Source organism: Carya illinoinensis, chromosome 11 (genome assembly GCF_018687715.1).
Source record: "Carya illinoinensis cultivar Pawnee chromosome 11, C.illinoinensisPawnee_v1, whole genome shotgun sequence".
NCBI lineage: Eukaryota > Viridiplantae > Streptophyta > Magnoliopsida > Fagales > Juglandaceae > Carya > Carya illinoinensis.
In genome coordinates, this window is record NC_056762.1 from 232251 (window position 1) to 363492 (window position 131242).

A 131242-nucleotide genomic window follows, 5' to 3' on the forward strand; every position below is an offset into this window, starting at 1 on the left:
GTGAGGGTGGGGGAGAGGGATGGGATGGGGGGGAAGAGGATTTGCTCGTGGGGGGTGGGGGGGTGGGGAGGATTTGGAGAGGAGGAGGGGAAAGTTTGAAATGAGCGAAAATACTCTGAGGGAACGTATCAGATTTAGGAAGAGAATTGTCATTTTACTGTAACACCACGTAAGGTGTGCTCCGGCTGAAGCCAAATAGTAGCTGATGCTAAGATTTATTCAAGAAAAATACTTGAAGTCCGTCCGAAAATCAAGCAAAAAAGTCTTCCACCTTCGTCCAGCGTGATCCTCACTTCGTCTTCTTCCTGCCGCATCCTCTCAAGAGCTCCGTGCTGTATTTTTCTTTTTTCAGCAAGCTCTATTTTCTAGACCAATGTTTCCTCTGAAAACCCAACAAAGAACTCCTCTATAACATGTCCTGTTCTCAAAACCCCAGTGAGAGACAAAAAAAAAAAAAAAAGAAGAAGAAGAAGCTCTCGACAGTCAAGCCATTGAACGAACCAACCCACGTTCCTGTGTCACTCCAAACAAAATAACAGAGCATCCCCCAAGCATTTCTCCCACCTGCTCTCTCTCTCTCTCTCTCTCTCTCTCTCTCTCTCTCTCTCTCACTCTCACATCTTGCTTTTTCCCAAAAGCCGCACGAAAAGTACCTCTATTGCTCCAAAAAACCCCTTGCATCTCAGACTCTCAGCCTTCCAGTCCCTTCAAGTCTACCCAGTAGCTCCCATAAGTCCCTTCTTTCCCCTCTTTAGTCCATGTCTTCCATAGTAAGTTAAATATTTGCAGTGGCTAATCCAATGCTCTGGCTAATCCATGTCTCCATATTTGTAGTGGCTAATCCAATTCCCTTCTTTCCACTATGAATAGAAATTTTTCTTGAATAGTAAAGACAATCTCCAAGTCACATGATTTTATTTTTGCATATGGAGACACCAATGTCAATACTCTTACTCCATTTGTCCAATAAGGGGAAAAGAGACAGATTTTTCATTGTCTTTGCAACTTTTTACATCTCTTCTTTTCCTGAGTGAATTTTTTTGCTTCTAGCATTCAATTCTTTAATCGATCCTTGGATAATTTCTGAGATTTAATTTTTCCTTAATTGTCAAGGATCTTTTGAATAGCTTGGTTTTGGATTTCGGCATTTTTTGCTTGCTAGTTTAATGTTCCTGTTGCATAAGCCCGTTTGTTGTGTCATCATTATTTATTCCAACAAGGTTTTTATCATCCATGTATGCTTGGTGTTCATTTGGGGATGATCGTTGGAGATGGTGGGTCATGGATTTGTGATGAGGTTTTTTGTGAAGATGTGCATTAGGCCTCTGAAGTTAAAACAGGGCCTTCAGGTACTGTGGCATCAGAGGTTTGCAAGGGAAAGGGCTGATACTCTTTTTCTTTGTCCTTAGATACAGAACATAATAATCAAACTTCCCCATGGGTTCTCCTAAGAGATCAACTTCAATGTCACCCACTTTAGACCTTTCTTTGAGCTTTTGCCGTGCAGATTTTTTTTTTTTTTTTTTTGTTCCTTCCTTTTCTTGTGTCCTCTTGGGCATAACATTCTTCACATTTAGAAATATCCCACTACATATGGCCTGATAGAAATATTCCTTTTTCCAAGTTACTGTTGCGGTGTAGGGATAATGAGTAATTAGAAGAATTCAGTTAATTTTAGCAATAATAAAAATAAAAAATAAAACAGGTATGTTGTGCTGTATATGTAGCTAGATAGCAAAGCCCATAAAAGAATTGCCCAAGAATTTAGACGCAGTTGGACTCGTCAGACTTAACTCATTTAAACTAAAGGCTGTAATTGACTCACTCAAATTATAATGAGATACCTCCTAATCTGCTAAAGAATAAAAAGAAAGACACTCGAATGGGTCCTTCGCTCTCTACTCTGAAAGGTGAGAGTGTAAGGTTTTGGTTTTCTTTGTATCTTGATACAAAGAAACTTGTCTCTCAGTGAGAGCTGAGAGTTTGATGTATCGTTGTGTCCTTGTCTTTGTGGTGAGGACATTGCTGCCAGTTCCTTTCTGGCCTCAAGAAAATCTGGTGCCATTGTGAGATAGTAGTACCAGGTGGTTTTGTGCAAAACACTTATGGTGGAAGAGGACTTCTCAGAGTGATGGGAAGGTCTCGATTTGATTGAAGATGAAAAGGCTTTTGTCCAAGTCTCTGACCAGGATCTCCTGGTGGCAGCTCAAAGAGGGTCCTATTGCCTGTTGGCTAAAATCATCACTAAAAGGAACTTCAATAAGGAGGCCTTTCGTTCAACCATGCCTTAGGTACGGAAAGTGGAAGGAGGGGTGACCTTCACTGAGATAGGTGAATGCAGCTTCATGATGGAATTTGGGAAGATACATACAAGGAGAAGATTCTACAAGGTAGGCCCTGGACGTTTGATTAAAACCTGATAGGCATCCAAGATATTGATAGCAACCTTTCCCCTAGTGCAATGAGTTTTTCTCTTGAACCTTTCTGGAAGCAACTTCATAACATCTCCTTTGTTGGCATGACCGAAGCCTATGGCAACCAAATTGCCTTAGCTATCAAAATCTCAAAGTTGATGTGGACAAAGAGGGTCAAGAATGGGGAAGGTGTCTGAGAGTGCTTGTGGAGGTTGATGTCACAAAACCTCTGGTTCGTGGGAGATGGGTGCTAGTAGGGGAAAGGAAAGTCTGGGGTGCTTTCAAATACAAGAGGCTCCAAAACTTCTGTTTAAAGTGTGGAGTCATCATGCACCAAGGAAGGGGATGCCATAACCAGAGACCTTAGGCTGATCAACCAACTCAATATGACCCTTGGTTACGTGCTACCCCAAACAAGATTCCATTTTTGGCAACAAAGTCTTATGGGGGTAACTCAGTTCCAAACAAACCAGAAGCTAAAGGACAACACCCAAGCATGGCAGGGAAGGGATGTGACCCCAGGACATGCAACGAAGTACCTGAGGAGAGAGCAAAGTAGCAAAGTCAGGAGCCTAATAGGGAAAGAGGTACGATGGTGCAAGGCCCTAAGGAAGATGTCCCTACAAAGTCACAATCCCACGACAGACCTCTGAAGGAAGTACTATCAGGTGAGCTCCCATATTTTTCCATTATGGACAATTGCCAGCTTTTACCCATGGGTGAAAACAATAAACCAGTCCAAACTGGCTTACCCACACCAGCCCTCTCAAATCTAGGAAAAAGCTTTGAAGTTTACATAGATCAAGACCCAACTACCTTAAACATTGAAACAATCAGTTCCAATCCCAAGTCACTCTTCAGAGGCCCAAAAAAGGCATGGCAAACTTCCCTAGAAAACCTCCCCCCTGTCGAGTATCCCATGAAAACCAAAAAGTCCTCCTGGAAGAGAAAATCCCATGACCCCTCCCCCTCTAGACCTGATATCTCAGTCACCCCAATAGAACTTATCAAAAACAGAATCAACAATAGAACCCTAGGAGATATCTCAAACCACAATGGAAAGAAAAAAAAAAAAAAAAAAAAAAATTGGACCCCATGTGTACCGAGAACTATCATGGTTACAAGGATGATGCTCAAAAACTACAGGCAGCCCTACCAAGAACCATGAACCTAATAAGTTGGAACTGTCAAGGGCTTGGGAACCCTCAAACAGTTCATTTCCTTAACCTTCTGGTTAAGGACAAGTCCCCTTCCATGATCTTTCTCATGGAAACTAAGTGCTCAAAATCAAGAATGGAAGAAGTTAGGAGAATTCTAAAATTTGATGCCTGCATATCTGTTGAAAGTAGAGAAAGTAGTTGAGGCCTCGCTTTAATGTGGAAAAATCAAACTGATGTGACCTTGTATTAAGCAAGTAGTTGCTATTGATGCACTACTTTTGACTTAATCAATATAGATATTCTTCTCAAAATAAAAATAAAAAGAAGAAAGAAAGACACTCTAATTTTAGACTGTCTAAATTAGAGTGTCTAAACATGTAGACATGAAATCATTTGTTAGGAAATAATATAATTATCAAAAATCTCATAACCTTGAAACATGTCTAAATGTGAATTGCATGGAAAAAAATTATCAAAACAAAATAGGAAAGCATAATGCTACTATGATGCCCTGGATGTACCGCTCAAGTGTACCACCTAGCAAATTTTTTTTTTTTTTTACTTAGTGATTAAGAAATTGATTTTAAGTGTATTGGGATATTTTTTTATTTTTTTAAAATATTTAAATATATTAAAAAATGTAAAAAATTGAAAACAAAAAATGAACTAGACAGCAAGCCCAGCGGTAAGAACTGGGCGGCACAGTAACCTAACCCAATAGAAAAATGCTACTCGGTATGCAAGTTCTGTGATTTAACAGGGCATTCAATTTAATATTGATTTTTTTTTTTTTTTTTTTTTTTGGTCGAAGCTTATCAAGGGTTCAAATAATCGGTCTGTCTAAACGAATAATGCTAAGTAAAAATTTTAAATAGATAAATTATATATAAGTTTTTTGTAAATAAAAAATAAAAAATGAATCAAATCAATAAAAATTAGTTTTTAATACTTTTAAAATGGGGCCCTTTTTTTACAAAAACTTTAAGCGAAATTTATGTATGAACTATGAAGTTATACAAATCAGTTCTCGTGTCAAAATACAATTAATGCGTGTACGCAGGCAGCACCAAGTGTCAACCTTTGCAACCACATCAATGTGTGAACCAATTAATTTCGGAAGATACGGAAAATAATCTAGAAATTTGTCAAAAACTTATTCCAAATCTCACGAGCTTGCAGTTTTGTTGCCCTCCAATTGGAAACTGCGTGTAAATGTCAATGAATTCAACTGAGCACCGTCTAGTTCCCTGCTGATCTGACATCCAATTGTTTTTACATTCGAAGGGGAAGAAAAGTAGAAGAGGATCCCAGACTCCAGATTCCCGGGGACTAAAAAATAACTCCCAATGCCCAATGGTGTTAAAACATGTCAGAACTAGGCTGACTTCACTTCAAAGATTCACACTCGGATACTGTAGGGGCAAAACCAGTAATCTATAACTTAGTCTCGAGATAAGATTGAAAGACAAGCTAAAAGATAAAACTAAGAAGAGATAAGGAAAGACAATCAGACTTCTAAAAAAAAAGATACTTAAACTTCTAAAAAGAAAATATTTTATAAGGCAAGTTTAACTCAATGACTCCAAAGAAATAAACATCTATACAAAGAATAGATTTTCGATAAATCTAACAGACTATCCAAGCTCTCTCCACATAAGCTCCCTATGTGTAGACTCCACCACACACTCAACGATTCCAAAGGATCTTCCCTAGATTACTCCAATTTATTGGTAGATATGTGATGAGAGATTGTAAAATCACTCATTATAGTAGATTTCATCTCCAAACAATCCGTAGACGTAGGCATTATGCCGAATCACGTAAATCATTGTCTCTCTTTATTTATTTTTATTCAATTATTATTATTTATTATATCAATGAACACAAAGAGTATCATATTGAAGCCTAAATTACCAATGTGGACCAAGAATCATTCCTTCATCCCTTCTGGTCTATTGGTGCCAACCACCCTGCATGGCAGATATGCCGTGAAGGCAGAGCTCTCCACCAGTCGCTCACTGCATCGATGCATCGCGCATGCCTTGCACAATGTGGGCAAAGAGCAACGAGTTGCTGGAGGCCCACACATCGGCATCCATGAGCTATCTGAGCCACCACTCACACCATCAGCAATTTCTATCACCAACAGGGTATTTCCTTGATGCTGAAAGCCAACAAGGTCGGGCACAGCACCGCGGGCAGAGGATGCACATCCTTGTGCGCCCTAAAGGTCCAGACAACGGTTGCCACCTAGCTTGTTGAAGTTTTCAATTGCTGGCAAGAAGGTCCCCGACCACAGAGGTTGTGCTTACTGTCACCCCTCGCCACCATCACCAAAGCTGACCGTAGAAGCTGCTCGTTAGCCCAACCCAACTGCAAGCTCTTGGTGCCACCCATGGCAACAACATGAACCTTTGACGCCATCTGTTGCCTTATGTTGATCCTCGCCCACCAATTGGGTCTGCCATAAAGCGCTGTGCAACTGCACCACAGCACACCACCTTAAGACTCACACGACCCTTGGTTCTTGGCTACGAAAGCTCCTCCCGGTAGTTCCTCATCGTCCTCCAGCAGCTGCCGCCTAACTCGTCAGTGCGCTCTGTCGCCATCAAGGTTGTCCTCGACCATGGAAACTCCACCCACTACAAACCTCCCTGCCACGGGTCAAGAGACTACTACATGCCACGAGAGCTCCTAGCCACTGCTGTCGCACTTCTCACAGCCCCATGCAACCAAAGTTTCACACCATGCCAACCAATGTTTCACGCCATGATGCTCCTCGTCGATGACAACATGCACCACCTCGCCACCCTCATGGCAAACAACGACTCTCAAAGGTATGGCAAACAACATGAACTGCCTTGTGGTGAACAACAATCTCCTTAAGCAGTTTATTGCCCATGACACGATGACACATGGTGGGCAACTAATTGTGGCGGGCAAAGATGGCTATACACTTTAATCGCCAATTATAATCAACAAGGAGTCACGATTCACAAAAAAAGATAGGAAATAATACTCAGGGACGAACAACTTCCATTACACAAAAAATGGCTCAAGCAAACAATCTCAGTCGAGGAAGACTTGAAAGAAACGGCTAAATCGCTCTAGTTTGTCTCTCCCAAATTTGCTAATTTAATTTTTTTTACTAAAAAAATTCAGCTTTTAGAGATTTTCTCCACCGAAACTCTTCGAAGTTCCACAAGAATCCGAGTGGCTACACACTCTAAGAATATGCTTTGTGGGAAATCACCCGCTTGGAATGGAATACGTGCTACACCCCCTTAGGTACCACTCGGACATCTTAATCTGTCTTCATCTGAATAGATTACTCGGTATTACAGGAACCCCGAACCTTCACCAATGCTAAAGCATGGCTACCTGCGGGCATCGCCTGTGTGTCACCAGCCTTCATCATGCTCTAGCAAAATGGTTTATGTTCACAAATCTCAAATTTCAAATTTGTATGACACTTACCTATATAGTTTTTGGTTAAATCCTCTCAGGATAGGTGAACTTCTTCTCACGCCATAGTAGTGCCAAATGCCCTACCAAAGTCCCTAGACTCACGGTGAACAACGACCCTCAAACACCAAAGTCGAGTTCCTAAACTCACGGTGAACAATAGCCCCACCAAAGTCAAGTCCCTAGATTCGCGATGAACAACGACCATTTTACCACCAAAATTAAGTTCAAAGACTCATAATAGAATTGGTGTGAAGTTATTAACGGCCCTACCAAAATCAAGTCCCCAGACTCACAGTGAATAACGAACCTCAAACATCAAAGTCGAGTCCCTAAACTCGCAGTGAACAACGGTCCCAAAAAAGCCAAGTCCCTAGACCCGCGATGAACAATGACACTTGAACACTAAAGTCGAGTCCCTAGACTAGCGGTGAACAACGACTCCACCAAAGTCGAGTCCCTAGACTTGCAATGAACAACAGTCTTTAAAACATCAAAGTTGAGTCTAAAGACTTGCGGTGGAATGGACAGGGAGGTCAAAATAGCTCACGGTCCCCCTTTTTAAACACCAAAGTTGAGTCTAAAGACTCGTGATGGAATAGGCATGGAGGTCAAAGGACCCACGACCCCCCCTTTTTAAACGCCAAAGTCTAGTCTAAAGGCTTGCGGTGGAATGGGCGTAAGATCCTGCAACCCTCAAGCACCAAAGTCAACTCTAGAGACTCACGGTGATGAAACGGGCACGCAAGTCAAGAGACTTTGAGACCCTTGCACAATACCTTCTTCAGTAAATGCTGAGTGATGATGCTCGTGCTACAACTGTTGCCAGTGGGTTACCTTCGGGAACAGGCCACCAAGCTCCACAATAGCCTCATGCTAGTTTCCTTCGGGAACGGATCAACGAGCTCGGCAACTGCCTAATGTGAACCCAAAGAGTTGACAAGCCTCGTGACCACTTAAGCGCATGTTACTATCAAGAAACAACAACAACAAAATAAGAACACCAACAGCAACTTACACCAAGCAAAAATGACCGCGAAAATAGTAACAATAGCAAAAACGACCACAAAAATATACACAAAAGATCAATCATGGAAATGTACACTCTTCGCTAAACAATCTCCCAGGCAAATATCCACACAAATAAACAAACCCAAAACAGAGTTCAGACTCACACTTAATGTGATCAAGTACATCTCCTGCCAAAGTCAAGCTCCACGCTCACACTTAATGTGGTCAAATACACCTCCCACCAAAGCTGAGCACCACGCTCACACTTAATGCCGTCAAGTACACCTTCTTCCAAAGCAGTGATCCACACTCACACTTAATGATGTCGAATACACCTCCCACCAAAGCAAAGCTCCATGCTCACATTCAATGTGGTCGATTACATCTCCCACTAGAAAGGAGCTCCATTCTCCCAACTAACTCAATTGATGACTTCTCTCACCTATCTCTCTAAGCTGATCTCTTCACCTCTCAACACAAAATAAACAGAAAATCAAGGACCAATTTTCAAAATTTATTCTGTAGATTATTGACTTGAAGATTTTCAAGACCTTCTTGTCCAACAAATCACTCTTAAGACTCGTGGGCATCTGTAAAGGTCAAATCAGTAACCTATAATTTAGCTTTGAGATAAGACCGAAAGTCAAGTTAAGAGATAAAACTAACAAGAGATAAAGAAAGACACTCGGACTCTTAAAAGGATATAGACATAGATTTAAAAAAACAAAAAAAAAATGCTTCATAAGCCAAGTTGAACTCAATCACTCCAAAAATATAAACCTCTATATAAAGAAGAGATTCCCCACAAATCTGACAAACTATCCAAATTCTCTCCACATAAGCTCCCTATATACAAACTCAAAACACACATAATGATTCCCAAGGATCTTCCCTAAATTATTCTATTGTATTGTGAAATATGTAAGGTTATGAGAGATTGTAAAATCATCCATTATAGTGGATTTTGCTCCCAAACAACTCGTAGATGTAGGCATTATGCCGAACCACGAAAATTCATGTGTCTCTCTTTATTTATTTTTATTCACTTATTTATTATTTATTATATGAATAAATGCGAAGAGTATCGTATCGAAGCCTAAATTACCAACGGGCTAGGAATTATTCATTTCTCTCTTCCGGTCTATTGTGCAATTTTTACCCAAATTTTAAGAATTGATTGCTTTAAAAGATTCACGCACCAAGGGACCCAAGTTTTGACAATTAAAAAAAAAAAAAAAAAAGACATGCATTAAAACATTATTGCGACTACAATGAAAGTTAAGTTTTAAATTCTATATTTAATTAATCAACTCCTAAACCACGTTTAGTTTCCTTGTACCAATAAAGTTAGCTTAAAAAATATAATCAACTTTGGGCATGTTTGGATGCTTAAAATATCTCAAAATGTTATGAATAGTAGTGAAACTGTGGAATGATTTGAGTGAAAATTATTTATTATATTTTGTGTAGAAATTTAAAAAAATTATAATAATTAAATGAGATGAAATGAGATAGTTTGATTTTGTGTAACCAAACCAGCCTTTAGAAAATTATAATGACTAAATGAGATAAAATGAAACACTTTGACTATACAAACGGGCATTAAATTTTATCATTCCCTACTAGAGATTTAGCACTTGTTCTCCAAAGACCAAAAGAGTCAAATCTCAATTGTTACCAAGACTGCAGATCCATTTCACCTGTAGGAGTTCTGGCAATCAAAACAAAGACAGCTTATTATAATTTATAGTCAGTTCATCATAGGACTCATTCATGGAAGTCAATGCAAACGTGGGGTTGCGATAACTCTGTCATAACGGTAAGATGGAAAGGGCAAAAAAGTATAATCAGAGCAACGTTATTACAACACAAGTGGAGTAATTTGCATGAGATCAAAAGTATGTGTATAAAGATTGGGATTAACATCTATCTTACTAATCAGTTTTGTAATTTCTTCACATCCGCAGTACAGGAAATGCAATCAAAAAGAGTTATAAAACAAAGATGCATCTGTTTTATTGCATTTTTAAAATTGAATAACACAACAAGAGTAGGGAAATCGCCTTATATGATTTGCAATATCGATACTTATGCTAGAGCTTCAAAATCAATCATCGACCTCTGCTTTGATCTCCCTTTGCAACTCCTCCTTGTACTCCTCAAATGTTCCAGGAAAAGTTCTCACAGTTCCATTTTCCACAACCCATATTTCACTCTTCTCTTCATCGTCACAGACACTTGATATGAGCCTAGAGTCATGACTGACCAGGACAACTCCACCCGTAAATTCGTCCAGCGCATCAGCCAGTGCATCAATGCTCTGCATGTCTAAATGATTTGTCGGCTCATCCAACAACAATATATGTGGCTTTGACATAGAAATTGAAGTGAATACAACCCGTGATTTTTGCCCTCCAGATAATTTTGCAATTGGAGTGAGGTGATTATGGCTGGGAAGCCCAAATTTTCCAAGCTTGGCACGAACAGCCTCCTGCTTACTGAGTCCCTCTTGATCTGGATGAAGACGAAGAAGATACTGAACTGGAGTTTCCTCCATTGTCAGTAGGTCCACAAAGTGCTGCGAATACCTCCCAATTCTCAACTTCTGACTCCTCCGCACTTCACCTTCAGTTGGAACCAAATCACCAGCGAGAAGATTCAGTAGAGTAGATTTCCCCGCTCCGTTAGGGCCAACAATAGCAACGCGTGTTCCCATATCAATACCCACATCAACATTTGAGAGCCTGAAATCCACTCGATTTGGGTAACTGAAGCTGACTTCAATTAGCTGCATGAGTGGGGGTGTAAGCTCAGTGGGTTCAGGGAAGTGGAACTCCACGCTGTAATCTCTCCACTTCTTTGGGGCCTCCGGAAGAGGCTCATCCTCGTCAACCTTTCCCTTCGCCTTGCTCTTTGATGCTTCTTTTGCAGCATTGAACTTAGCACGGTCCTTCACCTTCTCCTGCTGAGCACGACTCCCTGACCTCTTGGCTGCTTTAATTTGCTTCTCGTAAGTTTCAAACCGCTTGTTCATCTCTTTGCGACGCTGCTCGTACCCGCTTTCAAACTCATCAAAGTTTCCACGGTATAAGTGAAGCTTAAGATCATGGAGATGAATGATTTCATTGCAGACAGTGTTAAGGAAATCGCGGTCATGTGAGACAACAACAAGAGTTTTCTTCCACCGACACAAGTACTCCTCTAACCAGAGAACAGCCCTTAGGTCGAGATGATTTGTTGGTTCATCCAATAACAGAAGTGTCGGTTGCACGAAAAGAGCCCTAGCCAGTGATATTCGCATCCTCCAGCCACCACTGAATGAACGAGTTGGACGAACCTGCATTTCTTTGGTGAAACCCAACCCAGCAAGAATCTTTGATGCCTGGGCCTCAGCCGCATCTGAACCCAAGATCTGCAACTTCTCATACAACTCAGCGAGCTTCTCTCCTGCATCATCACCATTGCCACCATCATCGTCATTCTCACCCTCAACAACAGAAGATGAATTCTGCAACAATGCAACCTCATTTCGGAGCTTGACCAGCTCTTCATTGGCTGAAACAACTGCTTCAAGAGCACTTCTATCATCACCAACCACCTCTTGTTCAACCAAGAGAACATCAATATTCTTAGGAACAGGGATCTTCCTCCAAGCAAGGAGCTTTAATAACGTAGACTTGCCCATTCCATTGGGTCCAACCAAACCATACCTTTTTCCATGGGATATCTTTACAGATGTATTCTTTAGGAGTTCTTTTCCCCGAGCAGATACAGAGAAATTATCTATAGTTATATCTTTGACATTGGCATCAGCTTCATCACCCCCATCAAGAACTGAACTTCGGCTACCAATAACAACGGTAAAAGCATCATGATCATCCTTTAGGGCCTCCTGTTTTGCCTGCTCTGCTGCATGGGCAGCAAACATGTCCTTCTTTTCTCTTTTTTTTATTTCTTTCTCACTTATGGATATTTCAAGTAACTTTGATTCACTCCTCTGCTGTCGATTGGATAGCTTCTGACCATCAGTCTGCTCTTCTTGAGAGGCATAATCATCATCCTCATCATCGGAGGGAGGGAGATCAATGTCATCGGTGTAAGATGAAACTTTTGGTGCAACTTTTGTTTTAGGTTTACTTGTAGCAGCAGTTAAGGAAGAGGAAGAACCCTTTTTAGGCTTATCAGGTTTCTGGTCCATGCTGGCAAGCATCGCTGAGACAGAGAGCTTTTCTTTCTTCCCATCTTTTGGAATGTCTTTGCCACCCGCCTTAGTTTTGGTGGTTGCACCACTCTCCTCTGGCTTCTTCTTTCCCATTGCAGCAACTGATCTGAGAATAAGAAATAATTAAAAGGAGTGGAATCATATCTAATCGAGTCATTTTAATTAATCGTGAACATAAAGTACTGATATTTTTAAAGAAACTATGAAGATAAAATCCAGTAAAGATAAGAGTTCACTAAAAGCATTGGTTGAAAAATAAAATTTTATAGAATAACTTGATCACCATCAAGCAGACAACACAAAATGAAGTACCAAACATTGTGTACAAATTTTGAGAATGGAGAAATGCAATGGTTTTAAAATTTAAACCTTAATATAATATATCTCTTATATTCTAAATAGCTTAATTCTCTGTATGGAACTTTTTATTGATCGGTAATTATCTGTATGAAACTGTACAAAAGGATATGAACCCTGACGATAGACAAGTGTAGTCCTAGAAATTACCTAAATATAAAAAAGTCAATCGAATTATGCTTCGGCATGATAAACACCTAATAATAGCAATTGAGCACCGACCGGATCGGAGTCGGAATGGCCAGCCTCCGACTCAGACACGGACATCCTCCGATCCAACTCCATCGGAGCGGAGTCTGATTTTGGGCACCCCACTCCATCTCAAACACAGATCGTTGGATTTACAAATAACAGCTCAAAAGGAAAGGAAAAGAGGCACTTACCGACTTCGGCAGTTCAACTCTTCGATGGGCGGTGGCTTCGACACTGAGAGACTGAGAGTGGAAGAACTCAAGAGGCGAGGGGGAGGCGAGGGACGGCGTCTGCACAGCGGGGGTAGAGATTCAGAGGCAACAGGCGGCGAGTTGGCGATGGGCTAGCAGGGGCTGCGGGAGCAGGGACCTAGGGTTTTCAAAATGAGAAATGAGACTCGGTTTCGACAAATTGAGGGAGTGAGGATTGAGGAACCGAGGGTGACGGGGTGGGGTGTTAGGGTTACCCTGTAGGGCATATTCAAAACGGCGCCGTTTCCTAAATCTTGAGCTGAGTCCCGCATTTTTCTTTTTTCTTTTTTTGGGGCTTTTTTTCTAAATCCTATATTTTTAAAATGAAATACTTTACTCACAAATATATAATACAAAAGTAATCCCACAAACTGACATGGATTAATATGATTCGTCAAATTATAAAATTATTTTTACTATTAAATAGATCTAATGAATCAAATAAAACTATATCAGTTTGTGAAATTATTTTTATATGATTCCATTATGGATGTAGCAGTACTATTTTTTAAAATCCTAAATTTAGTTTTAATCTTAATCTTTCTTTTAGGCTTTTAACTGTAATTTTTTTTTATTTATTGTTTTTATAATTGTTAGTACTTAGTATGGATTATTATTAGATATTAATTTACTAGCATTTAATTATATGTTATCATATTATATAGTTCTACTTTTAACATTTTATCATACTATAGTGTCTATTGTCTAATTATATGTCACCATTCTATTTATGGTTTTATATATTTTTCATCACTCAATTAAATTATTAGTATTGATTAATAACAATTACTATTAAATCCACTTGTATTGTATTGTTTAAAATTTAAATAGAATTTATTATACTAGTGTTATTATACATTGGTATTAAATGTACCATAAGTCTATAATGTTATCATACATTATTATAAATAGACTTGTACTATAGGGTTTAAATACAATTGTTAGTATTTATACTTGAATAGAGTATTGATTATTGAGAATTGCGTATTATTATAGTCTATAGACTCATTATACTTTTACTCTACTAGTGTCTAACTTATTCGTATTATGGTGACATAGTCTATAGACTTATGCTATAGTAATTAATTACATATTATTATATTAGTTTCTAACTCATTTCTAACTTAATTATACTAGACTTAGCATTATATATTATTATACTAGTGTTATTATACATTAGTATTATATGTTATGAGCCGTGCTTCTACTAAGGATGTAGCACAAGACTCTTCCTGTTAAGAACAAAAATATTTTTTATTTTTTTTCATTTTTTTCATACAATTTTTTATATTCTTAAACATTTTAAAAAATCACATCACTAAAAAAAAACACTTCCTTAATCACTAAGTAAAAAAAAAAATGAAAAAGAAGAAAACTTGTCCGGACCCAATAATCGGTGACTAGCATTTTTCTATATGTTATTATAAATTTATAGATTAGTGTTTATACATTAGAATTAAATATTATTATACATTAGTTATTATGCATTACATTCATGTTATTATATATTAGCATTACATGTAATTATATGTTAGTGTTACATGATACTTGGTAGTAATAGCAAAGTTTTGAATACCATTTTAGTTAAGGCACTATAACAAAATATTTAAATATCGGTACCATTTTGGAATAATTTATATATAGATAAATTAATCATATATGTATAAATTATATTTTAAAATAATATCAATGAAAGTCTTATAAAGTTAAAAACACATATTTATAAAACTCGATAATACTTCTAAGTTCTTAATCCAATTATTAAAAAAAAAAAATACTCTTCTTCATCATGAAAATGAGAGTGGGGATTTGATTTTCAATTATCAAGAAAAGGGGATTAAAAAAGTTAGAGAAAATAATTTTCATATGTGAGAATTGGAGTGAAATTTACAAAAACAAATCGATTTTTACATTAATTACAATAATATACTAATTTCGGTTGGTATACCGAAAATTGGCTGCTATTGACCAAAACGCACTAGTACGACCAGTATTTGACCCGGTGTTGGTTATTGTTCCAACACAGTAAATACCAATCAGTATAGCACGGTATTCAAAACCTGGAGTAATAGACTAATAGTATGATGTTTACATGTCATATACTAAATTATTATTAGTCAATTTAATCTATTTATATTATAGCATAACTATATTATTTTATAATAATTAGCTCATACTATTATTAAATTTAACTAATTATATAAGTTATAGTTATATAAAATATTTATGATGAATGTATAAAAAATTAGATATTTTTTTATAACACGTGCAATATCGAAGGTAGAGTCAGAGGGCAAAGTCGGAGTAGGGCTGACTCTACCTCCAGCTACAACTTTTTGGATGAAAAAGACTACTCTAACTATAACTTTTCGAAATTGGAGTGGAGTCAAATTAATTTTCGTATTTTTGTTAAACCCTAGTTGCCAATTTCTTGGACTGCTACTACCTGGCTCGAACATTCTTATCACATTCTGCACAGTGAGTTTGTTAAAGTCATTGTGCCCATTACGAAGTTGGAGTGGAGTCAAATTTGAAGTCGGATTTTCAAATTTCTACTCAATCATAATTGCCAACTTCTTGGACTGCTACTTCCTGGTTTGAGCACCCTTCTCACATTCTGCATAATGAGATTGTTAAAGTCATCGTTCCCATTACCCTACCCCAACTTCATTTCATGCTTAAGCTAAAGTTATATTAGGCCTGCAACCCGAGTAAACGGGCTTGTGTTTTGGTCTGATTCGGTCCAACCCAACTTCTAGGCTAATTAAAACCGATCCGATCTTATCCATGTCAGGTCAACCCAGTTTCTTTTTAGAACCCTTACTCTGTTACTCAGAAAATCCATATCCGGTTCCTCATTTACTCTTGATACTTCTAGTTCTCTAGGTTGCCCTTCCTTCATCTGGGTTCTCAGACACTCCTCCTCGCACATCACCTTCATACTCGTCGCCTTAAGAAACTCATCAAATGTCATTTTCTGCGAGGCCTTGGAGATCTCGTCACCACGTCGCTTCTTCACCATGTTCTATTAACAATCTCTCATTTGGTTTCGTTGCGTAAAATTTGTAGCCTCCTTGTTCTGCCACTATATCTACTACATCGATTCAACTTCATTGCCTTCGTACATGTAAGTAAACCGTATCTAATATGGTTTTCTTTTTCAATTGAAATGGAAAAAAATAGTAGCTATGAAATATACTGTAGTCCATTGTACACAAAACGGCAACGGGCAAAGGTTCCAACAATCATGCAGTGGCAAGGTTTGCACATCCATCCAACCTCATCTTAGCCAGCCCTGCTCCAACAATTATCTTGGGCCCCCCCAATTTTAGCCTCATACCAGCCAAACACAAAAGCAACATAAAGACACCAAATGAGAAGATAGGATGGGGAAAAGAAACCAAGAAACAATGACGAGAAGTCAGCCACTAATTCTGTCAAATGTCCACATCACCTATTCCATCTTCATAATTTTGGTGCGAAAGTATGTGGGTTAAAAGATCTCGGAAGAGGAGGCCAAGAGATTTGGAGAGGGTTTGCCGATAGAGAGAAAAGGGGAGGATAAATCATACCGTGTTTTTGTGTTTTTGTAGTGTAGTCGGGTCTTTTATGTTTAGCAGGTTCGACCCGCAAGATCAATCAAGCCACACTTCTCTATCGGGTCGGTTCTTACCGGCGGTCCAGGTTATCGGATTTTCTGCACAGGCCTAAGTTATATTGTAGCCAAAAAATAAGAGAAAAAGAAAATCAAATATCCAGCTCCCCTATCTCAACTTGCTCTGGCCCATAATCATCCCAATTAGTCAATTTCCATCTCGAGAGATACAATAGCCCCACAACCAGGCTTTATTTCCATTTTTAGGACCTTAGCATTGCTTCCTACCCAGCTAAAATTTTAGCAAATAATAATATATATATATATATATATATAAAATAAATAAAAAGAACGCTTTAGCCATATAGAGATTCCATCAAAATCAATTTACAAATAGATTAATGTAATACGTTAGATTACAAAATTACTTTAATTATAAAATAAATCTAATATATTATATAAAATTACGTCAATTTCTAAATTTATTTTAATGCGATCTCTTATATAAAAATAAAATATAAAAATAAAAATAAACAAGCCCGTAAGGGTCAGACCAAGGAACGTGAGGCTGTCTATATCTAGTTGGCAAAGGGATTCTTTGTAAGGCCGAGATGTACGTTGCCCATATATAACATTATCCTTTCTAGTAATATAAAGAAAGGCCACTCGCTAACATCCTGAAAACCATGGTGGCCTAAATGAAGGTGAGCCGACTATATAGATTAAAAATTTCATATGTACAGTTTACATTAGCAGGAAATTGGTTGGATATCCCTGGTCCGCATGTAGGTTAAAAATTGAGTAGGTAATTCGGCAAGAAGTGCTTGAACAACAGAAATCTCTCCACCTGCAAGTATAAGAGAAGTCACTGCCCAAATAGACGCTATTGCCAAATTCTAGCAGAATTTGGCATGTGAACCAATTAATATAATGTCGCTGACTTACCCTGTACATCCCGGAAAGGAACAAACTGGACTATATCACGTGAAGCAACACGTCCAGTTGAACTTTCAAGTCTCTCTCCCTTATCTGCATCTAAAATCTGTAGAAGAATGTAGGTTGAGATAGTTATTTGGACTGAATAATGGAACCCCTACGGTACAAAAAATGGACAATGAAACAGACGAAAAGTGAATGAAATACCTCCATTTCTTTGAAATCAGCTCCTCCAACTCCAACGATAAGGATCGACAATGGCAGGTCAGATGCTTTCACAAGGGCATCTTTGGTTTCTTGGAGATCTGTTACTACTCCATCCTAAAAATAGCAGTGAGTACTCAAGAAAAGGGGGCATTCAACGTTGAAAGGACAGATGAAAATTAATCATGTAAAACAAAACTTTTGGATTACATGGAAGGATTTTTGACATCCTCAAAAGGAAGTTCAGAACAAGCTGCTAAGTAAAAGGTAGAAATGGTAACTAAATTCAGGCATTATGCATACTAACCAAAATCGCACCTACATATGCAACCTTTATGAGGGACTAGGAAAAAGAATCATCAGAAGGGCCCAATTCTAATTCTTACCGTGATTATTAGCAAAACAAAGTATTTTCTTCCCCCATTTGCAAGAGACTGGCTGGAAATTAGTGCGGCATTGCCAATCACAGGTCCAAAAAGAGTTGGCCCTGCAAGAGAAACATTAAGGAGGGCACTTGTATATGCCATCATAATTCCTTGGATGCCTTCAACCTGAGAGAAATTGGCTTACATATGCTCAATATAAAGGCTTTGGAACAAGAACATCTATAACATAAAGAAGCAATAATAGATTTCGCCAACATTACACCTCACAGTGATGACTGCTTCCATTTAAGTTGAAACAGTGAGAGACTGGACCATCGATTGGTCGTGCTCCAAATCCCCAGGCAGGAAAGCTCTTGTCTGAGTCATAAAACTGCAACACCTCTCCTACCTCGATGATTGCCTGAAAAGCAATGTACCACCATCAGATTGGTGTGCCACAAAGAATTTTAAGAAAATTGCTATAGAAGGGACCGAGTTCTCACTCTCTGGTATGAATTTGGCCGTCCTGAAGGGTCAATATAATGCAAGGAATCAGGCAGACGTGGATTTCCATTTGAAGCTGATCGAAAAGAATGAGAGTTCATGATAAGATATTGCAGACCTAAACACCTATACATAACTTATCTTAATTTTTTTATATAAGTAACTTATCTTAAATTATTCCATGTAAACATTTCTTGTAAGCAATGGTAAGGAAAGAAAAACGTGAAAATGAACTTTACAAAAGTAACTAAGAAATAATGACAAATGTAGCAAAAGTTTGTAAAAGCTAAAACTGCTCTAATGAACATATTATACTATAAAACAATTATACATTAAAAGGAAATTAGAAAACCATGAACCGACCAGAGATATGTTGACTTACAAAGAAACACATTCTATCATGTACAATTGACACTATATATGAGTAAGAATAAAGTGACCATAGGAAAGGTAAGGAGAGAGGGATGCATAAAGTGACAGAATACTTCAGAAGAGGCAATTGAATAACAATTTCAAGTGTTTATAAATACTAAAAGCATAACCAAAACAAGGATGTTGAAATGAACAAAAGGCAACCAAGTTTTTATTCCCAAAAAAAAAAAAAAAAAAGTATTAAAGTGCACTCCTGTTTTTTTTTTGGAGAAGTAAGAGAAAAAATATTATTGATCTGAAAGAAAAAAATTAAGATAAGGGATTTGATCAGGTGAAAATTAACATGCACTTCCTTCATAATCTTTATAGTAAAGTTACTTAATATGCAGGAAGATTTTTTCAGGTACTTTAAACAAGTTGGCTGCATAGATGAATACCAGTGAAGTCGATAGCCACCATGAAATTCAGTGCACAACCCCCAGCCAAGTAATCTAAGAAAGTGTGTTGGATATTCTGGGAATACTTGTCTACAAATAGCTGGCTCTTAAGTACCTGCATAACATTCAAAAACCTTCAAACTAATGTCAAATACTACTTTTTTATAGGAACTTATGTCAAAGACTAGACTTCTCAAGATGCAAAATAAATTTGATACACATAATTGGACCTTGTTGTGGTAATTTTGCCCAACCAGACTAGGTAAAAACAAATTTTCGCCTTGCCCACCAGAATGAAGCTTTTCCAAATCTGCTAATGATTTCTGAACTTTTCTGATAATTCAACAAGCTAAGTCAGCATTCTGGTCTAAAGCGATCAGGAGAAAATGATGACGGGTAAGATGTCAATTTACCCTATCAAATCATGTTTTCCACTGCTATTGAAGTTGAAGCACTCTATCACTAGTGGACTTTCCTGCATGTTAATTTTGGGGGGGAAATGAGAAGACTAACAATCAAACAGACGAGGATTCGTAGTATCTTACAGGCATGTTCCCAAAATCCATAATCAACAAGATCAACCCATATTTACCAGATGGTTGCCAAACTGGAGCAGTGAATGTGAGTATATTTGCGTAATACCAGACATCCACACAATGGACCAGCATTACACTTCTAGTACTCTTATTTTAGAGACGCAAGGAAAAAAAAGTACACAAGCAGAACTATCCTCTCAACTAATAAGAAACCAAAACTGGGATTTCCATCTTATAATAAATGCCTAGGATGAAACAATGGTGTACGCCTATGGAAAAAATGATGTGCGCCTATAGCAAATGATGCCAGATTTCTAGTGGTAGATACCAACTCTAGCTATTCAAGGTAAACTTCCTTTTACCTTGCTTCCAACTTGTTGAATATTCAAATACACTGTCTTCCATGTTGGCTTGAGGTCATTCTTTATAACTTCTGTTTTGTAAACAGGAATTGGGATACCAGCTTCCACTACTTTCGATATTACCAAAAAGGGGTCCTGCAAGATAAGTTAGAACATGAAAAGCTGCATAATTAAGGTTCCTTGCAAAATCTAAGAAAATTTCTTATGCCTATCTTTATATCAATAAAATTTCTTGTTACTTATAAAAAAAAAAAAAAAAAAAAAAACTAAGAAAAGAGAAAGATATCATGAACCTAGTAGCCCATACACTTCTTGAGAAGAGATCCTTGTATTCCAAATCTGAACACCTCAATATCATCTCTGTCGTGGTTTTCGAACTAATGCATTCCTCAGCATGCACAGTAAGCTTTCCACAGTTTCTTGGACGGGTTGATCTGCTAGATTCTTCTCTGTGTACAAGATCTAAGGTCAATGAGTGGTTTGATTTAGTGACTATCTGCACAGATAAACACAAGAGTGCTGAGAATTTAATATATTCGAATTTTAACTCTCAGTAAATGTAATGAGCTTCATGCTTCAGTTGAAGAATTCTTGGGAATAGTGAAGGTACAGAAACAGAAGAACACGACAATACGAAACACTAAACTTGTGGATCACAAATCAAGTTTTCGACATGTGTGACAACTACTCCCCCCCTCCCTCCCTCTTGACTCCAAGAGAGAAGGAAGATTTAAGTTTGCATATCCTCTGCATTATACCTCAGACAACACAGCAGACGCCTCACCAAGAAATTGCTGCTCATCCAACCTAAGCATCTGCGCAGGTAAAATCGTCCATTATGAACTGAATTTTGGGTTTGCTTGGCCTTGAATGAAAGTAACATAGCAAATCATCTATACTGTAGCTCAGAGCATTTGATCAAACATTGAGATCATATTTATGATGCCAATGAACACAATCATATAAATTAGAATCTAGTAAATAAATAAATGAACACAACCGCAAATATACCGACCATAGAGCAAAAAGACAGAATAGATGGAAGATCATGCAACCAGTCAATGTATCTAACTTTCCCATATTTGTCTATCCTGCATCGAGTGTTAAAGCAGGCAATAGGAGATCAAGAACCACTCGATTTCAAGTATCAAGGCCAGTTTATAGATTTTAATATTAGTAGATTGGAAATTCGTTTCTCTAGAGAACTTCTTTATCAACGCAATTTTCCATTGGACTGTATCTATAGACTTTATGGTCCCAAGTTGCATGAGTTTTTAGCATCTTTTCCAAGGTTTTGAATTCCATTATGATGACCGTAAAGTCTATATATACAAGTATTATTTACAACAAAGACAACGCTGTCAGAGAGTAGTCAATATAAAGAACAAACTCATAACTTACTCGTGCCTACCGATTGTCAGCAAATAGCAAGAGACAAAATGTGCGAAAAACAGAAATTAACAGAGCAGCCATTCTGCTGAATTTGCCAGACCAAAATGTTTATTTGAGCCAAAACGGTTGGAATGATCCAAAATGTCCGAAATTTAGGCCAGAACAAAACATTAGATTAACCCTGTACAGGTTACTGTTCCAGTATGGAAATTTTTGGCTGTTCCGGCCGGAACAGAAGGAAATTAAAAACATTGATCTTTCCCCTTCTAGATTGACGTCTTTCTTATATACTCCGTGTACCTGAGTTACACCTTTTTCACTTCTCTGTAATGATTTATTACTTATTAAAACAAATCTTTCTCAAGTTTTTGAGATTCCAAAGCAGCTCAGATAATGGTAAATTGCAAGCTTGGATATTTTGATACAATGAAGCTGAACAGATAGCCAGAGATGGATATTTAATCAGACTTAAAGTACTTATTATGAGATGCATTAAAAAAATAAAGTAGGGGTCCATGAGAACTAGACAGTAGGAATAAAAGAGGAAAGAAAGTAGTCATAATAAACTTGGAAATATAAAAGAGAACTCTGGAAACAACATCAAAAGGAGCGATATATTAGGGCTGTACAAATTACCGAAAAACCGACCAGAACCAACTCAGACCGGCCGCCAGAGATCGGAACCGGCCGGAACCGGAGTAGAACCGGTCAGCGCACGGTAGATTTTATGAAAAACCGATGTCTAGCGGTTCGGTCCCGGTTTGAACTTGGGCCGGACCGCTGAACCGACCGATGGTTTAAATCTATTTTTTTTTTTGAATTGTACATATATAAAACGACGTCATTTCACTTAAACTAAAGTGAAACGGCGTCGTTTTAGGACTTAGTATTTGAAAAAAATAATAAAAGGAACGACGCCATTTAACCCTAGAGTTAACACAGCGCACGTTCCCTTCCCCTTCTTCCCTGTTTCTGTTCTTTTTCCTCTCAGTCTCAGACATTTTGCCGCCGCCCCCTCCTCTCTCTCTCTCGCTCTCTCTCGCTTTCTCTCTCTCTCAAGGCGCACGCAGCCACACAAGGCCAGCTCCCTCCCTCTCTCTCTCTCTCTCTAATCTCACCTCGCGGCATCATATCTCTCTCTCTCTCTCAAAAATCTCAATCACCGCGGCTTCACCGCAGCTTCATCACCCTCTCTCGCTCTCTCTCACGGCGCACACAATAACCGATGACGCCGACGAACCGACCGGAGTTACGCCGAGACCAAGGACAATGGTTTCCTCCCCATTCTCTGGCCGGTTTTGGTCGAAATTTGTGTCATTTTCACCCATCGGTGCGGTTTCGGTTTTGGACGAAAAACCGCGCCAATAGGTTGGTTTTCACCCCTAGTTGCTCATAAGGTTAAAAAAAAAAAAAAAACTATACCACTTTTTCTGCAGTACACTTTTGTGTACTGCAATATCAGATATTTTATTCAAATGTAAACGGATATATAAAATGAAGTAAAGATTAGCGATCACTTGTTCTAAGGTTATATGATAATGGATTCAATGATAAATACAGTAAGAATCATTATTGAAGCAAATATATACATATAAGGGGAGTAGAGACAACACCAACAAAGATATAGATATACCTTTACTTCAACATTGTGGAACTGAGTGTCAACATCATACACACGAAACCTGTGATAAATAGTAATTTCAACATGTATCTTACAGTGAATAATAATGCAAATTTGGTGGATAAAATGTAGAAATGTATTAAACTTACACTAATGTCTGCACGATTTCAAATTGATAACTGATAGTATGTTTTGTGATCCATGTTGGATTTAGTGAATTTAGAACTACTTCAGTGCGGCCAAGTTCTTCAAGTGTTCCATCTCTTCCTTTGGTATAAACCACTACCATGGGATCACTCTGTAGAACACAAAACTTGTGAATAATAAGATAAATTTATGAAATAAAGAAATATTTACATGACAAAGAAATGGAGAATGAGAGCATCATTAATCATCAGAATCATGGAGTCCAGATCGAAAATTCCTTACAATATTGTGAGAGAAAAATTTGAGCTCTAAAAAACACCATCATTAAGAGAAAGAGCGTACAGAACAATCTGAAAAAATTAAACATACTAATTAATCTGAAACCCCAATCCAAATGGTCATTTGATTCTCTACCCTGAAAATTTATTTTTTCAACAATATTTGATTTGTTGTTTATAGCACTTTCTCCATGGAGCCTATTGTGATAACAATTTGATTGATGAGGTTCCAACTAAACTGTTTAGAAAGAAGCAATTGTGACCAGGTAAAGACATTAGTCAACATGCTAGGTTTGATAATTTAATTAGCATTAGTCAACATACTAGGTTTGATAAGTTAATTAGCTTGTAACTAATAAAGTTACCCACAAATTACAAGCTCTCCTGATTGTAAGACATATGGTCATTCAACTAAGCAGTCAAATGTATCTGACCCCATATCGGCGCACGAGAAGCAACCTCGAAAGCACATTCATAAGTAAACCAAAAAACCTTGCCGATGAATGTATATAACATCATCCATTAGAAAGTAAAGCAACGACCTTGGAGAGCAAGTCTCGATCACGCAAGTCTGAAGCAGAATACGATAGCTGCAAACAAATTTTTTTAAGAGACAAGAATCAGTGAAAGGCACGAAGGGTAAGCTAAATTAACAATTTCTTCCGAAAAGAAATAAAACGACAAACATGAGAGATAAATCATCTTGCTAAGAAAATTATTAACTCTGTAACATTATCATCGATGATTAAAAAAAAAAAAAATTAAGTTGAACAATCCGAAAGACTAGGTCTCTTGTGTGTGTGTGTCAATTATATTGCTCGACTTTGACTTGAGCCAAATTTTATCAACGTTAAAATCCAAGAGCAGAAAGTTTTCAGTCAAGCCAAGGTCAAATATAATTAGCCTCCTGATCCAAATGGTACTATGGACAATAAACGCATTTACTCGACGTAATCCACCATCAGCAGCAAATATCATATTACAGAGAGAGCGAGCTACTTTTTAGGAGAAGACACTACTAATGAAAGATTCCGTCAAAATGCCGTATTTCAAGAAGCATAAACTTGAAAGAATCGCTTATTTCCGAAGGCTATACATAGATATAGAGAAATTACAATAAAGGATGTGTAAGAAGTTTGCAAGATCCTCGACATCGAGTATTCAGTGACAAGTGGAAGGAGGACATACGGATTCAAACAGTTGTTGTTGAAATGAAATTAGCTTGGGTAATTAAGTCAAATCGTATTGCGAAGACGAAACCTCGAAGAGAGTAGAGAGAGAGAGAGAGAGAGAGAGAGAGAGAGAGAGAGAGAACCTCGATCTGAGAATAGAGGCCCTGGTAGCCGCGAGAGTTGAGGAAATGAGAAACGGCATCATTTGGACCGCTGATAGGGTTGTCTTGGGAAGCAGCAGTGCCGCCCACGGCCGCCCTTCCGCCGGCCTCGTCTGAGCAGCAGTTGCCCATAAAAAATACGCGTCGGCTGAGCTCAGCGAGGTATGAAATATGAAAAACCCCGGTAGAGGAGAGAAGGAGAGTGTAGGGTGGATCGATGGATGGTACAGCCGTGAAGGTTCTTTCTTCTTATCGTATCATATGCCTCTCTCTCTCTCTAACTTCTTCCAAAGTGTTTGGTGGGTCCATCACCATCCGAAAGTATTTCCCAAATGGCTAAAAGATAACGCGTTTTTCTCTTCTCTGTTTTTTTTTTTTTTTTTTTTTTTACTGAAAGGTCAAATCACGCCAACTAACGAAAGTAAAAATTGAAGTTGGTAGAAGGTTAATCCCCTGCTGCGCTGCAATGTAAATTATACCACATTCCAATCCAAGCATGGTATTTGCTCGGAGATTTACAAACTCCTTTCTTTCTAATTTGTTGTTGACCCATTGGTTTCATAGAGTCTTTCTATTTGGAACTCGTACAGCAATTGATTTTCCATATACTATTCAATATTCATATAATAGGAGTTCTTTTTTCTAAGAGAAAGTTATAAAATATAAAATTTAATTTTCTTTTTTAATATGATATGTCAAAAGTATAAAAGTCCTCCACATCAATACATAAATATAATTTTTCTTGATTTCAATATATATCGAAATACATATTTCTTGAGCATTGTTATAAGATACGTGTCTCAATCACAATTAGAATCGGATCTAAATCAAACCCACTTAGGTTGACCAATGACATATGATTCCACCCAACAGTTACCATGCGACGGATATGCCCAACACGTCTTGAGTTTGGTTGGCACTAAAGTGCTTCCTTCCTCGTAATTTTTCAGAAATATTGGATGGATGTGTTGATATGCAGACCACTGGTAAAGATACTGCTGCTGAAACTCACTAATTAAAAAATTTGGGGATTTGAAATGCGCACATAGGGCAGGCAGGCATCAAAGGATGGGAAAAACAAAATGGGGACAATTCAAACAAAAAGGCATGCGTGTCTGCTTACCACTAAAAAGGAGGGCACAATAATTATTCAGCCATTCTATTTCTACGGTTTTTAACTGTATTGTGCACCAATTAGCGTTGGCAATAATATGGTATGCAAATTGAAAGGAGAGATCGGAGTCAGCTCAAACTCGAAAGTGGGAAATAACAAAATATCCAGCCGGCATGGGGGCCGCCACAGCCACTTTGGAGGAGTCCCACAGGCTTTCCAAAGCAAAGAGGTTCATATTGGTGGAGAAGCCGAATGCAAGATTACTACTACATCTAATCTCTGCTCTTTAACTTTAAGCCAGCCTCGGACCAGATAAAGTCATGGCAGCGCGTCAACGAGCACAAGGGTCAAGAGGTCAACCACTAGGGCATGGATGAATAGATGGATGGTGAGGGAGACGTGCATGGGTGCTGCAACTATGTCCCATCGCCTTACCAGCACCAAACCTCACAACATGGATACGTATACGTCATTGATGTCCAGCCCTCTTCCGACTCCGCAAATGCATGCAAATCCACTTCAACCACCACGTTTCATAAACTAATAAGACCAACTCCAAGATGCAAAGACTTCGCGGGTTCTTTTTTAAAGGAAATTACTAGAATTTTGATGTATGCTTGTTATCCGAAGCTATCACACAGCACCACTTTCATGAGTTTGAGCACACAACTCCTATAAGCAATTGATATCATTTCCCTGGAACATGCAACATGCAACAATACAACAAAACACACGCTGGATATATAAGCAAGCAGCAGTATATCTCTTTTTTTTTTTTTCTAAAAAAAATTATAATCACAATAATAATAAAAAAACATATATCATGATTCATACACTACCAGCTTGACTCAATGGTAGGTGTGCCATATCATCATAAGTGGCTGCCACCGGCATAAAATATCAGACCCACAGTTTACCTCAATCCACTTCAGAACTACTGAATGTCTACAAAACTTGCATCTTTTTCCACCATCCCAACAGCAATGTTTTGCTTTGTCATGCAAAAATGGACCTTCAAAAAGTTGTTCGACCTCAGAAGAGGTATAAACTTCAGTGCCAAAGCAACATAGGAAGCATGGGAAGAAATTCTTTCTTATGGCCCATATAAGTAAACAACAGCATGGAAAATTTAAGAGGTCTTGTGCAATCCAACGTTGAGATCAGAGGATATGGAAATGAGAAGCGGAAGTGAGTGGAGCCACACAGCCTTGAAGACACGTTTCTGATGGGCTTGTATTGATTGGGAAGGCTTGTTAGCGGTATACCTGATATCAAAGATGTGAATCATCGGGTCTGCTGAACCAGATGTCATGTATAAACCATCAGGAGACCAAGCCTGATTTATGAGCGCTGACTGAGATTCACTGCTTTCTTGCTTCCATCCAAAACCATGAAGTTCAGTCTGTCTCAATCTGATATCAAACAATCGGAGCTGCCTCCCAGGGGTTCTGTATGTAAGACATGTAAAATTCAATCAGCAAATTTCCAAACTAGGACGGAAGTGAAAGGAGAAGAACTCTTGTTTGTAAACATGCAAATGGCTCATCCTGTAATTAGATGTCCTTTCTATCTCGATGTCCTTTCTATCTCAAAGCCACAACAATTTCCAGTATACAAGGCAGGTTTAATCACGAGAAAGTGTTTGCAGTCATTCGAAATAAGCACTAGGACAGATATTTTTTTTTAATAAGTAAATAAGCACTAGGACAAATAATCTTTTTTTTATTATTTTAAATATCTGTGGGTGTCTGGACTAGCTTGCGCGGACCTCGACTAATCCCACGGGGCTCTGAAGTTAACAGCCAGTTAAACCTATAGGGGCCCTGAGGGGACTCGAACTGGTGACCATTGGGGAGCAAACCCAAGGCCTGACCAACTGAGCTACCCCTCAGGGTTAACACTAGGACAGATAATTGCCACCTACAAGCAATAAATTCTTTGCTATGAACCCTAATCATACAACTCAGTTCAAATTTACTTATTTCTTTTTTATAGGTAACTCAGTTCAAATTTATAATTATAAAAACTAAGCTAAAATTTCAAGGGAAACGATTCACACTATCCATCTGAGCCAAAATTGGTCCAAGTTTGCGGGCAACATGCCAGAATCACCAATATACTTCAAGTGACATTCGAATATAATAGTGATAATAGAAATTTCAAAAACCATTATTTGCTCTTTTCAGTTAGTTTGCATTTCTGATGCTACCAAAGCAAATTTATCTTTCCTTTTCCTAGGTAAGAAGTTAATGATCAAAATAGCATCTTCTGCAGTTATTTCGACTATAATTAATTTTCATTAAAATAAAAACTTTTTTAAGTGATTTAATCGAAAAGACGGCAATGATAGCTTAAATAAATATCTTGTTCACAGCTCTTTCCATCACATTGAATGGTTGATTGTTTTGTTGCTAACGAAACATTAAGTGAAGCTGAGGGATTACTTTTAACTTGTGTATGGTTGTACTAGATGTATCTCTTATAGGTAGTTTGCTCTAAGTTCGGTCCTCTCATGCAGTATTGAACTCCAGCATAAATTTCTCAGATCACCAATGAAGCAGAGTGTTAACTGTAAAGACAACAAAATGCACCAAGAAAAGCTGGTCATGAAATGGCTTACGCTGTTTGAACCATGAATAAATTGAAGTCGCATGGATTTGGCAAGACACTCATGCATTTACTTTCTATTAGATGCTTGAAATCTGCTCTTCCTACTTGTGCATCAAACCCAATAATTCGCTTGTCTGCCCCGGCAGACAGTACAATCTGCTTTTGCTGCATCCCAGCTACTCCCATAACAGCTGATGAATGCATACTCCTGTGCAATACCTTTGGTTTCCATAAGTTCTCATCTTTCTCACTCCAAAGTATAACGGCATGATCACTGCCTCCAGTGACAAAACAGGCATCTTCCCAGGGCATGAAGGTTATGCTGTTAATAATACCCTTAACATGAGGCTTATCCTCCAAGAAAGTTACACGAGCTCTCTGTCAATACACAAACATACAAAATTAGTGCTAGAAAAGAAAGAAACCTGCTTTGAAATGAAATTTGAATTCTTGTGGACAGAGAGTATGCCAATTCCATCATACTTATTTAGTTATATATTAATTGTATCCAAAGAGCACTAGTATAATCATTCAATAACCAATATCGAGGGTAACTCTTACCCCTTGTGTCTTATTGAGATTAAGAACTGATATCTGAGAATCTCCACCATCAGCACTGTATACAGAAAACAGGCAATTCCCCTGTGGGTGCCAGGCTATATCCTCAGGCCATCTCCTCTGCTTTGGGGATACACAATCAGTAGAGCTAAGTAGAGAGGCACTTGACCTGCAGGTCAAGACCAAAACACTGGCTGAGTACCTTCATATCATAAAACATAAATCTAGAAATTGAATCTGAGTATAAAAGGTGCAAACAGAAATAAGCTTGTATACAATTGTAACATGGAGTAGAGGCATAGAAAATGCAGGTGCATTCTCATATGTCCAATATATTTGATAACCAATCCAATTACCTACTTTTGTGCTTAAAGGCTCTTTTATAATGGTTGGCCATGGTGAAAGACTACATATATTTGTTATAATGTTTGGGCATGGTGGGAGACCATACACAAAATTTTATTATTATAGGCACTACAGCTCCATGTGCAATCATCAAAAGGATAATTTTATTTTATTTTTATTTTATTTTATTTTATTTTTATGTCGGGTAACCTCTCCAAGGCAGGGCCCTTTGGACCCATCCCTGCAGAAAATGCTCACTCTATGCTGTAGGCTCATCATAGCATTACAAAGTAGATCTTAAAGGAGCCTCCAGAAAGTAACCCCCCCCCCCCCCCCCCCCAACAACCAAAAAATAAAAATACCCTTTGGGATTTCCGTAACCCCACACTCTGCCACCCTTGCTCCGGCAAGTGGCGTCTCACCTCCAGCATAGACAAGGTCGACGGGTCCTGCGACCTCACCGAGGGCCGTCCAACACTGTTTCTCCTTCCGGCGACCAAGGTTTTCGCAAGGGCAGTTAACGGGTAGTGGAATAGTGATCGTACCACCGTCGGATCTGATGGCCGTCGACACAGAAAGGGTCGACCCTGACCGGCGAACCTTTTGGGAGTACTCCGGTGCCAGTAACTTCTCCGGCAACGATGGAAACACTTTCTGTCTACTTTTTGCACAAAAATTTCCGTTGGTGTTTTTTTTTTTTTTTTTGGGCCTTTGTTTGATCGTGCTGCATTGTAGCTTCTGTTTTGGGACATCATTTAATCGGGGTTATTGGTTGATCGTGCTGTATTGGAGTCGAAATACGTTTTGCGTGGGTCTAAGGTAGTTCTTCTCCAGCATCTAGGAGTTCTTTCAATGGCTCCGCCTTAGATTTGTAGTGGGCACAGTACTGTTCTTTTCGTTAAAATGATGAAGTGGGAGCAGTAGGGTATCTCTGATTTGGGATTTGGGATCTATCGATGACGATGCGCGATGCGGATTCGTCTCTATTGGAAGGCGAGAGGTGGTCGAAAGTGGAATAAAAAACTTTCGTTTTTACAAAAGAGGGAGGTAATAGTTTTCGTATTTCTGAACGTAGCAAAAGGATAGCTAAGTTCATGTGTCTAGGTGGGATGGCAGCTTCGTGGATAGCTAAGGGGATTGAGGATTGTTTAGAACTCAACTGTCATGAAGGTTTCTACAGAGAGTTAAGGATGGGTAATGAAGTTTTTATAATTCAACATCATGTTAACGCAAGGGGTAGCTTTCTACAACTCTCAGAATTCCGGAATGGAAGGAGGAAAGGTTTGTTGATTATTCTGGAGGGCGCAAATGGCTTTGGTTGGAGAGGCTTTCTGTAGTCCATTCGAAGTGTTACCGGGTCCAAAACCATTATTCTGAAGCATGCAAACAGGGAAGAGTTTGTTGATGGAAAAACAATGGGAAAGCCTTCTTCATTCAAAGGTGCTTCATATGCTGAAGTGTTGAGGTCACTGGCGAGTAGTCCGGCTGAATTCAGCTCAACGATAGAAGGAAAGGGGAAGGCACTTGTAGGAGACAAAGGCCATCAAGTGACACTGGGAGAAGTGGAGGGGGTCTTGTGGGATGTTCAAGCTCAATTGAACGAAGTTATGGAGTATGTGAGAGATCTAATGATTAAAGTGGATAAGGGGCTAGGGTTTTGGTGGTGGGTTGAGGATGGATGAGGGAGGGCAGGGGGTAGATCCTTCGGGTTTGAAGGCCACAACTGTGTCGACAAAGATTTCAACGCCATCACAGATAGGGTCGTTGGATGCTAGCATCTTTGTCCATGCCAGTGTCGCTATGCCTCTTAAGGGAGTAGTAGGGCCTCAGAAACCAGTTGTAGATGGGGTTGGTACTTCTGTACAGGGTTCATTTTTAGTTGAAGATGGGGGTCCCTCCAAGCTCGTGTACTTTGGAAGAAACAGTCAACCTCTTTTAGAAGATGCAAACGGGGTAACAGAAGTTTGTGTTTCCCCTACCTGTTCTATGTCTCCTGAGGGAGCAGTAGGTTATGGAGTACATGCACGCAATGTTGAAGGAGGGGAGGTGACCGAAACAATGGACAAGAACCATATAGCTGTTGAGAAACCATTTGGAAGGAATGAAATTATCGGTTTATCGTTGGTGCCTTGTGTGGAGGAAGGTTTAGAGTCGGGAGTGCAGTTGGATACTTTATCTGAGGATAATGTCGTTCCCTTGGTTTCTCTTCATCCAGTAAACAATATAGTGGGTTCTCAATTAGATTGGGTTTTGAATAAAATTAACAGGTGTCAGCAAATCCTGAGGCTTTCACATAGAGAATATGAAGACCAATTTAAAGCAATACTCACTGTGATAGAGATGAGCCACGCGCTTGAAACCAAATCACATTTCAAGAAAAGCAAGGAGTTAAAGTATCTTTCATGGGCAATCAATTATGATGCTAAGGGAGGTAACTCAAGTTGAGGGAAGACTAAAGGGAGGACATTGTGAAGAGGATTTTCGGGCATTCTTGTAGTGGGATTTTTGGAAAGACGATTAGTTTAATAGGAAAACAAGGTGCTAAGGTTGGTGAGGTGGATTCCATTCAAATTCGGGCTTGGTGTATTTTGGGTAGTTTTCAGGGGTTTTTTGGGTCATTAGGGGCTTTTCAGTATGGGCTAGGTGTTTTCTTGTATACGTCCAGTGTACTTGGTTACTCCTATTGATATCTATAATAATAATAAAATATTAATTATAAAAAAAAATATTTTAGTAACATATATCATCCATTACAACTTGCATTTTAGTGTATAGTGGGAGACAACAATTTAGTGGAAAAGGTTCCGAGTAGTCACTAGTTTGCATTAATCTCAACCATAGATGGAACCAGGGGGCTCACCCCCCCTGGTTTTTATTTTTTAAAATATTTAATATATAATCAAATAATATCACATATACTTGCCTCAAAATTAAGCTTGGCGCTATCCTAGGCTTTGCCGATAAAATTTAAATCAAGTCCATTTGCTTACATAACCCACAGCCTTGTGACGGGGTAACAATCTGAGAAAGCACGAGCTCATTGTTATGAATGGATACTATATGTCTAAAAATGTGGTGATATGTGGATTATTTATCACTTCATTGTGAGGTGGCAAGTGTTTTATGGGATGAGATTCTTTTTTTTTTTTTTTTTTTTTTGATAGGTAAGAGAAAATATTATTGAAGTGAATGAAAAAGGCATACGCCATGTGTACACCGGAAGTGTACAGAATAACACCTAAATACATTCTAGCTACGCTGAATTAAAGACAAAAATTCATGAGCATTATCCCCATTTAGTACAATAGCCGAAAACCAAGACAATAGAGTGTGCAGAAAAAAATTCTTCAGCTCCTCTCTTGTTCATTCCTTATCCTCGAAACAACGTGCATTCCTCTCTAACCAAAGGCACCACATGATACATAGCGGAATCATCTTCCACGCCTCAGCCACCTGATGACAACTCGCAACTTCCTCCAACAACCCAAAAGATCCACAACCCTCAAGGGCATCACCCAAGGAACATCAATCCTTTGAAAAATCTCATCCCACAACCCCCTTGCTACCTCACAATGCAATAGCAGGTGGTCCACAGATTCTCCATTCTTTTTGCACATATAGCACCAATCTACCATGACACAACCCCTCTTTCTCAAGTTGTCTGTAGTCAAGATCTTCCCAAGAGCAGCACTCCATACAAAAAAAGCAACTTTGGATGGCACCCGGGACTTCCATATATTTTTCCAGGGAAACGGAATATGATCTTGTGTTATCAAGATCTTGTAATACGCCTTAACCGTGCATTTCTTATTATTAGCCCTCCACTTCACTCTATCCCCCTCTATCGTTGGCAATCCCTTGGAGTATAGCAGGATGAAAAAATCTGATACATTAGTTAGTTCCCAATCATGAAAATTCCTATTAAAAAGAATATTCCATTGATGAGAGCCATGCGAAAGGAAACGCATATCCGCCACAGAAGCCTCCCTATTCGCTGCAATACTAGATTCTTAACAGCATTGGAATTGGGAGGGTGGTGGAGTAGGGTCTAGATGTGGCTTAGGCCTCCCATGGGGTGTTACAAATGGTATACTTCATGTGTACTTGGCCTATGCCCTTTACTTATTTCAATAAAAAATTTATATTACTTATCAAAAAAATTAAGTATGAAAAGATGGTGGAGTTATTTTATTTATGCTTGGATGTGTACCAGTTTTTTTTCTCTCTTTTATTTTCTTTTTTCACTCCTTGATGGATATCTTAAGGGTTTTATTTTCCTCAAGAAATTTTTTTCTTTCCCAGAGCTCTATGAATCTAGATGAGTGTTTTACTGTAAGGCCCAAAACAAGTTTGATGTGTTTGCTTCAAAAAGTCAAGTTTCCTTAAAAATTTTTTTTTTTTTTTTTTTTTTTGATGTCGGGGAACCTCTCCAAGGCAGGGCCCTTTGGACCCACCCCTGCAGAATAAACCCCGGTCCCGTGCACCGCACCCTCGGAAGTTTCCCTACACAGAACTGGTTAAATCGCTGGCTTTTCACTAGGGGGTGTGGCCCCAAAGGATTGTTTGCACCCATGAGGTGTTGAACCTTGGACCTTGAAGGGAATAAGACTCCAAGACCAAGGCCTTCACCACTTGGGCCAACCCCTTGGGGTTAGTTTCCTTAAAAAATTTAGAATTCCTATTAATATTTTCTTTAAGATATATGAGTTTTTGATGGACTTTTTTGTTTATATTTCATTGACATTAAGTTAAAATTATTTTTATTTCCAATAAATTAGTTGATTCTTAAATCTTAATATACTTTCTCATCATGCTTTGACCCACATCTAAGCAAACCTAATTCCATATTGAGGTGGCAATTTGTGTTCACGGGTTATGTTCGTGTCATATCAAGTCATGAATATCTAACTATATGAGTCAACCCAAACATCCCGTTTATTAATGGGTCAAACCTTAAAATCCTAAGACAACACATATAAATAACGGGTGACATGACACGACCCGCAAAACCCGTTTAATAATCCATTAGAATTGAGTTAACATGACATGACCCATTTTGACCTATTTCAACCCATTTGAAGTAAATGGGTTCAACTAACCCATATAACCCGTTTGACATTATTAACATAATTTCATATTAAAATAATATCTAGAAGTTTTATTGGCCACTTTATAATTAATATCTCTAAAAAAATAAGACTACATACCAACAAAAAATGCAATATTTTTTTAGATATTAACCTCTAAGAATGTCAATATTACAACCCCAAAAAAAAAAAACCAAAACCCACATGAGCCGAGAAGGCCTTCTCCTACCCACCCACCCACCCACCCAACCATCACCTCTCTCTCTCTTCTCCTGCTGTGCGATCATCCATCAACTCCCCCTCACCATCTGACCTCACTGAGTCCCTCACTCTCATCGACATGACTCACTCTCATTGAGTCATCATCGTGCCACTGCCCATTGAGTCATCGACATGGGTCCCATCATCGTGGTCCTGTGTGCTTTTGGCCATGCAGTCCACAAAAAGAGTCGCCGGCCTTTGGCAGGTTTACTGGGCTTCATTCAATGGCAAGATCTGTTCTACTCTTCTCTCTTCTCGACCATAGAGGAAGTCGCAGTCTAACGTCGACCACTATAAGAGAGGTCGAAACACCTATCAGCAGCCATAGAAAGCTCCGATGGTCACCCAGACTCCTGTGGTTTGGAACACACGGTTATGTTTGAAATAAGGGACTTCCCCTCCCATGGATCTGCCAGTTATTCGTAAATCCTGAGGCTGAACCCTTCTAACTGCACTCAGTGGTCCTCAGATGATGGTGCTACCTTTAAAGAAGGAGTTGGAGTAGAATCTGTATTAAGTTCAGTGGGGATTTGAGATTTGGGATTTGGGATTTGATGATGACGACGCGCGATAGGGATTCGTCTGAGATGGAAGGTGAGAGGTGGTTAAAGGTGGAATAAAAAACTTTCATTTTTACGAAAGAGGGAGGAAATAGATTTCGTATCTCTAAACATAGCAAAAGGTTGGCTAACTTCATGTGTCTAGGTGGGACGGTAGTTTCGTGGGTGGCGAAAGGGATAGAGGATTGTTTAGAACTTAAATGTCATGAAGGATTCTTCAGAGAGCTAAGAATGGGTAATGGAGTTCTCATTATTCAACATTAGTTTAACGTAAGGGATAGCTTTCTGCAACTCTCAGATTTCCAAAATGGTAGGAGGAAAGGGTTGTTGGTGATTCCAGAAGGCGCTAATCGCATTGGATGGAAAGGCTTTCTTCAGTCCATTCAAAGCTTTACTAGGTACAAAGCCACTATTCTTAAGCATACAAACAACAAGGGGGAGTTTTTTTTATGGAAAGACAGTGGGAAGGTGTTCCTCAGTCAGAGGTGCTTCATACGCTGCAGTGTTGAGGTCATAGGTGGGTAGTCCAGTCAAGTTCAGCTCTACGGTAGAAGGAAAGGGTAAGGCGTTTGTTAGAGACAAAGGCCATCAGGTGACATTGGTAGATGTTGAGGGGGTCTTGTGGAACGTCAAAGCTCAATTGAAGGGAGTTATGGAGTATGTGAGAGATTTGATGTTTAAAGTGGATAAGGGGCTGGACCTAATAGTGGGTTTCAGTGGTGGGTCCAAAAAGGACGAGGGAGGAAGGGAGGGAGGGGGGTAGATCCTACCAGGTCGAAGGCCTCAAGTGAGTCGGTAAAGGGCATTTCAGCACCAGCACATATAGGGTTATTGGAAGCCGGCATCTTTGTCCATGCTAGTGTCACTCAGGACATCCGCAACATGCCATCCATGCCTCCTAAGGGAGTAGTAGGCCCACAGTCACCAGTTGCAAATGGGGTTGGTACTTTGGAAGACGGCCTTGTAGAGAGATTTGAATTAGTTGTACGGGAAACAAAGGGCTGGGGTTGGGGAGGTGTGTTCCATTCCAATTTGGGTTTGGTGTATTTAGGGTAGTTTTCACGGGCTTTTGGGTGATTCAGGGCACTCTAGTATGAGCTAGGTGTTTTCTTGTATAATCCAGTGTACTTGCTTACTCCTATTGATATATATAATATTTTTACTTATCAAAAAAAAAATATTACAACCCCAACAATAACAAACATAAGCATATTGTAATTGTAATCTTCAAATAAAATTTAAACAGGTTGTACAGGTTGATTGTGGGGTTGACCCATTATTGACCCGTTAATTAATCATATCTTATCAAGTCGACCCATTTTGACCTAAACTTGACCCAAACCTACTAATTTTGTGTTGTGTTTATGTTGGTTTTATGGGGTGTCAAATATTGCCACCCTTAGTTCCATTACAAAGGTGAGGTGACAAGTGTTGAATGGACAAATTCACTATTGAAAGGCTTCTTCCTCACATATAATCTCAAATATGATGCAACAAATTCAAAACGGCATTACCACCCTTTACACCACCTTAACCAATTATCTGCCCTAGCTTATACCAGAAACACCAGTGAAGAACAGCCATAGCATGGAAATGGAGGGGATGTGCACTTCCTGATTTGCTCTCGATAGAATAAACAAAAAAATCAATATAAGCAAGAGATCAACCAAATCCAACCCTTAATCCCAAGTTACACATATTTTGGACATCTATACTACACTTTTTAAGAACTCCTCAAGGTAACCTATTTTTTTCTACTAACCAGCACCAAATGCATGCTAAGGAATATTTAAGAAAAGTGTTTCTCTACATGCCACATACCTTTCCAGAACTCCAGCGACTCCCCCTCTCAATAGCAAACCTAAAGCAGAAGAAAAACAAGCTCTATGATTTCCCAAAAGCCTTTCAAGAAGCATAGAACATATCCTCTCCACTAGTAGACTCTCACTGCTATTTATCCCTATATGCTTACCTATAATCACTATAAGCGTTTATGCTATTACTATGTGCTATTAATCACATCTACAGCTACCTATAAACTATATCTTAGATAATGTCACTACATGGTCATGAATGGACCATCTAAGATACTTTCCCAATCTACAAGATTTTGCTTATCCTAAGAAAATGTTCAAAGTCTGCCAGGTTGTATTACATTTAAATACAAACATTACCATGTAACATTATGATTATAATAGTCACTTTGCAACGCTATCAACAACTCACAGAATGATATACCAGTAAAGATAAGTGAATTCGGACAAAATTTAAGACTTACCCCCCCGATTGAACTTGCCACAAATTGACCAATCCATCCAAAGCACTGTATATATTTCAAAACACTCCCAAGAATTAGATTCTGTAGAAGCTCATGAGAGAAACAACAGTTCATTAATACTAAAACTTTATAGTACATTATGTAATTAGAGAATAAAGGGCAGTTAAAAAAATATACCATGACATACTCAAAAATATTGAGAAATTTCTATCTAACTATCAAAAAAATGTGAAATTTCAACTAGGAAAAATCTATTTGTCACCCTTTTAATCATCATCCTCTCAACATCCCTTGATGTGACATTAAATGATAGGCTCACAAGTGAAACATAATAAATAGTCTCCAGTCATTTAATACCACATCATGGAATGATGGTAAAAGGGATGATGAGCAGCATTACTCTTTCAATTATGCAATGAAAACTCAATTTTATTTCTAAGCAAAGTACTTCTTTTCATAGATACCAATGACACATCAAATTACCTAGTCACAAAAAGCTGATCGTCCACTGGACACAAGGACAGACTTCTCAACTTTCTCTTGTGCTGACTAGGGATATGATTGCTTCTATAGCAGTGGATTATGCATGGTGAAGAACTTCTACGTATCAACGGAATCAGTTCCTTGTGTTCTTTCTCATCTGAAATCCAAAAGGAATATTTAATGAATCATGAAGGGTATCTTGGAGTGGAGGAACTGAACCGAGCAAATAATATGTCACACAAATAAAGCCACAAACTTGTAATTCTAGAAATGCACAATCACAAAATAAGAAACTAATAATGCAAGGCTATTCAACAAGAGAATCTCACCAAGTTTTCTTTTTGTTCCTTTATCCTGAATTTCAACAACCTCTGGCTCAGAAGAAACTCTAGAAGGTCTGCCCCCTTTCGCTTTTGTAGCACTATTATATTGAGTGGAAACTGGTGGATTGGCTTGAGTCTTAGAAATATTTGAAGATTTTATAGGCTGGGAAAGTTTTGGATTCGCAGCAGGGATTAAAAGTTCTGGTTTTGACTGAGAATGGTTTCTAGAAGAACCCTCATTTATACGGATGGGACTAGTTGATCTGCGCTCCACCTTCACGTTCTTCGTTGCATTATCCAGAGAACCTTTTATTGGCACAACATTACTTTGGCTTCGAAGTCGAGCCAATTTAGATTGTGAATCATGCAACCTTCTCTCTGCTTCCTCAAGCTGCAAACCTTTTTCAAAGAAATTATTAGTGGATTGTTTCTGCGGGAGAAGGTTTCGATACAATGAACATATGACTAGACCAAAAAAACAAGCATCGCACCCATCCATTGGCAGGCACAGTCGTGGATTTAAACAACATAATCTACAAAACCCAACATCGGCACAGTTTTTCTATTTTACCAGAAGTATTCTTAAAAGCTCAAGTACGGAAATTAAGTAGCCAAAGATCGCTCGTAATGATATGATATATGATCAAGTCGCTTTGACAGAAGTTCCAGAAGCAAAACGCAGTTCATGAAAACTCCGCATTTAATTATATCATAACTTTATAGGGCACATCAATAAGCAAACAACCATTATCAAAAATAAAAAAATAAGCAAACAATCACATAAGCCCCAAATATGATTTAGGAAAGATCAAAATTTGAGACCGAGAGAATGAACGAAGGATATAATGGATAGAAAGAAAAAGAACGTGAATATAACTAATATATGTGTGTGTGCGCGCATGTATGAGGCAACCTGAGATTTGTAATAGGAGATGCGGTGCCTAAGATGTTTGACTTCGTGTGTACGGTGCTCGATCAGGGCTACCAATGCCTCTTCTTGCTCTTCTCTGCTGTTGTTGTCCATGTTATTTGTGGTGGTTTTCGATTGTAGTTCTACTTCATCCCCATCATTCGTCTCCACCTTGGGCTTCTTCAAAGGAAGCGCGCTCATTTTTTATTCCCTTCTTCTCCGTCTCGCTCTCTTTCGCACAGGAAGGACAGGACCGTGCGAATGTGAGCATTGGAGACCAAAATGCGAGTAGAAGACTTTAGTCATTAGCATATCATAAAGGTTGTGTTTTTGCCCTAATATTTTTTTTAAAGTAATGATAATATCATTAAACAACGGAAAATGATTATAGAGAATTATCAAGTCATAAAGCTTGAGAAATATAATCTAAAATACAATCCCATCAAATATCAATACTTTCAATCTTGAAAGTATTTCTAGCCAAACTAGGCCTGTTCATACGGGCAGGGTTTTATCCGGCCCGGACCGGAACCTAGATAACCGGATTTCCGGTTCCGGTTATCGGATCGAATCAAATCCGGTCCAAAATCCGGATGGTAGAAAACTGGATTAATCCGGACCGAGTACCGGGTTTTAAATCCGAACCCGGTACCCGGGTTATAAAAGGAAAGGTTACCATTTACGCCCGGGTAGGGTTTTCAAATTTCGTTTGTGTTGATTTCTGCTGCTTGAGTAGCCGCTCCCCACCCCCACCTCGAGAGATTTCTCCCAAATTTCCCTCCTCTCTCTCTCGATCTTTCTCTCTGCTCTGCAAATTTTAAGACGACGGAAGACTGTCACACGTCCTCTGCCGATCGAAGATCTGTTACCCGCGGCCATCTTCTTCTTTTTGTTTTTTTTTTCTTTTTCCAGATTTGCAGAGGGTCCCAGACCAGTGGATGCCGATGGCTATCGAGGAGATCTCTCAACCCTAGCTACGAAACCCTAGCCGCCGCCGTGATGATCTCAACCCCCCATCTCTTCGCCCACCAACACACTCATACCCATCAAGTAAGGCCCCGGTCCTTTTGTATTTTTTTTTTTCTCATTCTTCAACCTTAGATGTAAAGGTTTAGTATTAGGAGTAAAGGTTTCTTTTTTTGTTAGGGTTCGTTTCCTATTTTTTCGTTTGGGTTCGTTTCCTATTTTTTCGTTTGGGTTCGTTTCATGTTTTTTGTTGCTTTTACCCTGTTTTTCCTCATGGAGCGAAATACTAGCCACAGTTATAGTTTGGATTGATCGCTGTCCTAAGGTGTTGGCTTTGCTGAATGCAGCTACAGGTTTTGCAAATCTGGTTTGGGATTTGTTGGTAAACGATATGGCTTATGTGCCACTTTTTCTCACAGTTGCATGGGGGGTATGGAAATCTGTGTTTATTTCAGCACAATGACTCTATAGTGAAGTTTACTCTCATGGACTCCACCAGTAAGGGGTAAGGTAAAACTTAACTTTGATGGTGTTGTGTTCAACTTTATTCACTGATCTGTTAGAGGAGGTTCCAAAAATGGGACAGCTTGATTTGACAGACTAATATGGAAATGCCAAACCTATCATGGTTGCCTAATTGTAGCATTTGACAGGATATTTCCGAATCAGAGTCATTTTCATCCTAGGTTGGCTAAGAACTAAGATCCATACATGCTTAGCTTAAATACTACTTCAGGATTGGTTTTACTATGTATCTAATATCTAACACAGGCCTCTAAGTTATAGCTCATCATCATATCACCTAATATTCACGCCAAACTTAAAATGTTCAGGATTTTTTTATGCACGTTTGCTCTATTTAATTCCTTTTTTCCACCCCATTTTCGACTTGGGTTAATGACTAAAGAGGTATTATTTGAGAATAAGGTTTTTATTAAAGCAATGATCTGCCCCCAAGTTGCTTAACATTAGGCTAAAGTACTGTTTAGCTAATATTACATGAACTGCTTTTGACATTGGAATCACCTTTTGCTTTCATACATGCAAGATAGATGCTCTATGTTGCCACTGATTTATTGATACATGTTGCTTGTTTTGATGTAGAAATACATGGAGGATTCTGCCTTCCAAGGTAAATGTTTTGTACTTTTTAGGCCTGATATGGAAAGTGAGCAGATTGCTAGCTATAAGCACTACTATCTTTTAAAAATAATTTATTTCCTCAATCTTGTTCTTTAAGATGCTATTTTGTTGAAGGCTTGTTTGCTATCACCTTAATTCTTCAATGTATTTGCTGGTTGATGCTGGGAAATAATATTTTTATAACTATTTGGGCTTACTGAAAACCAATACCTCTTGACCCCCCCGTTTCCCTTCAAGATGATGGTACTGAATTCTATTCAAGATGATGGCTAGTTGGGAAGGTGCTGCAGGTTGTGGAGCACTGGAGGCAATAAAGCTGAGTGGAGGATGATTCCTTTGTGTTTGTTTTGGTGTTTATGGCTTGAGAGAAACGGGAGGTGCTTCCAAGATATCTGCACATTTTTGTCGATTATATCTCCAATGGCATCATTTTTATAGACTTCATATCTCATAAAAATATCTTGTAATTTTATATTTTGTAATGTAATATAATATGTAGTGGATTGCATGCATTTTAGTTTTTCATTTTTATATATTTTATTATTCTGGACAATGTTATGCTTTTTAACATTACCTCTTAGAAAAATTTTCACAAAATATAAGCGTTAAAAAAAAAAAAGGTATGATTTTCAACATTATTTAAAAAATTTCTATAATAAATATAGATTTTTACATAAAGAGAATTATGCTTTTTAACAATGATTTTTCTTAAAAGATCTTTAATATAATATAGGTTTTTATTAATTTAAAGCCCAAATACAGCAGAAGAAAAAAAAAAAAAAAAAAACGGTTTCAATCCGGAACCCGGAATCCGGGTTTTACAAAACCCGGGTTCATCCGGGTTCCGACCCGGATCTGACCCTGGCTAACCTGGTCCGGGTTTCGGCCCGGATTTCAAATTCGGGTTCCGAGTTGGATATATCCGGATTTCCGGGTCGGAACCCGGATGAACAGCCCTAAGCCAAACTATGAGCTACCATATTACCCTTCCTATAAACATGTAAAAATAGACAATGATCAAAATATGTGACAAGTTGTTTTATCTCATGATATAACACCCCTAACAAGGAATTAGTAATGCTATCAGCATTAAGAGCATCAATACATAACAAACTATCACTTTCCACAATCAGCTTTAAAATGCCCATAGTAGCATATTGTTGAAACAAAAATGTTGAATACAGTCGCTTGCAGCAAACGGCTGCTGATGTGAAAAAAATGATATATGCACCGTTTTGACCACACACACCGTTTTGTTTTCAGACCACAAAGCTCAAAAATCCATTTCCCCCTATTCCCTTCTTCTCGAGTCCTACCCATTCTCCCTTACCTCCTTCTGTTTCGTTTTCACCCTCCCTCCTCATAATTCATTTCCTCCATTTCCCTCCTATGCTCCTCTCTCAAGTCCTCAAAATGCATATATATTTTCATTCCCAACTGAGATTGAAATAACATTGATGTAAAATTCCCAATCAAGAAAAGAGCTTTACCATAAAAAAGCCTTACCAAAGAAGAAGATCCACACGAAGATCTTGTGGCCTCTTGAAGATGACCCATGTGAAGATCTGTGACCTATGAAAATACCCGCACAGATGCACTTCAAGATTTGAAGATCTCAGTGCCAAGAAAGAGCTCAAGTGGAAGACGTCGAGATGACACCACGAAGCCGAACACAAGCTCAAGAAGAAGATGACGCCACCAAGCTTCTATGAGAAGACCCAAGCTTCAGACCAGAGCACCACGACATGTTGAAGAAGATCTAGAGCAGTGAATCTAAATTTTGATTGGTGATTTGGGACCAGAACTCGTAAAGCTCTTCTTTGCTAATCTTGTTAGCCTTGAGCCTTCATCTCCGTCCAAGAGCATCAAACAGCTCCAAAGCAAACTCCTTCGAATCTCTCATTCTTGGAAAAACAAAATAGAAAATAAAGAGATGCACCAAAGTTATTTCCTTTTGTATAATGGTTTATGTATATTTGGTTACTAATGATTTTTTAACCATTTGCAGTGTTTGCATAGTTGTGCAATTTTATACGGTCTTGAGTCTAATATAGCTTTGGTGAATTCTATATTAAACATGTAAGGTAAATGTGGAAGAATTGAGGATGCTAAGGAGTTTTTTGAATTTATGGATAGCAAGGACATAGTTTCGTGGGATTCTTTAATTTCGGGCTATGCCTAGATAGGAAATATTAGAGAAGTTTTTCGTAATTTAGACAGAATGCAAATTGAAGGTATGGAACCTGACCAGTTGACATTTTGGTAACTACTGTCTATGATTGCAACACAAAGCAATCTTAAATTGGGGAATATGGTGCATGCTAAGATTTTGAGAGCTGGATTATACTTGGATGCACATGTGGAAACTCACTTGTGGTCATGTATTTAAAATGTGATAATATCAACATTGCATTTAAGATATTAGCGCAGATCCCAAGTAGGGATGTAGTGTTGTGAACAACAATGATCTCAAGGCTTGCGTAAAAAGATTGTGCGGACGAGGCACTTAAAGTTTTCTGTCAGATGTTAAAATCAAGAGTGAAGCCATCTACTACTACGATAACTAGTGCTCTTGCAGCTTGTGTGCAATTGGGTTCTTTTGATCTAGGCACCTCAGTTCATGGTTTCATATCAAGGCAAGGAATGACATTAGACATCCCTACTCAAAATTCTCTTGTAACTATGTATGTAGTTTTTGATAGAATGGCCAGAAGAGATTTGGTTTCTTGGAATGCAATAGATTTGATTTCACTAATGGAGCTTCACACTAAATGTTAAACATATGACTGGTGTTGTGATATGCTTTACTTGCTTTACAATTTTCCAAGATTGAAAATGCAAAATAGTTTCTTCTCTTCGCATTACAATTATATGTTGTCATGATCTTAAATTGAAAATGAATGGACCCTAATGTAATAATCCTTATGTTTACAATTATATCCTGTTTATGTCATATATTCTGGAAGTTAGGGAAAATAGGTTCTTATCGCCAGAGAACAAGCTGGGTTGATCAAGGATCTTTGCTTTGTCAAGATAATAGACAATTCAAATTGCAATGGTAGTTTTGGCCCATCTCTTGAAAATAATTGCTTAACAAAGTGGTTGTTCCAGGCTCCAGCACGTCCATAATACACCCTATTGCAATCACAAAGCATTCGAATAAAATACCAAAAGTCAAACAATGGCATTTTCATTACTTAAACTTGTATTCCAACTGAAGGATAAGAGTACCACTCGGAGTTCTTCTTCAAGAAAAAATCAATAGATACAAAACCTGGGGACTAACTCCAGCATAACTAAAGGTACCTATCTGTTTTGACCATACAAAACCACAGGACTCTTAACATTTTATCTTAGTGCCAAACGGCACAAACTATAAGAAGAGAGACGAATTAACAGTATATGGGTTTTCTTCCCCTTTTCTGATGCTAACAAATTGCATCCCAATAAATTGTATAACAATCATTTTTATATGGTTTAATAAATGTTACAAAGATAAGCACACACCAGGTATAACCACAAGCTAGGATTACAAAGCCAATGAATTAAAATGAAATAAGAACATCCATACCCATCTCAGAAAATGCACTAAAAATCTAAACTGTAAATGCAAAAACAAATGTTACCTAACCAAGAATTAGCAATATAAAACAGAACATAGATGAGAAAGCCACCAAATCTTGAACCTAACCACAGTAATTCCTTGAGTTTGCATCTGCTCCACTCCTAAGCAACAATGCCACAATCTATTCAAACACACACCAACCCCACAGGATACCAATACAAAGGTTAGGGAAAAGGGGAAAAATGAACAATAGGCAGTTGCGAGATGAAAATAGCAAAAAAGAAAGAAAGGCAATCCACAATCCCAGTACGACGAACCAGAACAATGTGAGTATCAACGAACTAGATCAAACTAGCATGAAGAGGAAGAAACACACGCAAGATCCAGGCGATCGAACATGAAGAAGAAACCCACCCGAAAGCTAGACGAAACTCGAAAGGTAGACGAAATCGAAAGCTTTGTTTTGGCTTTTCTTCTTCCTTCTTTCATGCATTTTGTTTTTCTTTTTGTTTTTTTTTTTTTTTTCAGTTGACATGGCGTGAGCGACTTCCTTGTCACAACCCCCAGAAGGTTTGCCCTGGACCACACCTTGACACGACTCATGGAGGGTCAAGACAGTCACATGGCTAGCCTGCTTGCATGCCTTGGCTCAGACCATGACACGCAGCGGACAACCATGGAAGCTACTGGCCTCACGTAGACTATGTGTGCAGGCTTGCGCATACCCTCACAGGCACGCCATCCAACGCATGACACCAGCTCGTGCCTTGCAGGCAAGGCTAATGGTGTGCCCCCACAGGCACTCCATCCAGCGCACGGCTCTAACCCATGCCTTGCAGGCAAGGCTAGTGCATGCCCACTAGGCATACCAACTAGCGCACGACTCCGGCCTTTGTCTTGCGGCTCCATAGCCTAGACCGTCAGCCTGGGCCATGCATACTCATCACCCAGGCCACCAGCTCGAGCCATGCAGGACCACCGCCCAAGCTACTTGACTGGGCACCACAGCAGCAACACGGCATCACCTTGTGCCCACCATCAGGCCTAGGCTTGGCACCATGCCATGCCCACCATCAGCAGGCCATGCACAGCGCCATGCCGTGCCCACCACCAGACCAACGCATGGCACCATGCCATGCCATGCAGCGAGCCGCAGATCGAACCATGACTAGCCTAGCCGTGGACTATGCACCACCATAACCCACCATGGGTCCACCATGGGCCTTGCATGCCACGATCACCATAGCTAATTTATCTATTTTACTATTTTTATTTATTTTATTTAAAGACTTGTTAATTATTATTTCATTTATTTTATTTTAATTTGCCTAGGGACTTTTTGGGGGTTTCCACTTTGTAAATTCTATAAATAGGACCCTTAGACATTTCATTAGAATCTTTTGGCATTTTGAATATTGAGTGGCCGGCCATAGGGCTTGGAGATTGTTATTTTCGGTGCTCATGCATTTGGACTCTTTTGGGGTGCAATTCGTGAATCCCCAAGGAGAGGATCTTCACTGTGCAATTCATGAATCGGTGTTGATTCAATTTATCCTTTAATATATTGAGGTTTCCTTTCAATTCTTTGTGCAATTCGTGAATCAAATATTGTTTGGTTCCTTTGTTCTTATTTTATCTTTTTGTTAATTGATTTGGAGTGGAGAGGCCGAATCCTCCATTGGGATTTCAGTTTTTGTTGTGGTTTGCAAGATCTCTTGTGTTCATGTGTTTTCTCACACGTTCATGAGATTTCCCTGAAGTTGTTTGAAGAATCCCTTTTCCCAAACACATATTTCGGCTAGCCCTATCTTTTGCCTTTCTCACCACCTTCAATTTCCTCAAATCACAAAACCCTAGCCTCCCATCAAGCCCTACACACCACCTTCCAATTCCCATAGCCAAACAAAGCCCAAAAACCCTAGATCTCACCTTGAGAAAGTCGGCCATAACCTCCTTGGCTTGGCCAAAACCCTAGATCCTAAAAAGTCTCACTTCCCTTTTCCATCTCTAATTTGATTGGGCAATTACCCTTGATTGACTCACTCAAATTCCACTTCCTTCCAAAACGATTCAGCCCCTTATCCATCCCACTCATTTTCAGCCAACCCTAGCTCATCTAGATCTCTAGATCTCAATTCCTACATTTTAGGAATTTCACAATTCCTAACTTTTAGGATCTCACAAACCACCTTTGCCCTAGCCAAATACACTCCAATAGCCTTGGCCGAACCCCTCATCAAATCTAGCCTCACTCACTCATCTCTAAACCCTAGCCAAGATTGCCCATCATCCAACCCTAGCACACAAGTGGCGCCTAGCATGCCAAGGGTCACTTAGCCGTGCATCATCATCACCTAGCCCAAACACCATCCATACTTCCCACCACTGAACCCTAGTCTCATCACACCCAAGTTCCCTTTGGGCTACACGTGATCTATACCAAGTAAAGGAGTCCTATCGGTCACTAAAGGAGCAACAAGGCAAGAATTAGACCCTTAATGCTTGGAGGCTTGACTGAGGTCCCCAACACCCATCGCTTGTGCCAAGCGACTGTACTTAGAAGAATTGTTGTTGCAAACCTCTGAAAATTGTGAGCAGCTCTAATCCTTTGGCATCTTCTATATCAAGCTTAGCTTTACTCATCACTGTAATAACCTTGCCTAAAGCATCCCTCAACATTGCCCCAATACCTACCTTATCCCACTCAGAAAAAAGCAGCAAAATCAACATTTAGTTTCGGCCAACTAGACTGAGGCAGTTTTCACTTATTGTGTTGCATGAGTTGGACCCTTGTCTTCTGGCTAACTTGGTTATGGCTTTTCAACATCACAAAAGCATTCTCAACTACAGTTTTAAGACTAAGCAGCTCATTATCATGCACATATTTGTTTCTTCTAAACCAAAAACTCCAGGCTAAGGTGAAAAAAATGCCTTAAATTTTTTTTAGGGTTGAATATTGTAACCTCTTGCTCCTTCTCTCTTTTATGATCATGATTCTCGTTCTGCATGCTGAATCTCAATGGCGTATTTTAAAAGATATTAAGTGATTTTTAAAATAAGCACAGTGCTTTAAAACGTTCGAATATTTTAAATGTCCTCGAAATATTTATATGAGATATTTTTAGTATTATTGAACCAATCTTGATTTTAAATAAGACAATTATAATATTTTTGAAGAACTCCAAAAATATTATAATTGTGAAAAATTATTTTAATTAAATGATTTTAGTCATTTAAAAATATTATGAAATTTAAATTATGTTGAAAACTCTAAATTTATTTAAATGGTTTAATTCTCTTGAAATAATTAGCAAAACTTCATCATTTTATTAAGAATGAAGATTATATTTTATAAATTAAAGTTTAGTTAAAATAATATTTTATTTTAACTCCTCTTTATGTTTTCAGTTAAATTAATGTTTACGCATTTTCAAATCAGTGTTTTAATTCCCCACCATTAGATTATTTTGAAGATCCCTAAGATAAAAGTCTAGATTAAATAGCCAAACCCTAGTCTTTTTCCTTCACTTTTCCCTTTCCCCTCTCTCTCCTCCCTCTCCCCTTGAGCCCAATGAAAGGCCTCTCTCCCTCCACCGAATCTCTTCTCCTCTCCAGCCCAGCCACTACCGGTTGCCCAGCCTCATTGCCACCACCCGCGTTTCCCCCTCACGCTGGCAAGCCTCCACCATGGAACCCAAGCCCCACGCAGCCCTTTCTCTCCTCTTGCGGTAGCCCAACCGAAATGGGTGAAACCCATTTCTCTCCACTGTGCACTGCCGCCGTCAGCTTCTAGCCCCACTAAGCACCATCACAACCACCCCTCTCACCAGCTCCACCCCACCACCAGTCTCCTCCTCCCACGGCCTCTTCCTTCCAGTAGTTCTCTCTCTCTGTTGCATGAAACCCACATGGGTTTCTCCACTCAACGCCACTGTGGTGTAGCCCCATGCCACCGTACACCACCACCTCACCGACGACCCTTTCCTCCACCAAAGCTTGCCACCCATAGCTCCGATCCACCCTTCATGTAGCCTCCCTCTCTCTCACACAGGTTGCACCTCATGGCTTAGATCCACCGCCCTTCAGCCACTCGTTGCCTCCTTAAGCCACCACCTTCCACCACAACACTCCCTTAGCTGCCTCCATGCTCAATCGAGCTTCCCTAGCACTCACCATCCATTTCCATGCCTTGAGACCCATGGGTTCCTCTTGAGACCCATGGGTTCCTCTTGAAACCCACAGCTCCACCATGCTCCGCCACCCCAGCCACCGTGAGACCACCCCCAGCCTCCCTTGGCCTCCCCTAGCTTAGCCCTAAGCCTAAACCACCACTTTACATGGAGGATAGCCACCATATAAGGTGGATAGCCACTGTACGCTGTTTAGCCTCCACGAATTAGTCTCGATGATGGTATAATCCTCTCTCCCTCATTATTTATATTAGATTTTAGTTAGTTGCTTGTAGAGTTCATTGTTTAGTGAAGTGTTGGGCGTAGTTGTGCAGTGTACGTGAAATGTTTTGGATTGTGCTGAGAAGTGTGGGTGTGAAGTATGTGCTGAAGTAGTGTGCGGTGCAGTGTTGTGAAGGGAGTATGTGTGGCGTGTACTCCATGTTGTGTAGCGATGCACCATGTGGCATGCGTAGTAGTAGTGTGTGACACAGTGTGAATAGAAGGGAGTTCACGTGGAGTGTACTCCGTGTAGTGCTGTGATACATCGAATGGCATGTCACAAAGGTTGGATGGTGTAGTTGAGAAGCGTAGAGCGCATTGTGTAGCATCGAGAATTGTGGAGCAGTGTCCCGAAGCAATTGTGATGTGACCCTGCCGTTGTGACAGATGTGTCATGATATAGCTTAAGGTTAGCCTCGAGCTACGTGACGAGATGAAGGTATAGTGTGAATGGAGTCTTGTCGTGTCAAGTGTTGTAATGAACTTGTAAATGGCCTGGAGGTAGGAAAGTCCTGCTGACTGGGTCTGAATAGAAGTTGATATCGGAGTATGAAGCTTGTTTATACAAGCGGGCGTTCAACATATTATAAGTTAATCTTAGGTGATAAGAGGGTAAGGTATGTGTGCATCTGGTGAGACACGTGTACCAGACAAATTTACCATATAATGGGTAATATGTCCTAAACATGGTTACATGATGTTTAAGCCTCAGAGTTGGCTTAAAGTCACATGGTATGTATGGATGGGAATGAGGATTTAGTGTGGGCTAGGATGCGTAAAGGAAGTGACGGGTGTACCATCTATGATTAGGATGCGTGACTTAGTCGGTCTGAGTCATGCATCAAAATGCAGTTAACAGGAGAGTAAGACAAAGATTTTAGTGTCTTAACCTTAAGATGAATCGTGGAGGTTCACTTTGAAGGATAGGACCTCAAAATAGAACGTTGAATTTGAAAAAGGTGACCCAAGTAGGTCCCAAAAAGAGGAAACGTGATAAGGAAGACATAGTAGATAGAGATAATGACTCTAAATGGATCATGAAGGTTTTAGCATAGTAAGTGGAATGTAAGAGCATGGGATAGAATAAGAGTATTTCCAAGTGAAGTGTAGTTTTATTTCTAGTTTAGTTATTTATATACTAGATAGAGAATGACATTGAGATTGTGTATGCATGTAGGTTGTCATCTGATACGCACATGAATGGACTGCATGAAATGAGTATGGCATGAAGTCCAGATAAGTGTTATGTTCATACTCTTCTGGAGTTTTCTAAAGATATGAAAAATGGAAACGAAATGTTTTTCCTTTATGATACTTTACGAAATGACACGGACAATGTTTTACGAAAGAATGCTAAGTATAAGTTTTCAAGTATGCATATATAACGATCCTTCTTGGCAGTCCCTTTTTATGCACCCCAAAGTATGTAAGTATATGCATGTGGATGGATGTTATACGTAGTAAGTATTAGATATATTTTCACGAAATGAAATGCGAAGCTTATACCTCATGCTTTAAGCGATGCTTTAAATGACGCGAAAAAAGTGTTTTAAAATGTCCCTATGAGCTGATGTTTTAAAATGTCCCTATGAAATATGATGTTTTAAGTGATGCCTTAAAAGATGATATTCATGCTTTTAAATTAAGTTTATGAATGAACGAAATGATGAATGAAAGAATGAAAGAAATGACTGAATGAATGAATACTTTAATGTATGAAAATACGTAACGGCTATATGAATGAATGAAAGAGTACCAAATGAATGGATAGATTGCAATGCTGAATAAGTCGAATGGTAGTGCTTCCAGTGCTGCCCCCTGACTGCAAAGGGATTCCCAACACATGGCCACGGGCGGAGTCTGGGCCTAAAGGAAGACCGCTAACCCTCACACATGGGGCATAACAGTGTGTAACGGCCAATAAAAGTGACAAGAAAGAATGGATGTATGTTAAGAAAGAATGCATGTATGCTCAGACTCTTTAAGAAATGAAGGCACGAGGCGTGGGGAAATGTTTTACGAAAGAAAAAAAAAATGTTTTACAAAAGAAAATCGTTTTCAAGAAAAACCCCACCTCGAAATGTCTTAAATGAACGAATGTCTTATGTATAGTATGTATGGAATGATGAATGCATGATTGAAAACCTACATTATTATATTTTAACTATATGAAGTAATACTTATGAGTCTTTAATTCATTTTAGTTTTTATGTGTGCCTTCCCAAGGACAAAACGAGCAGTAAGCTTCAAGATGGACATGGCCCAAGGGGAAGAGCACGAAAGCCTAGACACAGTGTTTTGCATGAAAGACTTTTAATTATAAATTTAATATTTTCCGCTATAACTCTCTTTAAATTAAAAACCCCGTTTTATTTTATAAACATGGAGTTTTTCATATCCTGGCATGAAATGAAAAAGTTTTAAATGAGTAGTAATTCTCGTCGTTTTTCTTAAAATCATTTTTTAAAGGTCCCACAATAAGGATAGATGTTACAAAATCCTAAATTGGTCATTGTGTTTTTGCTTAATTCAATTTTTTATTTTTTGAATTAATTATTTTTTATTTTTATTTTTCGAATTAATTAAGTTGATCCCTTTATCATACCAAACGGAGAAAATAGAAAAATAAATTCTATATAGATAAAAAATACTAATAGTAAGTTTTAAGAAATATAACCAAATACAATTATGGCCACCACTTTGGTCTTGCCAATCACCCATGATAGAGATGCGAGTAAGAAAGGATCTCCCTTTCTAGGCCTGTGCAAAAAACATCATGGCCCGATCCACATGATAAATCCGGTCCAACTCACCAGTTAAATACTAGTTCAACTAAACATCAGGTTGGAAATCATCTAACCCACTGTTTAACGGGCAAAAGAGCAACTCATCCGCTTAGAGCTTATATCCATTGCAAACCCTAGACCCCATTCATCTCTCTCTCTCTCTCTCTCTCTCTCTCTCTCTCTCTCGATCATGCCTCCGAGCAACCAAGTATTGTGTGTTAAGTGTCGACTTCTCTAGCCCACCACACAACCGTTCCTTCACAATTCACCATAGCAGTCCACCTCCATCCATCATCCACAGTAAGCTACCTCTCTTGGTGCATTATGTGTACATATCTAACGAAGATCTTTATCCCTGAGTAGTTTTGAAGTCATTCGCTTTGCTAGCAACTTTCTTTCTGACAAACCTTCACTTCTAGCAGAACACACCTCCTCCTTTGATGGGCAAGAAGCGACACATGGACTGGACCTCAAAGTCACTTGTTTCATCTGGTGGCGAGAGAGTCTCTTTTTTGAATAAGGAGGTTTTGCTTTCTCTCTTCTGGTTTTTTTATCTTTCTTTATGGGTCACATGTCGGAGGGTCATGGTTGTTCATGGGTTGGAGGTTTTGCTATCATAGCCATATCAAGAACTTGGTTACATTCAATTTCTGTATTCATTGACGAAAATTTTTATTTTTATTTTATATCCCCAATGTCTTGGGGTACACCATTTCATGAATTATTGTTTATTGACATTTGTTGATTGAACTTACATGGTTGGGTTGATTGCTGCATGCGTAGGAAGAAGTTATTCTGAAATTCTTTTGCTTTATTTCCTTTTTAGCTTGCTCTTTATATTCATTTATTTTGTTTCTCTAGTTCAAATTCTTATTCCCATTTATGGTTGTGTTTTGGCAAATGCAAGTAACAAATTTTTGATTTTGCAAAGTATTATCACAGTTAAATAGGAAGTTTATGGTGCATTCTGATTGTGTAGAAGCGAGTTAAAATGTCTTAAATTGTTGAAATCCTGCTATTTCACAGGCAAAGCCCAATGTAGGGAAGTTAGTTGTTTTGGGGACTGAAAAAGCATGCATTTTGGCTCATTTGTCATTGCCTACAGGAGCCCATCAAATAATGATTTTCCTCAGTAGTTTTTGAAATATACCTTAGGCTATGTTAGCATTGCTATCTCTAAAGGTCACCTGCTCTATCTCTATAACTATTTTATTTTCTAGAAAATGGTATACCCGTCCACACTAATGTTGGCTTTACTTTTTTTCATTGTAAAGAATTAAAGATGATGATGCATGGAATTTGTTCTTGAAAAAGGTAGGCTTGTCAAAGAACATTTCGTTGTCTGCTTTTGAGATATCTAAGCTCAAAAGAAGATATAAGGGCTTACCTTCAGCAAACGTAGGGTTGGCAGGTTTTCTGTCCACAAAAGGTATGAGATATGAAGATGGTCACAAGTTCTTGACCATCAAAGCTTGCAGGTTGATATAAATGGTGTAGAGTTCTCGAAAATCTTGGCCTTGAGTTACAATGATCTACCTTTCCACTTAAGGCCTTGCTTGCTGCTTTTCCCAAAAGGATATGAAATTTCTATGAGAAGGTTATTGCTATTATGGCTTTCTCTGTGTGAGGTTGTCGAAATGTTCTTTTTCATTTCATTCTTTTTTTTTTTATTGAGATTTATGACGGATGCTGGATTCTTAATCCTTTTGCTCTGAAAAAAAAATTAAAAGGTTTCTGTCTGCAGCCGTCTAGAAAAGCCATAGGAGGGAGAAAAAAAAATTCCGATTTTGACTCGACCTAAAAGTGTCAGATCGGGCCTATTTCATCCTGCTTTGGTTCCAGGTCAAGTCGGGTCAGCCCAAATGTGTCTTCGACAGGTCGAGTTGTAGGCCTACCTTCCACTACTCAACCATCTCAATGATGACTGAGATAAAGCCGCCATTAGTAGCCCTTTTAAACCTCTTCTTTGGTGGCTTGACACAGTGTAGTTAGTCAAGAGGAATGGACACCCCCCCTGGGTAGGGCTAATCACCCAACCCGAACCGAGAAACCATATTCCAACCTGACCTGATTTTAGGTGTATTTTATTTAGCCGATTAGGTGATCCAAAATTCTTTTGGAATAATCGGGTATTCTGACCCTATCCATTTTTTTAAAACATCATTCTAATAAAAAAATAAAAAAATCCTTCTAAACTTTAATCATCTATATTTTTTTAAATCTTGAATATGATGTAACATAAATTATTGAATTAGGGATGTAGTAAAAATGTCCCATGGCATCCATTGGTGTCACCCAATCGTGCTTTTTTACCATGTGCTTGTAATTAAAATGTCATAACTTAAATAAGTATTACCAGCTATGAAAAGTTCTATCCCTTTTTTCTTAAAATTTTCTTCTTTCCTTTGGATTTCACTTGATAGTGTTTGAAATGAGTCTAACTGTCATCATAGCTAATATTGTTGATGCTTAGGTTTCTTGTTTTGTATGTATTGATATCTTCCAATCATTGAAAGATAATAGCAATAACAATTCTATAATTAAATCAGTATGAATGTTACTCTTGAACAGTACTGCATGGCAATGAGCAAGAGTTTCACCATTGGAATTTGGAATGGAATCTTGCCATAGGAATTGAAATCCACTACTAATATTAACATAGCATATGTTTCAATCTTTGGTTGCCAACATAGAAGATAAGGAGTAAAGTTTTGAATATAGTAGCCAAGATATGAAAAGAGACATACTAACTAAAAAATGGTTAAACTTTGGCTAACCCAATACTTATCCAATTCTATTAATGCACCATTCACCAATTATATTCATAACCAAAGAACATCTTTAATTCCTCCATTCAAGAGGTTTCAAAATTTATTTTCACTGTCCACATATACTTCATAATTCAGATTGTCCACATGTCCAAAATGTGCACAAGTCCTATAGCAAATCCAGTTCTAAATAAAATGTTCTACCACCTTGAAACCTAGATTATGCCTCAATGACAAAGTCAAATAATTTGATTACAAGTTTACAACCACCAAAGGGAACCTAGTTCAAAAGAATAAATCCACAATCATGTTCCATTTCACGTAATTATGATAAAAAAAAAAATCATCATATCAATTTTATTCTCACAAGTCTAAGTCTATAATGGAAAGATCATATTTAACTGTCAAAATCATCACATCAAAAAATCAGTACCATCATCACAAAAACAATGGAAAGATCATACGTTGCAAAAATCCATATTTACCTGAAAAAATTATCAAGTTGAATAAGTTAGCTAGCCAACTAAAGCTATAAATAAAATTGTAAAACACCATAAGGAACTTCGTAATCACTGTAAGTTCAACAAGTAGGGAAAATTCAAGGAATTTTCAATCGACCTCATTCGAAATATTCTTTAAAGTTATATCTATATGGAAAAAAAAAATATGTTAAACATATAATTAATTGAAATGAATATATGAAAATATTTTTCAAATATGAATTTTACCGGTTTCTAGTTTGTAGCTTTCAATATCTTCCATTATATCTTGGGAGTCATAATCAATAGAGGGAGCCATCAACTAGTTTTGTGTGCAAATAAGAGCTTTAATTGTAGTCGAGGCCAATGAGCTACGAAATGAATTTAAGACACGGCTTCCAATACTAAATGCCAACTCAGAAACAATAGTAGATATGTGAATAACTAACACATCTCGAGCTATATTGACAATGATCAAATATCTGTTTGAGTTTACCTTCCACCACATTAAAATATCAAAGTTGGGTGTCAATCCTTCAACGCTTGCATGAAATACTTATCTAATTTTGATTTAGATTCTACTACACCTTTTAATGCTTAATACTGGTGATACATATTATAGAGATCATCCTCATCATTATAAGAAGTGTTGCTTTGAGTCTCACTAATACTTGATTGGCCCCTACTTGAACATACATTAGATTTTGAATACTGTCTATACATCCGCTCAATAATCCTCTTTAAACTTGTAACAAGTTCAGACGCTCTCTCATGGATAGGAATATTTGTAAACCAAAACTCCAAAACTTCCAACTTGGAGTGTGGATCAAGTATAGATGCAATAAACAACATTTTGTTCAATTTTTCAAAAATTTTCCAATATTTGTCATATTTCAATAGCATCCTCTCCGACATGGTTTTCAACATATCACTCTTACTCAAAGAAAATTTATTCAAATGGTTATAGATTTTAGCTATTTCTTTGATAAACAAATTTGAAGTTATATAAACTGAGCCTGAAACCCACAAGGCCATATCATAAAAAAGTTTAAAAAATTGTACAAAAACCTTGACAGATTCCCAATCACGTAAATTCATATTCCTTGTCCAACCTCATGTAAATATGGGCCAAACCCATTGTCTTCATCTTGTAGCACCTCAAATGCCGCATAATACTTGAGAGTCGTACTCAACATTAGATATGTTGAGTTCCACCTAATTGGAACATCAAGACAAAGAAGCGCATCACCCAAAATATCTGTCTCTCTGCTCATGACTTTTACTTATTAAGTCTTGCAGGAGAAGACTTCACATATTTCACTACATTTGAATCTTCACAATTGATTCATCCATTTCTTTCAATCCATCATGAACAATAAGTTTTAAAATATGTGCACAGTATCTTATATGTATAAGGTCATTGTCTAATAACATACAATCCATAAGTTTGGCAATTTTCCTCAAATAATCAATGATTATAGTATTAGAGGATGCATTGTCATCTATAATTTTAAATATCTTCTATATGCCTCGTCAAAGTACGGATGACTCAATCTCTCTTCATATTGTTATCCATTTGTGATCAAGAACTTTCATAAAGTCTATAATTCTCTTATGCAATATCCAATTATCATCAATAAAATGAGATGTTATGCACATATAGTTAGGGGGGAGTATCGGCCGGTTCGGACTGGCCATTTCGGTCTGGACCGGACCGAGGGTAGGTCTTGCCGGTCTCGGTCTGAATTTTGTTGGATCGACTGCTCTCGGTCCAGGGGTTTTTTACCCCGGACCGGACTGAATGAATAATATATATATTTATGATATATTTTATTATTTATATAATATTTATAATTGTATATAATTAATTATAATTTTTATAATTTTTATCTAACCTAATAGGCTAATATTTATAATACTAATATTTAGAATTTTATACTAATATTAATATTTATACTAACTTACTAAGACTAAATTACTAATAGTCTAAATTAATACTAATATATTATTATATAGTTATACAGTATACTAATCATAAATTTATAATAATTAAATCATTATAAGTCTATAACTATATCTAATAGTATTAGTATTAGTTAATTTAATGTCTAATATGCTAGTATTAGTAATAAGATTATAAGATAAGAGACTAAGAGCACTAGTATTAGTTAACTTAATATCTAATATGCTAGTATTACTATATTAGTAATAAGATTATAAGACTATAAGAGTATTACACTTATTTAATAAATGATTATAGTATTACATAGAGTATTAGTAAATGTGTTGAGTTTGAAGACAATGAAGAAATATAGCAAATTAGTAATATTAGTTATTAGTTATTATCTATTAGTACTAGTGAAACTAGTGTTATAACATATTATTAGTTACTAGTTATTACATCTAGTTATTAGTTATAGTAAATAAGTTAATAAATATTACTAATTTACTATATACTAATAGACTAATAGTATTAGTATTAGTGTATTACTAATATATATAATAGTATATTGTATACTATTAGTTATATTATATATATATATATATTAAATTAATATCTTTAAGTTATTATCTATTAGTACTAGTGTTATTACATATTATTAATTACTAGTTATTACATCTAGTTATTAGTTATAGTAAATAAGTTAATAAATATATAAAATATATATAATAGTATACTATTAGTTATATATATATATATATATTAAATTAATATTACAATATAATTACATAAGTATTAAACATATTCCCTTGGATATAAAAATAAAATAAAAAATTTGTCAATTGATATACTCTAAGTCTAACTCTCTAAGTTAGTAATAAAGTAACAATTAACATCATTAATGTAATTTTAATTAGTGATTTTTTCAATGAGTTAATTAAATAATACACATTAAATAGTTTACTTAATTTTATTTTTACTAACTTAAATATCTTTTTACTAACTTATTAATTTTTTTTATTATTTAGAATTAGAATTTATGAAAACACATATCAATTCTGATTTTAGTGAGGGACTGAAAACGGTGCCGTTATAGTAAAATTGGAACTAAACGGTGCCATTTAGGTCCAGTTTTAGAAACTAGATTGCGTGAAACGGCGTCGTTTCACGCAACCCATATATTTTTTTTCCAAATTCTAATATTGAAATGACGCCGTTTGGTGTTATTTTAACCCCAAATGGTGCCATTTCAGTATTAGAATTTGGGTCTTCCCCCCTCCCCCCAATTCCCTCCCTTCACTTCGGTTTCTCTCTCAACTCTCATCTCAGAACTCTCTCAAATTCGGAAAACCCTAGCCTCGTGCGCATCCCCTCCAAACTATGGCCCCTCCAAACCGTTGCCCCTCCTTCGCATCCCAACAGACAACCGTTGCCCCTCCGTCGCATCCCAACCGTTGCCCCGTACTCACCTCTGAAATGCAATACGAGGTGCCTCTCTCTCTCTCTCTCTCTCTCTCTCTCTCTCTCTCTCTCTCTCTCTCTCTCTCTCTCTCTCTCTTATATCTTACCTATTAGTTATTATTTTTATTAATTTGCTTGATAGTTATGGATGTTAGACTTGTTTGTGTGCTGGATTGTGGATTTTAGGATTGTTTGTGTGCTGAATAGTGGTGGATATTAGCGTTGTTTGTGTGCTACGGACCATTTTTCTTTCTTTCCAATATTTAATTAAATTAAAAAATTTTAAAAAAATTAATTTAGTTGTTTAAAAAAGGAATTTTTTTTAACTATTAACCCTAACTTAAAGAGGAAAATCAATTAAGGATCTGAAACACAAAATTTCTGCACAACAAAATGTTAATATTAAATATTTTCAAAGCTTTTGAATTGACTAAATGATTGGTGATCATGAAAGTTGCCCTCGCATGTGATTTTCAGTTGATTTTTTTTTCTTTAATTTTATTTTGAAAGGAAAGATAATATATACAACACTATTTTCTAGCTATTAACTCTATACTGAGAGATTGAAGTTTAGTTTATAGTTCACATAAAAAAAAAGTTTATAAATAATTCCATTTAATGGCTATGAACGAGTTCTGAAATTGCCACCTAGAAATTAGAATGATAGTTCATGCAGTAATTGGCTTGTCTTCTCCCTAACATTGAGAGATTTAAACCAGTTTCTACTCAACATCTTGTTCACTTAATATATTTATTATTTTCATATCTCACTATATATTCTTGCCATTTATAAATGTAAGAGTACGTATACAGTAAATAGTAGGTTTGCAAATTAGCACTCCCTAATAGCATCTTCATTGGAATAGCTAAACTCAAATTCTTGTTTTATTTAATATAAAATAAATTTAGTTTTGGCTATTCTATTCACATCAAATCTTTTAATTAACAAATTCTTGTGCATTGACTTTTAATTGGTTTTGGATTCTCTAACTATCAACAGATCTTGCTGAAAGCTAGCTGTTGTGTACGTCTTTTACAATAATGTGATATATATGACAATTATTTTATATAATATTTTGAGATAATATGACTAATAATATTAGTTGTTTAATATATATTAATGATCATGTTTGCTTACAAATTAATTAGAACGATATTTTTATTTCAGTAAGCATGAATTAATATATCCTATTGAATATTCATAGTCCCATTCATAATCCTTTTCCTTTGGACTGGTTTATTGATAGTCAAAATAGCATGTTATCAAATATTCAAATTAATGGATTCTCGAATAAAACAGGTGGATTTGTCAAAAGTATTCTGGTCTCTTTTGTGCACTTTTGAATACGTTTATAAATAATGTTACATATATATATGGCCACTCTTCTGTTGAGCCTAGATCAAGGTGGAGGCATATCTGGACAGACTGGACCAGAAATATATATATATATATATATATATATGTGTATATATTTCTAATTTTTGGTTTGTTTATTTTTCTAGATGGATTCTTCAACTTCAACCAATTATGCCCAGTCAATTCAAAGTCCAGATATGCCTCCACCCCCACCCCCAACCCCATCCAATGTAAATGGGTCACAAAATGGAAGAGTAAGGTCAATAGTTTGGGATCTCTTTTCAAAAATACCAAAAGGTGATCCCACTAAACCTAGGGTTGCATGTAATTATTGTGGTCTTTCATACGCATATGATACAAAGATCAATGGTACGAAATCCATGAAGTATCACATTGAGAAGCAATGTAAAAAATGTTAGTTTAAGAATGCGGATAAGTCACAGACGACTCTAGGTTGGAAGGTGGAGGGAGATAGTGGTAGTGGGGAACTTGTACCCATTGCATTTAGTATTGAGGCTTGCTAACAAGCCTTAACAGAAATGATTATTGTTGATGAGTTACCCTTTAGGTTTGTTGAAGGGGAGGGTTTCAGGAAATTTATGCTTGTTGTTTGCCCTAAGTGGGTAGGGATTCCATCCCGTTGGACGGTTGCCAAGGATTGTTTTAATTTGTTTATGAGGAAAAAAAATAAATTGAGAAGTACTCTTCGAGGGCAACGAATTTCCCTCACCATGGATACATGGGCATCCGTGCAAAACATTAACTATATGTGTCTTACGACGCATTTTATTGATGATGACTGGAAGTTACACAAGAGGATTATTTCCTTTTCTTTGGTTGAAAATCACAAGGGTGATACACTTGGTAAAGGCATAGAGTTGTGTTTGCATGATTGAGAGTGACCAAAAATACTTGCAGTCACTCTTAATAATGCAAGTTCTACTAATGTGGCTGTTTCTTATTTTTTTTAAAAAAAAAAAACCAAGTATAGGAGGGATGCGGTCTTGGAACATGAATTCTTGCATGTTCGATGTTGTGCCCACAATCTGAACTTAATTGTCCATGAGGGATTGAAAGAATATGAGTCTATTACGAAAGTGAGGGGTGTTGTGAAGTATGTTAAATCCTCCCCTCAAAAGTGGAGTACATTTAAGAAATGTGTGGGGTTGGAAGAGATTCAATCCAAACGTCATGTTTGCCTAGATGAACCGACTAGGTGAAACTCCACCTATCTTATGTTGGAGAGGGCTGAGAAATTTAGAAAGGCTTTTGATCGATTGGCGGATGAAGATGGGGGCTTTTTAGGTAGTATTGGAGATGATGATGATGAAGGTGGTGTGGTAGATAGGAGAAAGTCAAAGAAGTTATGGCCTCCCAATGACTCCGATTGGACCAAGGTATAGTTGTTTCAAAGGTTTATTGGATTATTTAATGATGCAATTTTACGCTTCTCGGGGGGTGATTATGTAACTTGCAATACTTTTTTTACGGAGTTGGTTACTATTAAAAATGCTATTAACATAGAGTGTGAACAAGGAAATCCTGTGGTGGGATTAATGGCCACAAATATAAAGCAAAAGTTTGAAAAGTATTGGGAGAACCTGGATAATCAGAATATGTTGTTGTACATTGGGATTGTTCTTGATCCTCGCTATAAAATGCGATATCTTGATTTTGGGTTGAGAAAAATCTATGCAAATGATGCTACAAAAACCATTGATTTGAGTTGGATGGTGAAAAATACATTTATCCGCATGCATGAGGCATACATCCAAAATGAAAAAAGAAGTTTTCCCTAGCGCATAAGTTCTCCACGTGAAAATGCAAGTCCTTCAACTGATCAGTCTGCGAATAGGCAGGCATCACATGCTGCATTGATGGCCCAATTTAAGCAAGAGTTACAGTTAGAAGACTTTTTGGAAAGCAAGTCAGAGGTTGATAGGTATTTAGCTGAAAAATGTGAGGATCAAGGTGATAGTTTTGACCTTTTAAATTGGTGAAATGTGAATTCAGTTAGATATCGCGTACTTTCAAAGGTTGCACATGATGTATTAGCAATACCGGTATCTACTGTGGCCTTTGAATCTACATTCATTACTAACAGTCGTGTACTTGATCCTTTCCAAAGTAGTTTAAATCTGATGATGGTTGAGGCTCTCATATGTGCATAAAATTGGCTTCGTTCTTCTTCTATGCTATTAAGTCTTAGGACTTTATTGGATGAAGTGGAGGAATTTGAGAAGCAGATGAATATGGGTAAGTTACTAAGTACATGATTATTGTAAAATATATTTTGTGGTATATTTTGTTTTATCTTCTATGTTATTTAAATTTATTTAATTTGTTTTGTTTTAAATTTTTATGGATAGAACTTGTTGAAAAATTTGTTGATTTTGTGGAGGAATCAAATTCAATGCCTACCGGCTCTTAACCCAATGCTGATTAAAGACTAAAAATGTGAGAAAAGAAAAAAGAAGCATAAACTATGTGTAATTTAATTTATATTTGATTGAAAGTTTTTGCATTATTGAGTTTAGTAATTGTTGAATATGATAGACCAGCAAGTTAACTAACATTATGGATTCTCTTGCAGGTGGTTTGATATAACTCAAATTCCTGATGTCTATAATTCGTGCAAGTAAGTCATCTATTTCAAATCCATATTGGGTGCTGATTTTTTCTTTTGACCATAACAAAAAGTCAATTAAATAAATTATAACATTCCAGAAAATAAAAATAATGGGATTTTTGTACTTAAAACCAAACATTTATATCATGTTAAAATGTTGTTTTATTTTATGTGCACCAAACAATTAGTTGAAGCTTGTGTAATCATTTTGTGCAGTTTTATGTCAAGTGCTTGAAATTGCTTGAAATTGCTTCCATTGCATTTATCTGTCCTATATTGAAGCATTTGGCTTATATCATATGTATTGTTAATATTTGTAAACTTTATGCAGTGTGAACATGTTTGGGGTTGTGTCCACATAACTTCTCATTTTGTATACCCGCTCTCATCAAAGCAATTAAAAAACATTTTAAAAACTTTTCAGGAATTCTATAAGTTTAAAGAAATTTTCACTTAGCAAACATGCCCTTCAGTTGGATATAAATGTAGTAGTGGTAGTGGTACCAGTATTCTTTTAATACATATAGGTGGGGTGAAGCCTGAGTTGTTCCTTGACCTTTGCTCACACGGTTTGATGAACAAAAGGATCAAGTTACTATTCGGCTAGTAAGTAATGGGATTAAAACCTCTTGGCTGTTTGAATTCGAGTGCAACTGTGCTAAGTATATTTGTTGTATTTGTATTGAGAAAGAAAAAAGATCTGTCCAAGATTTTATACATATGTCAGTATACCATCCCTAGCTCACCCTATTTGCATTTTGATTTTTTGGATATTTGTTGGTGCTAAGCTACTATTTTTTGTTTTATTTTTTCTCCCCCAGTTTGATGAACAAAAGGATCAAGTAATAGTTGAGCGAATTTTGCGGGTTGTTTATTCATGATGTTTTGGTGCATATATATATGGTAAATTGATAATTCATTTGTTTACATATTACAGAGTATTGTGAAAAGTATGCAAGATGTGGTAGCTGCCAAGCCCAGGAGGATAATTGTTATTTTTTGAATTGATGTAATCATGTAAATACTTTATGCACCCACTTATAGTTTTTAATTTTTTTTTATATTTTATTTTCTAAGTAATTTATGCTACAGCCTATGTTATAGTGTTATTTCAATTTCATATTTAAGAGCTATGTTTTTATTTAGAGCTTTTGATGTAAATTACTAATATGAATCCTAGTCTCCTACTCTTCTAGTTCTAATCTTTTACTATTATTTTTTTGAAGACCTTTCCATTTTCAATTTCTGAAACTTTTATAATTTTTAATTTTCATTATCTATGCTTGTGAATTGTTTTTTTCTTTCTTTCTTTTAGAAGTCAGATTTGATGTATGTTACCTTGTTTAAACTTGTTTAGATGGATATAGAAAATTTTGATTTTTTTTATAATAAAATCTTTTATTCAGGTTTATTGGGCCATTGGGCCAAAAATTATAAGAAAATTAAGACAATTGGGCCAGAAATTATAGAATAAAAATATTGGGCCATTGGCCCATTTGGACCTACTGGACCGGACTTGCCCGGTCCTCCATGAGTTCAGTCCGGTCCAGGGTGAGAAAACCCTGAACCGAATAGGTCCGATTCGGTCCACAAAATCTCTTTAGACCGAACCGAACCGGACCAAACTCTCCCTTACATATAGTTAAGATTTTGAATTGATATGCACATGTCAATAGTGATGCAAATCTTATAATTGGATGCTATGAATATATTTTTTAACTTTTCTTTTCTAACATGTACATCTTTATACAATCTCATATAATAGTAATGCTAAAGGGGATTGGAAATCTAGGCTCAACTATGACTATAAAATCTTTAAAACCTTATCTTTCTACAAATCTAAATGGTAGTCATCTACAATTATCATTTTAGCTATCGCCGACTGTATTTTCTATTCATGTAATGGGCAAGACCAACAATATGACTACTAGTTGTACCATCCACCCTATCCTTCTTCCTAGCCCTGATCGTTTTTTAGGAGGGGTTATCCCTTCCAACCCCAATATCATTAAAGGCTTTACATGTCTAATTATGATACTTTAAGGATGAAGTACCTTAATTTTTAAGATGACATAACAAAATCTTACCACGATAATTGCATGCAGCTTTGGGCTCATTGGGACCCTCGACATTCTCAATCCTAGTAAAGTGTTGCTATACATCTTATCTGCTCCATCTTCTTGTGATAAGAGAGCAAACTTGATGACTAGTTGTAGGCAAAAAGCTATCCAAAGTTGAAGGCAAAGTGCTATCTAAATTAATCACATTGGGCATTAATTCAAACCCAAATGAAGGCATAGCCACACTAAGTTCCATAAGGTTCAATTGCAATTTGAGATAAAGTAAGAGCATCAGATTCTATTTTTATTTTTTGGACTATTAAATTATGATAACAACACAAAATAATACCAGTTTAAAGAAAATAACAAGACCTTAAAAATATATAAAGCATATTCAACTATCCAAACTGTGATGCCCCCAAATTCCGTTTGGGATCGGACGGACATTTGAAGCGTCGAGACATGCAACACAAGGTTACCTGCCCCTGTTCATGACATATAAGATGCAATGTTCCTAACATGCATCTAACATTATGCAATATTCGCAGCGGATAATTTTTTTCTTTAGCAATACTATGCACCAAATTGAAAATATCTCAAATGCTTAAAACATACTTCATACATAAAGACCTATTGAGTAGATCACAACACTAGTCCAAAATGGTTATGATCCAAAAAATACTAAAGATGCAACTCCATTGTACAAGTAGTAATTTACGTTAACTACTATATTAACATTGACGTCGCACCGTCGCTTAGTCAACTGTGTCTAGTTGATCAGCTCCCGATTCTCCTTCAGGTCCTGTAACAAGATCTACCATTCGGGGGGAATGGTAGTTGGGACTACCAAAGTGAGATTTGATTACAAATCTCAGTAAGTTAACAAAAAACTTCCACACAAGCTAATGATACATGCATGACAGTAAAAGCATAAATGCATAATCAAATTCATAAGTAATTAAAGCATAACTTGGCGTACAACATAGCATAATTGACATAACTTAAATTGAAACATGAACTGAACTTGACTTGACATGAACTTGATCTGAAACTTGACTTAACATGAAAAATACATACTCCACAGTTGTTGTGGCCCCATGTATTCTACGTGTAAATACATACTCTATAGTTGTTGTGGCCCCATGTATTCTACACAAACCTGACTTAACATGAAAAATACATACTCCACAGTTGTTGTGGCCCCATGTATTCTACATGTAAATACATACTCCACAGTTATTGTGGCCCCATGTATTCTACACAAACTTGACTTAACATGAAAAATACATACTCCACAGTTGTTGTGGCCCCATGTATTCTAGGTGTAAATACATACTCCACAGCTGTTGTGGCCCCATGTATTATACGGAAACTTATTCTTTAACTGCTTAAATACATACTCCACAGTTGTTGTGGCCTCATGTATTCTACGTGTCACAATTGCTGTGTCTCACGTAGTGTATGCGTCACAATTGCTGTGACCCCATACATAAGTAATCAAGATGAAACGTGACTGGAATATGAAATGACTGAAACCCTAACGTAACATAACGTGACTTGAATATAACTTGAAATACATGACCAACTTGAGATAGAAATATTTCGTAACATTGCATAACATATAATAGACAACATATTTAACATGACATACTTGCAACAGTGAATATTAAATGACTTGACATACATGTAATAGATGGCATACCTAGCATGACGTACTTGTAAGGTACAGTAATATATGACAGAATATATTATGTAACAGATAAAAATTGACGACAGAATAAATTCTGTATAATAGACAATTACGTGATAACTTGGCATGGCATGACATATATAATAACACACATACATGCACTGTAATTCCTTTACTTAGCACACATACACAGTAGACTGCTAGTAAGTTAAAAACTAACTTACCTCGATCTCCGCATTTCTTATAAAACTTCAAGTGCGACCACGAGGAACTGTAATTAGTGATTCTAAAATTTAGAACTAAATCACTAAATATTTGAAATATGGAAAATACTAACTTAAAGAGTAAAATTTTCATTTTACTCTCTACATGTGAGAAAATGACTGTTTTACCCATAACTTAAGGATTTTGCATACTAACTCCAAAAGTTTCTAAAATTTACATTCCTCATGTAAATTTTGTCCTAAACTTAAATATCAACTCAAAAAAATTTAAAACAAAACACAACTATGAAGAACACACTATGGCCGAAACATCCATAGGCCATTTCCCTTGATTTTTGTTGCAATTCCTTCCAACTTCAAAACTCATACTTAAACCAAAATTTTGCAACAAACATCTTCCAATCTTAAGTTCAAAACCATACTTAAAACATCCATTTAGAAAAAGCTAATAATTAACACCAAACTTTTTTGTAAAAAGATCTAACCACTTGAATCACACGTTTTGACCTTAAATCAAAACATCTCCAAGAATTTCAAAAATCAAATCTTACTTCTAACATATTCATAATATCATCCTAACATCAACCATGCTTTAAATCATCAAACTAAAGTCACCAAAATCACAAAATAACATTTGGAGTTTTTGGTTTTACATTTAGTCCAAAAACAGAAACTTTTTCCTCAACTAGTTTTGATAAATCTCTTGATCTATGACTTATAAATATATGATCTTCAAACCAAACCATCACATGGTTTTAAAAGATGTCCTAAAATATATATAAGCTTCTAATTCAAGATCACATGGTTAGAAATTAATCAAAAGATAAATTTAGCCAAGAATATCCACACTTTGGCTTATCTGAATATATCTTTGCATAAAATTTCATATCTTTGAAACTAACATCAAATATCTTCAAAATAATAATATAACATGTATATAAGATGCTTAGGATCCTCCAATAAAATTATCAAAGTCATTGGAATAGGTTTAGACCACCAAAGAGTTAAACTTTCTCAAAACAGAAACTGTTTTTCCTCTTCCAGTTTCTAAGTTTCTAAATCTAAGAAAATCTTTCATCAAAACCTTTAATCATGCAAAAATACTCAACCAATAATCATATACACATGTTAACAATACTCCATAAAAATTTCGAACCAATATCTATCCATTAGCTTGGTCAAAAACTCCAAACTATAACATATTCTCCAGTTTATCTCCCAGAATGTCCTTTCTATAGTTTATACAATATTTGACTGACCAAATGATTTTCAAATAGGACAAATAAGATATTCACGTAAACTAGACTAAAAAAGGAACAACTTATATGAAGGAGACTTTATGATAAAATACTTACAAAAGCTTCGAAATGGGTGTACAAAAGACCTCCTAAAAGCTGTCCGAGAGAGAGTGTTTGATATTCTTTCAATGGAAAGTGTAAATGAAGATAATTTCGTGGGGAGAGGTGGCTGGAGATACTTATGGATGAGATATGGAAGAGATGAGGCTGGAGTTGAGAGTTGAGTGTAGTTTTCTCCTACCCAAAATATCTATAAAAGATTATCTCATAATATTCTATCCAATAGTTTCTACAAAAAATCAACTTAAGATATTTTTATCTAATAATATCTATAAAAATCAACTCAAAATATTTTTACCCAATAATATTCATGAAAATTATCTCAAGATATTTTTTTTTATCCAATAATATCTACAGTTTTGAACAGACGTTTTGTCCGAAAATATGAAAAAATGTTATTGCGCCATAAGACTTTAAATAACCCTCCGAGTCTAATGGCACAAACCATAATACATTTTGACACTTCTAACTATCTCCAATAATCAAAAACACACTTCTGATACCATAGTAAATAATAACACTAACTATGTAGTTAGACAAAAACCTATACGATTAATGGATTCGTGAAAACTTATGGGGCTTTCACGAGGTTCCTAAAGTTAATAGAAATTTCACAATTGAATTTCTAGCGGGCTGTTACATAAACACCCATATAGCATATATAAGTACTGAATATATAAAGCATATTCTAAATATATTATGCATGTTTATAACAGGTAAAAATCTGTTGTTGCAAATGATGAGTCTAGTCCTTCTATTTATTATTTTAATGCTACTGGTGGTCCATATAAATAAGTAAAATATGAGCATAGAGTGGTGTCTACTACACAATAATAATTGAAGCAGAATAATAATTGAAGCAGAACAATAAAGTAGCACCAACAAATATTGTCAAAGTTAGGAACTACTTTTCCATAGAAATAAACATAACCCAGAAGAAAACATTTATCCATGTTTCTGCTTGATTAAATTTGTTTAAGAGGATGCCATGGTACCCTATCATATAATTTCTAAATGTCAAAGTGATTGACATTTTTATTTCCCATATATGTAGAAAACTGCCAGGTATGTTTTGCCTACTGGTTACAGTAGTCACAAGAAAACCATAGCAGATATATACTATTTTAACTATAACAAGCTACCACAAGTGACTTTGAAAGAAAAGAGCAAAAAAAGGGAAAAACAATGGCTTGCTAACTAGGGATATGACCGAAACACAATATCTAAAATTTCTTCCTTTTAGTTCCCATGGGGGGCTAAGCTCTAGAAGAAAGTGTAAAGGGTATCATGGATGAGTCTTTATCAAAAGCAGTTGACAATATTACAAGAAAAGAACAAATGATAGAGGAAATTTGTAAATTGCAGATTTTAGCCTTTTTGACAAACATAAGAAGGTAATGCAGTTAGAAGCTCTTTAGTATCTTTTTAAAGGAACTCAAGAAATCGTACATATGTTCACAAGAATAAGAATATATATACAAATATCAAGTCACCACATAGGCTTTTTTTTCTTTTTAATTTTTTCTGTAATATTCTCATTTTCTATGTAGAAGGTCTAATGTCAATAATGAACATAATAGGAGGAATTCTCTCTGGTAGTTCGACTGCATGCTATTTATTGTTTGTTGAAGAACGTGTACTTTAAGATGTGAGTATTTTGAAAAGACAAAATCTACTAATTTTGTGAACTTTTTTCAGATCATGGTTCCAGCAATGCCTATTGGAGCTACTGACTATGTGGTTAACAGATCATGATGACTCTCACTTTTAAAGAATCCTGTCTTGTTTGTGGACATCTCATTTTGGGTCGATTCGAACCCCACCATATTCTCATGTCTTTAGTTTCTTCTAAAATTAAACTCATAATAAAAAGTCAAAATCTCGAGTATGTTGGATAACATGCAAATTGTGGTGCTTGCCCTCCCTCATCCAACCAAAAAAATAATTATTTATTAAGAAAATAAACTAGAAAAATAGATACATAAATATATTCATTCATAAAAATTGAAGAATATGACTATGTGACAACAAAACACACAACATCACTTATTGAAGCACACAGTTTCATCCTCTTCATATTAACACCCCATTCACGGTCACAACACATTCCTCTGCAGATTTCACACTTCAACTCACATTAGCTCTCTTATTCCATACCCAGACCACTCTCTTACAGAGCATCCCTTACATGATCAGTGTTCTTCAATGCTTGTAGAGTGAGTTGTGACAGAGAGTGAGCTGCGAGGGTGAGAGTGACAGTTGCGAGAGAGAGACACTCAGACACAGAGTGAGCTGTGAGATAGAGAGTGAGAGTTGCGAGAGTGAGCGAAGAGGGTTCTAGGCTTTTTAGAGTTGAGCAAGAGAGAAGAGAGGGGAATGGAGAAATTGATAAACATGTGACAAGCAACATAAAAGACATTGTTTTTTGCTAAAAAATCGAATATCCGGTATTACTTGATTAAAAAGAAAACAATTTCGGTTATTTTTTGTTCCTTTTTACACTTTAACAGGTTTGGCTTTTTAGGTCAGGTTGGAGATTCGGTCAAGTCAGGTGAGACACTTTTTTGTACAGCCCTATTGTTTTTGTTATCCTCTTGTAAACGTTAATGATTTTTTAAAAACATGATTTTTTAAACTTTGAATATTTATAATAAAATATTAATTTTAGAATTTTTTCAACTTTTACGGGTATCATACCATGTCATTGTGCTTAAAGACTTAGGCCCGGTTTTGATACAAAAGTCCCCAAACTCATCTTATATAATCATTACAACTTTTTCAAATTTCGACACAAAATATAATAAATAATATAACTTTTTCAAATCTCAAAACAAAAATAATATTAAAAAATAAGATTTTATTCAATTTTTATTTTTCATCTCAACTCACTATTCAAGCCTCCCCTAATGACACAAATTTAACTGAATACATCAACTCATATTACATCGGGTCAACCTAGACAATTTATGAGTTTTAGCACGCAAATCTCACTTATTACATCATGATGGTTAAAGATTGTAAAATAAAAAATTAAGCCCTTAAAAAATTGGTATTAGAAATTACATCAACTCACAATTTCAGATCATAAATGATACGACCAATAGGATAAATTAAATTTCTCTGTATTATAAATGCGTCTGGTGCTAAATTAAATTAGTTTTCAAATATTATAAGACTTTTGACTTTAAGAAAAAGGATAAGACCTAGGGATGGTCATTCGTGTTCACGAGTCATGTTTGTATCGTGTCAAGTCATGAACATTTGACTATATGGAGCAATCTTAACATGACTTAAATGGGTCAGACTATTAAACTCTAACACGACCCATTTTAAAAATGAGTCGTGTCGTGTCACCTGTTTTAACCCATATAATAATTAATTAGAAATGGGTCAATACGACACAACTCATTTAATATAAATGAGTTGAACTAACCTACATAATTCATTTGACCTGATTAATATAATTTCACTTAAAAAATCAAAAACTCAATTTATTTGTAGCTACAATATCTATTGTAAAGGCAAAAATTGGCTAGGATTAGATGACTAAATGATAAGATTTATCTTATCATTATTTGATTAAATTTGAATGAATGATAAGGTTTATCTTATCATTATTTGATTAAATTTGGATGAATGTAAAATAAGTATTGATTTATATCTAAACAATATTGAGTCTATCTAGAAGTCTTAGGTGTTGTTTAGATAAGTTCCTGAAGTCAAAATCGAGTTCTGTTAGCAGTACACTTATCTAGAAGAAATCAGAACAGAATTCAGTCTATATCAGAAGAAGTTATCCCGAAGTGTTAGCAGTCCGTCGGGACGCGTTTTCGCGTCTGTTACTAACCGTCAGCAGAGTCCTACTGCAACTAGAATTCTTTTCAGATCTTCTATTTAAAGGGGATTCGGTTTTGTATCTTTTTAAGGACTTCAAGCCACGAATTTTACAGAGGAGATCCTGAGTGTTTATGAGAGAAAATTCACTTGAGAATTTTCATGGGATTTTTCATATCTTCTTGAGTGTGATCGTGCTTTGAGTGCGAAGCAACATCGATTGTGTTTCAGCCTTTGGAGTTCCAGAAGGGAGGTCAACATTTGAAGATCGCCAGAGGTTCTGGCTGCTACTGCGGTAGAAGACAAACGGGTCGTTTGTCTAGGCAAGTAAGAGAGTCGAATTGCAAAGGTTTTGTAATTGATTATTGCTTGTAATTGTTCTTCAAATAATAAGATTGACTTTCCTGGGTTTGGCTGCCCCGTAGGGTTTTACCTTTAAAGAGTTCTTTAAAGGGTTTCCCTTCGTAACCAATCGTTGTGTCTTGCAAGTTTGATTATTTATTTTAAATTACTTGATTCGTTTCATAATCTTGATAATTGAGATCTAACCTATTTGTTCAAGGAAATTGGTAGACAATTTCGTGGTTTTACAGGGGTACGTTGGGAATTTCAATTGGCATCAGAGCGTGGTTCACTCATTCGAGTGTGATCCGTGCCCTTGTAGATCATGTCGACGTCATTACACGTTCCACCATACTTCGATGGGGAAAACTATGCTTATTGGAAAGTTCGTATGAGGGCTTTTCTCAAGTCTTTAGATGAACGTGTATGGTATTTGGTTGAACGAGGATGGACTAAACCCGAGACATCTATAGATGCTTGGACAAAAGATGAAATTAGCAATTGCAATTTGAATAGCAAAGGACTTAACGCTATTTTCATGGCGGTATACTCCGAAGAATTTAAAAGAATCTCCATGTGTGAGATTGCTAAAGAAGCTTGGGATATTTTGGAAGTTACACATGAAGGCACAAGAATAGTAAAAAATTCGAAATTGCAAATGCTAACCTCAAAATTTGAAGAGATTAAAATGTTGGAAGATGAAAATTTTAATGATTTTTATGCTAAACTGAATGATATTGTGAATTCCAGGTTTAATCTCGGCGAGAAGGTGGAGGATTCAAGGATCGTGAGGAAGATTCTAAGGTCTTTACCTGAAAGATTTCGACCCAAAGTTACCGCTATTGAAGAAAGTAAAGATCTTGATGCAATAAAGGTAGAAGAATTGGTAGGTTCTTTGCAAACGTATGAATCTTCGCTTCCTCAAGCAAGAAAAGGTAAGTCTATTGCCTTAAAAACTATAGAAGAAAATCAAGATAATTTTTCTGATGAAGAAAATCTTAACAATGAGGATATAGATCTTATAGTAAGAAAATTCAGAAAATTCATGTTTAATAAAAAGTATAGTGGAAAGGAAAAAGGAGGTAGAGAATTTTCTGCAAAGAAAAATTATTTTGAAAAATGGAATAAAGAAAAATCTGATAAAGTAAAATGTCATGAATGTTCTGGTTATGGTCATATAAGAATTGAATGTCCAAATTTCAAGAAAAGTAAAGGAAAAGCATTGAATGTCACACTTAGTGATAGTTCAGAATCTGAAACTTCAAGTTCATCATCTGATTATGACAATACTTTTGTGGCTTTTTCTACTGTTGTTAATGATTTTTCTGATATTGAGCTAACAAAATCTAAAAGTGATGATGACAATAGTGATTCGGAGGTTGCTCTAGTTGTGGATGATCATGAGTTGAGTTTACAAGAAGCTTACAATGATGTGTGTGAAGAAGTGATCAAATTAAAGAAACTCAACAAGAAGCTGTACAAGAAATTCACTAATATGGAGAGTGAGAAAAATAATTTGTTTGAGGCATTCAAAATTTCTGATATTGAAATAGCAAGATTAAGGGATCAAAAAATTGCATTAGAAAAAGAGTTGGAAAAGGTTCAAGAAAAAACAGCAACACAAAAATTAGAAGAGATGTTGAGTATTCAAAAATCTAGTTGTGATCGCACGGGTTTGGGGTATATGACTTCTCAAGGTATGGAACTTAAAGACTCATCATCCGCTGCCACCTCATCAAAAAATATCATTTTTATTAAAGGAAGTCAAGATGAGGAAACTCCAAAGAAGGCCGTGTCTACAACTCATGTTCCAAGAGCCTCACATGATAGATCAATGACAAAGAAGCCCAAACAAGGTAAGTCCAAAGGTAAGTTTATTCCTATTTGTCATTATTGTGGTGTTGTTGGTCATATAAGACCAAATTGCTTTAACTTGAATAAAGTGAAGAAAAATGGATGTGAAAGAAATCTAAAAAGGAAAGGAAATAGTCTAGAGAATCAAGTTTGTGATATGAGTCAACAAATCAAATTTTTAAATCTCAAAATTGGTGAAATAGCAGATTTTTGCTTTCAAAATAAAGAAAAGATCATACAAAGTGATGTTGACAAAAAGAATAGGCCAAAATTTAAAGCAAAATGGGTGGTCAAAGAGGATGCCATGTCACATTAATGGATATGATTACTTGCATGTTCTTGCATCCGTTATATTATTGCATTAGCCTAGGACATGCATTTTATTTTTCTGTTTTATGTTTCTGTTTTTCAGTTTTAAATAAGAAAAATATAATATAAAAAAAATTCTGGTTTGGTTCATAACTTTTCTTTAAGGAAAGTGCATGCTTGATATGTCAAAGTTTGAGCATTTGTGTTCTTACTTAATAAATTCCTGAACCTATGCATCTCTCTACTTTGTGCAATTCACTTTGTGTATACTAACCCTATGGATTATCTTAGCAAAGTTCATTTTCAATGCACAGTGAGAAACTTATATGTATATTTTTTATAATTAAAGTTCACATCATTTAATGAGATGCTCATCAAAGAGAGAGTTCCTACCTTGAATTGACTAATACTAGTTGAACCTAGTACATCAATAAAGAGCTCTCTTCTTGCCAAACACAAAGAGTGATCCATATAGAAAAAGTCGGTGTTAATTCATTGTGGAAAAAGACAAACACCCTACACGGATCTATCTCCTTAAGTCCTTATAGAAAGAATCGTTGCTCTAATCATTGTGGAAAAAGATGAGCAACAAAAATGGACTTAAAAAAGGGGATTGTGCAAACTAGTGTTTGGAGGAGATGCTCATGTATCTAGGCCCTAGCATAAAGTTTGACTTTTAAGGTGAAGCAACAAACTCTTGTGAGCATCTATAAGAAGCAATCTTTCATGAATAAAGGTATCAAAAAGAAAAAAAGGATATTGAAGAAAGGAGTTCATAAAAATGCTTTGTTATAAGTATACTCACTCACACACTCACATGAACTTTGACATTGATGATCTTATGAGGAGTGAATATCCATAGTGATTGTTGCAAATAAAAGGGTGTACTTTATTGAATTTGTTTTGTGAGTTACACTATGTTTGAACTAAGATGCATTTAGGCATGTTACTTGCCCTATTGCTTTATATAAAATAAAAAATTAAAAATAAAATTTTTTTGTTGTTTTTATTTTTACTAATCTCTATTTTTTCTGGTTTCTATAAAATAAATACAGAAATAAAAATATGAAGTTTTTTTTTGTTTGTTTGAGATATGAGCCTAAATCTGTGTTTTTTTGGTCACTTATGCTAGTGTTGCAGTAGTCCCAGTGGGACTCTTTTTCCTCGGGCACGTGCCTAGGCACACGACACTTATGTGCCTTATGTTTTTCCTTCTTGTGTCTCATACATGCGCCGATCTCCCACCCCCTTTCTCTCTTATTTTGCACGGCGCCCAGCTCTCTCACACATTTCTTCCTCTTTTGAGACCCAACCGAATCCTTCATTCACTCATATCACTAGTTAGACTTTTGAAATTCTGAAGATCATCCAGTTCTACTCATCTTTGCATCCTAATCAAGGTAAGGCTTATATGTTTTTCGGTCTTCTGAAATTTCTAGGGTTGATATGTTTTTCAGCCGATTTATGAGGGGCTATTCATTATATGTGATTGGGTTGCGTTGAAATCACTATGGTTGCTCAGTTGAGCATTTTGTTTGCATGTATTGAGGACGGTTTTTGAGTGGGTCCTTAGCCTTTGTCATTCGGTTTTCATGGAATGCCCACCAAGTGTTTGTTTTTTTTCTCAACTAAGTTGTCTCAATCATTTGCTCATTGTTTAAACATGCATTCATGCTCATACATCAAGTGCATTTAATCCATGAAAAATTGAGACACATGTGAGTTGTTCACCATGTCTTTCTTAGTATCTTCATATTGACTCACATAAGATATTTATTCTATTTTGTGTCTTGTCAGATTAGTGACAAAAAGGGGGAGATAAATAAATTGGAATATCTTGATATTGTGAAATTTAGGGGGAGTTTGAGTAAGTGGGTGTTTAATGAATTTGCTGAAAATAAAAAGGGGAGCAGCAGAATATTAAGGGGGAGAACTAAGTATTGAACATGGTTATTGATGATGAATTTGCTGAAAATAAAAAAGGGGAGCAGCAGAATATTGAGGGGGAGAATTAAGTATTGAACATGGTTATTGATGATGACTAGAACAATTTTTTTTGTAGGTTTACATTGCATCTAACCTTTGATTATTATTGGGACTAGTTTCAAGGAATGTTCTATGTCATTTCTTATCATTACTGTATTAAGATATTTTTCACGAGATCTTGGTCTGCTGGTTGTTTTTATCTTAGGTACACACTACATTCATCAAGTTGATTTTGTGACCGATCCGCCAAAGGGAAGATTGTATATCCAAGACATTCATCAAATTGGTTTTGTCACCAATCCGCCAAAGGGGGAGATTGTAAAGGCAAAAATTGGCTAGGATTAGATGACTAAATGATAAGATTTATCTTATCATTATTTGATTAAATTTGAATGAATGATAAGGTTTATCTTATCATTATTTGATTAAATTTGGATGAATGTAAAATAAGTATTGATTTATATCTAAACAATATTGAGTCTATCTAGAAGTCTTAGGTGTTGTTTAGATAAGTTCCTGAAGTCAAAATCGAGTTCTGTTAGCAGTACACTTATCTAGAAGAAATCAGAACAGAATTCAGTCTATATCAGAAGAAGTTATCCCGAAGTGTTAGCAGTCCGTCGGGATGCGTTTTCGCGTCTGTTGCTAACCGTCAGCAGAGTCCTACTGCAACTAGAATTCTTTTCAGATCTTCTATTTAAAGGGGATTCGGTTTTGTATCTTTTTAAGGACTTTAAGCCACGAATTTTACAGAGGAGATCCTGAGTGTTTATGAGAGAAAATTCACTTGAGAATTTTCATGGGATTTTTCATATCTTCTTGAGTGTGATCGTGCTTTGAGTGCGAAGCAACATCGATTGTGTTTCAGCCTTTGGAGTTCCAGAAGGGAGGTCAACATTTGAAGATCGCCAGAGGTTCTGGCTGCTACTGCGGTAGAAGACAAACGGGTCGTTTGTCTAGGCAACTAAGAGAGTCGAATTGCAAAGGTTTTGTAATTGATTATTGCTTGTAATTGTTCTTCAAATAATAAGATTGACTTTCCTGGATTTGGCTGCCCCGTAAGGTTTTACCTTTAAAGAGTTCTTTAAAGGGTTTCCCTTCGTAACCAATCGTTGTGTCTTGCAAGTTTGATTATTTATTTTAAATTACTTGATTCGTTTCATAATCTTGATAATTGAGATCTAACCTATTTGTTCAAGGAAATTGGTAGACAATTTCGTGGTTTTACAGGGGTACGTTGGGAATTTCATCTATAAAAAAAAAAATAAGGTTACTTGCTAATAAAAATATCAATGTTTTTCAAATTTTAACCAATTATAAGACTAATATTACAAACCTAATAATAACAAATATAAGTATATGTACATAATTATAATCTCAACAATAAAAATACAAGCATATTGAGAAATTCTAATATCACAACCCAACAATAATAAAATTATAATTTTGAAATAAAACTTAAACAGGTTATTACGGGTTTATTTTGGGTTAAGTGAGTTGACCCATTTATAATCGCGTCTCATTAGATCAACCATTTTTTATCTAAACTCGTTTATATCAAACTCAAATATGTTAATTTCGTGTTATATTTATGTTGAGTTTACATGTCGTGTCACATATTGTCATCCCTAATAAGACCTCCCCTCATTACTTTGAAAATGCACCAACAAAAATATGTTGAATATAACAGTCTAACAGAATGAGTGAATATCACTATTTATCCAATTTCAAGATAAAATCTGAAACAGAAAATGAAAGACTTACACATGAAGAAGAGCTAAGCCCTGCCAGACTACCTTGAGACTTTTCAATAATGGGCATTGACTAGCACCCTAATGAATAAATTATCATTTATGAAGTATGGAAATTCAAAAGAGTGCGTGAGCACATAATGAAAATTAGGGATATTTGCAGCCAAACTACGGTCTTTAGAGATTGGGATTTTAGAGTCATTCATTATCCATTTCATACCCAACTCTCTTCTTACAGAATATGGACCATTTAAGTTTTCTTACAACACACATAAGGAAAAATGGTCCATTAATGAATTTTTAACCATATGTGTACAAGAAGCAAAGATTGAAATATGAAAATATTGAGAGCACTCAGTTTGTTACTCAAAGGAAGGGACAATGGAAGAAAGGCAGAAGTGTCAGTACTAATAAGTGGAAGAAGGATGGAAAAGCGTCATTCAAAAGCTATAGAGACAATGATATATGCTTCTTATGCAAGAAAAAAGGACGCAAGAAAAATTGCATAACGAATAAATCATGATTTGAGAAGAAAGGTAATCTCAATTCTCTTGTGTGCTACGAGTCCAATGTTGTAAACTCTCATCATAATACATGGTGGACTGATTTGAGTACCCCAATTCATGTTGTCAATATTATGCAGGGGTTTCTCAGCCCAAGGAAATTGATGGGAAGTGAACAAGGCATCTACTTAGAAAATAGGGTGCGTTCACACGTCAAGGTTGTAGAAACTTTTAGACTTATTTAAAATAATGGTTATATATATATATATTTATATATATATATATATATTTTTAATCTTGAAAACACATTTTATGTACCTTTGTTTTCTAGAAACTTGGTCTCTATATCTAGATTAGTACCTTTGAGATTTGAATTTAATTTTGTGAAGTCAAATGTTTATATATTTAAAAACTCCACATTTGTAGGCTCTGGGATCTTGATTAATGGTTTGTATAAATTAAATTTAGATTTTGTTTTTGAAAATAGTTTATTAACTCTACGTGATGATATTGGCACTAAATGTAATATTATTGATGAGTCATCTTCTATATTATGGCATAGGAAATTGAGACATTTCTGTATAGAAAAAATTAAAAGATTAATCAATGAATTTAGACTTCTCAAATTTTGGTACTTGTGTGGATTGCATAAATGGTAAACAAACTAACAAAACCAATACTTGTGCCAAGAGGAGTGAGGAAATTCTTGAGATCATACACATTGACATTTGTGGACCATTTAGTACCTCTTGTTTGAATGGTCAGAGATATTTTATCTTATTTATTGATGACTATTCACGATTTATATATCTTTATCTTCTTTTTGATAAATCTAAAATATTATATGATTTCAGAATATATAAAAAAGAAGAAGAGAGACAATTCGAAAAGAAAATAAAGATTTTAAAATCTGACAGGGGTGGAAAATATTATGGTAGATACACAGAATCAAGGTAACAACCAGGTTCGTGCAAATTTTCTCAAGGAAGAAGGCATTATTGCTTAGTATACAATGCCAAGTTCACTTTACCAAAATGGTGTTGCTGAAAGGTGAAACCGTACCATTATGGATATGGTAAGAAGTATGCTCAGTAATTATAATTTTTCTTTATTTTTATGGAGTGAGGCCTTAAAAATGTAATGTATATCTTAAATAGGGTTCCATCTAAGGTTGTTTTTAAAACACAATTTGAATTATGGAAAGGATGGAAACTTAGTTTAAGACATATGCGCATATTGGGCTGTTAAGTTGAAGTTAGGGTCCATCAACTAAAGAAATTTGACTCAGGGACAACCAATGGTTATTTCATTGGCTATGTAAAAAATTCTAAGGGCTATAGATTTTATTGTCCCTTACATGCACCTAGAATTGTGGAAGTTAGAAATGCAAAATTTATTGACAATAAGTGGGAATAATGCTTATCGAAAGATAAAGTGGGAGGAAATAAAGAATTCGGATATTACATCTTTGAATCAAAATGAGATGATTGTTATTCAAGGAAATCAATCCGATATCCTTGAAGATCAATCAATTCAAGAACCACCACCTCATGAGGAATATACCAACTTTGACTTTATAGTAGAACATTCACATAATATGGATGAAAATGTAGAATTAAAAAGATCCTCTATATCAAGGAAGCCTACTATTTTTTATGATTATTTTGTATACCAACTAAAGTTTGACTTTGATGTAGGATCTAAAAATGATCCCATCTCATTTTCACATGCCATGAGTGGATAAAATTCAATATTTTGGCATGATGCTATAATAGAATAAATGGAATCCATAGCTAAAAATCAAGTTTGGAAAATTGTCGAGTTACCTAAAGAGTTAAAACCATTGACTGTAAATGGATTTATAAAACTAAGAGAGACTCAAATGGTAATATCAATAGATATAAAGTTATACTTGTAGTTAAAGAATTTTCCCGAAGAGAAGGTATTGACTACCACGATACTTTCTTTACAGTTTCTAAAAATGATTCTTTTAGAGTAATCATGGCATTAGTAGCTCACTTTGATTTAAAGCTACATCAAATGTATGTGAAAACAACATTTTTAAATGGGACTCTTGAAGAAGAAGTATACATGAAGTAACATGAAGGGTTTTATTTTGATAGAGGTGATCATTTAGTTTGCAAGCTAAAGAAATCACTTTATGGACTAAAATAAGCATCTCGTCAAAGATATTTGAAATTTCATGATGTTATTATTTCATTTAGTTTTATAGAGAACATTGTGGATAACTGCATATACTATAAATTTAGCGAGAATAAGTTTATTTACTTAGTCCTATATGTTAATAATATTTTGCTTGCAATTAATGATTTGGATCTACTACATGACACCAAAAGAGTTTTATTCCAAAGCTTTGAAATGAAGGATTTAGGTGAATCCTCTTATGTTTTAGGCATAGAGATTCACTGAGACAAATTTAAAAGAATTTTAGGACTTTCTTATAAAGTGTACATTGAAAAATTGTTTGAAAAATTCAGAATGAATGAATATATACCCAATGCAACACTCATATTAAAGGGTGATAAATTCAGTTTAAGTCAATATCTGAAAAATGCTTTGGAAAAGAAAGAAGTGGAAAACTTTCATATGCATATATTGTTGGTAGTTTAATGCATGCATAGGTTTGTATATGACCTGATATTGCATATGTTGTGGAAATGTTGAGAAGTACTAAAGCAATCCTAGAATAAAACATTGGAAGAATGCTAAAAAGACTATGAGATATTTACAAGGAACCAAAAATCATATGCTTACTTATAAGCAAGTTGATTGTCTGGAAGTGGTTGGATATTTGGACTCAAATTTTGCGGGTTGTTAAGAGTCCAAAAAGTCCACTTTAAGGTATGTCTTCATGTTAGCAGGAGGTGTTATATCATGGAAAAGTACTAAACAGACAATTATTGCATCATCTACTATGAAGGCAGAGTTTATAGCATGCTTTGAAGTAACTTTACAGGCAAAATGGTTTAGAAATTTTATCACAGGGCTTCAAGTTGTGGATTTTATATCTAACCCTTTAAGGATCTACTATCATAATTTGGCAATAGTTTTCTTTTCTAAGAATAATAAGAGTGGGAGCAAAAGCCAAAATATTGACATAAAGTATCTTGTTGTCAGAAAGAGAGCTAAGAACAAGAAGGCTCAATATAGCATACAAGTATATCATTTATGATTGCAGATCCCATGACAAAAGGGCTCTCAATAAAAATATTTTTGCAATATGTAGAGAGCATGGGATTAATGAGCTCATTTTATGTTTGATTTGATTATTGTATACAATACTTCTTGTTGTTGTAAAGAATAATAATTTTATTTGTGCACATAAAGTATTTGCTCCCAGTCTATGATGTATTGAAATATTCCAATTAAAGAGATGGAAGATCAGATAGACATAACTAAAATGTGAGTAGTCATTTATAAATGTGAGAAAATAAGAGGCATCATGGCATGCCTTCACATTTATAGGTTTACAAATATTAGAATGGATTAGCTCTAAAAGATAAGATGACTGAGGAGCCTCTCCAAAAGGCTTCCTACATGCCTTATAAGCTAAATAAGACTCACACACAGGTAGGTTTACATTAGCGAGAGACCCCAATAGGCCTTCTCTAGCTAGTTTAACCTATCTATCTTTTCCTATGTGGCCTACTCTAGCATGTCATTTCAATAAATTATAAATATCGTCATTATTTGAAGACATAAAAGAAAATGAAGAATTGTCTAAATCCAACATAAAGAAACCATTCGAAAGAAAACCATGTTCATACAAAATCCTATACAAATAAAAGTCCAACTAAGGGCCATCAAAATGAAAAGTAAAACTAAGTTTCAACATAGAATTAACTAATAATATATTACATTGAACACCATGTGCATATAGCATGAAGAAGTAAAAAGTGCTTGAAACGCATCTTGAGTTAATAGGTACCAACTCTAAACACTTCCTCCCGAGTTTTATTATCCATTATAATGTATTGTCTGTGAGTTGGTATTATTCTATAATCTATGAACCCAACTCGATCTCGAGCTATATGTTTGGTTGCTCTTGTGTTTATAATCCATTCAGGGATTGAGTAAGAAACAAAAATATGTTAACAAATATAAGTAATGAGAGAGTTTTGTTTAGTAGATATATTTTTTGCCCCAGTGCACTCACATGCAAAGTGTCCCACTTTTCCATAATTATAGTACTTCAATTTGGACTTGTCCTTGCTATCACGCTTGTCTCTACATTGCTTCACTACTTTCCCATCCCTTGGCCTAAGACTATTTGTTGCTCCAGCATAACTCTCATATTTCTTGTGATTAGGCCTGAATGCCTTGCGCTTCCCTGCTTGGGCAACAAGAAGAGTATTACAATGCGTATCTATGCACTCCTCCTTTAGTTTCAAATGGTGAGATATATTAGTAAAAATCTTAATATTTTCACTGTGTGTCAAAACGAGTTTTATTTACCCCATGTTGACTTGGACAAAGATCGTATCACAGTGGTAACTTGCTATTCATTAATGAGGTTATTACCAGCAGCATTTCGATTATGAATCAATGCAGACATTGACCTTAAATGCTCAGTTATGGTATGTTTAGGGTCTATAACATATTGCTCAAACCTCAAAGTGAGAGCACAGAGCCTAGCAGGCAGTTTTCAGCTCATTCCACATATCTTGGACAGTTGGATAGTTCTCAAATTCTCCAATAAAATCATTGTGCATACTGTTAAGCATGGTAAATGCGCGAACCGATCTTTCTTTGGCCAAGCCTAGGCTTCCATTTGTTGGGAAGTATTCATTTCTTAGGTTGTATCATAAGGTGGGATAGATTTTCATGGACATCTTGTTCATTAAACATATATTGGACCTTCTTATACCACATGTCATAGTTGGTCTCATCCAGTTTCTCTCATTTAGTTAGTTCAACAACTCTGTTCTTAGTGGCTATTATCATTATATTCATTATGCGAGATTGACATTAGTACACATTTAATTTTATTCCAAAATCTAACTAGACTATAGAATTCCTTCTTACATAGTGGGATCAAAAATTTTGCAAAAAGTTAATAACCATCTCTCACAATATAAGTCAAAATATCATATCTAATTAATTTTAAATAAGATTTATAGAGGAGTTTAAAAAAAAAAACTCAAAACTCATGCACATATAATTCATTCATCAAATATGAAAAATCCATAATTATTATGCTAAATACATGGCGCATAGGCTCCACGCAAAACCTCATTGATAATTTGGTGCATCATGTTAAAGCGACCTTAAGGTATATCGATAGACGTGAAACACATCCCTTTATATAGCCTCAATAATAAAATTATATTTCCAATATTACATTTTTAAAGAAAATTCTACTACAAATCTTTTAGGAAAATAATAAATAAATAAATCGGGATGTCACATTATCGATATACTTATAAGCTATAACTTATCTATTCACATAAAATAAATATATATTACACATGAGCCCAACAAATTACCAATATCAACTCTATTTATTTAAAAGAAAAATAAGTTTAAACATTCAATCATATTGGTATGCATGATGGTTTAATGGATAGAGAACCTACATTCTTAACTAATGAGAAGGGTTTATTAGATCATCAAATTTGGGGACACATTCGATATGAACATGTATTTAACAAATAATTCAATACATGCATTGAAGTAATCTATACAAAAATTCATATAATAGAAAAATTAGACTTGAGGAAGTATGTCTGGTGTCCCAAAACTAATTTTTATTATTATCAAGTTTTTTCAAACATTTTATTACAAGTAATTTAAAAAATATTTTTTTCGACTTTTGATTTCAAAAAATATATGAATCAACTTTATATACTAACACAAGAGTACACGTGCCATACGTGACATAAATTGGACATGGGAAGCACCCACGTGCCCTCCTACACATGTGACTTGCTGTGATAGAGAGTGTACATCACCTTCGTCTCTCACAATGTTTTCTGATGTTCAAACATAAAATTCAGTCATCTTAATGTGTATGCGTGTTGATAAAGTGAGCAAAAACATACCCCAAGTGCAAGGGGAGACTGGTAAAAAAAGGTTCATCATCTTCTTCCTTAGCCCAAATTTTTGGTTTTTCTCGATTTCGAGTATATATTTTCAATCGATCATAACTTATTCATATTACGTCTGAATCAAGCATATGATATGTCAAATTAAAGCTCATGAACCCAAATTTCTAACCATATAAAATTTATGTCCAAAAAAGCAGATTTGGTTAGCTAAAATTTGGGTCAAAATCACGGTCCAAACATGAACTTTAAAATTAGTTTCGAATTTCTTCTTCTATCTATAACGAAACTTCATCAAATTTAAGAGACATGTTTGTGTAGAGAATTCAACCTTAAACATGTCATACCTTAGCCTCTAATGAAAAATCTGAAACACAAACCATCATGGAATATCATCAATTACATACTTTTAAACTCATTCCAAAGCATCAAATAACATGTAATCATATTCATCTGGGCGAAAACAAGCAACATTGGCTTTAATACCAATGTTAAATAAGGTTAATTTGAATTACTTCAAGGAGCAGAATTTTTACAAGGTTGGATCTTTGTTCATCTTAGAGCATTCGCAATGGCCTCCTCATAAAATTCCCTATAATTTAACTAAAAATCACATTCTCTAAATTTTACTCATCTTTCAAAAACCCCATAAATCTCATTCCCCATTCTTTCTCTATTCTATTAAAATAATATTTTTTTATTCTTTATTAGTTTTTTCTCTCACCTCTCTTTATAAACTTAACTACAAATAATTTATAAACTTAAAATAATGGTTTGGGGACAAACAGTAGATCCCCATATTTGGAAATTCTCTGTAGCAACCCATCCATTCACCCCAAAATGGAGAATGAGATGGGGAGTGGTTTGGGATGAAATCTCGAAACTTTTTCTCAAAATTTGGAAAATTTATGCTTTTGCGGTATGGAATGCAGATGCTCTTACAGCTCACGTTACTTTTTTGTGATTGCACATTTACGTCACTTAGAAGGCTACTAGAGTCTTCTAAAAAAATTTCATATTTTAAGATTAAGATATCTAAATGGTTTCTTTTGGAAATCGTAAAAAGAAAGGAGAGCTTTTATTTTGTACATACATTTTTTTAACACACACTAATTTAATATACATAAAACTCTTATTTAAAGAGTTTTAACATAGGAGGTTAACTAATTTCTCTTAAGTTAAGTAGTAGTGGTGGTGAGTTAATTAATAACTTCTCTACACATCATGTGGACACATCATGGGTCATGGGGTATCCACTACCAACAAGAATAATAAGATTTTATGCAATTTTTTCTACAATCATTTTTGCAACTAAAAAATAGTATAGCATCACTTTATTAAAAACTATAGAAATTTTAGATTTTACATAGCTGCTTTAAATTAGTTGACTTGAACTTTTGTAAGGTAGCTTGCTTGCATGCATGCATATATGCAGCTAACTTAATTGCAAGCTGGTTGTAACTCGATCGTGTATGTCACTATGAAAAGTCAGCTCACAACCCTATCCTCTACCCTTTCGAAAGGCCGTTGTGGAGGATGATGAAGGAGATAGCTAGCTAGCTCTTCCCTAGTCACAACCATTACCTCTTGATGGGGATTTTTATGATAAGTTTTTACACCGTTGTCATGAGTTAGTGTCACATTAAAACACATGACACAAATCCTTTTACCGACTTTTTTCGGATGCACGAAACATGCATGCATGGATGATGAAACTGAAATACAAAGCTAAATAATATTCCAGTATCAAATATTAATTATTGAAAGTGTATCAACTTGTTCTACGTACCTAGCTAACCAGAAAGAAAAGATCGAAGTACTAGCTAGTACTGTGGTACTATATATAATGCATGGTATATGTCAAACTGGCCGTTGCATTCATTTATTTTTTATTTTTAAATCCACAAAGATAGTAGATCGAGGAGTATTAATTCTTAAATAATGAACTAAAACTATATATCCATGAATTGCTATATTATTCGATCTTGGATTGGACAAGGGGAAGGATGCATGATCTTATATCCTTGTAAATTCTCAAACGTACGTAGTTGGTTTTGTTAACAAATTAAAACCATTTCGTACACGACACTCGAAGAATCAAGTTTGCTTAGAAGTTCGATCTTAACTAGTAAATACCTAACGCATGCAAACGTACCAACCTCTAGGAAAACCTTTTCCTAAAGAATCATCCTCAGGATCCAACATGCATGCATCGCTATATGAACAGTACATGCAGTTTATGAACAGTACATCACTACATGAAAAATACATTTTTTTTGGCCTATTCTGTATTTTGATATCCGTGTTTTGTTCTATGCAACAATAATTCCCAAGTAAGATGCTGATGTAAATGTTTTATGAAACTTGTGAGTGTCAGCATGCATCCTCCATGTTTTGTTTCTAATTAATAATAATCCCCAATTGCTAAAACTTAACTAAAAGTTGTCGGGGCTCTCGCTAAAAATACATAAAACCGTGGAAATTAGTAATATTGGGATAATATAATTTTCATCCAACATAAGTTATTAATAAACTAGTTGAATCGAGGGTACGAGCTAATTAGAATACAGTTTCAAAATCGAAGATTAAAAAATGTTAAAATTCAAAATTCAAAAAGTTTTTTTTTTTTCATTAAATTTGCAAGACTTCAGATATTACCTTTAAATTCTTAATTCAGTGGAAGAGGATAAGGCTGCACTTAGATTTTAAAGTGATCTCAAATGATTTGAATTGATATGTAAATAATAAGATTTTATGAACCTGATTGATATATATTTGAATGTAAATAAATTAATATATATTTGAATGTATGGAATAAGTTAAGATGAATTTAAATTTATATAAAAAATTAAAAAAATTCTCTCAATATTTAATTTAAGATGAATTGAAGTGATGTTTATATAATTTAAGTCGTACAGGGTTAATAAAAAAAAAGAAAAAAATTTATTCATCATCTATTTTTTGTTATTTTTTATCATCTTATAATGTATTATTAAATAATAATTTTATAAGTGAAATATAATATATAATGCCTAATCATCTAATGCATCATTTATTTTAAGAAAACAAAAAAAAGGAAAAGAGGTAATAAATAGCACGGAGAGAGCCGAGCTGACGAGTGATGCTGAGTTGGTTCCCGAATCCGTACGTACCAAAAGCACAACATAGTAAAACACAAACTGTAAAACACTACGGCTCTACGAGTATCGGATAATGCGGGGCTCTATGGTTTAGCTGAATAGCTGAAATGGCAAACTAGTTAGCAGCCGATTTCAAACCTCTAGAGAGAGAAGCTCTGCCCCCTCTCTAGAAAGACAACAAATCGGTTCTCGTTGAGGGGGGAGGTGGGAGCCTCGGCTCCTCCCTCCCTCCCTCCCTTCCGCCTCCCTTTAGTGTTGTTTCTTTTGCTTCTCTGTTTCTTTTCCTGTTTAGTCTGTTTTGTGGCCAGTTTTAGTTTTATCTCAGTCGGCTCTTGCATTTTATGGTGGTTAGCTCTTCGCCCCTGGTTTACAGCGCCATCCTGAAGCGAGGATCACCGGCGAGGTGGCGTTTTGCAGAGGAGTCGTACGGAGAGGGCGGATCAGAAAGCTCTTGGTCCTTTTACAGCGCCATTCTCCGGTAAGGGCCTCGAGCAACCCTGTGAGATGGCGTTTTGCAAAGGAGACGCACGGAGAGGGCATTACAGATAGATGGATCTGGACGGGTGAGAAGCTAGCTACCCTTTCTTGTTGAAGCAAGGATGACGGCGATGGACTAGGAGAGGCAAGGATACGGCGGGGTGGCTCGTCGGCAAGAAGCTTGATACCCTGTTTCGTAACAGAGTGATGGGTTTCGTATAACGATGAGGCTGCTGGTTTTCCCTATCTGGTTCTGGTCGACGGTTTGATGGGTTTATCTAGGCATCGTGAGGCATACCGTGCCTTGTGGTGGTGGTCGGCAGCAGCAGCTAACGCTGCACGTAACAGAGAGGGAAGAAGGGGCGGCGGGTTATAGTGTTGAAACCCTAGCCCGATCCTTGGGTGCCTCCTTTTGTAACGGGTTGGGCTTGGGCTGGGTCATTGGACTGGGCTTGGGTCATTGGTCTGGGCTTGGGTCATTGGCTTGGGCTGGGCTTTCTATTTGCACAGCCCTTTCCTGGCCTTTTGTGGTTTATTTGTTTTCTTTGTTTTTTTGTTCTGTTTTAGCTTTTATAATAAGATTTTATCTAGAGTCTCACTTCTTTTTAAAGGAAGGTGGGTGTTTGTCCTACTCCTCCTTTGGAGGAGGTAGGTGTTAGTACTCTTTCTCCTTGAGAGGAGAGAGTGTGGTTGTACCTCTCTTCGTTGGAAGAGAGGTCGTTTTATCTCTGTTTTAACAGAGAGCTTTTTCTCTTGACTGCTGTCAAGAGAAGAGGTATAGAAGTTTAGACAATATCCGTTACAAAGAAATTTGTTGACGGGGAAGCCCCTGAGCAGTTGCGTTAGTTGGCTTACAGTCTGATTCTTCAGTTTGTTAAGTCACAGTTGTAACTTCGTTTATGAATATATGCAGTGAAGCATTTTCCATCAAAAAAAAAAAAAAAAAAAAAAGCTGAATAGCTGAAACAGTAGTTGTAAAATCTAATGGGTTTGGAGCCAGCCAGCCAGCTAGCTCAAATTAAAGCAAGACAGGCACAAAGCATCCCCCCGCGCGCCTATTTCTTTTCTATTTTGTCGTTTTTTTCAAACCCAACTAACACCCCCACCCTCCTCTCTCTCTATCTCTCTTTCTCTCTCTCTCTAACTCAGCGAGTGTCCGGCGAGCGTATTCTCGCCGGAATTCGCTCATTCCTCCTCCAAATCTGAACCTTTTTACTATCCGAGCTCTACGAGTCTCCCGCAGAGATAAAAACAATCTGTGATTTTTTGTTTTTGTTTTTTAATTTATTCGTTTTTAAGCAACGAGGGTTAGATTTGTTTTTGAAAAAGAAAAAAGAAAAAAACAACAGCAAAAAGGAAAATATTCCGTGTCTGCGTCCGTCTCCGTCTCTTTCCAATTCTCCTTTTGGTTGTGGTGGTGAATGATAGCTTGCAAGCGAATGCAAATGCAGGTTCTAACTAATCCACATATGCTCTGAGATCCCTTTTTTGTTTTTCTCTTCTCTCATTCCTTTCCTCCTTTGCTTACTCTTTCTTCTCCCAATTTTCCAAATTCTAGAGAGAGACAGGAGAGTGAGAGGGAGCGAGATTCGACATGGTGGCCAATTTGTATTTTTAGGTGCGATTCTGTTACATTAGGTCAAATTCTCTTCTCATTTGTGTTTTCTTTCAAATATATGTTTTTTTTCCTCATTTTGTGGCGATGACTTAAGTGTATATTCTTTTTTAATATCTTCTTTTATCGGTTTTTGATCTTCATATTTTGTTAGAAATTGAATACCAAGCTTAATTATGCAAAAGCTGTGATTTTTTTTTTTTTTTTCTGGGTGGAGGGAAAAACACACTTGAGTGGTAATTTTTGCCGAGATTTTTTAATTTTTCTCAATTTCCCTTTCCCTTGCCTTTTCTTGAAAACAAGAAAAGCACTTAGTTTTGGTCGTTGGTTGGTAAGCAAGAGGATTTTTCGGTTTCTGGGGTCCGATTCTATGGATGACCCGTGATATTGCAAAATTTTAGATAATCAATTTTTGATAATGCTATTAAGAGTTTCATGAAATACCATTTGTCAAGTAGATAATACTTGAATTGTTTTTCAGATGAAGAACCATGCAGCCTATACAGAGTGGGCAAGTGAGAATCTTTAAGAGTTTTTCTCTCTCTTATTAGAGTTTCTGGTTTGGGAGTTTCGGTATGCTATTTGAAGTAATGGATCAAAGGGGCGTGTCTGCCTCGTCTCACTGCTTTGAAGAAATTTCTTTTCCTTCTAAGGTATTTATAGTCTAAAAGTACCTAGAAATCTCCCAATTTTTCCCTTGGCCCCCGTTTATAATTTGTGACAAATTGTCTGCAAGGAATTCCGGTTAATTGTAAATTTATTATCTTTTTAGCTGTCAATTATCTTTCACCTATTTGTGCGCGTGCGCACCCGCACACTTGGGTGTTTGTTTTTAGGAGTAATACTACACACCATACTCTCATCACACTTTCATTCCACTATGTAAGATGTGGAACATCCAATGGTCATAAATGTGCCACATATTACATAATGAGATGAAAGTGTGGCGAATAAAATTTTTCTTTTTTCAATTTGGTTGTGTAACTTGGCAACTTGTTTTGGACAGAAAGTTGGATGTCTGAAACCCAAGGGCATGCCTCATCACCGAGGTGAAAACTATATAATTAGCTATAATGTTACCCTTCATATCAACTTCTCAAAATTTGGGAGGGAATGCCAGATGTCCTACACTTAATTTAAAGATTACCATAAACCACTAGTCCAGAAACTAGTATGTACCATTGTGTGTTTAGGAGATTCTCGGATTGATTCAGGCAATATACATTGAAGGTCACGATTTTAAGCTTAAAAACATTTAGAGAAAAATGGAGTTTTGCAGACCTGAGATTAGCCTTGTTTTAAGCAACTACAGGGTCGTTATATTCTAGCACTTGTAAATTGAACTTCTGGTTATTTTTTGGAGCACCTTGTCTGCCCCAGGAATTAAATTGGCCATTTGGCCCCTTATTGGAATCTTTAAAAGTGTGTCTTCTCATAGGGAGATGATCCTTTTTTATGTGCCAATATCATGGTAATTTGTTTTGAAAAATGAAATGTTCAGCTTCTTTCTGAGCAATTCTAATTATGGCTATGACTCTTTGCAAAATACGTCAAAGCCAGTTCAATTTATATTTTTATTTAGTTATGAGTTATTACAAGAACTATATTTGGGGACTGCTAAGTTGAATGTATGTTATTTTATCTATATTATTTTTTTGCTTACAGATAAGTCGCTTTTGATTATGCATCTGTGGCAGATTCTGGAAATATGCTTCTTTGATGATTCTTTTTATTACCTTTTTTGTATGTTTAATCCTATCCTGTTTTATTGATAAGTGTTTCATTGTGGTAAAGTTGTGATGAGAGTTGTATTTCAATAGTTTGGTTGGCAGCTATCAATCTGATTAGAGCTCATTGTTGTGACTTTCTAGCACGTTCAATTTATAACTTGCTGTTTTTTAGTTTAGGGATCTTTTCTCAGGGCTTTCCCAAGCAAAGTTTAATCATTTTGGTGTTCCTCTTATTGTTTTGTATTCATTCAGCAAGAATGAAGGGAATGGTAGCACACCTGGAAGCTTGTTAGATGCTTTACCATACCTGGAAAAACTTTCACCTATAGGGGCACAGTCTGTGGATACTCTGGAACTGCCACAGTCAATTCTACCTAGAGATCAAAGGAAAAAGATAGGTTCTGGTGGAGAAGAAGCTGATTTATCCAATGCTTCATGGAAATCTGTGAATCATCATATGGAATCGTGGTCAAATGTGTGCAATCAGCAGCTGCCTTCTCATAGTTTGGACAGGAAGAAGACTGTTATTAGTGGCACCAAACATGAAAGTAGTTTGTTTTCAAGCTCATTGTCTGAAATATTTAGTAGAAAGTGTAAGATTTCATCTTTCATGTTTATCATATGCCATTCATATCTTAAATGTGGGTAATAGTGTCACTTATAAAAAAAATAATGTGGGTAATAGTGTCTTTTTATTTTTTCTTTTCCCTTCGAGTTAGGTATTTTAATTGTCATAGTTTTTGGTTTGAATATGCCATTGTTTCATGGTCAACATATACATATAGAAATTGAGTAAGGTCGTTAGTTGACACATAACGACGATATCTCACAACAACCGACCACTAACTTTTGTTATGAAAAATCTTGCTTGAAGTCCCGCATTTAACTTGTTTTATCCTTCAAGAAAGTTGGTTTTTTCTTTTGGCTTCAAAATCTCTCTGAAACTTCTTATAACCATAGGATTTTGCACTCTCTTCCTTAGTTTTTCTTGGTCAACTAAATGTTTTCTTTTTTCTTTCATTTTTTATAGCCAATGACTTCGTTTGCATTTGTTTGATATAATGGATATTTTGCTCTGTGCATTTTCCATAAATGTGGATGCTTGGATGCAGTGCGAATTTTGGGGAATGAGGTTCCATCTTATCAGCCTGCTAGTGCTGTTTTTTCCCACCATGATGAAGAGCTATTTGAATCTATTGAAGAACTTGAGGCCCAAACTAACGGAAATTTCCTTCCTGATGAAGATGACCTGTTTTCTGGCATGATTGATGAGCTGGGATGTAGTACTCATGCCAATAGTGGAGATGACTTCGAAGATTTTGATTTGTTCAGCAGTGGGGGAGGTATGGAATTAGAAGGGGATGATCGCATGTATATGGGGCAAAAGAATTTTGATTATATCAGAGGCCTTTCCAACGGTCAAGTGGGTTCTAATAGCTCAATTCTTGGTGAACACCCATCTAGAACACTATTTGTGAGAAATATAAATAGCAATGTTGAGGAATCTGAATTAAAGACATTTTTTGAGGTGCATGTTACTCTTTTACTTTTTGGCATTCTATTAGGATTTCATCCAACTGAGTCATGGAAAGTTCAATTGACAACTGTGTTTTGTTCTGTCAGCAACATGGAGATATTCGAATGCTGTATACTGCCTGCAGGCATCGTGGGTTTGTTATGATTTCTTACTATGACATAAGGGCAGCTCAAAATGCAAAGAGAGAACTTCAAAATAAGCCATTGAAGCGTAGGAAACTTGACATACATTATTCGATACCAAAGGTATGGTGGTCACTTTTATGCTGTTTCAATTGTATCATGCTGTTTTGGCGGTTGCTTAAACTAACATCTTTCACTGCTGTGATCATCATCGGTTTTCTACTTCTTTTTGCCTATGACATAATCTGATATGCTGTTGCTTGATGTTTGCTGATGTGTCAGGACAATCCTTCAGAGAGGGATATTAACCAAGGCACCCTGGCTGTATTCAACCTTGATTCCTCTGTTTCAGATGACGAGCTTCGTCAGATTTTTGGCTTTTATGGAGAAATCAAAGAAGTAACACTGTTGCCCCCTTCTTTCACTTACATAAATGATGTTATAATATTTGTATTGTCTTCATGTTTGTGGTTTGCAGATCTTTGATATTCCACATAAGTGTCACCCAAAGTTCATAGAGTTTTATGATGTTCGAGCTGCAGAATCTGCTCTTCGTGCACTGAATAGGAGTGATATTGCTGGCAAACAGATCAAGGTTGAACCAAGCCATCCAGGGATTGCAAGATGGTGGTACCGCCTATTTACACTGTTCATCTTATTTCCTAATGGCCATCATTAAAGTGGATATATAGGAACTAAGATCCTTTTTGCAGTGTGATGGAACAGTTTGAGCAGGAGCAAGATGGACGTAATGTTTGCCAAAGCCCTTGTAAAACTTTATCACCAGTATGCACAGGTATGATTTCTGCCTGCAAATAATAGCTGCATCAGTGAAGGTCTTCTTAAAATGCAAAAACTTTTTCTTGCCATAACTCAATATTTTACGGCAAGTGTATTGCATCTCACTGCAGATAATGGATCTAACCATAGTTTACATTCTGCAGCCCGATCACCTGTGAGTTCATATGTTGAAAATGTATTCCCTCACAGGAGTTCAGGTGTTCTGAACAATTTTTCCTCTCCGGTGAGAGTGGCATCCATTGGCAAACAATTTGGCATTTGTGATTCAAATCAGTCTCTAAATGAAATAAAGTTTTCCAACCAATGCATTCCCAGTTTCCATCCTCATTCCTTCCCGGAGTATCTTGATAGTTCAGTCAATGGTAGTCCATGCAAAATTTCAAGCCATATTGCTGATATGGCTGTCAGTCTAGGTCCCAAAGTGGCTGAAGGAATTGACAGTAGGAAAATTATCAAAGTGAGTTCCAACATTCGCACAATGGAACCCAATGCAGGAGGTAAGTTATTTCATTGCCCTGTAGTCTGTTTGAAATATATTTTTGTGTTCCAAGCAACTGGGTTTAGGTGGATTCGACTCTCGGATGGCCCCACACCATCTTGTGCTTGGGTTGGGTTGAGGTTCCATCATGCCAAAGAGCCATTGGCCTGTTTGAAATTTTACATTTGCTGCGTATTTTAGATTTTGGCATCTGCTTGACTACCATTAAGATAGTATCAGGCAGTTGTCAAACATATTTCTGCAAGGAGAATTTATGAGCAGGAAGGTAGGCATGAACAGGTCATAAATTACAACATACAGGCTTTCCACATTGTAGGATGTTCTTCTTCTTCTTCTTCTTCTTCTTTTTTTTTTTTTTTCCAATTCGCACTGGGTATCCTTGAACAAAGTCCTGAGTAATCCCAGGGGTGCACAGCACATTGCAGGATGTTCTTGATACATGTTGGAATGAAAAATAATAATAAACCCCAATGCGTGCCTTAGTGGTATTGGGGCGAGCTGTATAAACTAGATGTCTTGGGTTTGAAACTTCACATTCACACTCTTGGGGCTGAGATTAGTTGAGGCTTTGTTCACGGATACACGTTGCCAATAAAAAAAATAAGAAATAGAATATTCTAGATATGTCCCAATGTCAATATTCTCTCAAATATTTTAGATTAACTATTCAGATTTAAGTTAAATAAACTGTTCATGAATTTTCAAAATACACTTCTTTACATGATTTTGGGTGGTTTGAAGCTGGAACCTCTAGGTCATCATCTGTTGCAACCACTCTTGTGGTCTGCATTTCAGGTTTATTGAATTCTATCTAAACAGTTACATTTGGAAAGTATAATTCTCTTTTTGAATCAGTACATTTGGAAAGTATAATTAATAATCTGAAAACATTTCTTGTTAGTCCATTGGAGCTTTTGTGCATGTTAGGGTGTCAAAAACCAAAAACCCATGGTTTTTGACGTCCTAGAGAGTTTCTTCCCAAACATCCAAAAACATCCATCCAAATATGTTATCGTCAGTCCCACCATTATACAATCTTTTGAGGAGTTGGTCATCTAGTTGCCATATCTTTGTTCCTGTTGTCTTACTTAAAATTACACTAAACAAATTGGGTATGGGAATTTTCATAGATGTCATATTGTTCAATTATGGTTCCATAACAATGAAACTTAGCCCATAGTTAGTTCTAAAGCATTACAGATGAAGTTGAATTTGTTTCTCTTCAAACTTTGAATCTAGGTTGATTATGATAACCTCGTTGTAGATTTATTTTGCCATTTGTTTTTGGTGTTGACTAAGTGTTTCTCCATAGTTTTTGGTTCCTTGGGAAATGGGAGTTATCCCCTTCATGGACATCATCACTTCACATGGAACAGCTGCAACTCGTATCAGCAACATCCTTCAAGTCCCATGATTTGGGGGGATTCACCTTCATTTGCCACTGGTGTTCCTGCTCATCACCTTCCACAAATGCCTGGATTTCCTAGAGGATCGCACCAGTTGCTGAACATGTCAACTGTGCATTGCCATGTTGGATCGGCACCAGCTGTAAATCCTTCTCTCTGGGATAGGCAGCATTCCTATCTGGGGGAATCTCCTGAAGCTTCTGGTTTTCATTTGGGTTCCCTTGGGAGTGTGGGATTTCCTTGCAGTTCTCAATTGGATCCAATACAAATTTCTTCTCGCAGTACCTTTTCTCATGCTGGCAGAAATTGCCCTGACATGTTGACAAATGCTGGTCATCACTCTCAGCAAATGTGCCACATTTTCCCTGAGCCGATCCCGATGATTTCAATGCCTACATCTTTTGAGTCACCTAGTGAACGTGCAAGAAGCCTTTCTCACCATAGAAATGAAGCAAATTATCTTGCTGATAAGAAACAATTTGAACTTGATATTGACTGCATATTGCGTGGGGAAGACGGCCGCACAACACTGATGATAAAGAACATTCCCAACAAGTATGTCAATGATCCTTAAAAATATCTCGACCTATTTTGTGCGTTTTACTTTTGTCTTCTATCTGTCTTTACAACATTTCTTCTGATGAATCTTTCCTTTGCTTGAACAGTAGTGTTAAAATATCTTGATGTTCTTGTAGATAACCTGTTTGGCGTTTTTATTATTCCACCCCAAATAATACTTATAAAAAAAAAAAAATTATTCCACCCCAAATAAGCCACTAGTCTTTTGGTGCGGTCACTTCTTTGATTTCTGCTTTAGAAACACAATGATTGCAGGATATCATACATATTTTGTCTTGGTCATGTAATTTAACCGTATGTAATAGTTTTAGTAGCGGTAGTAATTATGGGTCTTGAATTCATTCCGGTGCTTTTGCCATTTTATCCTCTCCCTTTGTCATTTCTTTAGGTTGAGGTAATGTTTTTCTCACAGGTATACTTCTAAGATGCTTTTGGTTGCAATAGATGAGCACTGTCGGGGAACCTATGATTTTATCTATTTGCCAATTGATTTCAAGGCAAGTATATTTTTTGATGAATCAAATTGTTTGGGTAAGAAACCTCATTTATATTCCTCACCAAATTTTGCTGTATTTTCAACAGAACAAATGCAATGTGGGCTATGCGTTCATCAATATGACTAATCCTCGGCAGATAATTTCATTCCATCAGGTTTGGGTTTTGAGTTATCATGGATAAACCTGTAACATTCGGTTTAGTTGAAATTCTGTCAGTTATTGGTAAAGCGCGAGGGATTGACAAATGCCATTTTTTCAGGCATTCAATGGTAAAAAATGGGAAAAGTTTAATAGTGAAAAGGTGGCATCCCTTGCATATGCTAGGATTCAGGGAAAGGCTGCTCTTATTGCCCATTTTCAGAATTCAAGCTTGATGAATGAAGATAAACGTTGCCGACCTATTCTCTTTCGTACTGACGGTCCAAATGCTGGTGATCTAGTAGGATTATCATGATATAATCCACTTGTATACTAACATAACATTGTCCTTATGGTTATTATTGCTTCATGACCAAACTGACCTAATTTCTTGTATCTGCAGGAGCCCTTCCCCCTGGGTGCTAATATTCGTTCAAGACCAGGCAGACCCCGAACTAATGGAAATGAGGAAAACCACAACCAAGGGAGCCCTTCTACTTCTGCAAATAGAGAGGAATATTCCAATGGATCGGATTTTTCGAAGGACTTCGATTGACCCAGCCAAATTACCCAGCCAATTTGCCTGAAGCACTAACTTTAGAACGAACCCTGTATTGGAGTACAGAATCACATTAACCCCAATTCGTGTCACCCCTATTCTGACAACTATTTTTTCCGGCCACGAAGAAGCAGTACTAGTTCTACTACAGGTTTTGGGAACTGGAGCGTGCTTTACCAAGTGGCCTTCTTATTTTTCTGTCTCATTAAGTTAATCACATTGGAGTCTATGAGTATAGAGAATCGCTTACCGAAGGCTCTGAAGTTTGGCTCGTCTTGAGTGAACAATCTCACATTGGACATGACAAGCTCCTCGTGGTAAATGCTCACCGTGGGGGGCGGCTTTGCTGTTTTGTCTCCAGTTTATGTCGATATTCTTGATTAATCTCCATGTTTTCTTGAATTCCTTGTCTTTGTGTGAAGTTGATTGTTGGAATGATAACATATACGAACGCAGCTCAGTTTAAAGGCGGACAATTATGACATCACTTCTTAAAAAATGTTTTTTTTTTTTTTATTCGAATAATTTCTTCGGGAAAATTTGAGCTTCATTCGAATATCAAATATTGCATATTGCCTTCTATTTTAGGCCATTTTTGGATACAAGAAGTGTTTTATCTCATTTTATTTTATCTTATTTCATCATTATAAATTTTTTTAAATTCACACAAAAAATATAATAAACAATTTAATTTTTTCAAATCATAAAATAATAATAATATTAAAAAATAACTCTACTAATAGTTTTGAACTTTCATCTTAACAAATTTCATCTAAACTTACTATCCAAACCGTACTTTTAGGTCTTGCAAATTGTCTTATGCTACTAAAGTGCTCTCACAAATATAAATTGTTTTGTAATCCTATGCGTTTTTTTCTTTCCCTTTCTTCTAAGTAAGCATATTATAGATATATTTTTAACAGTTATAGAATACAAGGGTCAATAGGTTAGGAGGTTTCAATATTTATCTCAAACCAATAAATACAATACAAGAAAGAGAAAAAAAGAAGGATATGAGGTCAATGACTGTCACCTCCACCCATTTCCTCTAGAGGGAAGCCATGAAGTGGTTTTGATGCATTCCGATAAACGGACTGTAATATTATGATTGGAAGTCATAGTGAAATTTTTTATGCTATATTTCGTTAGTTTGGATTGCCTGAATGAGACTTTCTCTACCTCTTTCCCTTGATCCTTAATTAGGAGAAGCAAAAATATAATAAAATAGCAAATGAGATATGTGTCAAATTGCTAGCAGATGATCATCAGGGACTGTGGAGGCACATGGAGGCCACACGCAACACTAGGAGAGTGGAGGTTGGACGAATTTAAAAGATCTGAGGTTGCTGGCTCCAAAAATGTCACATGTGGCGGCAACAGACTCTCTGTTAGGGACCCCGGTCTTGTTCCTAAACATTAAGTCCATGAGCTCGCCTTGGTGATGTTGGTGACCGAGTGATCTTGCCAACTTGCTTGGCCTTCAACCATGGGTAGGTGTTTGGGATGTGGAATGGTGGAGTTGGTGATGGAATTGGGTAGGCTAAATGTTTAGGGTTCACAATTCTCTATGGACGGTTTAGCTTGTTCCTTAAGTGTAGTGCCAAGTAGATTGGGTTAGGGTTGATGTGAGTGAGTGAGGCTAGGGTTTGTGGCTTTGGGGCAACAAGGGTGGCTGAAATTACCCAAGGGGATCTAGGGTGGCGCCTAGGTGGATGGAGGCTATGATTTTGGAAGGATTCCTAAGTGGTAGGAATCCTTAAGGATTTGGTGGGCTAGTTAGGTAAGTCAATGTTGACTTGAGAAATTTAAGGAAGGAGAGATTTAAAGAATTGAAGATGATTGTCAATTGCTTAAATTAAGGGATGATGGATTTAAGGAATTGAAGAGGATTATCAATTCCTTAAATTATGGGATTGGATTGGGAGGAAGTCAAGGCTCCAATAAGGAATGAGTTTCCTTATGGAGCATTGGAGGTGGACTATGGCAAACACTATAGTGGGCGGCACTAAGTGCTTGGATGGATCAAATGAGGCAAATGATAAAATGTGGCAATGAACATCCGAAGAACACAATGAATTCTTAAGAACAATTCAAGAACAATGCACACAAAAACACAATATCAATGGAAAGTAAATGGAAGACAAGAGAGTGAATGAATAATATTCATAAAATTGATAGATTGAATCACACTTATTCACGAATTGTAAAGTGTGATTCTCTCATTAGGGATTCACGAATTGCACCCCAAAGAGCCCAAGTGCTAAGCACCAAAATGGATGATATCAAGAACAAAGCCGTCCAAAACAAATTGTCAAAGGATATGAAAGAAAGGACTAAGTGTCCTATTTATAAGAGTTACAACTTGGAAACCCCCACAGGCCTCTTGGAAATAAATAAATAAAAATAAAATAAAATAAAAAGAAATAACATAGTGGCAGGCCAAGTTGGCCTAGGCATGCATGAGCCCATGGTGGACTAGGATGGTGCATGGTGGTCTTTGGTCTGGTCCATGGCTAGGTGGCACAACATGGCTTGTTGATGGGCATGACATGGTGCCATGCAAGGGCCTGCTGGTGGGCATGGCATGGTGTTATGCAAGGCCTGCTGGTGGTGAGCCATGTGTGCGTGCTGCATGGCCCAGGCTGGTGGCCTGGGCGTTGAAGCTGCAAGGCATGGGCTAAAGCCATGCGCTGGATGGCATGCCTGGTGGGCATGTCATTGACCTAGCCTGCAAGGCATGGGTTGGAGCAGTGCGCTAGATGGCATGCCGGGTGGGCATGCCACTAGCCTGGCCTGCAAAGCATGGGCTGGAGCCATGCGCTGGATGGCACCCTTGCGAAGTAATGCTACTAACATGACTAGCGTGCAGCGTGGGGCGCACGCAAAGGTGCTCGCGAGGGGGTGCATGCGCAAGGGCTTGTGCATGCGCATGGGTGTGCGTGGGCTAGACTGCGTGTTGGGCTGCGCGCGGCTTCCAATCTCATTGGCCTGCATGCTGGGCGCCCCGTGCGTGTCACGGCACGGGCCAAGGCATGTGTGTAGGCTAGCCATGGTGCTGTCGTCACCTCCCAAGGGCAGTGTCGAGGCTTGTCTCGAGGCCGCTTTTCTAGAGGTTTTAACATTCCCCCTCCCTTTAATCACATCCTTGCCCTCAAGGATGAATTGTGGAAATCTCTCCCTTATATCATCATAATCTTCCCACGTGGCCTCATCTCTTGGTGTCCCTCCCCATTTGATTAGAACTTGCCACACTTTTCTTCTTTTTCTTTCCCTTGTCACCACTCTATAATCAAGGACTTCTCTTGGTTGTAGAAGCATTCGGCCCTCTTCATCAAATTTTGGTAATTCCTCCACAGTGAGTTTTGGATCACCAACCATTTTCTTCAATACCGTCACATGAAAAACCGGGTGTAGTTTGGAGGTTGGAGGTTGGAGGAAGTTCCAACCTATAAGCTACCTCATCCAATTTTCCCAACACCTTAAAAGGCCCATAATACCTCTTAGAGAGCTTCAAGTTAAGCTTCCTCTTTAAGGTTGCTTGCCCATATGGTTGAAGCTTCAAATAAACATAGTCTCCCACCTCAAAGTTCTCAACATGTCTCCCTTGATCATAGTGCTTCTTCATTCTTTCTTGAGCTCTCTTTTTACCATTGCCAAGATCTCATCTCTTGTAAGCAATTCATTCTCAACCTCATCATTTCTAGCCGTGCCTTTCTCATAATTCACCAAAGTGGGTGGTGATCTTCCATAAACAACTTCAAATGGACTCTTTTGGATGGAAGTATGAAAAGAGGTGTTGTACCAATATTCGGCCCATGTCAAGAAGTCTCCCCATCTTCTTTGCTCCTCATGGCAAATGCACCTCAAATATTGTTCAAGTGTTCTATTCACAACTTCCGTTTGCCCATCGGTTTGAGGTTGATAGGATGAGTTAGCCTTCAACTTGCTTCCTTGTAATTCAAATAATTCCTTCCAAAAAGTACTCATAAACACTTTATCACGGTCGGATACCATACTTTTTGGAAAGCCATGAAGTTTTACCACATTATCAACAAAGGCCTTGGCCACACTCTTGGCTGTGTATGGGTGTCTTAAGGGAATGAAGTGTGCATACTTACTTAGACAATCCACCACCACCAAGATGACCTCATATCCTCCACTAATTGGTAAGTCCTCCACAAAGTCCATAGACAAGTCTTCCCAAATCAAGTTTGGAATAGGTAAAGGTTGCAAGAACCCGGATGGGGGCCTGGTATCATACTTGACCTTTTGGCATGTATCACATTCGGAAACCAAGGTTTTCACGGCTTTCTTGATTCATTCCCAATAGAAGAAATGCTTAATCCTTATGTAGGTCCTTAGCCACCCAGAATGGCCACCTTCCTTGCTATTGTGAAAATGGTCAAGGACCTCCTTCCTCAAATTAGGTACATTCGGCACATATACATGATCCTTGTAGTAAATCAAACCATCTTTCACCTTGAACCCAACAACACCATCACCTTCGGCCTTTAGAAGTTCCACTATCTCAATGACTCTAGCATCAATCTTTGTAGCCTCACGGATTTTGTCCCAAACCCTCCATTCGGCCCCACTTAAGGCCAACATAGAAGAGTCATCTTCCTCATGCACTAACCACAAAATTGAAATTTTCTCTTTTATACTCAAAGCGTCCGCCACTTTGTTCTCTTTGCCCGGTTGATAAATGATGTCATATTCAAATCCAAGCAACTTCACTAAGAACTTTTGTTGCTCGGGTGTCACTATTTTTTGTTGAAGCAAATGTCTCAATGCTTGTTGATCCGTGACAATGGTAAACTTTCTTCCCAGCAAATAAGGCCTCCACACCTTCACGGCATACACAACCGCTAGCATCTCCCTAGCATAGGTACTCTAAGCCTTTTTCATCGGTCCAAGTGCTTTGGAAATAAAGGCTATTGGTCTGTTTTCTTGAACCAAAACAGCCTATATCCCCTCACCACTAGCATCGGTGTATACTTCAAAAGGCTTCTCAAAGTTAGGAAGCGAAAGCACGGGTGTTGTAGTCATATCCCTCTTCAACTCATCAAAGGCCCCCCTTGCCTCTTGGATCCATACAAAATTGTCCTTCTTCAACAAAGATGTAAGTGGCTTAGCAATAAGCCCATAGTTCTTCACAAACCGCCTATAGTAGCCAGTCAACCCCAAGAAGCCCCTCAATGTCGAGATGTCATTTGGTAGTGACCAATCAACCATGGCCTCAATCTTCCTTTGATCCACTTTCACCCCCTCTCCCGAGATGAAGTGACCAAGGTACTCAAGTTCATTCTCCATAAAGGCGCATTTGGAAGCCTTAATGAAGAAGTGGTGCTCTTCCAAAATCTTCATCACAATTCTCAAGTGGCTCTTGTGCTCTTCAATAGTCTTGGAGTAGACCAAGATGTCATAAAAAAACACCAACACAAACTTTCTCAAAAGGGACTTGAAAATTGTGTTCATGGCGGCTTGGAAAGTGGATGGAGCATTACATAATCCAAACGGCATAACAAGATAGTCAAAGTGCCTGGAATGGGTTCTAAAAGCCGTCTTGTGGATGTCTTCACTCTTCATTCTTATTTGATGGTAGCCCGCCCTCAAATCTAACTTGGAAAGAACTCTTGCACCATGGAGCTCATCAAGCATCTCATTCACGGTTGGAATAGGGAATCTATCCTTCACCGTGGCCTCATTTAGAGCTCTATAATCGGTATAAAACCTCCATGTCCCATCTTTCTTCCTCACTAGTAGCACGGGAGAGGAGAATGGATTAGTACTTGGCCTTATCAAACCATTCTTCAACATCTCATCCACTTGCCTCTCTATCTCCCCTTTTTGAAAATGGGCATAACGATACGGTGAGACATTCATCGGCTTCTTTTCATCAACAAGCACAATCCGGTGATCAAAGAGTCTAGATGGTGGCAAAGTAGAAGGCACCTCTAGAACTCCTTGATGGTCTTCCAACACTTCTCTTACTTCCACGGGCAGCCCCTTTAAGTCATCTTTATTGCCTTCTTTTTCACTCTTTTCCACATTACACAAGTAGTCTTCATTGGCCACCATAATGGCAAAACAATAGGCTCCACCTTTGCACAACTTTTCAAAAGTGATGGCTTCACAAGCTTTTACTTCTTTTGATGTCAAGGCTTTCCAAACTCTTTTCTTTGAGTCAAGTTTAAACTCCATCGTCATGTTTTGATAATCATGAATAACTCTCCCAAGGCCCTTGAGCCAAACATTGCCGATCACCACATCAAGTCCCACTAATGCCAACACATGGAGGTCGACCACAATTCGCACACCTTGCATATTCATCTTCACTTCTTTAACAAGTGCTTCACATCTAAGTTTGTTCCCATTGGCTACCTTTACTTCAAAAGGTTCAATGGCACATGGCTTCAATCCAATCTTAGTCATAATATTGGCATTGATAAAATTGTGCGTGGATCCACTATCCACCAAAAGAGTCACTTCAAACTTTCCCACCCATGCCATCACTCTCATGGATGTGGGTCTAGGTACACTCGAAATGGCATTCAAAGATAATTCGGCCTCCTCTAGTGGCTCACTAGATTCGGCCTCTTCTTGTTCCGACTCTTCACTAGTTGTCTCAACATGGCCATCTTCTTCTACTTCACTTGTTTCATCTTCAAGCAACACATATGCTTGCCTAGCCTTGCACTTGTGATCCTTGCTCCATTTGTGACCACATTTGAAGGAAAGACCCTTCTTTATCCGCTTTTGGACTTCTTCTCTTGATAACTTTTTCACTTTATAGGGTTTTGGTTTTGATGCACTCCCTTCCACCTCCTTGTCTTTCCAAAGAACTTTGGTTTGCAAAGGTTTAGAGAATTTGCTCCTCATGTCCTTAGAATGACGTTTCTCAATGTGAGTGCTCTCCTCTAGTATTTCCGCCATCCTCATAACTTTTTGTAGCCTTGTGGGTTGTTTCAACTTTATCTCCTTGGCAAGCCAAGGTTTCAACCCATCCACAAAGGTGCCAATAAGTGCCTCTTCGGACCAACCCCTTACCAAGGTTTGAAGTTGTCGAAACTCATCAATATAGTAATGTACTTTTCCCTCTTGTTTCAACTTGGTCAATTGCCCATGGTGGTTGACAATTGGGGAAGGCCCAAATTGCATCAAGAATTCCTTTTCAAAGGCCGTCCACCCTAGGCGTTTCCTCTCTTTGTCATATTGATCACGAAACCAACGCCACCACTTACTTGCTTTTCCTTCAAGATAGAAACATGCCGTAGAAAATCTCTCTTCTCTTGGGACTTCATACACACGGAAATAATGGTCCACTTTGTCCAACCACTCATATGGATCCCCCCCATTGAACTTGGGAAATCCACCTTTGGCCTCCACCTTTGGCCTCCTTGGTCCCCGATCATATGCCCAGTTTTCAACTCTATCATCATAGTGGTCGACCCCTCTTGCACACGGTCCAACCTTGGATCCCCCACCTTCCAGGGTGGTAGATCCCTTCAAGAAAACTACTCCGTCCTCTACCTCAACCCCCAAACTTCAATTTTCAATTCACAAGCAATAAAAGTAAACAATGTCGAGGTCCTCTGTGGACCTTCCAATCAAATTCACAAGGGATTGAATTTACTCGTCGTTTACCTCTTAGAGAAATGAGAACTTCTCAAGAACACCAAGCAAGAAGCACCTCTCACTGAAAGCACCAATTAATGTTAGGGACCCCGGCCTTGTCCCTAAACATTAAGTCCACGAGCTCGCCTTGGTGATGTTGGTGACCGAGTGATCTTGCCAACTTGCTTGGCCTTCAACAATGGGTAGGGGGATGTGGAATGGTAGAGTTGGTGATGGAATTGGGTAGGCTAAGTGTTTAGGGTTCACAATTCTCTATGGACGGTTTGGCTTGTTCCTTGAGTGTAGTGCCAAGTAGATTGGGTTAGGGTTGATGTGAGTGAGTGAGGCTAGGGTTTGTGGCTTTGAAGCAATAAGGGTGGCCGAAATTACCCAAGGGGATTTAGGGTGGCGCCTAGGTGGATGGAGGCTATGATTTTGGAAGGATTCCTAAGTGGTAGGAATCCTTGAGGATTTGGTGGGCTAGTTAGGTAAGTCAATGTTGATTTGAGAGATTTAAGGGATGAGAGATTTAAGGAATTGAAGATGATTGTCAATTCCTTAAATTAAGGGATGAGAGATTTAAGGAATTGAAGAGAATTATCAATTCCTTAAATTATGAGATTGGATTGGGAGGAAGTCAAGGCTCCTATAAGGAATGAGTTTCCTTATGGAGCATTGGAGGTGGACTATGGCAAACACTATAGTGGGCGGCACTAAGTGCTTAGATGGATCAAATGAGGCAAATGATGAAATGTGGCAATGAACATCCGAAGAACACAATGAATTCTCAAGAACAACTCAAGAACAATTCAAGAACAATGCACACAAAAACACAATATCAATGGAAAGTACATGGAAGACAAGAGAGTGAATGAATAATACTCATAAGATTGATAGATTAAATCACATTTATTCACGAATTGCACCCCAAAGAGCCCAAGTGCTATGCACCGAAATGGATGATATCAAGAACAAAGCCGTCCAAAGCAAATTGTCAAAAGATATCAAAGAAATGACTAAGGGTCCTATTTATAAGAGTTACAACTTGGAAACCCCCAAAGGCCCCTTGGAAATAAATAAATAAAAATAAAAAATAAAAAAAAAATAATATAGTGGCGGGCCAAGTTGGCCCAGGCATGCATGAGCCCATGGTGGGCTAGGATGGGGCATGGTGGTCTTCGGTCTGGTCCATGGCTAGGTGGCATAACATGGCTTGCTGATGGGTATGGCATAGTGCCAAGTAAGGGCCTACTGGTGGGCATGACATGGTGGCATGCAAGGCCTGTTGGTGGTGAGCCATGTGTGCGTGCTGCATGGCCCAGGCTGGTGGCCTGGGCATTGAAGCTGCAAGGCATGGGCTGGAGCCATGCGCTGGATGACATGCTTGGTGGGCATGTCATTGGCCTAGCTTGTAAGGCATGGGCTGGAGCCATGCGCTGGATGGCATGCCACTAGCCTAGCCTGCAAGGCACGGGCTGGAGCCGTGCGCTGGATGGCACCCCTGCGAAGGCACGCCACTAACCTGGCTAGCGTGCAGCGTGGGCATTGAAGCTGCAAGGCAAGGGCTTGCACATGCGCATGGGCGTGCGTGGGCCTGACCGCATGCTGGGCTGCGCGCGACTTCCAACCTCGCTGGTCTGCATGCTGGGTGCCCCGTGCGTGTCACGGCACGGGCCAAGGCATGTGTGTAGGTTGGCCATGGTGCTGTCCTCGCCTCCCAAGAGTAGTGTCGAGACTTGTTCCGATGCTGCTTTTCTAGGGGTTTTAACACTCTCATAGTTGTGACAGAGCGTAGATCTTGTGTACGGTTTGAGCTGCATGTGAGACATACAAGTCACTCCGTTCAACGTTTTGCTTTAGCCATTCAAAAGATAGACGGTTGGGCAGTCTTGCAGTGAGGCGCATGGCAGTCGTGGGAAGCCAAAGGGCAGGAGATTGGTACTTCTCGTTACCATGGACGGAAAACAAAGTAAAAACTAGAAAAAAAATGAGCTGGACAATCTCTGTAGATGGGAGGAGGGTCCCCCTAGAGAATATAGGAGGTTTGGATTTTTTGGTTGAGAGCCAAATCGTCTAGAGAGAGAAAAAAAAATTAAATCAAACTATTGAAGTTATCCAATGTGGTTATTATTCTTCTTCTCAACTTTTGGATTCGAGAATTCCTATATAACTTGAGCCTTTTCAATTCTAATGGCCGTAAAAGGCCCCTTAGCTCCCCAATCACAACATGATAATAAAATTGAACACGAAAATACTACGACCGGTTGTCAGACTCATATTAGTGTTAAGTAAATGTACGCTTGGAGTCCCCCGGTACCAAATAAATATCTATACGTCAAAATCAATTTAGCTGAATGAAATGGGTCCGAAGAGCTTATTTCCCATTTCAAGACAAAAACCCATTAATGTGTGGTAAAAGGCCGAGTGAGTGCAGAGAGGGCATCCCCAACGTAAATAATGTAGAAGATAATCTCCAGATTCTACAACCCATATGAGACCCTCCAATGGAATACTGACATTTGTCACAGTTATATATTTGCATCAGGTGCATACATTTTTATCGTCTCATTCGTACTTTCTATGACATACCAGATATACATGGTTGCTAGTATATGAAGTGATCATCACTTGCAATGAACGTCGACCCGCCGCCGTTAATTTAGAAAAGACATGGAATAGTACATCATCAAACCCACAATCTACCATTAAAGAAAAATGTCACAAGAGGGAGGATTTTCTCTGACAAAGGAGAAGGAAAAATGGTGTTACCCTTCCAAGCGTTGAGACCACTACTTTGGTCAGAAGAATCCACAATGCATGGCTAACAGAAATATTGAAGCTGCACAAATTGTTCATGCCAAATATATTCTGTCAACTCAACCTGCTATACTAAATTTATCAGCCTGCTATATTAGAGGAAGAGGAAAGAAAGTTATCGGGTATCAACCTTGTAAAATAAATGCATGCATGGCGTCATTTACAATTACAAAGTGGTCTTCATTCATTCAGAAGTATATGTCAGTTTGCTTGGACTGTGACTTGATCAGATCTTTCAACTTTATAACAGTAAGTAGAGTTCAATTCATTGTTTTCTATCAGTGCTCAGCTAGACAACAAAGTTAAAGCTGAAAGGAACTTATGCATTCCATATTATTTTTGTTGCTGCTACATCTGATCCCTTCATTTACTGCCTTCCTGTATCTTATTAAAATATACAGCACTGCGGATTAAAATAGAAAATAATTGAGGATATGAGGAATTTATACTGCGACCTGCTCATGGAGTAATTAGATGGGCCCATATTTATGGTCCTAAGCATGTTTTTGGAATCATGAAGTCTTTGCAGTCCTATTATGGAGGAAGTGAGGTTGCTAATGTATTTTATATTGAAGTGAAAGGGAATCAAAATCTTAATTTACCCAATCTGTTGGGTTATCCTCTCCCTGAAAACAAGGCACATATCAACTATACACGAGGCTTGGCCTTTTACATAATGATGACCGAACGTTTTATATAACCCATAAAATAAATTAATTAATTCTTGGTTAAAACATTGAACAAGTGAAAGTAAAGAAGTCATGGGCAATGCTAAATCTTAATCGAAGAAATCCCTTTTAGAGAGAGAAGCTCTCACCTCTCTCTAGAAAACCAAACAGAAAACCTCCCCAGAGGGAGGGGAGAACCTCGGCTCCTCCCTCCCTCCCCTCTCCTTTTTCTTGTTTCTCATGTTTTGTTGGTTTTTTCATGTTTGTTTTTCTGCTTTTCTAGTTTTTCTGGTGTGTTTATGTTTCGGCTCTTGAATAAAAAGGGCACCGGGTGCTTGTCTCCATAGCTATGGCGCCGCCCCCTTGCAGCTAAAAAAGGAATATACCTCCCGAGTGCAATCTAGAGGCGTCGGAGAAGAAGATGAGACGCGATTGCCTAACAAAGCCAGCGACAACAACCCCATCACGCGGCGGCGGAGCTTGCTGCTCTGTTTTTGGTTACGTGCGTTAATGGGCTGTCCTGAGGTCTCCGGTAAGGAAGTTTTGTAGTTGTATTGCTTCGGGGGTCATTCGATGGTCTTTCGGCGTGATGGGTTGAAGGCAAACGGCGAGGGAGGAAGGCAAACAGTGAGGGAGCTGGAGAAGTGGATTGAGGCGGGGCTGCTCTGGTTTTGGGACGAGCAGTGGGTAGTGGGTCTGAGCCGAGGATGGTGGTCCTGGGTAGGGGTGAGACGGCAACTATGAGAGAGGCAGACGACAACGGAGCTTGCCATGGGTTGTTTGCTCTGTTTTGCCGTGAGCTTGCCGTGGGTCTGCTATGTTTTGCTGCTCTCGTTTGGTTGCCGTGGTGCTCTCCATGAAGTGGTCGGCTCATGGGCGGAGGGGTATCAGTGACAGTGGGTGGCAGCGGCAGAAGGAAGAGATGAAACCCTAATTGGGTTGGGCCCCCACGTACACATAAGATGGGCTTTTGGCTTATGCTGGGTCTTTTGTTTTTACTGCCCATCAGTTTTTTTTTTGTTTTTTCTGTATTTGCAATGTTGATTTGTTTTAGCTTGTTTTAACCTTTATAAATAAAAAAGATATGTGTTAGTGTCCCACTCCTCTTTTGGAGGAATGTGGGTATTTGTCATATTCCTCTTTTGGAGGAATGTAGGTGATAGTACTCTTCCTCCTTGGGAGGAGAGAGTGTGGCTGTACTCCTCCTCTTTGGGAGGATGGAGCGTGGGTGTACCTTCCTTCTTTGGAAGAAAGGTCGTTTTAGCTCTGTTTTGACAGAGTACTTTCTCATTTGACTGCTATCAGGAGAGAAGGTATAGAAGTTTAGACAATGTCCGTCACAAAGAAATTTGTTGACGGGAAAGTCCTTAACAGTTGAGTAGTTTGGCTGATAATCTGGATTTTCCTGTATTAATTAGTCACAGATATAACTTCGGTTTCAGTAAATGAAATTTAGTCTATTATCAAAAAAAAAAAAAAAAGTAAAGAAGTCGAGAACATCCAGATATTATAGAACATTAAGAGACATCCCCATTAGTTAACACATTAAGGCATCAAATATCACGTATCATTCCAACGTCTCAGCCACCATGTTTCTCCCCCAACATCCTCATTCCTCACGCATAGGGTTGTACTATTAAACCATTCTCATACAAGTTGGGAAAAAGAAGCAAAACGCTAACAGTTCAACAACCACCATACAAAAAATTTTGAGGGAGGGTTTTTTTTTTAATAATAAATTTTAAAAAGTAAAATTAAATAAATTTATTTTTATTTTTATTTTTATATTATATTCTTATTTAAAAATATTTCGTATTGCGAAGTAAAATTATTGATTAAGATTTTATACCGCATTCTCAACTAATAATTGACTTAGTTTTTATTAGAAAATTTTCGATTTAGAGAAGATTTTATCAAATCTATTTTTACAAGACGTGTTAGAATAAACCCTTACACATTTGGGAAAAAAAAAAAATAAGCCTTTGCCTCTTTAAAGGATTATACAAAAAAAATTTATGAACACTGAAAAATTAGATTTTGTTATTTTCAATTTTCATATTATATATTAAACTAATGATGACAAAAGAGAAGTGTATTCTTAAAAGGAGAGTACGTGAAATATTTATTATATAGGATACTTTTAAACTTTTAAGAGAAATAATTTGTACAAATCTTAAATAGACAAGTCGTGCTTAAGCATTTGTACTTCCACCAAACATTGCTCTTTTTTTTTTTTCTTTTTAAAAATTCTACTTGATTTTTTATTTTTGTTGGGGCCACCTTGCACTCGGGGCCTTAGGCAATTGCTTACATCGCCTAATGGAAGAGCCGGTGTTGACTAAGACCGGCCCAAAAACCCCCAAATCCAACAACCAACATACAAACCCAAACCCTTATAGTTTAGATCATCCTTACTTTCGATTATTGATGATTACTAGCCTTGCAATTTTGGAGGTAGAGTTAAGAGAGAGAATGATAGCCACAAGAAAACAATCAAAGTGAGAGAGACCTCCAACCGAAACCTTGGAACTGGAAGAAGCTAATTCGAGTAATGGATAAAATAGCACTGTCTAAAATCAAGTATATGATAATTTGATTATCAGTTTGGGTATTGGGTAATAACCCCAACCATCCTATACCAATTCAGAATAGTATAGACTAATTCTATTCTCGACCCGTTTTATTTCGAGTCGGGTCGGGCTGGATAGTTGTCATACGAATCGTTCATACAATATTGTGTCACGTGACTCACGTTATCCACTTTTGTCACATATTTTTCATTTATTTCAGTGATTAATATTGAATGAGGGTACTGTTTTGTCAAAATTTTCAAATAATTATGAGTGTAATATGTTCATTTTGATATATTTATAAAACACTTGTTGGTTGAAGGCTGTAATTTTTCGTTTCAATAAAACGGTCGAAATCAAGTAGATTTTTCCCTTTTTGTACTAATATACCAATATTCCCGACCCTAAAGTTCTAATTATGGCTTAACCCAAGACTGAGAGTCAGATTAGCCAAGCCATCCTAACTTAACTAGATTTTCAATGCCAAATTAAAGCTTTATGGCAGCCAACTTAGGCAACTATATATATATACACATATATATATAAAAGCTGGCAATATAGTTGGCATCAATTTCTCTATCATGGATCGATGTGGAGTTCGAGAGGTTTTAGGGTATCATATCCGAATAGCAATAGGCTTACAATTTATTCATAATTTATAAACTAGTTGTTATATAATAGTAATTCTATCATTTCTCATTACATATAATGCGTCCTTGCTATCTAACCTTAGTAAATTAAGGATCATCGATCGGGAGGTCGGGAGGTTATAGGGTATTACATATTGTGCATCCCTGCTATTTAATCTTAGCAAATTAAGGATCTTTATTGGACATGTAAGGCACGTACTTGATTTTCCTTTAAACGTACATGTGGCATATAATTTATATATATATATGCTATTTGTGGTTCGTGGTAGTGGTGTGCTTGGAACTCTCCTTCACGGCTTGCTTCTCTGTCGTGGTCTCGCCTAGGGGTGAGTACTTTACCTCTCCATGCTGCTTGCCTAGGTGGCAAGCGCACTTTGCTCAAGCGGTGGCGAGTACTTTGCCTTTCAATGGTGGACATTTGCTTTTACAATAATCGCCTACAGGCAAGTACTTTGCCTTTACACGATGTTCGTCGAGTTGGCAAAGACTTGTTTTCTCAATGGTTTTTGCTTGGGGCTGAGCACTTTGCATTTTAGTGGTGTTCCCCTTGGGAGAGCACTTTTGCTCTCCATGGTGCTAGCCTGGGTAGTAAGCAATTTGTTCTCTCAGTGGTTCATGACTTGGGGTGAGCACTTTGCCTTCCTATGATACTTGCCAAGGTATTGAACACTTTTGCTCTTGTGATGCTCGCCGAGAGGAGAGCGCTTTGCTTTATGACAATTCTAGTCAAGGTGGCGAACACTTTGCTTTCCACAATGCTTACCTTGTGACGAGCACTTTGGCTCTCCATGATGCTCGCTTAGGAGCAAGCACTTTCAAAAATTGATCCCTATTTAGAAATCTGGCATCAGAAATGAGGTCCCAAAGAGAATAATAAGACGAATACAATGTCATATTTGTAGAAAAGAAAACCTGCCTTGTTCTCAGGCATTGTATTAATTTAAATAGAGATTACAAGAGTGATTAACAACTATGTACAGCTAACACACATGGTTGTATATTCTGCTATACATGGAAGGTAACCAATAGAGAAATGACAAAATGGGAGAAAATCATGGGAGAGAAGATCACAACAACATGTTGGAGAGCTTATCTCTTCATCCCCCCTAAAGCTCAAGGTGGGATTAGACCGATGAAGAGATTGCTTCGATTGGGAACAAACTTGAGAGTACATAAAGGTTTTGTAAAAATATCTACAACTTGATCGGGACTTTAGGTATGTGCAAGAGAAAGAACACCACAAGCTCCTTGTTCCCGAAAAAAATGTACGTCGGTCTCAATATGTTTCATGCAACGATGAAAGATAGGGTTTTTGGCCATGCTGATAGCATTGATGTTGTCACAATACAGTGTAGAGGAAGGAATGCAATACCCAATTCTCTTTAGAAGGTTCATGAACCACATAAGTTCAACTGTGTTTATAGCTAACAGATGATACTCTACCTCAGCCGTGGAACAAGATATAGTGGCTTGCTTCTTGGCTCCCCAAGATAACAAGTTATCACCTATGTAGATAGCAAAACTAGTGGTAGAGCAATGATCATCATTGGAACGGGCCCAATTTGCATCACAATAGCCACAAAGTGCAGTGAGAGGAGCTCGAACAAAATCAAGACCGAGATTACTTTGAGATAACAAAAGATACAGTTAATGATAGTGAGATTAGTGTTTTGAGGATTTTGCATGAACTGATAGACATGGTGAATGACATAGGAAATATTAGGACGTGTTAAGTTACGTAAAGAACCAATGAGGCACCGATTAAATTTTGGATCAGACAGGAGCACACTGTTAGTAGTAGTCAATGGAGCATCGGAAGCCAACAGGGTGGACATTGGTCTAGCACCATCCAGACCAAATTTCTAGAGAAGAGAAAGTAAATAGCATGTTTGAGTGAGGGTGATGGTTGACTCATCACGGGCAACTTGAAGTCCTAAGAAGAAATGAACATCACCAAGATTTTTCATGTCGGATGGGAAATGAACTTGTTGATCTGTAAGGTGGAGCTCCCAGTTATAATAATGTCATCGATGTAAATTAAGAGCAAAAAAAATATTTGAGCCATGACGTTGATAAAAGAGCGATTGATCATATGGACATCTTTGGAAACCAAATTGTTGAATATAGGTACTGAACTTCATGTACCAAGCTTGAGGTGCCTATTTAAAGCCAAAGAGTGCTTTGAGAAGTTGGCAGGCATATTCAGGATGAGAGGAGTCCTCAAAACTAAGAGGTTGAGATAAGTAAACATGCTCTTGTAAATCACCATGGAGAAAAACATTGCTTACATCGAGTTGCTTGAGGGACGATCCTTGGGACAAACCTAAAGTAAGAATCAATCTGATAGTGTCGAGTTTAACTACTAGACTAAATGTTTCATCAAAGCCCAAGCCATGGAGTTGTGTGAAACCATGGCAACAAGTTGGGCTTTATACCTTTCAATTGAACCATCCGCTCTAGTTTTAACTTTGAACACCCATTTGCTGCTAACTAGATTCATATCCAATTGTCTAGGCACTAAAGCTTCTGTTCGGTTGTCATGAAGGGAATCAATTTCATCTTGCATGGCTTGCTTCCATTTTGGGTTAGTGAGGGCTTGTTTATATGTTTTGGGTTCTTGTGGTTAGGTTGCTAGATTAGCTACAAAGCAGGTAGGTACTAGTTGTCTTGAAAAGAAAAGGATCTTGGACTTTAGTGTGCCCATTTGAGTCCGTGTGATTATTAGAGTGTTAAAAAAAATAAAAAATTAGAAAACCAGTTGACCAAACCAGACCAATCTGATGGTGCAATACCGGTTCTTTAGAATCAAAATCGGTCCTAAACCGGTTTGGTACTGGTTTTCATATTTTGAAAACCAAATTAAACCGAACCGGACTGATATATATATATACACACATTAATTTTTATATTATATTATACACTAAATTATTAATTAATATAATATAAAAGTTTAACATTATTATTCAAATATATTAATCTTATAACATTAAATTAATATAATATTAAATATCAGTTAGACACTAATTGTACTATATTATTAGACTTAGGTACTAATTACACTATTCTAATCTTATTATTAAAGTCTATTAATCTCACTAATAAGTTAAATCCTACTTATACTATACTAGTATAATTAGACATTAATAAATTAGTCAATGTTTATAATAAATACTAAATTCTAACAATTAAGTTTAGTGTTAAAAAATAATAGCACTAAACATATGCAATGTCACACATGTAAATGGTAAACCAAAAAAATCAGAATGGACCAATCGAAACCCGAAAAATTGAAAGTTTTGATTCCGGTGATAAATCGGTTTGTATCGATTTTTAAATTTTCACTAAAACCAAAATTACAAGAGTGATTAACAACTATGTTCTTAGGCATTGTATTCATTTAAATAGATATTACAAGAGTGATTAACAACTATGTACAACTAACACATATGATTGTATATTTTGCTTTATATGGAAGGTACTGAATATACAAATGACAGAATGGGAGAAAATCATGGTAGAGATTATGGGAGAGAAGATCACGACTATATGACGAAAAGGCCTTCCTCTTTGAGAGTTGGCTTGATTGAGGGGGATGCTTGGCCTGTTTGGCTAAAATGTAATGGAAGCAAGAGTAATCAATGTGAGTAGTGAAATGCTCATAAAATCATAGATCTATCCAAATAGATGATGGATGGTAAGGGAAAGAATGGAAGAAAATATGCGGATTTGATTTAAAGCAAAAAGTGGTTGCAATGCTGCATTGCAAATGAGGTATGATGGATGTACCAAATCACTAAATAATAAAAATTCAAAAGTTAATGACCACAAAGCAAATGAAATGGACTCCAGATTCAGGAGCAAAAATAGAATGTGTTTTACTACATACATGATTTGGTAAGAATTCTAATGGTCATACATCAAATACATAGAATGTATTTGCTACATTCATGTATTGACAACACTTTCTATTGGATGGCCATACATAAAGAATAAGGTTTGTTAAAACCTTGAAAAATAAAACCCAGGGGGAAAACTTGTGGCTAAAGAAAAAGAGTACAACATTCTAATATGCCTTTGAATGTCTTAGGATTGTCTCATTAAAACCTTGCAAAGGAAAACCTTATGAGAAAAACCTCAACGAAGGAAAAAAAAAGTACAATTCGAATAATAATTGACTCCCTCTAATTATTATGTAGAATTTCAATTGTTCATGATGAATGATCATTGAGCCGACGTATTCCAATATTGTGTACCAACTTTTTGAATATTGTAGTTGGTAAATTTTTTAGTGAATATGTCTGCTAAATTATCACTCGACTGTATTTGTTTGACATTATTGTCACCTCTTTTTTGAAGCTCATGCGTACGAAATTGTTTTGGTGAAATATTCTTAGTCCTATCACCTTTGATGTATATGTAGTCTCCTCTTATTTGCATAATACATGCCGCATTATCTTCAAATAATATTGTTGGACAACCTTTGATTGTGGGTAAACCCCACTTTTTTTGAATATATTGAATTATGAATTTTAACTGAATGAATTCACGGTTTGCTTCATGAATTGCAATAATTTTTGAGTGATTGAAAAAAGTTAGAAACTATTGTTTGCTTGACAGACATCCATGAAATAGTTGTACCTCCACATGTAAATAGGTATCCTATTTGTGAACATTATTTATGTAGATTGGATAGATATCCTCTATGCTTTTAAGAACTATGGGAGAGCCTCATACTAGGCAACTCTAGAGAAGTGAGGACTCCCAGGGATACTCACTCCCTGTTGAGTCCTCACTTCTCTAGAGTTGCCTAGTATAAGGCTCTCATGTAGTCCTTAAAAGTTTCAGAGGGATGTGCCACCAGAAACAAATTAAAGAAAAATATCAAATAGTTACATAAACAAATAGTTATAGGGAGATGTGCCCCAGAAATGAGTTAAAGAAAAATATTAAATAGTTACATAAACAAATGCTATATGAGTTACATGCTTTTAAGGAACTCATAGATTACATAACTTACAGATTAGATAGGATCGTTTCCCCTTCTTCACTACGCTTGTCTCCCCTTAGGGAACTTAGGGGATAACGATCCTTTTTAGTAGTACGAGATTAGGAGTTAGGTAACCTCTCAAGGTACTTCTATCATATTTTCTTAAACAATTGTTTTAAGGTCTTATATTAGTTGTTGATTGAAGGTATTAGAGGGAACTTGTTATAGTAGTGTATTGGTATTCCTAAAGGAACCCCCACTCCTACTATGAGGGCTATCCTGCTTCTCTGCCTAACACATTCTTTTTCGCTAATCTCCTTTCCTATACCAGATAAATATGCATATCTAATTAATTGTGAGCTCGATTTCTTTGGATAAAATAATCTTATGTCGATCATACCACGAAGGTGACATAAAACATGTTTGACCTCAGTTTGACCTTAGAGTTGGATCAAAACTATATCTTGCTAGTAAGTTGACTGAAAATGCAGGTCTTGTATACTTTGCAAGATATATTAAAGCACCAATTGCATTAAGGTATGGTATTTCAAGACAAAAAAATTTTTCATCTTCCCCTTGAGGTAAAAAATGGTCTTTCTCTAAATTAAGTGATCAAACAACCATTGGAGTGCTCAAAGGGTGGGCTTTATTCATATAAAAGTGTTTCAAGATTTTTTCTATGCACATAAACTAATGAAGTAACATTTCAATTGAAATATGTTAAATTTGTAGACTAAGACAAAATTTGGTTTTCCCAAGACCTTTCAATTCAAATTTATTTTTTCAAATAAGTTACAGTTTCGTGAGCTTTTCGGAAGTCCCAACAAGATTTAAGTCATCTATATATACTATAATAATAGTGAATCCAAACTTTGACCTCTTATTGAAAACATATGGACAAATTGGATTATTCTCAAATTCTTATTTAAATAGATATTCGTTGAGAGGATTGTACCATATAAGGTTTTTTGTAGCTTGATAGAATAAATAGAGGATTGAATTATATGCTTCAGGCATTTGGCATCCTTCAGGGATTTTTATGTATATATCATTATCTAGCAATTCATATAAATATGTGGTAACCACGTCTATTAAATGCATAGCTAAACTTTCTATGGCTACCAAACTAATAAAAAATACAATGTAATTTCATATAGGGGAACATGTTTCTTCAGAATCGATACCAAGTTTCAGTGAGAAACCTTTTGCAACATATCGTGCTTTATATCTCAAGATTTCTTTTTTCTCATTACGTTTACATACAAATACCCACTTATATCTAATTGGTATCATACCTTTATATGTTTGGACTACAGGTCCAAATACTTCACGTTTTACAAGTGAGTTCAATTCTATATGAATTGCATCTTTCTATTTTAGCCAATCATTTATACGTCAACATTATGTGAAGGTTTGTTGTTCAATTTCATTATTACTTTTGGTTATGTCTATGTTAGGGGTTTTTTTTCCCCCGAGGACCTCCAGCTCAAAAACGCAAGCCTAAGTACATGAGGCTCGAGCTGGTCAAGTATGCTCGGGCCCAAGGAAAGAGGAGTAAAGGGCACTTGGGTTCCTGCCCTGTCACCTAAACCCAGAGGAGTAAAATCGGTAAGTGGCCCGTACGGGTGGAGGACTGACAACCTTTTGACAATAAACAAAGAGGGAGGGGCGATCCCCTGCAACAAATAGACAGGACATAGGTCATGCCACATTAAATCCTCTAACTAGATGGCCACGCCGCATTAAATGGGCATGAGTGAAGAAGTTGCAGGGATCCCACCTCCCATGGAGACAGGTCGTGGAAGAGGAAATCATGGAAATAATAGAACCGGAAGTAAGAGAGAAAGAGACGCATAATTGTGCTACGGACAAACTACAAGATGCTAGGGGTTAACTAGCACCGTGCAAACAAGGGAGGGGGCACAAGTCGTCCTTCCGCTTGAACCGGAGTGCACCCCAGTAGGGGCAAAGTACAGGATGAGTACAAATTCAAGAAGGTAGAGCCAAACGAGCAGTTGGAATTAGTCTTGTTGGACCCAAACCAACCAGAAACCACTACTAAGATCAGCACCGAGATGACCGTCGAAATGAGGGCCGCCCTACAACAACTCCTAGTGGAACATCGCAAAGTCTTCACCTGGAGTCACTAAGACATGCCAGGGATCGACCCAACGATCATGCAACATTATTTGAGTGTGGACCCTAGAGCCAAAGGACTAAGACAGAGGCGCAAGAGCTTCAGAGCAGAGAAGAACATAGCCATTGTCACAGGGGTCGATCGGCTACTCGCGGCAGGTTTCATACGAGAAACACACTACCTGGACTAGTTGTCCAATGTGGTACTTGTAAAGAAACTAAATGGCAAGTGGAGAATGTGCATGGACTTTACCGATCTAAACAAGGCTTGCCCGAATGATAGTTTTCCACTTCCTCGCATCCACCTCATCATAGACTCAACAACAACCACCGCATGCTGAGCTTTATGGACATTTAGGTTGGGTACAATCAGATTCGCATGAACCCAGATGATGAGGAAACGATGTCATTCATCACATATCGGGGGCTGTACTATTACTCAGACATGTCGTTTGGCTTGAAGAATGCGAGGGCCACATACCAGCGATTGGTCAATTGTATGTTCAAGGACCAAATTAGGAGAAATATGAAGGTCTACATGGATGACCTGTTGGTCAAGAGCGGAAACCCCTAGAAAATCTTCAAGAGGTCTTCATGGTGTTGAGGCAATATGAGATGAAGTTGAACCTAGCAAAATGCACATTCAGTGTGGCTCTGGGAAGTTCCTGGGCTTCATGGTGTTAGAATGGGGAATCGAAGCCAACCCAAAGAAGGTGGAGGCCATCCTCAATATGCCTTCTCTGTGGAGCATTAACAATGTCCAAAAGCTCGCGGGCTGGTTGGCGGCCCTCAACCACTTTGTATCAAAGTCAATTGACAAATGCCTTCCTTTTTTCAAGGTGTTGCGAAAGGCCCAGAATTGGAATGAGGAGTGTGACAGGGCATTCACTGCCCTAAAAAAATACCTAACTTGCCTTCCATTACTCAGCCAACCCAGGTGTGAGGAGGTCTTAATCTTATACCTGTTTGTCGACCCTGGTACAAAAGGATGTTGGGGTTTAGTGGCTGGTATACTATGTCAGCCGAGCTTATAGGTGGTTGTGGCTAGATACTCTTGCATTGAGCAGGTTGCCTTCACTTTGATGGTAACCACTCAGAAGCTCCGATCCTATTTTGAGCCCACTCGGTCAAAGTCCTCACCGAGACCCTCTTGAAAATGGTCCTCTAGAGGCAAGACACCCTAGGCCACCTCACCAACTGGGCCGTGGAACTAAGCAAATTTGACATCGAGTATGCACTGCCCACCTCCATAAATGGACAAGTATTGGCATATTTCATTGTGGAGTTCACGGGATTCCTCAAGGAAATTGAATATGCACAACCCATGAAGCCCTGGGAGACGTTACCATGAACTAGCTGAGGTCGTGGTGAAATCTAAGGAGGCTTGTCATCGCTTAGGGCTTGACCTAGATGAAGCGAGGGGGGATTTGGAGGAGTTGTCTAGTCAGAATTTGGAGGTGAAGAAGGATCGCAAGTGGATGGATAGGAGAAAGAGTGAATTGACGAATTCTATGTTACGTCTTGATAGGAGGATCAAAGCTCACGAGTAGTGTATTAAGGAGTTGGAGTCCAAGATGGTTGTTTCGGGCAAGGAAGTCATTTTCCTTTCCCCTCAACTCTTGGCAGCCAAGTCTGTTCGCAACAGGGCTTTTAGCTCTAACTACGGTGTTAGCTTGGAAAGGTTAAGGTCCATTTGGTGAAGCCTAAGATTGACTTGAGGATGTTGAACCTTGAGTCCTTCAAGCCTAATCGCACTTCCTACTAGTAAGTTGATTCTTTAGGAAGGGATACAATGCCTGATGCATTCCTGGCTCCGACTCCTCCAGCTCTCCCAGTTTGAACAAGGTGTCTCTCTCTCCGGCTGCTACAGTCCTTTTTCTTTTTTCTTTTGCATAGATTGATATTTTTTGTGGATTGATATTTCCTCTTGTGTAATCCCCTTATGAATGTAATAGTTATCTTTTCTTTTGTGTAGATTGATGTTTTGCATTAGACATTTTGCATTTCAAACGATTAGCTTTCTTAATATTTTTCTGAGTTTCATTGATGCTTGTGTTCTAGGCATCGTGATTGCGAGGGCCACGTAGTCTAAGGACTTGCATGCCCGTATAATCACCCTGAGTCTAAGCACTCAATTTTAGTAGTCAAGGGTTACGCAGCTTGAGGACTTGCACACACGTGTCATCATCGCGAGTCTAAGGACTAGACCTTGGTGGGCGAGGGTCACACAATCTAAGGACTTGTGAGCCAGTTTCCTCATCGCCAGTCTAAGGACTTGACCATGGTGGGCAAGGGCCGTGCATTCTAAGGACTTGCAAGCCCGTATCATCACCTCGAGTCTAAGGACTCGACCTTAGCCGACATTGTGATTTGAGTTGGGAGACGCATGAGAGGGAAACAATCAATTTTATTCATTGTTCTTCATTGCATACAAAATCAAGGACAATATTTTTTTTAGATGCTCGACATTCCATGGGTGTGGCAGTTCCTTTCCTTGGGAATCTTTTATGTAGTATGCACCTGGTCGAATGCTGGCAATCACGACTTACAGTCCTTCCCAATGGGAGCCAAGTTTTCCTTCTTCCTGCGTGGTTATTCTAGTTTCTCTTAAGACCAAGTCACGTATCTTGAAGGTTCTGGGCTTAAATCTTTGATTGAAGTATCGCTCAATAGGTAATGGCAAGAACTCTGAAATTTTGACTTCGTCTGAATTCCAACAAGCCTTCGACTCTAATGGAGTAGGAGTTTTTAAAATTTAGAGTCAAAGTTCGGAGGGCTCCAAACTCTGACTTCAAAATTTGACATATTTTTTTTTTTAAATCACATAATCAAAACGACGTCGTTTCACTTCAAAGGGGGGGGGGCCAAAACCCAGGACACCCTACTGAAGTAACTAAATGATGGAACTACATCATTTCGTGAAGAAGGGGGTCCTAAACACAGCACCTCCTTCTTTCCCCTCACTTTCGCACAACACCTACCTGCAACTCCCTTTGTCTCCCTCCTCTCTGCACTGTGCTTCACCTCCCCTGTTGTTTGCCGTCACCTGAGGTTGCTCCGAGCCACCTTTCAAAATTCATCACAAATTATAAGCCACTCAGCACTCCTCACTCACTCACTTAGTTTTTTTTTTTTTGAAGAATTTTAGGGATTCAAAATCATTTAATTTTCATATTGTGGTTTGAAATTTATGAAATGTGTATGATTTATTGTTCATTTCAATGATTTGTTATTTGCATTTCAATGATTTTGATTTTCAAGCTGTTAAATTTAAAAATTGAGGGATTTAGGTTTTGGAAAAATCAAGTCTTTTTGTTCTAGACAATGTTCACTTGAGTGTCGCTCGAGAGAACATCACACAGACTGTTCGATCGAGCCTTCACTCGAGTGTGGCTCGAGCCAACAACACACAGATTGTTCGGTCGAGACTTCACTTGAGTGTGGCTCGAGTAACATCACACAAATTATTCGCTCAAACCTTTTCTCATTAATGGCTCGAGCAGATGTTTAGCTTTTTTGTGTTTTATTTATTTTTAAAATCACAAACATGACAAGACACATATGTTTTTCCTTTTCAATGTGTTTCCAATTTGTAGATAATTGTTATAACATGTTAAATGATGTTTGTTTGCTATTGTTTCAGATTATTTGTATAGCAAATTATGGATGCTACACCATCTTATCGTGATTCTCCACAAAAGGATGACGCACAGCCGTTAAAGTCATCGATAGGTTCTTCGGGTCGTAGACCCCCATCCAAAGCAGCTACCTCCTATGCAAGTATTCAAGTTCCAATAGATATAGAAGATGTTGATATGCTTAGTGAGGAGGAGGAGTTGATAAATGTTGAGGTTGATCCACCAACATAACCTATTAAAAAAGGTCGTGGACATGGAAATATTTCACCAAAGTTTCCAGTAATGGTGAGAACCCACAGGCTCGATGCCATTATTGTGGACAACTATGCGGTTTTCATTCGAAGAAGTAAGGTATGTCAATATTAGTAGCACATCTTATGGGTTGCTAGTGGTATAAGATACACAAAGGGCTGTGGCAACTAATCAGATGAAGCTGAGTTATGAGACTTCTATAGCCATTGATGGTACACAGATTAAGAAGCTATCAATTCCTTAATACAGTGAGAAGATGTTGAGGGATGTTCTTATGGAGATGATCATCACTAATGAGATTCCTTTTACCATGGTTGACAAGACAGGTTCCACAAATTTGTAGACACTTTAGAGCCACGATTTTTCATGCTTTTACGGTATACTGCAATGCGTGATTGTTTGAAGAGGCATGCCAAGAAGGAGGCAGAGATGAAGGAAATGTTTGTTCCCACTGGCTAGAAAGTGTCATTTACGATTGATACATGGATCTCCATACAGGATGTGGGCTATATGTGTATTACATCCCACTTTATTGACAGTGAGTGGATGTTGCACAAGCGGATTATCAACTTTAAAGAAATTATTGATCACAAGAGTTCATTCGCAAGGAGATGGATGGCTATATAAAAGATTGAGGGATCAGAAAAGTGCTTTGTATCACGGTTGACAATGCCAGTGCGAATGACACTGTCATTAATTGGTTCAGGTGGAATACGAAGGTAAATAAGGATATCATTCATGAGAACCAGTTTATCCATATTTGATGTTATGCCTATATCATCAACCTCATAGTTTCTGAGAGATTCAATGAAGTTGATGATTCCATTATTAAAGTCCGCAACCCTGTGAGATATGTGAGGGCTTTTCCCCAAAGGCTTTACCAGTTTAAGACAATAGCCGAATAATTTGAGATCCCATCTTCCAGTATGTTGCAACTAGACGTTTCGACTCGATGTAACTTTGCATACATGATGTTGGATGTAGTTCAAAAGTACCAAAAAACGTTTAAACGGATGGAGGTAGAGAATGGGGGCATGAGGTATACTTTGTTGGAGTCAGTTGGGGGGAGAAGGGGGCTCGGTGCTTTGGACACAGTTGATCGGGACAATGTCATGTATTTTGTTCAATTTTTGAAGTTATTTTATGGCATAACTATTTGGATATCTGGGACAAAATATCCTACTACGAACATGTACTACGAGCTGCTCTCGGGGCTTTATGACCACTTGCAACAGAGTTGTGCTGACAGTGTGGGTTTGTTGAATGTAATGATTATGAGGATGAAATTTAAATATAATAAATATTGGAGGGATGTGAAGAAAATAAATAGATTATTATTTGTGGCTACAATCCTTAACCCCTTATATAAGTTGGCGATTATAGAAGATTGGATTACAGATGTCCTCAATGATGAGGATGTTGATAAGCTTATTAGATCGTTTAAATATGATATTGATGATTTATATAGCTATTACAATAGCAGAGGTTAGTCTTCAACCGAATGTGGTAGCACCTTACGTCCGACTAGCTCAACATCTTCCTGAGATGACACACATGCACATAGGTCAAATTTATTGGGGTTACGATGATATCATCAAAACCGTGAATCAAAAAATATTATGCAGTGTAAGTTTGAGCTTGAGTGTTATTTTTTGGGAGATGTCGAGGCACCTAGTGAAACATTTTAGATATTAACTTGGTGAAAGGTGAATTTTGGCAAGTTTTCAGTCCTTTCTCGAATAGCCAGGGATGTATTAGTCATTCCAATCACTACAGTTGCCTCTGAGTTGGCGTTTAGCACCGAAGGCCATGTCTTAGATTCTTATCAGAGTTCATTGTCCTCGACTACTGTCGGGTCATCGTTTGCATACAAAATTGGTTAAGTTCAACGCCTATTGGAGTAGATATTATTGATGCCGAGAGTTATAGGCTTGAATCAGGCAACTTTATGATTTTAAATGATTATTTACATAATTTTAATGTTTTCATTATTTAATTGATAATTTATATGATTTTGTAGATCTATCTGTGAATCCTAGACTAATTGTTGATGACTGAGACAGAAGCACTGTTGGATGGAGAACCCCTGACCCCTTTATTGGTGAGAAACTCAATACCATCATGCAAAATTTGTTAGAGTTAGAGGTGAAAATTAGTGATCACTTAGCTGATGGTTTAGAAGTTTGTAATTAAATGACTAAAGAAAATATAGAGCATCTGATCAGTAAAACTTCATGTAGGAAATCAATGATCAGTATCGAGTCATAGACTCAAATGTCTGGACTGTTAGGAATGATGCGGGACTAGGATATTTAAATCAAATCCAAATTATTATTTATATTTTGGTGCTGTAAATTTAACTTTATGGCAAATTTGTAGTTGAAAATTTAAATTTATTGTTTGCACTTTGCACACATTAAATTACCTATTTCTGTGTTGTATGCGATTTGTCATTACACACAGTATTTTAGAATTTTTAATTAATTTTTACATTATTTTGTCTTTGTTTTTTAAGATTTTTAAACAGAGATTAATTTCAGATTGAGCCTTCGATATTGGAATATGGGCCTAAGCCCAATTTTAGTATGGCAAAGCCCACTCCAACTCCGATCGGAGCTCAAAGCTTCAAACTCCGATCGAAGTCAAACTCTGACTCCAGTTAGTCGAAGGACATTTGGACCTCCAACCATCGTTGGAGTCAGAGGTCAGAGGTGGGCATTTTGACTCCGTCGGAGTCAAAGCCCACCCCTAGCACTCGGTTCTTCTTTTGTTGAGGGTCACTCGGGCTTCATCTTATTGTTCATCCAGCAGGTCGAGGTGCTCTTCCAATGCTCTGACGTTCTACCTTTGATCGAAATGTTCAATACGGTAGCTCGGCAACCCAATCTCTACGAGTGCCACAACCTAATCAATACCAATGGGGTCTCCCCTATTGGAGTTTTGATTGTGGTTCTGCATGCCCACAAAATGCCTAGGAGTTCTTCCACCCACTCTCATTTTTTGTCCGTAAGTTTCTTCTTTAGGATCCTGAGTAGGGATTTGTTGGCTTCTTCCACTTGTCCGTTAGCCTGGGGGTGTCTTGGGGATGAGTACTTGAACTGAATTCCTATCTTTGTACACTATTTTTGATAATGTTCTGAGTTGAATTGCCTTTTGTTGCCCAAGATGATGCTTTGGGGAATTTCAAACCAGCATACAATTGTCTTCCATAGGAACTTGGTGATGCTTGTCACCGTGCTTGTCGTTAGGGGTTCTACTTTTGCCCACTTGGTGTAATTCCTCATTATGTAAATGACCTAAGGGACATTATGGAGGTTAGCTCCTATAGAGGGCAGTGTGATATCGAAGCGAATACTTGGCACTTCACACACTTGTTGACAAATTCCTCCACGTCTTTGAAGGCATGTGGCCAATAGTAACTTGCCATCATGACCTTTTTCACCAAAACCCTCTGGAATGATTCCCACATACTCCTTCATGTACCTCTGCTAGAATGTATTGGCATACCTGTGGGGAGACTCACCTCAATAAAGGGCTCATGAAACCCTACTTATAGAGGATTCAGTTGATTCGGGCCAACCCTACATGCCTTCGTTTGATCTTCCTCACCTCTTCCTTTCTGTTGGGAGCTCTCCAGTATTTAGGTACTTTACCACCTCTTGAGCCCACTCTGATTCTCTTGGTCTCATTTTGGAGACCCTGGTCCTGATAGTTGGGACTTTCATCATTTTGCTTTCCACTTCCTATGGTAGGGTGGATTCCTCCATCCCCGAAGATGTTCATACTAGTTTGTCCACTATGCTGTTATCCTCCCTTGGTATTTGTTTGATGTTGAAGTGACAAAACCGATCACACTTTTCCCATACCAGATGCAAGTACTTTTTTAGTTTTTCACCTTTCACTGTGTACACTCATAGCACTTGGTTAATGAGTACTTGGGAGTCTGCTTTAACCTCAACCTCGATGGCTTCTAGTGCCTCTGCTATTGAGAGCCCTGCTACTAGTCCTTCGTACTCGGCTTCGTTGTTGGTGGTTCTGAAATTGAGTTTTTCCATTTAATGGTGTTCTTTCCCACAGTCGCTTATTATATGGATCCTTACTCCCCCACTAAAGCGATAGGATGAACTGTCGACGAAGGCCTACCAAGGCTTTTGGACCTGTGCGGTTGCCACTTCTTTTGGAAAGTTGGTAAACTCAGTGAAAAAGTCTGCTAGAGCCTGTCCTTTCATTGTGTGTCTTGGTAGATAATCGATGTTGAACTCATTTAGCTCAATTAACTAGCTCACTAGGTTCCCAGAGGCGTCTAGTTTATGCAATATCTTTCTTATAAGAGTTCCTGTCATGACTTGGTTGAGCTTGGACACGGTTACAACCGCCTACCTTGTGTTACCAATGCAAAGGCCAAAATACTACATTGGCTTTCAAAACACCCCTTCTTCTTTGACCATGGTCATCTACACGGCATGGGGTGACACCACCAAATATACGTAAAGTGTGTCCCCTTGTTTGGGTTGGCATAGCAGTGGTGGGTTGGATAGGCATTGCTTCAGTGCTTGAAACGCTAGATCGTAGGCGTCGTTCCAAGGGTGTACCTTGTGCAAGAACCTAAAAAATGGTAGGTATTTATTCATGGATCTGGACACAAACATATTCAGTGCTGCTACTCTGCCAATCAATCTTTGGGTCTCACAGATGTTCCGATGGGGCTTCATATCCATGATTACTTTGATTTTCTCAGTGTTCGCTTTTATTCCTCTCTTAGACACTATGAAACCCAGAAATTTTCCCGAGTTGACACCAAAGGCGCACTTGGTTAGGTTCAACTTCATTTTGTGTTGGCGTAACACAACAAAGGCTTCCCTCAAATCCTCAAGGTGTTGGTTAGACTCTTTGCTTTTAATCAGCAAGTCGTCAATATAAACTTCCATCCTTTACTCAATCTGCTTATTGAACATTCTATTTACTAGTCTTTGATATGTTTCCCTAGAATTTTTCAACCCAAAAGGGCATGACTTGATAGCAATACAATTCTTGATCTGTTATGAATGAGGTCTTTTCCTCTTTTGTCAAGTTCATTCGAATCTGATTGTATCCTAAATAGGCGTCCATGAAGCTCAACATCCGATGTCCTGCTGTAGATTTGACAATAAAATTAATCAGCATCAATGGGAAACTCCTTTGGACATGCCTTCTTGAGGTCGGTGAAGTCTACACACATCTTCTATTTTTCATTTTTACTAGTACAACATTGGACAACCACTCAGGATAGTGAGCCTCTTTGATGAATCTTGCAGCGAGTAGTCGATCAACGTCTTCGACTAAGGTAGAGTACTTCCATGTGTGGAACGATCTCCTCTTTTGACAGACCTTCTTATTGGTGTGGTCAACACAAATACGATGCTTGATGATTGTGTTTTCTATCTTGGGCATGTCTTCATGGCTTCATGCAAAGACATTCATATGTTTGACCAGGAGCTACTTCAGTGCCTCCTGAATCTTAGGCTAGAGCTTGGTCCCGATTTGTGTCGTAGTCTCCGATCATTTTAGGTGTAGCATTACTAGCTCCAATGGCTCATTTGCTTCTATTTGCTACAAGCTTCTTCATCCATTGTTTCCATGTCATGATCGAGGAGGACTAATGGTTGGGGTAGTACTACTTTGCCTTGATTTTGGTTTTCCACTATAAGGACATCCACTCTCCCTGACTTGAGCTCTTGCACATAGCACCCCAGAGCTAGGGTTTGCTCACCTCCGACCTCTCCTACTCTTGTCTCTATTGAGAATTTCATCTTCAAATGATAGGCAAAAGTGACAGCTTTGAGACTGTTCAAGGTTGGGTGCCCTAATATGACATTGTAGGCTAATGAGGCTCTGACTACTAAGAAGTCGTTCATGGTGGTGGTAGTGTATGCTCCTTTCCTAGCTGTGATAGGAAGGGTTATGGTGCCCAAGGGTTGTATCACATCTCTGGAGAACCCTTTTGCCGGCATGGGTGATGGTCACAGTTTACTAGAATCAATATCCATTTTGGTGAAGGCTTCCTAGAATAGGTGTCAGTCGAGCTTCCATTGTCAATCAAAATTTGCCTAGTAGTGTAGTTGGCGACCAACAATGTTACCACTAATGCATCATCATGGGGGTTCAAGACCCCTTCGCAATCTTCTTCTCCAAAGGAAATACTTTCCATGTTCTTACACCTTGGTTCCTTGGAAGGTCTGTCTGTCATGAATACTTCCTCGTATCTTGCCGTGCAAGCGTGAGCTTTTCTTCTGGATGTAAAGATCCCTCATCTAGCAAACCTGCTACTATCGTATGAATTTTTCCCAAAGATGCCTCGCTCTGGTTTGGGTTCTGGCGAGGGGCATCTAGACCATCTTCTCTTGTTGGTGGCTGCCTTTTGGGGCTTTTACTTGTAGTATTTTTATCTCGCTCCGTCCTTCACCTAGGCACTTGTTTCACGGGTTTTGAATGTTTCACCACCAGCTGCTCCAACTTGCCACTTCCCCTTAACTCTTCAACTCTTCTTTTCATCGTATAGTAGTCCTCCATCAAGTGATTGACTGACTGATAGTAGGTGCAAAAACGTTGTCCTCTCCTCGCCTGGTAGTCTCCCTTTGGTCTGGGCTTTCTTTTTATTGCACATTAAAATTATTGTGAATGAATCTCAGACCACGTTCGCGAGGGAGCGCCCGCCTTTATCACTTTTTGTCATATTGGCTTCACTTAGTTTTCTCTGAGGTTCTTTGCTCACTTGATCTCTAAGGGTCCTTACCTGCTTCCTTCATCTTCGCTTTCTATGGTGCAATTCGGACTTGTAGCGTGTCTTTGGTATTGTCAAAGTCATCGGTCTTGTCCATGAACTCTCTCAGCATTGATGGATTCCTCCATGCTAACTCTGCCATGAATGGGTTTCGAGACCATACGCCTACCAGAAGAGTTGCCGGTATAATTTTCTTGTCTTGATCATCAGTGGTTAATCCTTCTTTGTTGAACCGAATGCGGTATGCCTTCAGGCTCTCTTCTTCTTTATGCTTGATGGTGAGGGATGTTGTAGGTTGTCTTCACCTTCTGCTAGCCATGAATTGTGTGGAGTTGCTTGGCCAATTCTTCGAAACTGTCAATTAAACCCAGTTGCAACACTCCGAAGTAGAATTTCGCCATGCCTTTTAACGTGAAGGGTTATGTGTGCTCTAAAACTTTTCAGGTGATCTACTGGATCTCGGGACCCGTCATACAGCTCTATCTGCCGGACCTTGAACTTTGGAGAGAGTGGCATGACCATCACCTCCCCACTATAGGATAAATCTGTGCGATTGAGTAATTGATCGACCTAGGATGACCACCCATTCTCCCATTTTCTTGGCCATCTCCTCATATTTATCAATGAGACTGTGCAACTCATTGTGCAACTTTTCTTCTCCGCCTCCTCAGTACCCACTCCACCAGCATTGTGTGCCTCCCATTCTGGTTGTTTGTCGTGGCTTGGCACGACATCCTCACCATAATCGTGATCTTTCCATCTAAGGCTCTCATTTTCTTGCTTGAGAGCCTCCATTGCTGCACCCATCTTCCTCAACTGTTCTTCCATGTCCAAAAGTCAT

The 131242-nt window shown here is 37.5% G+C and overlaps 5 protein-coding genes and 2 long non-coding RNA genes across 15 annotated transcripts; 3 read left to right on the forward strand and 4 right to left on the reverse strand.

Annotated features, from left to right (window-relative positions):
- Positions 1-9939: 9939 nt before the first annotated feature.
- On the reverse strand, positions 9940-13262 carry LOC122281443 (ABC transporter F family member 4). 3 transcript variants are annotated; one of them, XM_043092917.1, is made up of 2 exons: positions 13013-13262; positions 9940-12373 (listed from the first exon to the last, which is right to left on the reverse strand). In XM_043092917.1, the coding sequence occupies exon 2, from the start codon at positions 12363-12365 to the stop codon at positions 10158-10160; it is 2208 nt and encodes a 735-aa protein (XP_042948851.1). In that variant the 5' UTR covers positions 12366-12373; positions 13013-13262; the 3' UTR covers positions 9940-10157. The 3 variants fall into 3 exon arrangements, with proteins under 3 accessions (XP_042948851.1, XP_042948850.1, XP_042948849.1); XM_043092916.1 differs by having other exon boundaries at positions 9940-12378; XM_043092915.1 differs by lacking the exon at positions 13013-13262 and adding an exon at positions 12780-12951 and having other exon boundaries at positions 9940-12378.
- A 3953-nt stretch (positions 13263-17215) lies between these two features.
- LOC122280936 (protein BONZAI 1-like) lies at positions 17216-25443 on the reverse strand. The gene is made up of 16 exons (XM_043092071.1): positions 25137-25443; positions 24364-24411; positions 23546-23694; positions 23409-23457; positions 21142-21198; positions 20691-20879; positions 20384-20518; positions 19899-19960; positions 19716-19818; positions 19486-19600; positions 18676-18752; positions 18456-18593; positions 18194-18358; positions 17811-17924; positions 17613-17709; positions 17216-17514 (listed from the first exon to the last, which is right to left on the reverse strand). The coding sequence occupies exons 1-16, from the start codon at positions 25284-25286 to the stop codon at positions 17417-17419; spliced, it is 1746 nt and encodes a 581-aa protein (XP_042948005.1). The 5' UTR covers positions 25287-25443; the 3' UTR covers positions 17216-17416.
- Positions 25444-27072: 1629 nt separating this feature from the next.
- On the reverse strand, positions 27073-39987 carry LOC122280937. The gene is made up of 7 exons (XM_043092072.1): positions 39687-39987; positions 38780-39164; positions 38451-38607; positions 37968-38012; positions 29440-29605; positions 28889-29256; positions 27073-27716 (listed from the first exon to the last, which is right to left on the reverse strand). Exons 1-7 carry the CDS (start codon positions 39882-39884, stop codon positions 27398-27400), a joined length of 1638 nt encoding a protein of 545 aa, XP_042948006.1. The 5' UTR covers positions 39885-39987; the 3' UTR covers positions 27073-27397.
- Positions 39988-40216: 229 nt separating this feature from the next.
- Positions 40217-42288, forward strand: LOC122282680. The gene is made up of 4 exons (XR_006230443.1): positions 40217-40733; positions 40997-41154; positions 41754-41781; positions 42030-42288. It is a non-coding gene; the product is annotated as an uncharacterized LOC122282680 (long non-coding RNA).
- A 10400-nt stretch (positions 42289-52688) lies between these two features.
- LOC122280744 lies at positions 52689-64531 on the forward strand. The gene is made up of 4 exons (XR_006230018.1): positions 52689-52894; positions 53017-53118; positions 63195-63239; positions 64168-64531. It is a non-coding gene; the product is annotated as an uncharacterized LOC122280744 (long non-coding RNA).
- Positions 64532-89878: 25347 nt separating this feature from the next.
- On the forward strand, positions 89879-98708 carry LOC122281044 (protein MEI2-like 4). Of its 7 annotated transcripts, none has more exons than XM_043092253.1 (15): positions 89881-90274; positions 90382-90461; positions 90920-91091; positions 92421-92761; positions 93281-93696; positions 93792-93950; positions 94110-94226; positions 94306-94457; positions 94541-94623; positions 94772-95125; positions 96440-97088; positions 97525-97609; positions 97695-97763; positions 97869-98048; positions 98151-98708. In XM_043092253.1, the coding sequence occupies exons 4-15, from the start codon at positions 92626-92628 to the stop codon at positions 98301-98303; spliced, it is 2553 nt and encodes an 850-aa protein (XP_042948187.1). In that variant the 5' UTR covers positions 89881-90274; positions 90382-90461; positions 90920-91091; positions 92421-92625; the 3' UTR covers positions 98304-98708. The 7 variants fall into 7 exon arrangements, with proteins under 7 accessions (XP_042948190.1, XP_042948191.1, XP_042948189.1 ...); XM_043092254.1 differs by having other exon boundaries at positions 90382-90441; XM_043092256.1 differs by having other exon boundaries at positions 89879-90461; positions 97869-98040.
- Positions 98709-103271: 4563 nt separating this feature from the next.
- On the reverse strand, positions 103272-115194 carry LOC122281239. The gene is made up of 4 exons (XM_043092593.1): positions 115064-115194; positions 113977-114252; positions 113392-113469; positions 103272-105852 (listed from the first exon to the last, which is right to left on the reverse strand). Exons 1-4 carry the CDS (start codon positions 115192-115194, stop codon positions 103272-103274), a joined length of 3066 nt encoding a protein of 1021 aa, XP_042948527.1.
- Positions 115195-131242: the final 16048 nt, after the last annotated feature.

What these genes read in the sequence shown, in the direction of transcription:
- LOC122281443 (XM_043092915.1), bottom strand. Translation starts at nt 12,817, where the DNA reads ATGCCGAAGCATAATTCGATTGACTTTTTTATATTTAG. An exon ending in ATTGACTTTTTTATATTTAG is followed by an intron (nt 12,379 to 12,779) that starts GTAATTTCTAGG and finishes TCTTATTCTCAG; the next exon opens with ATCAGTTGCTGCAATGGGAA.
- LOC122280936 (XM_043092071.1), bottom strand. Translation starts at nt 25,286, where the DNA reads ATGGGCAACTGCTGCTCAGACGAGGCCGGCGGAAGGGCGGCCGTGGGC. An exon ending in CGTCTGCTGTGTTGTCTGAG is followed by an intron (nt 20,880 to 21,141) that starts GTATAATGCAGA and finishes TTATCTGTGCAG; the next exon opens with ATAGTCACTAAATCAAACCA. An exon ending in TCCTTTCCGGGATGTACAGG is followed by an intron (nt 17,515 to 17,612) that starts GTAAGTCAGCGA and finishes TTATACTTGCAG; the next exon opens with GTGGAGAGATTTCTGTTGTT.
- LOC122280937 (XM_043092072.1), bottom strand. Translation starts at nt 39,884, where the DNA reads ATGAGCGCGCTTCCTTTGAAGAAGCCCAAGGTGGAGACGAATGATGGG. An exon ending in GATCAGCTTTTTGTGACTAG is followed by an intron (nt 38,013 to 38,450) that starts GTAATTTGATGT and finishes AAATATATACAG; the next exon opens with TGCTTTGGATGGATTGGTCA. An exon ending in ATCTCAATAAGACACAAGGG is followed by an intron (nt 29,257 to 29,439) that starts GTAAGAGTTACC and finishes GTGTATTGACAG; the next exon opens with AGAGCTCGTGTAACTTTCTT.
- LOC122281044 (XM_043092251.1), top strand. Translation starts at nt 92,626, where the DNA reads ATGGAATCGTGGTCAAATGTGTGCAATCAGCAGCTGCCTTCTCATAGT. An exon ending in TTTATGGAGAAATCAAAGAA is followed by an intron (nt 94,227 to 94,305) that starts GTAACACTGTTG and finishes TGTGGTTTGCAG; the next exon opens with ATCTTTGATATTCCACATAA. An exon ending in CCAGGGATTGCAAGATGGTG is followed by an intron (nt 94,458 to 94,540) that starts GTACCGCCTATT and finishes TCCTTTTTGCAG; the next exon opens with TGTGATGGAACAGTTTGAGC.
- LOC122281239 (XM_043092593.1), bottom strand. Translation starts at nt 115,194, where the DNA reads ATGCAAGATGAAATTGATTCCCTTCATGACAACCGAACAGAAGCTTTA. An exon ending in GCGGATGGTTCAATTGAAAG is followed by an intron (nt 114,253 to 115,063) that starts GTATAAAGCCCA and finishes GTTATCTCAAAG; the next exon opens with TAATCTCGGTCTTGATTTTG. An exon ending in TGCATTCCTTCCTCTACACT is followed by an intron (nt 113,470 to 113,976) that starts GTATTGTGACAA and finishes TTCTGATGCCAG; the next exon opens with ATTTCTAAATAGGGATCAAT.